Source organism: Sminthopsis crassicaudata, chromosome X (genome assembly GCF_048593235.1).
Source record: "Sminthopsis crassicaudata isolate SCR6 chromosome X, ASM4859323v1, whole genome shotgun sequence".
NCBI lineage: Eukaryota > Metazoa > Chordata > Mammalia > Dasyuromorphia > Dasyuridae > Sminthopsis > Sminthopsis crassicaudata.
The window spans coordinates 66,819,248-66,963,426 of NC_133623.1; positions in this window are offsets into that span (position 1 = coordinate 66,819,248).

Sequence of the window (144,179 nt, forward strand, 5' to 3'; positions counted from 1 at the left end):
CTGTTGTAAGAATCCCCACATCATTAACATTCCAAGTTTCTGTGAAACTTTGAAATATAACATTCTAGGTACTAGGAATCCTCACGTCATTAACGATCCACATTGCTATGGCATTATGAAAAAAAAACATTCTATGTTCTAAGAATCCACCCGCCATTAAAATTCTATGTTACTAAGTTACTGTGAAACATTCTCTGTTCTAAGAATCCCCACATTATTAACATTCCAAGTTTCTGTGAAACTTTGAAATATAACATTCTAGGTACTAGGAATCCTCACGTCATTAACGATCCACATTGCTATGGCATTATGAAAAAAAACATTCTATGTTCTAAGAATCCACATGCCATTAAAATTCTATGTTACTAAGTAACTGTGAAACATTCTCTGTTGTAAGAATCCCCACATCATTAACATTCTACGTTTCTAAGAAACTTTGAAATATAAGATTCTAGGTACTAGGAATCCTCACGTCTTTAACGTTCCAGGTTGCTATGGCATTATGAAAAAAAACATTCTATGTTCTAAGAATCCACCCGCCATTAAAATTCTATGTTACTAAGTAACTGTGAAACATTCTCTGTTCTAAGAACCCCCACATCATTTCCATTCTATGTTTCTAAGAAACTTTGAAATATAACATTCTAGGTACTAGGAATCCTCACGTCATTAACGTTCCACGTTGCTAGGAAACTTTGAAAAATAACATTCTATGTTCTAAGAATCCACCCGCCATTAAAATTCTATGTTACTAAGTAACTGTGAAACATTCTCTGTTCTAAGAATCCCCACATCATTAACATTCTACGTTTGTAAGAAACTTTGAAATATAACATTCTATGTTCTAGGAATCAACAACCCATTAACATTCCACGTTGCTAGGAAACTTTGAAAAATAACATTCTATGTTCTAAGAATCCACATGCCATTAAAATTCTATGTTACTAAGTAACTGTGAAACATTCTCTGTTGTAAGAATCCCCACATCATTAACATTCTACGTTTCTAAGAAACTTTGAAATATAAGATTCTAGGTACTAGGAATCCTCACGTCTTTAACGTTCCAGGTTGCTATGGCATTATGAAAAAAAACATTCTATGTTCTAAGAATCCACCCGCCATTAAAATTCTATGTTACTAAGTAACTGTGAAACATTCTCTGTTCTAAGAACCCCCACATCATTTCCATTCTATGTTTCTAAGAAACTTTGAAATATAACATTCTAGGTACTAGGAATCCTCACGTCATTAACGTTCCACGTTGCTAGGAAACTTTGAAAAATAACATTCTATGTTCTAAGAATCCACCCGCCATTAAAATTCTATGTTACTAAGTAACTGTGAAACATTCTCTGCTATAAGAACCCCCACATCTTTAACATTCTATGTTTCTAAGAAACTTTGAAATATAACATTCTATGTTCTAGGAATCATCAACCCATTAACATTCCACGTTGCTAGGAAACTTTGAAAAATAACATTCTATGTTCTAAGAATCCACATGCCATTAAAATTCTATGTTACTAAGTAACTGTGAAACATTCTCTGTTCTAAGAATCCCCATATCATTAATATTCTATGTTTCTAAGAAACTTTGAAATATAACATTCTATGTTCTAGGAATCATCAACCAATTAACATACCACGTTGCTAGGAAACTTTGAAAAATAACATTCTATGTTCTAAGAATCCACCCACCATTAAAATTCTATGTTACTAAGTAACTGTGAAACATTCTCTGTTCTAAGAATCCCCACATCATTAACATTCTATGTTTCTAAGAAACTTTGAAATATAACATTCTAGGTACTAGGAATCCTCACGTCATTAACGTTCCACGTTGCTATGGCATTATAAAAAAAAAACATTCTATGTTCTAAGAATCCACATGCCATTAAAATTCTATGTTACTAAGTAACTGTGAAACATTCTCTGTTCTAAGAATCCCCACATCATTAACATTCTACGTTTGTAAGAAACTTTGAAATATAACATTCTATGTTCTAGGAATCCTCAAGCCATTAACGTTCCACGTTGCTATGGCATTATGAAAAAAACATTCTATGTTCTACGAATCCACCCGCCATTAAAATGCTATGTTACTAAGTAACTGTGAAACATTCTATGTTCTAAGAACCCCCACATTATTAACATTCCAAGTTTCTATGAAACTTTGAAATATAACATTCTATGTTCTAAGAATCCTCAAGCCATTTACAATCCACGTTGCCAAGGAACTTTGAAAAATAACATTCTATGTTCTAAGAATCCACCCGCCATTAAAATTCTATGTTACTAAGTAACTGTGAAACATTCTCTGTTCTAAGAATCCCCACATCATTAACATTCTATGTTTCTAAGAAACTTTGAAATATAACATTCTAGGTACTAGGAATCCTCACGTCTTTAACGTTCTACGTTGCTATGGCATTATGAAAAAAAACATTCTATGTTCTAAGAATCTACCCACCATTAAAATTCTATGTTACTAAATAACTGTGAAATATTCTCTGTTCTAAGAATCCACACATCATTAACATTCTGGGTTTCTAAGAAATTTTGAAATATAACAATCTATGTTCAAGGAATCCTCAACCCATTGACATTCCACGTTGCTAGGAAACTTTTAAAAATAACATTCTATGTTCTAAGAATCCACCCGCCATTAAAATTCTATGTTACTAAGTAACTGTGAAGAATTCTCTGTTCTAAGAATCCCCACATCATTAACATTCTACGTTTCTAAGAAACTTTGAAATATAACATTCTAGGTACTAGGAATCCTCAAGTAATTAACGTTCCACGTTGCTATGGCATTATGAAAAAAACATTCTATGTTCTAAGAATCCACCCGCCATTAAAATGCTATGTTACTAAGTAACTGTGAAACATTCTCTGTTCTAAGAATCCCCACATCAGTAACAATCTTTAGTTTCTAAGAAACTTTGAAATATAACATTCTAGGTACTAGGAATCCTCACGTCTTTAACGTTCCAGGTTGCTATGGCATTATGAAAAAAAACATTCTATGTTCTAAGAATCCACCCGCCATTAAAATTCTATGTTACTAAGTAACTGTGAAACATTCTCTGTTCTAAGAATCCCCACATCATTAACATTCTATGTTTCTAAGAAACTTTGAAATATAACATTCTAGGTACTAGGAATCCTCACGTCTTTAACGTTGTACGTTGCTATGGCATTATGAAAAAAAACATTCTATGTTCTAAGAATCTACCCACCATTAAAATTCTATGTTACTAAATAACTGTGAAATATTCTCTGTTCTAAGAATCCACACATCATTAACATTCTAGGTTTCTAAGAAATTTTGAAATATAACAATCTATGTTCAAGGAATCCTCAACCCATTGACATTCCACGTTTCTAGGAAACTTTTAAAAATAACATTCTATGTTCTAAGAATCCACCCGCCATTAAAATTCTATGTTACTAAGCAACTGTGAAACATTCTCTGTTCTAAGAATACCCACATTATTAACATTCCAAGTTTCTGTGAAACTTTGAAATATAACATTCTAGGTACTAGGAATCCTCACGTCATTAACGATCCACATTGCTATGGCATTATGAAAAAAAAACATTCTATGTTCTAAGAATCCACCCGCCATTAAAATTGTATGTTACTAAGTAACTGTGAAACAATCTCTGTTCTAAGAATCCCCACATCATTAACATTCTATGTTTCTAAGAAACTTTGAAATATAACATTCTAGGTACTAAGAATCCTCACGTCATTAACGTTCCACGTTGCTATGGCATTATGAAAAAAAAACATTCTATGTTCTAAGAATCCACATGCCATTAAAATTCTATGTTACTAAGTAACTGTGAAACATTCTCTGTTGTAAGAATCCCCACATCATTAACATTCCAAGTTTCTGTGAAACTTTGAAATATAACATTCTAGGTACTAGGAATCCTCACGTCATTAACGATCCACATTGCTATGGCATTATGAAAAAAAACATTCTATGTTCTAAGAATCCACCCGCCATTAAAATTCTATGTTACTAAGTTACTGTGAAACATTCTCTGTTCTAAGAATCCCCACATTATTAACATTCCAAGTTTCTGTGAAACTTTGAAATATAACATTCTAGGTACTAGGAATCCTCACGTCATTAACGATCCACATTGCTATGGCATTATGAAAAAAAACATTCTATGTTCTAAGAATCCACCCGCCATTAAAATTGTATGTTACTAAGTAACTGTGAAACATTCTCTGTTCTAAGAATCCCCACATCATTAACATTCTATGTTTCTAAGAAACTTTGAAATATAACATTCTAGGTACTAAGAATCCTCACGTCATTAACGTTCCACGTTGCTATGGCATTATGAAAAAAAAACATTCTATGTTCTAAGAATCCACATGCCATTAAAATTCTATGTTACTAAGTAACTGTGAAACATTCTCTGTTCTAAGAATCCCCACATCATTAACATTCTACGTTTGTAAGAAACTTTGAAATATAACATTATATGTTCTAGGAATCCTCAAGCCATTAACGTTCCACGTTGCTATGGCATTATGAAAAAAACATTCTATGTTCTACGAATCCACCCGCCATTAAAATGCTATGTTACTAAGTTACTGTGAAACATTCTCTGTTCTAAGAATCCCCACATTATTAACATTCCAAGTTTCTGTGAAACTTTGAAATATAACATTCTAGGTACTAGGAATCCTCACGTCATTAACGATCCACATTGCTATGGCATTATGAAAAAAAACATTCTATGTTCTAAGAATCCACATGCCATTAAAATTCTATGTTACTAAGTAACTGTGAAACATTCTCTGTTGTAAGAATCCCCACATCATTAACATTCTACGTTTCTAAGAAACTTTGAAATATAAGATTCTAGGTACTAGGAATCCTCACGTCTTTAACGTTCCAGGTTGCTATGGCATTATGAAAAAAAACATTCTATGTTCTAAGAATCCACCCGCCATTAAAATTCTATGTTACTAAGTAACTGTGAAACATTCTCTGTTCTAAGAACCCCCACATCATTTCCATTCTATGTTTCTAAGAAACTTTGAAATATAACATTCTAGGTACTAGGAATCCTCACGTCATTAACGTTCCACGTTGCTAGGAAACTTTGAAAAATAACATTCTATGTTCTAAGAATCCACCCGCCATTAAAATTCTATGTTACTAAGTAACTGTGAAACATTCTCTGTTCTAAGAATCCCCACATCATTAACATTCTACGTTTGTAAGAAACTTTGAAATATAACATTCTATGTTCTAGGAATCAACAACCCATTAACATTCCACGTTGCTAGGAAACTTTGAAAAATAACATTCTATGTTCTAAGAATCCACATGCCATTAAAATTCTATGTTACTAAGTAACTGTGAAACATTCTCTGTTGTAAGAATCCCCACATCATTAACATTCTACGTTTCTAAGAAACTTTGAAATATAAGATTCTAGGTACTAGGAATCCTCACGTCTTTAACGTTCCAGGTTGCTATGGCATTATGAAAAAAAACATTCTATGTTCTAAGAATCCACCCGCCATTAAAATTCTATGTTACTAAGTAACTGTGAAACATTCTCTGTTCTAAGAACCCCCACATCATTTCCATTCTATGTTTCTAAGAAACTTTGAAATATAACATTCTAGGTACTAGGAATCCTCACGTCATTAACGTTCCACGTTGCTAGGAAACTTTGAAAAATAACATTCTATGTTCTAAGAATCCACCCGCCATTAAAATTCTATGTTACTAAGTAACTGTGAAACATTCTCTGCTATAAGAACCCCCACATCTTTAACATTCTATGTTTCTAAGAAACTTTGAAATATAACATTCTATGTTCTAGGAATCATCAACCCATTAACATTCCACGTTGCTAGGAAACTTTGAAAAATAACATTCTATGTTCTAAGAATCCACATGCCATTAAAATTCTATGTTACTAAGTAACTGTGAAACATTCTCTGTTCTAAGAATCCCCATATCATTAATATTCTATGTTTCTAAGAAACTTTGAAATATAACATTCTATGTTCTAGGAATCATCAACCAATTAACATACCACGTTGCTAGGAAACTTTGAAAAATAACATTCTATGTTCTAAGAATCCACCCACCATTAAAATTCTATGTTACTAAGTAACTGTGAAACATTCTCTGTTCTAAGAATCCCCACATCATTAACATTCTATGTTTCTAAGAAACTTTGAAATATAACATTCTAGGTACTAGGAATCCTCACGTCATTAACGTTCCACGTTGTTATGGCATTATAAAAAAAAAACATTCTATGTTCTAAGAATCCACATGCCATTAAAATTCTATGTTACTAAGTAACTGTGAAACATTCTCTGTTCTAAGAATCCCCACATCATTAACATTCTACGTTTGTAAGAAACTTTGAAATATAACATTCTATGTTCTAGGAATCCTCAAGCCATTAACGTTCCACGTTGCTATGGCATTATGAAAAAAACATTCTATGTTCTACGAATCCACCCGCCATTAAAATGCTATGTTACTAAGTAACTGTGAAACATTCTATGTTCTAAGAACCCCCACATTATTAACATTCCAAGTTTCTATGAAACTTTGAAATATAACATTCTATGTTCTAAGAATCCTCAAGCCATTTACAATCCACGTTGCCAAGGAACTTTGAAAAATAACATTCTATGTTCTAAGAATCCACCCGCCATTAAAATTCTATGTTACTAAGTAACTGTGAAACATTCTCTGTTCTAAGAATCCCCACATCATTAACATTCTATGTTTCTAAGAAACTTTGAAATATAACATTCTAGGTACTAGGAATCCTCACGTCTTTAACGTTCTACGTTGCTATGGCATTATGAAAAAAAACATTCTATGTTCTAAGAATCTACCCACCATTAAAATTCTATGTTACTAAATAACTGTGAAATATTCTCTGTTCTAAGAATCCACACATCATTAACATTCTGGGTTTCTAAGAAATTTTGAAATATAACAATCTATGTTCAAGGAATCCTCAACCCATTGACATTCCACGTTGCTAGGAAACTTTTAAAAATAACATTCTATGTTCTAAGAATCCACCCGCCATTAAAATTCTATGTTACTAAGTAACTGTGAAGAATTCTCTGTTCTAAGAATCCCCACATCATTAACATTCTACGTTTCTAAGAAACTTTGAAATATAACATTCTAGGTACTAGGAATCCTCAAGTAATTAACGTTCCACGTTGCTATGGCATTATGAAAAAAACATTCTATGTTCTAAGAATCCACCCGCCATTAAAATGCTATGTTACTAAGTAACTGTGAAACATTCTCTGTTCTAAGAATCCCCACATCAGTAACAATCTTTAGTTTCTAAGAAACTTTGAAATATAACATTCTAGGTACTAGGAATCCTCACGTCTTTAACGTTCCAGGTTGCTATGGCATTATGAAAAAAAACATTCTATGTTCTAAGAATCCACCCGCCATTAAAATTCTATGTTACTAAGTAACTGTGAAACATTCTCTGTTCTAAGAATCCCCACATCATTAACATTCTATGTTTCTAAGAAACTTTGAAATATAACATTCTAGGTACTAGGAATCCTCACGTCTTTAACGTTGTACGTTGCTATGGCATTATGAAAAAAAACATTCTATGTTCTAAGAATCTACCCACCATTAAAATTCTATGTTACTAAATAACTGTGAAATATTCTCTGTTCTAAGAATCCACACATCATTAACATTCTAGGTTTCTAAGAAATTTTGAAATATAACAATCTATGTTCAAGGAATCCTCAACCCATTGACATTCCACGTTTCTAGGAAACTTTTAAAAATAACATTCTATGTTCTAAGAATCCACCCGCCATTAAAATTCTATGTTACTAAGCAACTGTGAAACATTCTCTGTTCTAAGAATACCCACATTATTAACATTCCAAGTTTCTGTGAAACTTTGAAATATAACATTCTAGGTACTAGGAATCCTCACGTCATTAACGATCCACATTGCTATGGCATTATGAAAAAAAAACATTCTATGTTCTAAGAATCCACCCGCCATTAAAATTGTATGTTACTAAGTAACTGTGAAACATTCTCTGTTCTAAGAATCCCCACATTATTAACATTCTATGTTTCTAAGAAACTTTGAAATATAACATTCTAGGTACTAAGAATCCTCACGTCATTAACGTTCCACGTTGCTATGGCATTATGAAAAAAAAACATTCTATGTTCTAAGAATCCACATGCCATTAAAATTCTATGTTACTAAGTAACTGTGAAACATTCTCTGTTGTAAGAATCCCCACATCATTAACATTCCAAGTTTCTGTGAAACTTTGAAATATAACATTCTAGGTACTAGGAATCCTCACGTCATTAACGATCCACATTGCTATGGCATTATGAAAAAAAACATTCTATGTTCTAAGAATCCACCCGCCATTAAAATTCTATGTTACTAAGTTACTGTGAAACATTCTCTGTTCTAAGAATCCCCACATTATTAACATTCCAAGTTTCTGTGAAACTTTGAAATATAACATTCTAGGTACTAGGAATCCTCACGTCATTAACGATCCACATTGCTATGGCATTATGAAAAAAAACATTCTATGTTCTAAGAATCCACCCGCCATTAAAATTGTATGTTACTAAGTAACTGTGAAACATTCTCTGTTCTAAGAATCCCCACATCATTAACATTCTATGTTTCTAAGAAACTTTGAAATATAACATTCTAGGTACTAAGAATCCTCACGTCATTAACGTTCCACGTTGCTATGGCATTATGAAAAAAAAACATTCTATGTTCTAAGAATCCACATGCCATTAAAATTCTATGTTACTAAGTAACTGTGAAACATTCTCTGTTCTAAGAATCCCCACATCATTAACATTCTACGTTTGTAAGAAACTTTGAAATATAACATTATATGTTCTAGGAATCCTCAAGCCATTAACGTTCCACGTTGCTATGGCATTATGAAAAAAACATTCTATGTTCTACGAATCCACCCGCCATTAAAATGCTATGTTACTAAGTAACTGTGAAACATTCTATGTTCTAAGAACCCCCACATTATTAACATTCCAAGTTTCTATGAAACTTTGAAATATAACATTCTATGTTCTAAGAATCCTCAAGCCATTAACAATCCACGTTGCCAAGGAACTTTGAAAAATAACATTCTATGTTCTAAGAATCCACCCGCCATTAAAATTCTATGTTACTAAGTAACTGTGAAACATTCTCTGTTCTAAGAATCCCCACATCATTAACATTCTATGTTTCTAAGAAACTTTGAAATATAACATTCTAGGTACTAGGAATCCTCACGTCTTTAACGTTCTACGTTGCTATGGCATTATGAAAAAAAACATTCTATGTTCTAAGAATCTACCCACCATTAAAATTCTATGTTACTAAATAACTGTGAAATATTCTCTGTTCTAAGAATCCACACATCATTAACATTCTGGGTTTCTAAGAAATTTTGAAATATAACAATCTATGTTCAAGGAATCCTCAACCCATTGACATTCCACGTTGCTAGGAAACTTTTAAAAATAACATTCTATGTTCTAAGAATCCACCCGCCATTAAAATTCTATGTTACTAAGTAACTGTGAAGAATTCTCTGTTCTAAGAATCCCCACATCATTAACATTCTACGTTTCTAAGAAACTTTGAAATATAACATTCTAGGTACTAGGAATCCTCAAGTAATTAACGTTCCACGTTGCTATGGCATTATGAAAAAAACATTCTATGTTCTAAGAATCCACCCGCCATTAAAATGCTATGTTACTAAGTAACTGTGAAACATTCTCTGTTCTAAGAATCCCCACATCAGTAACAATCTTTAGTTTCTAAGAAACTTTGAAATATAACATTCTAGGTACTAGGAATCCTCACATCTTTAACGTTCCAGGTTGCTATGGCATTATGAAAAAAAACATTCTATGTTCTAAGAATCCACCCGCCATTAAAATTCTATGTTACTAAGTAACTGTGAAACATTCTCTGTTCTAAGAATCCCCACATCATTAACATTCTATGTTTCTAAGAAACTTTGAAATATAACATTCTAGGTACTAGGAATCCTCACGTCTTTAACGTTGTACGTTGCTATGGCATTATGAAAAAAAACATTCTATGTTCTAAGAATCTACCCACCATTAAAATTCTATGTTACTAAATAACTGTGAAATATTCTCTGTTCTAAGAATCCACACATCATTAACATTCTAGGTTTCTAAGAAATTTTGAAATATAACAATCTATGTTCAAGGAATCCTCAACCCATTGACATTCCACGTTTCTAGGAAACTTTTAAAAATAACATTCTATGTTCTAAGAATCCACCCGCCATTAAAATTCTATGTTACTAAGCAAATGTGAAACATTCTCTGTTCTAAGAATACCCACATTATTAACATTCCAAGTTTCTGTGAAACTTTGAAATATAACATTCTAGGTACTAGGAATCCTCACGTCATTAACGATCCACATTGCTATGGCATTATGAAAAAAAAACATTCTATGTTCTAAGAATCCACCCGCCATTAAAATTGTATGTTACTAAGTAACTGTGAAACATTCTCTGTTCTAAGAATCCCCACATCATTAACATTCTATGTTTCTAAGAAACTTTGAAATATAACATTCTAGGTACTAAGAATCCTCACGTCATTAACGTTCCACGTTGCTATGGCATTATGAAAAAAAAACATTCTATGTTCTAAGAATCCACATGCCATTAAAATTCTATGTTACTAAGTAACTGTGAAACATTCTCTGTTGTAAGAATCCCCACATCATTAACATTCCAAGTTTCTGTGAAACTTTGAAATATAACATTCTAGGTACTAGGAATCCTCACGTCATTAACGATCCACATTGCTATGGCATTATGAAAAAAAACATTCTATGTTCTAAGAATCCACCCGCCATTAAAATTCTATGTTACTAAGTTACTGTGAAACATTCTCTGTTCTAAGAATCCCCACATTATTAACATTCCAAGTTTCTGTGAAACTTTGAAATATAACATTCTAGGTACTAGGAATCCTCACGTCATTAACGATCCACATTGCTATGGCATTATGAAAAAAAACATTCTATGTTCTAAGAATCCACCCGCCATTAAAATTGTATGTTACTAAGTAACTGTGAAACATTCTCTGTTCTAAGAATCCCCACATCATTAACATTCTATGTTTCTAAGAAACTTTGAAATATAACATTCTAGGTACTAAGAATCCTCACGTCATTAACGTTCCACGTTGCTATGGCATTATGAAAAAAAAACATTCTATGTTCTAAGAATCCACATGCCATTAAAATTCTATGTTACTAAGTAACTGTGAAACATTCTCTGTTGTAAGAATCCCCACATCATTAACATTCCAAGTTTCTGTGAAACTTTGAAATATAACATTCTAGGTACTAGGAATCCTCACGTCATTAACGATCCACATTGCTATGGCATTATGAAAAAAAACATTCTATGTTCTAAGAATCCACCCGCCATTAAAATTCTATGTTACTAAGTAACTGTGAAACATTCTCTGTTCTAAGAATCCCCACATCATTAACATTCTATGTTTCTAAGAAACTTTGAAATATAACATTCTAGGTACTAAGAAACCTCACGTCATTAACGTTCCACGTTGCTATGGCATTATGAAAAAAAAACATTCTATGTTCTAAGAATCCACATGCCATTAAAATTCTATGTTACTAAGTAACTGTGAAACATTCTCTGTTGTAAGAATCCCCACATCATTAACATTCTACGTTTCTAAGAAACTTTGAAATATAACATTCTAGGTACTAGGAATCCTCAAGTCATTAACGTTCCACGTTGCTATGGCATTATGAAAAAAACATTCTATGTTCTAAGAATACACCCGCCATTAAAATTCTATGTTACTAAGTAACTGTGAAACATTCTCTGCTATAAGAACCCCCACATCATTAACATTCTATGTTTCTAAGAAACTTTGAAATATAACATTCTATGTTCTAGGAATCATCAACCCATTAACATTCCACATTGCTAGGAAACTTTGAAAAATAACATTCTATGTTCTAAGAATCCACATGCCATTAAAATTCTATGTTACTAAGTAACTGTAAAACATTCTCTGTTCTAAGAATCCCCACATCATTAACATTCTACGTTTCTAAGAAACTTTGAAATATAACATTCTAGGTACTAGGAATCCTCACGTCTTTAACGTTCCAGGTTGCTATGGCATTATGAAAAAAAACATTCTATGTTCTAAGAATCCACCCGCCATTAAAATTCTATGTTACTAAGTAACTGTGAAACATTCTCTGTTCTAAGAATCCCCACATCATGAACATTCTATGTTTCTAAGAAACTTTGAAATATAACATTCTAGGTACTAGGAATCCTCACGTCTTTAACGTTCTACGTTGCTATGGCATTATGAAAAAAAACATTCTATGTTCTAAGAATCTACCCACCATTAAAATTCTATGTTACTAAATAACTGTGAAATATTCTCTGTTCTAAGAATCCACACATCATTAACATTCTGGGTTTCTAAGAAATTTTGAAATATAACAATCTATGTTCAAGGAATCCTCAACCCATTGACATTCCATGTTGCTAGGAAACTTTTAAAAATAACATTCTATGTTCTAAGAATCCACCCGCCATTAAAATTCTATGTTACTAAGTAACTGTGAAGCATTCTCTGTTCTAAGAATCCCCACATCATTAACATTCTACGTTTCTAAGAAACTTTGAAATATAACATTCTAGGTACTAAGAATCCTCACGTCATTAACGTTCCACGTTGCTATGGCATTATGAAAAAAAAACATTCTATGTTCTAAGAATCCACATGCCATTAAAATTCTATGTTACTAAGTAACTGTGAAACATTCTCTGTTCTAAGAATCCCCACATCATTAACATTCTACGTTTGTAAGAAACTTTGAAATATAACATTATATGTTCTAGGAATCCTCAAGCCATTAACGTTCCACGTTGCTATGGCATTATGAAAAAAACATTCTATGTTCTACGAATCCACCCGCCATTAAAATGCTATGTTACTAAGTAACTGTGAAACATTCTATGTTCTAAGAACCCCCACATTATTAACATTCCAAGTTTCTATGAAACTTTGAAATATAACATTCTATGTTCTAAGAATCCTCAAGCCATTAACAATCCACGTTGCCAAGGAACTTTGAAAAATAACATTCTATGTTCTAAGAATCCACCCGCCATTAAAATTCTATGTTACTAAGTAACTGTGAAACATTCTCTGTTCTAAGAATCCCCACATCATTAACATTCTATGTTTCTAAGAAACTTTGAAATATAACATTCTAGGTACTAGGAATCCTCACGTCTTTAACGTTCTACGTTGCTATGGCATTATGAAAAAAAACATTCTATGTTCTAAGAATCTACCCACCATTAAAATTCTATGTTACTAAATAACTGTGAAATATTCTCTGTTCTAAGAATCCACACATCATTAACATTCTGGGTTTCTAAGAAATTTTGAAATATAACAATCTATGTTCAAGGAATCCTCAACCCATTGACATTCCACGTTGCTAGGAAACTTTTAAAAATAACATTCTATGTTCTAAGAATCCACCCGCCATTAAAATTCTATGTTACTAAGTAACTGTGAAGAATTCTCTGTTCTAAGAATCCCCACATCATTAACATTCTACGTTTCTAAGAAACTTTGAAATATAACATTCTAGGTACTAGGAATCCTCAAGTAATTAACGTTCCACGTTGCTATGGCATTATGAAAAAAACATTCTATGTTCTAAGAATCCACCCGCCATTAAAATGCTATGTTACTAAGTAACTGTGAAACATTCTCTGTTCTAAGAATCCCCACATCAGTAACAATCTTTAGTTTCTAAGAAACTTTGAAATATAACATTCTAGGTACTAGGAATCCTCACATCTTTAACGTTCCAGGTTGCTATGGCATTATGAAAAAAAACATTCTATGTTCTAAGAATCCACCCGCCATTAAAATTCTATGTTACTAAGTAACTGTGAAACATTCTCTGTTCTAAGAATCCCCACATCATTAACATTCTATGTTTCTAAGAAACTTTGAAATATAACATTCTAGGTACTAGGAATCCTCACGTCTTTAACGTTGTACGTTGCTATGGCATTATGAAAAAAAACATTCTATGTTCTAAGAATCTACCCACCATTAAAATTCTATGTTACTAAATAACTGTGAAATATTCTCTGTTCTAAGAATCCACACATCATTAACATTCTAGGTTTCTAAGAAATTTTGAAATATAACAATCTATGTTCAAGGAATCCTCAACCCATTGACATTCCACGTTTCTAGGAAACTTTTAAAAATAACATTCTATGTTCTAAGAATCCACCCGCCATTAAAATTCTATGTTACTAAGCAAATGTGAAACATTCTCTGTTCTAAGAATACCCACATTATTAACATTCCAAGTTTCTGTGAAACTTTGAAATATAACATTCTAGGTACTAGGAATCCTCACGTCATTAACGATCCACATTGCTATGGCATTATGAAAAAAAAACATTCTATGTTCTAAGAATCCACCCGCCATTAAAATTGTATGTTACTAAGTAACTGTGAAACATTCTCTGTTCTAAGAATCCCCACATCATTAACATTCTATGTTTCTAAGAAACTTTGAAATATAACATTCTAGGTACTAAGAATCCTCACGTCATTAACGTTCCACGTTGCTATGGCATTATGAAAAAAAAACATTCTATGTTCTAAGAATCCACATGCCATTAAAATTCTATGTTACTAAGTAACTGTGAAACATTCTCTGTTGTAAGAATCCCCACATCATTAACATTCCAAGTTTCTGTGAAACTTTGAAATATAACATTCTAGGTACTAGGAATCCTCACGTCATTAACGATCCACATTGCTATGGCATTATGAAAAAAAACATTCTATGTTCTAAGAATCCACCCGCCATTAAAATTCTATGTTACTAAGTTACTGTGAAACATTCTCTGTTCTAAGAATCCCCACATTATTAACATTCCAAGTTTCTGTGAAACTTTGAAATATAACATTCTAGGTACTAGGAATCCTCACGTCATTAACGATCCACATTGCTATGGCATTATGAAAAAAAACATTCTATGTTCTAAGAATCCACCCGCCATTAAAATTGTATGTTACTAAGTAACTGTGAAACATTCTCTGTTCTAAGAATCCCCACATCATTAACATTCTATGTTTCTAAGAAACTTTGAAATATAACATTCTAGGTACTAAGAATCCTCACGTCATTAACGTTCCACGTTGCTATGGCATTATGAAAAAAAAACATTCTATGTTCTAAGAATCCACATGCCATTAAAATTCTATGTTACTAAGTAACTGTGAAACATTCTCTGTTGTAAGAATCCCCACATCATTAACATTCCAAGTTTCTGTGAAACTTTGAAATATAACATTCTAGGTACTAGGAATCCTCACGTCATTAACGATCCACATTGCTATGGCATTATGAAAAAAAACATTCTATGTTCTAAGAATCCACCCGCCATTAAAATTCTATGTTACTAAGTAACTGTGAAACATTCTCTGTTCTAAGAATCCCCACATCATTAACATTCTATGTTTCTAAGAAACTTTGAAATATAACATTCTAGGTACTAAGAAACCTCACGTCATTAACGTTCCACGTTGCTATGGCATTATGAAAAAAAAACATTCTATGTTCTAAGAATCCACATGCCATTAAAATTCTATGTTACTAAGTAACTGTGAAACATTCTCTGTTGTAAGAATCCCCACATCATTAACATTCTACGTTTCTAAGAAACTTTGAAATATAACATTCTAGGTACTAGGAATCCTCAAGTCATTAACGTTCCACGTTGCTATGGCATTATGAAAAAAACATTCTATGTTCTAAGAATACACCCGCCATTAAAATTCTATGTTACTAAGTAACTGTGAAACATTCTCTGCTATAAGAACCCCCACATCATTAACATTCTATGTTTCTAAGAAACTTTGAAATATAACATTCTATGTTCTAGGAATCATCAACCCATTAACATTCCACATTGCTAGGAAACTTTGAAAAATAACATTCTATGTTCTAAGAATCCACATGCCATTAAAATTCTATGTTACTAAGTAACTGTAAAACATTCTCTGTTCTAAGAATCCCCACATCATTAACATTCTACGTTTCTAAGAAACTTTGAAATATAACATTCTAGGTACTAGGAATCCTCACGTCTTTAACGTTCCAGGTTGCTATGGCATTATGAAAAAAAACATTCTATGTTCTAAGAATCCACCCGCCATTAAAATTCTATGTTACTAAGTAACTGTGAAACATTCTCTGTTCTAAGAATCCCCACATCATGAACATTCTATGTTTCTAAGAAACTTTCAAATATAACATTCTAGGTACTAGGAATCCTCACGTCTTTAACGTTCTACGTTGCTATGGCATTATGAAAAAAAACATTCTATGTTCTAAGAATCTACCCACCATTAAAATTCTATGTTACTAAATAACTGTGAAATATTCTCTGTTCTAAGAATCCACACATCATTAACATTCTGGGTTTCTAAGAAATTTTGAAATATAACAATCTATGTTCAAGGAATCCTCAACCCATTGACATTCCATGTTGCTAGGAAACTTTTAAAAATAACATTCTATGTTCTAAGAATCCACCCGCCATTAAAATTCTATGTTACTAAGTAACTGTGAAGCATTCTCTGTTCTAAGAATCCCCACATCATTAACATTCTACGTTTCTAAGAAACTTTGAAATATAACATTCTAGGTACTAGGAATCCTCAAGTCATTAACGTTCCACGTTGCTATGGCATTATGAAAAAAACATTCTATGTTCTAAGAATCCACCCGCCATTAAAATGCTATGTTACTAAGTAACTGTGAAACATTCTCTGTTCTAAGAATCCCCACATCAGTAACATTCTAAGTTTCTAAGAAACTTTGAAATATAACATTCTAGGTACTAGGAATCCTCACGTCTTTAACGTTCCAGGTTGCTATGGCATTATGAAAAAAAACATTCTATGTTCTAAGAATCCACCCGCCATTAAAATTCTATGTTACTAAGTAACTGTGAAACATTCTCTGTTCTAAGAATCCCCACATCATTAACATTCTATGTTTCTAAGAAACTTTGAAATATAACATTCTAGGTACTAGGAATCCTCACGTCTTTAACGTTGTACGTTGCTATGGCATTATGAAAAAAAACATTCTATGTTCTAAGAATCTACCCACCATTAAAATTCTATGTTACTAAATAACTGTGAAATATTCTCTGTTCTAAGAATCCACACATCATTAACATTCTAGGTTTCTGTGAAACTTTGAAATATAACATTCTAGGTACTAGGAATCCTCACGTCATTAACGATCCACATTGCTATGGCATTATGAAAAAAAACATTCTATGTTCTAAGTATCCACCTGCCATTAAAATTCTATGTTACTAAGTAACTGTGAAACATTCTCTGTTCTAAGAACCCCCACATCATTAACATTCTATGTTTCTAAGAAACTTTGAAATATAACATTCTAGGTACTAGGAATCCTCACGTCATTAACGTTCCACGTTGCTAGGAAACTTTGAAAAATAACATTCTATGTTCTAAGAATCCACCCGCCATTAAAATTCTATGTTACTAAGTAACTGTGAAACATTCTCTGCTATGAGAACCCCCACATCATTAACATTCTATGTTTCTAAGAAACTTTGAAATATAACATTCTATGTTCTAGGAATCAACAACCCATTAACATTCCACGTTGCTAGGAAACTTTGAAAAATAACATTCTATGTTCTAAGAATCCACATGCCATTAAAATTCTATGTTACTAAGTAACTGTGAAACATTCTCTGTTGTAAGAATCCCCACATCATTAACATTCTACGTTTCTAAGAAACTTTGAAATATAAGATTCTAGGTACTAGGAATCCTCACGTCTTTAACGTTCCAGGTTGCTATGGCATTATGAAAAAAAACATTCTATGTTCTAAGAATCCACCCGCCATTAAAATTCTATGTTACTAAGTAACTGTGAAACATTCTCTGTTCTAAGAACCCCCACATCATTTCCATTCTATGTTTCTAAGAAACTTTGAAATATAACATTCTAGGTACTAGGAATCCTCACGTCATTAACGTTCCACGTTGCTAGGAAACTTTGAAAAATAACATTCTATGTTCTAAGAATCCACCCGCCATTAAAATTCTATGTTACTAAGTAACTGTGAAACATTCTCTGCTATAAGAACCCCCACATCTTTAACATTCTATGTTTCTAAGAAACTTTGAAATATAACATTCTATGTTCTAGGAATCATCAACCCATTAACATTCCACGTTGCTAGGAAACTTTGAAAAATAACATTCTATGTTCTAAGAATCCACATGCCATTAAAAATCTATGTTACTAAGTAACTGTGAAACATTCTCTGTTCTAAGAATCCCCACATCATTAACATTCTATGTTTCTAAGAAACTTTGAAATATAACATTCTAGGTACTAAGAATGCTCACGTCATTAACGTTCCACGTTGCTATGGTATTATGAAAAAAAACATTCTATGTTCTAAGAATCCACCCGCCATTAAAATTCTATGTTACTAAGTAACTGTGAAACATTCTATGTTCTAAGAACCCCCACATCATTTCCATTCTATGTTTCTAAGAAACTTTGAAATATAACATTTTAGGTACTAAGAATGCTCACGTCATTAACGTTCCACGTTGCTAGGAAACTTTGAAAAATAACATTCTATGTTCCAAGAATCCACCCGCCATTAAAATTCTATGTTACTAAGTAACTGTGAAACATTCTCTGCTATAAGAACCCCCACATCATTAAAATTCTATGTTTCTAAGAAACTTTGAAATATAACATTCTATGTTCTAGGAATCATCAACCCATTAACATTCCACGTTGCTAGGAGACTTTGAAAAATAACATTCTATGTTCTAAGAATCCACATGCCATTAAAATTCTATGTTACTAAGCAACTGTGAAACATTCTCTGTTCTAAGAATCCCCACATCATTAACATTCTACGTTTCTAAGAAACTTTGAAATACAACATTCTAAGTACTAGGAATCCTCAAGTCAATAACATTCCACGTTGCTATGGCATTACGAAAAAAAACATTCTATGTTCTACGAATCCACCCGCCATTAAAATTCTATGTTACTAAGTAACTGTGAAACATTCTCTGTTCTAAGAATCCCCACATCATTAACATTCTAAGTGTCTAATAAACTTTGAAATATAACATTCTAGGTACTAGGAATCCTCACGTCTTTAACGTTCCAGGTTGCTATGGCATTATGAAAAAAAACCTTCTATGTTCTAAGAATCCACCCGCCATTAAAATTCTATGTTACTAAGTAACTGTGAAACATTATCTGTTCTAAGAACCCCCACATTATTAACATTCCAAGTTTCTATGAAACTTTGAAATATAACATTCCAGGTACTAAGAATCCTCACGTCATTAACGTTACACGTTGCTATGGTATTATGAAAAAAAACATTCTATGTTCTAAGAATCCACATGCCATTAAAATTCTATGTTACTAAGTAACTGTGAAACATTCTCTGTTCTAAGAAATCCCACATCATGAACATTCTAAGTTTCTAAGAAACTTTGAAATATAACATTCTAGGTACTAAGAATCCTCACGTCATTAACATTCCACGTTGCTATGGCATTATGAAAAAAAACATTCTATGTTCTAAGAACCACATGCCATTAAAATTCTATGTTACTAAGTAACTGTGAAAGATTATCTGTTCTAAGAATCCCCACATCATTAACATTCTACGTTTCTAAGAACCTTTGAAATATAACATTCTAGGTACTAGGAATCCTCAAGTCATTAACGTTCCACGTTGCTATGGCATTATGAAAAAAAACATTCTATGTTCTAAGAATCCACCCGCCATTAAAATTCTATGTTACTAAGTAACTGTGAAACATTCTCTGTTCTAAGAACCCCCACATCATTAACATTCTAAGTTTCTAAGAAACTTTGAAATATAACATTCTAGGTAGTAGGAATCCTCACGTATTTAACGTTCTACGTTGCTATGGCATTATGAAAAAAAAAACATTCTATGTTCTAAGAATCCACAAGCCATTAAAATTCTATGTTACTAAGTAACTGTGAAACATTCTCTGCTATAAGAAACCCCACATCATTAACATTCTATGTTTCTAAGAAACTTTGAAATATAACATTCTAGGTTCTAGGAATCATCAACCAATTAACATTCCACATTGCTAGGAAACTTTGAAAAATAACATTCTATGTTCTAAGAATCCACATGCCATTAAAATTCTATGTTACTAAGTAACTGTGAAACATTCTCTGTTCTAACAATCCCCACATCATTAACATTCTATGTTTCTAAGAAACTTTGAAATATAACATTCTAAGTTCTAGGAATCTTCACGTCATTAACGTTCCACCTTGCTAGGAAACTTTGAAAAATAACATTCTATGTTCTAAGAATCCACCCGCCCTTAAAATTCTATGTTACTAAGTAACTGTGAAACATTCTCTGCTATAAGAACCCCCACGTCATTAATATTCTATGTTTCTAAGAAACTTTGAAATATAACATTCTATGTTCTAGGAATCCTCACGTCATTAACGTTCCACGTTGCTATGGCATTATGAAAAAAAAACATTCTATGTTCTAAGAATCCACATGCCATTAAAATTCTATGTTACTAAGTAACTGTGAAACATTCTCTGTTGTAAGAATCCCCACATCATTAACATTCTACGTTTCTAAGAAACTTTGAAATATAACATTCTAGGTACTAGGAATCCTCAAGTCATTAACGTTCCACGTTGCTATGGCATTATGAAAAAAACATTCTATGTTCTAAGAATACACCCGCCATTAAAATTCTATGTTACTAAGTAACTGTGAAACATTCTCTGCTATAAGAACCCCCACATCATTAACATTCTATGTTTCTAAGAAACTTTGAAATATAACATTCTATGTTCTAGGAATCATCAACCCATTAACATTCCACATTGCTAGGAAACTTTGAAAAATAACATTCTATGTTCTAAGAATCCACATGCCATTAAAATTCTATGTTACTAAGTAACTGTAAAACATTCTCTGTTCTAAGAATCCCCACATCATTAACATTCTACGTTTCTAAGAAACTTTGAAATATAACATTCTAGGTACTAGGAATCCTCACGTCTTTAACGTTCCAGGTTGCTATGGCATTATGAAAAAAAACATTCTATGTTCTAAGAATCCACCCGCCATTAAAATTCTATGTTACTAAGTAACTGTGAAACATTCTCTGTTCTAAGAATCCCCACATCATGAACATTCTATGTTTCTAAGAAACTTTGAAATATAACATTCTAGGTACTAGGAATCCTCACGTCTTTAACGTTCTACGTTGCTATGGCATTATGAAAAAAAACATTCTATGTTCTAAGAATCTACCCACCATTAAAATTCTATGTTACTAAATAACTGTGAAATATTCTCTGTTCTAAGAATCCACACATCATTAACATTCTGGGTTTCTAAGAAATTTTGAAATATAACAATCTATGTTCAAGGAATCCTCAAGCCATTAACATTCCACGTTGCTAGGAAACTTTTAAAAATAACATTCTATGTTCTAAGAATCCACCCGCCATTAAAATTCTATGTTACTAAGTAACTGTGAAGCATTCTCTGTTCTAAGAATCCCCACATCATTAACATTCTACGTTTCTAAGAAACTTTGAAATATAACATTCTAGGTACTAGGAATCCTCAAGTCATTAACGTTCCACGTTGCTATGGCATTATGAAAAAAACATTCTATGTTCTAAGAATCCACCCGCCATTAAAATGCTATGTTACTAAGTAACTGTGAAACATTCTCTGTTCTAAGAATCCCCACATCAGTAACATTCTAAGTTTCTAAGAAACTTTGAAATATAACATTCTAGGTACTAGGAATCCTCACGTCTTTAACGTTCCAGGTTGCTATGGCATTATGAAAAAAAACATTCTATGTTCTAAGAATCCACCCGCCATTAAAATTCTATGTTACTAAGTAACTGTGAAACATTCTCTGTTCTAAGAATCCCCACATCATTAACATTCTATGTTTCTAAGAAACTTTGAAATATAACATTCTAGGTACTAGGAATCCTCACGTCTTTAACGTTGTACGTTGCTATGGCATTATGAAAAAAAACATTCTATGTTCTAAGAATCTACCCACCATTAAAATTCTATGTTACTAAATAACTGTGAAATATTCTCTGTTCTAAGAATCCACACATCATTAACATTCTAGGTTTCTGTGAAACTTTGAAATATAACATTCTAGGTACTAGGAATCCTCACGTCATTAACGATCCACATTGCTATGGCATTATGAAAAAAAACATTCTATGTTCTAAGTATCCACCTGCCATTAAAATTCTATGTTACTAAGTAACTGTGAAACATTCTCTGTTCTAAGAACCCCCACATCATTAACATTCTATGTTTCTAAGAAACTTTGAAATATAACATTCTAGGTACTAGGAATCCTCACGTCTTTAACGTTCCAGGTTGCTATGGCATTATGAAAAAAAACATTCTATGTTCTAAGAATCCACCCGCCATTAAAATTCTATGTTACTAAGTAACTGTGAAACATTCTCTGTTCTAAGAATCCCCACATTATTAATATTCCAAGTTTCTGTGAAACTTTGAAATATAACATTCTAGGTTCTAGGAATCCTCAACCCATTAACATTCCAAGTTGCCAAGGAACTTTGAAAAAAACATTCCATGTTCTAAGAATCCACATGCCATTAAAATTCTATGTTACTAAGTGTGAAACATTCTCTGTTCTAAGAACCCCCACATCATTAACATTCTATGTTTCTAAGAAACTTTGAAATATAACATTCTAGGTACTAGGAATCCTCACGTCATTAACGTTCCACGTTGCTAGGAAACTTTGAAAAATAACATTCTATGTTCTAAGAATCCACCCGCCATTAAAATTCTATGTTACTAAGTAACTGTGAAACATTCTCTGCTATGAGAACCCCCACATCATTAACATTCTATGTTTCTAAGAAACTTTGAAATATAACATTCTATGTTCTAGGAATCAACAACCCATTAACATTCCACGTTGCTAGGAAACTTTGAAAAATAACATTCTATGTTCTAAGAATCCACATGCCATTAAAATTCTATGTTACTAAGTAACTGTGAAACATTCTCTGTTGTAAGAATCCCCACATCATTAACATTCTACGTTTCTAAGAAACTTTGAAATATAAGATTCTAGGTACTAGGAATCCTCACGTCTTTAACGTTCCAGGTTGCTATGGCATTATGAAAAAAAACATTCTATGTTCTAAGAATCCACCCGCTATTAAAATTCTATGTTACTAAGTAACTGTGAAACATTCTCTGTTCTAAGAACCCCCACATCATTTCCATTCTATGTTTCTAAGAAACTTTGAAATATAACATTCTAGGTACTAGGAATCCTCACGTCATTAACGTTCCACGTTGCTAGGAAACTTTGAAAAATAACATTCTATGTTCTAAGAATCCACCCGCCATTAAAATTCTATGTTACTAAGTAACTGTGAAACATTCTCTGCTATAAGAACCCCCACATCTTTAACATTCTATGTTTCTAAGAAACTTTGAAATATAACATTCTATGTTCTAGGAATCATCAACCCATTAACATTCCACGTTGCTAGGAAACTTTGAAAAATAACATTCTATGTTCTAAGAATCCACATGCCATTAAAATTCTATGTTACTAAGTAACTGTGAAACATTCTCTGTTCTAAGAATCCCCACATCATTAACATTCTATGTTTCTAAGAAACTTTGAAATATAACATTCTAGGTACTAAGAATGCTCACGTCATTAACGTTCCACGTTGCTATGGTATTATGAAAAAAAACATTCTATGTTCTAAGAATCCACCCGCCATTAAAATTCTATGTTACTAAGTAACTGTGAAACATTCTATGTTCTAAGAACCCCCACATCATTTCCATTCTATGTTTCTAAGAAACTTTGAAATATAACATTCTAGGTACTAAGAATGCTCACGTCATTAACGTTCCACGTTGCTAGGAAACTTTGAAAAATAACATTCTATGTTCCAAGAATCCACCCGCCATTAAAATTCTATGTTACTAAGTAACTGTGAAACATTCTCTGCTATAAGAACCCCCACATCATTAAAATTCTATGTTTCTAAGAAACTTTGAAATATAACATTCTATGTTCTAGGAATCATCAACCCATTAACATTCCACGTTGCTAGGAGACTTTGAAAAATAACATTCTATGTTCTAAGAATCCACATGCCATTAAAATTCTATGTTACTAAGCAACTGTGAAACATTCTCTGTTCTAAGAATCCCCACATCATTAACATTCTACGTTTCTAAGAAACTTTGAAATACAACATTCTAAGTACTAGGAATCCTCAAGTCAATAACATTCCACGTTGCTATGGCATTACGAAAAAAAACATTCTATGTTCTACGAATCCACCCGCCATTAAAATTCTATGTTACTAAGTAACTGTGAAACATTCTCTGTTCTAAGAATCCCCACATCATTAACATTCTAAGTGTCTAATAAACTTTGAAATAAAACATTCTAGGTACTAGGAATCCTCACGTCTTTAACGTTCCAGGTTGCTATGGCATTATGAAAAAAAACCTTCTATGTTCTAAGAATCCACCCGCCATTAAAATTCTATGTTACTAAGTAACTGTGAAACATTATCTGTTCTAAGAACCCCCACATTATTAACATTCCAAGTTTCTATGAAACTTTGAAATATAACATTCCAGGTACTAAGAATCCTCACGTCATTAACGTTACACGTTGCTATGGTATTATGAAAAAAAACATTCTATGTTCTAAGAATCCACATGCCATTAAAATTCTATGTTACTAAGTAACTGTGAAACATTCTCTGTTCTAAGAAATCCCACATCATGAACATTCTAAGTTTCTAAGAAACTTTGAAATATAACATTCTAGGTACTAAGAATCCTCACGTCATTAACGTTCCACGTTGCTATGGCATTATGAAAAAAAACATTCTATGTTCTAAGAACCACATGCCATTAAAATTCTATGTTACTAAGTAACTGTGAAAGATTATCTGTTCTAAGAATCCCCACATCATTAACATTCTACGTTTCTAAGAACCTTTGAAATATAACATTCTAGGTACTAGGAATCCTCAAGTCATTAACGTTCCACGTTGCTATGGCATTATGAAAAAAAACATTCTATGTTCTAAGAATCCACCCGCCATTAAAATTCTATGTTACTAAGTAACTGTGAAACATTCTCTGTTCTAAGAACCCCCACATCATTAACATTCTAAGTTTCTAAGAAACTTTGAAATATAACATTCTAGGTAGTAGGAATCCTCACGTATTTAACGTTCTACGTTGCTATGGCATTATGAAAAAAAAAACATTCTATGTTCTAAGAATCCACAAGCCATTAAAATTCTATGTTACTAAGTAACTGTGAAACATTCTCTGCTATAAGAAACCCCACATCATTAACATTCTATGTTTCTAAGAAACTTTGAAATATAACATTCTAGGTTCTAGGAATCATCAACCAATTAACATTCCACATTGCTAGGAAACTTTGAAAAATAACATTCTATGTTCTAAGAATCCACATGCCATTAAAATTCTATGTTACTAAGTAACTGTGAAACATTCTCTGTTCTAACAATCCCCACATCATTAACATTCTATGTTTCTAAGAAACTTTGAAATATAACATTCTAAGTTATAGGAATCTTCACGTCATTAACGTTCCACGTTGCTAGGAAACTTTGAAAAATAACATTCTATGTTCTAAGAATCCACCCGCCCTTAAAATTCTATGTTACTAAGTAACTGTGAAACATTCTCTGCTATAAGAACCCCCACGTCATTAATATTCTATGTTTCTAAGAAACTTTGAAATATAACATTCTATGTTCTAGGAATCCTCACGTCATTAACGTTCCACGTTGCTATGGCATTATGAAAAAAAACATTCTATGTTCTAAGAATCCACCCGGATTAAAATTCTATGTTACTAAGTAACTGTGAAACATTCTCTGTTCTAAGAATCCCCACATCATTAACATTCTATGTTTCTAAGAAACTTTGAAATATAACATTCTAGATACTAGGAATCCTCACGTCATTAACGTTGCACGTTGCTAGTAAACTTTGAAAAATAACATTCTATGTTCTAAGAATCCACCCGCCATTAAAATTCTATGTTACTAAGTAACTGTGAAACATTCTCTGCTATGAGAACCCCCACATCATTAACATTCTATGTTTCTAAGAAACTTTGAAATAAAACATTCTATGTTCTAGGAATCCTCAACCCATTAACATTCCACGTTGCTAGGAAACTTTGAAAAATAACATTCTATGTTCTAAGAATCCTCATGCCATTAAAATTCTATGTTACTAAGTGACTGTGAAACATTCTCTGTTCTAAGAATCCCCACATTATTAACATTCCAAGTTTCTATGAAACTTTGAAATATAACATTCTATGTTCTAGGTATCCTCAAGCCATTAACATTCCACGTTGCTAGGAAACTTTGAAAAATAACATTCTATATTGTAAGAATCCACCCACCATTAAAATTCTATGTTACTAAGTAACTGTGAAACATTCTCTGTTCTAAGAATCCCCACATCATTAACATTCTATGTTTCTAAGAAACTTTGAAATATAACATTCTAGGTACTAGGAATCCTCACGTCATTAACGTTCCACGTTGCTATGGCATTATAAAAAAAAAACATTCTATGTTCTAAGAATCCACCCGCCATTAAAATTTTATGTTACTAAGTAACTATGAAACATTCTCTGTTCTAAGAACCCCCACATCATTAACATTCTATGTTTCTAAGAAACTTTGAAATATAACATTCTATGTTCTAGGAATCCTCAAACCATTAACATTCCACGTTGCTAGGAAACTTTGAAAAATAACATTCTATGTTCTAAGAATCCACCGGCCATTAAAATTCTATGTTACTAAGTTACTGTGAAACATTCTCTGTTCTAAGAATCCCCACATTATTAACATTCCAAGTTTCTATGAAACTTTGAAATATAACATTCTATGTTCTAAGAATCCACAAGCCATTTACATTCCAAGTTGCCAAGGAACTTTGAAAAATAACATTCTATGTTCTAAGAATCCACATGCCATTAAAATTCTATGTTACTAAGTAACTGTGAAACATTCTCTGTTCTAAGAATCCCCATATCATTAATATTCTATGTTTCTAAGAAACTTTGAAATATAACATTCTATGTTCTAGGAATCATCAACCCATTAACATACCACGTTGCTAGGAAACTTTGAAAAATAACATTCTATGTTCTAAGAATCCACATGCCATTAAAATTCTATGTTACTAAGTAACTGTGAAACATTCTCTGTTCTAAGAACCCCCACATCATTAACATTCTATGTTTCTAAGAAACTTTGAAATATAACATTCTATGTTCTAGGAATCCTCAAACCATTAACATTCCACGTTGCTAGGAAACTTTGAAAAATAACATTCTATGTTCTAAGAATCCACATGCCATTAAAATTCTATATTACTAAGTAACTGTGAAACATTCTCTGTTCTAAGAATCCCCACATCATTAACATTCTACGTTTCTAAGAAACTTTGAAATATAACATTCTAGGTACTAGGAATCCTCACGTCATTAACGTTCCACGTTGCTATGGCATTATGAAAAAAAACATTCTATGTTCTAAGAATCCACCCGCCATTAAAATTCTATGTTACTAAGTAACTGGGAAACATTCTCTGTTCTAAGAACCCCCACATCATTACCATTCTATCTTTCTAAGAAACTTTGAAATATAACATTCTAGGTACTAAGAATCCTCACGTCATTAACGTTACACGTTGCTATGGTATTATGAAAAAAAACATTCTATGTTCTAAGAATCCACCCGCCATTAAAATTCTATGTTACTAAGTAACTGTGAAACATTCTCTGTTCTAAGAATCCCCACATTATTAACATTCCAAGTTTCTATGAAACTTTGAAATATAACATTCTAGGTTCTAGGAATCCTCAACCCATTAACATTCCAAGTTGCCAAGGAACTTTGAAAAATAACATACTATGTTCTAAGTATCCACATGCCATTAAAATTCTATGTTACTAAGTAACTGTGAAACATTCTCTGTTCTAAGAACCCCCACATTATTAACATTTCAGGTTTCTATGAAACTTTGAAATATAACATTCTATGTTCTAGGAATCCTCAAGCCATTAACATTCCAAGTTGCCAAGGAACTTTGAAAAATAACATTCTATGTTCTAAGAATCCATCCACATGCCATTAAAATTCTATGTTACTAAGTAACTGTGAAGCATTCTCTGTTCTAAGAATCCCCACATCATTAACATTCTATGTTTCTAAGAAACTTTGAAATATAACATTCTAGGTACTAGGAATCCTCACGTCTTTAACGTTCTACGTTGCTATGGCATTATGAAAAAAAAAACATTCTATGGTCTAAGAATCTACCCAAAATTAAAATTCTATGTTACTAAATAACTGTGAAATATTCTCTGTTCTAAGAATCCCCACATCATTAACATTCTATGTTTCTAAGAAATTTTGAAATATAACAATCTATGTTCAAGGAATCCTCAACCCAATAACATTCCACGTTGCTAGGAAACTTTGAAAAATAACATTCTATGTTCTAAGAATCCACCCGCCATTAAAATTCTATGTTACTAAGTAACTGTGAAACATTCTCTGTTCTAAGAATCCCCACATCCTTAACATTCCAAGTTTCTGTGAAACTTTGAAATATAACATTGTATGTTCTAGGAATCCTCAAGTCATTAACATTCCAAGTTGCCAAGGAACTTTGAAAAATAACATTCTATGTTCTAAGAATCCACATGCCATTAAAATTCTATGTTACTAAGTAACTGTGAAACATTCTCTTTTCTAAGAACCCCCACATCATTAACATTCTATGTTTCTAAGAAACTTTGAAATATAACATTCTAGGTACTAGGAATCCTCACGTCATTAACGTTCCACGTTGCTAGGAAACTTTGTAAAATAACATTCTATGTTCTAAGAATCCACCCGCCATTAAAATTCTATGTTACTAAGTAACTGTGAAACATTCTCTGCTATAAGAACCCCCACATCATTAATATTCTATGTTTCTAAGAAACTTTGAAATATAACATTCTATGTTCTAGGAATCATCAATCCATTAACATTCCACGTTGCTAGGAAACTTTGAAAAATAACATTCTATGTTCTAAGAATCCACATGCCATTAAAATTCTATGTTACTAAGTAACTGTGAAACATTCTCTGTTCTAAGAATCCCCACATCATTAACATTCTATGTTTCTAAGAAACTTTGAAATATAACATTCTAGGTACTAAGAATCCTCACGTCATTAACGTTCCACGTTGCTATGGCATTATGAAAAAAAACATTCTATGTTCTAAGAATCCACCCGCCATTAAAATTCTATGTTACTAAGTAACTGTGAAACATTCTATGTTCTAAGAACCCCCACATCATTTCCATTCTATGTTTCTAAGAAACTTTGAAATATAACATTCTAGGTACTAAGAATGCTCACGTCATTAACGTTCCACGTTGCTATGGTATTATGAAAAAAAACATTCTATGTTCTAAGAATCCACTCGCCATTAAAATTCTATGTTACTAAGTAACTGTGAAACATTCTCTGTTCTAAGAATCCCCACATCATTAACATTCTATGTTTCTAAGAAACTTTGAAATAAAACATTCTAGGTACTAGGAATCCTCACGTCTTTAAGGTTCCAGGTTGCTATGGCATTATGAAAAAAAACATCCTATGTTCTAAGAATCCACCCGCCATTAAAATTCTATGTTACTAAGTAACTGTGAAACATTCTCTGTTCTAAGAACCCCCACATTATTAACATTCCAAGTTTCTATGAAACTTTGAAATATAACATTCCAGGTACTAAGAATCCTCACGTCATTAACGTTACACGTTGCTATGGTATTATGAAAAAAAACATTCTATGTTCTAAGAATCCACCCGCCATTAAAATTCTATGTTACTAAGTAACTGTGAAACATTCTCTGTTCTAAGAATCCCCACATTATTAACATTCCAAGTTTCTATGAAACTTTGAAATATAACATTCTATGTTCTAGGAATCCTCAAGCCATTAACATTCCACGTTGCTAGGAAACTTTGAAAAATAACATTCTATGTTCTAAGAATCCACCCACCATTAAAATTCTATGTTACTAAGTAACTGTAAAACATTCTCTGCTATAAGAACCCCAACATCATTAACATTCTATGTTTCTAAGAAACTTTGAAATATAACATTCTATGTTCTAGGAATCATCAACCCATTAACATTCCACGTTGCTAGGAAACTTTGAAAAATAACATTCTATGTTCTAAGAATCCACATGCCATTAAAATTCTATATAACTAAGTAACTGTGAAACATTCTCTGTTCTAAGAATCCCCACATCATTAACATTCTACGTTTCTAAGAAACTTTGAAATATAACATTCTAGGTACTAGGAATCCTCACGTCTTTAACGTTCCAGGTTGCTATGGCATTATGAAAAATAACATTCTATGTTCTAAGAATCCACCCACCATTAAAATTCTATGTTACTAAGTAACTGTGAAACATTCTCTGTTCTAAGAATCCCCACATCATTATCATTCTATGTTTCTAAGAAACTTTGAAATATAACATTCTAGGTACTAAGAATCCTCACGTCATTAACGTTCCACGTTGCTATGGCATTATGAAAAAAAACATTCTATGTTCTAAGAATCCACCCGCCATTAAAATTCTATGTTACTAAGTAACTGTGAAACATTCTCTGTTCTAAGAACCCCCACATCATTAACATTCTAAGTTTCTAAGAAACTTTGAAATATAACATTCTAGGTAGTAGGAATCCTCACGTATTTAACGTTCTACGTTGCTATGGCATTATGAAAAAAAAAACATTCTATGTTCTAAGAATCCACAAGCCATTAAAATTCTATGTTACTAAGTAACTGTGAAACATTCTCTGCTATAAGAACCCCCACATCATTAACATTCTATGTTTCTAAGAAACTTTGAAATATAACATTCTAGGTTCTAGGAATCATCAACCAATTAACATTCCACATTGCTAGGAAACTTTGAAAAATAACATTCTATGTTCTAAGAATCCACATGCCATTAAAATTCTATGTTACTAAGTAACTGTGAAACATTCTCTGTTCTAACAATCCCCACATCATTAACATTCTATGTTTCTAAGAAACTTTGAAATATAACATTCTAAGTTCTAGGAATCTTCACGTCATTAACGTTCCACGTTGCTAGGAAACTTTGAAAAATAACATTCTATGTTCTAAGAATCCACCCGCCCTTAAAATTCTATGTTACTAAGTAACTGTGAAACATTCTCTGCTATAAGAACCCCCACGTCATTAATATTCTATGTTTCTAAGAAACTTTGAAATATAACATTCTATGTTCTAGGAATCCTCACGTCATTAACGTTCCACGTTGCTATGGCATTATGAAAAAAAACATTCTATGTTCTAAGAATCCACCCGCCATTAAAATTCTATGTTACTAAGTAACTGTGAAACATTCTCTGTTCTAAGAATCCCCACATCATTAACATTCTATGTTTCTAAGAAACTTTGAAATATAACATTCTAGATACTAGGAATCCTCACATCATTAACGTTCCACGTTGCTAGTAAACTTTGAAAAATAACATTCTATCTTCTAAGAATCCACCCGCCATTAAAATTCTATGTTACTAAGTAACTGTGAAACATTCTCTGCTATGAGAACCCCCACATCATTAACATTCTATGTTTCTAAGAAACTTTGAAATAAAACATTCTATGTTCTAGGAATCCTCAACCCATTAACATTCCACGTTGCTAGGAAACTTTGAAAAATAACATTCTATGTTCTAAGAATCCTCATGCCATTAAAATTCTATGTTACTAAGTAACTGTGAAACATTCTCTGTTCTAAGAATCCCCACATTATTAACATTCCAAGTTTCTATGAAACTTTGAAATATAACATTCTATGTTCTAGGTATCCTCAAGCCATTAACATTCCACGTTGCTAGGAAACTTTGAAAAATAACATTCTATATTCTAAGAATCCACCCACCATTAAAATTCTATGTTACTAAGTAACTGTGAAACATTCTCTGTTCTAAGAATCCCCACATCATTAACATTCTATGTTTCTAAGAAACTTTGAAATATAACATTCTAGGTACTAGGAATCCTCACGTCATTAACGTTCCACGTTGCTATGGCATTATAAAAAAAAAAACATTCTATGTTCTAAGAATCCACCCGCCATTAAAATTTTATGTTACTAAGTAACTATGAAACATTCTCTGTTCTAAGAACCCCCACATCATTAACATTCTATGTTTCTAAGAAACTTTGAAATATAACATTCTATGTTCTAGGAATCCTCAAACCATTAACATTCCACGTTGCTAGGAAACTTTGAAAAATAACATTCTATGTTCTAAGAATCCACCGGCCATTAAAATTCTATGTTACTAAGTTACTGTGAAACATTCTCTGTTCTAAGAATCCCCACATTATTAACATTCCAAGTTTCTATGAAACTTTGAAATATAACATTCTATGTTCTAAGAATCCTCAAGCCATTTACATTCCAAGTTGCCAAGGAACTTTGAAAAATAACATTCTATGTTCTAAGAATCCACATGCCATTAAAATTCTATGTTACTAAGTAACTGTGAAACATTCTCTGTTCTAAGAATCCCCATATCATTAATATTCTATGTTTCTAAGAAACTTTGAAATATAACATTCTATGTTCTAGGAATCATCAACCCATTAACATACCACGTTGCTAGGAAACTTTGAAAAATAACATTCTATGTTCTAAGAATCCACATGCCATTAAAATTCTATGTTACTAAGTAACTGTGAAACATTCTCTGTTCTAAGAACCCCCACATCATTAACATTCTACGTTTCTAAGAAACTTTGAAATATAACATTCTAGGTACTAGGAATCCTCACGTCATTAACGTTCCACGTTGCTATGGCATTATGAAAAAAAAACATTCTATGTTCTAAGAATCCACCCGCCATTAAAATTCTATGTTACTAAGTAACTGGGAAACATTCTCTGTTCTAAGAACCCCCACATCATTACCATTCTATCTTTCTAAGAAACTTTGAAATATAACATTCTAGGTACTAAGAATCCTCACGTCATTAACGTTCCACGTTGCTATGGCATTATGAAAAAAAACATTCTATTTTCTAAGAATCCACCCGCCATTAAAATTCTATGTTACTAAGTAACTGTGAAACATTCTCTGTTCTAAGAATCCCCACATTATTAACATTCCAAGTTTCTATGAAACTTTGAAATATAACATTCTAGGTTCTAGGAATCCTCAACCCATTAACATTCCAAGTTGCCAAGGAACTTTGAAAAATAACATACTATGTTCTAAGAATCCACATGCCATTAAAATTCTATGTTACTAAGTAACTGTGAAACATTCTCTGTTCTAAGAACCCCCACATTATTAACATTTCAGGTTTCTATGAAACTTTGAAATATAACATTCTATGTTCTAGGAATCCTCAAGCCATTAACATTCCAAGTTGCCAAGGAACTTTGAAAAATAACATTCTATGTTCTAAGAATCCATCCACATGCCATTAAAATTCTATGTTACTAAGTAACTGTGAAGCATTCTCTGTTCTAAGAATCCCCACATCATTAACATTCTATGTTTCTAAGAAACTTTGAAATATAACATTCTAGGTACTAGGAATCCTCACGTCTTTAACGTTCTACGTTGCTATGGCATTATGAAAAAAAAACATTCTATGGTCTAAGAATCTACCCACCATTAAAATTCTATGTTACTAAATAACTGTGAAATATTCTCTGTTCTAAGAATCCCCACATCATTAACATTCTATGTTTCTAAGAAATTTTGAAATATAACAATCTATGTTCAAGGAATCCTCAACCCAATAACATTCCACGTTGCTAGGAAACTTTGAAAAATAACATTCTATGTTCTAAGAATCCACCCGCCATTAAAATTCTATGTTACTAAGTAACTGTGAAACATTCTCTGTTCTAAGAATCCCCACATCATTAACATTCCAAGTTTCTGTGAAACTTTGAAATATAACATTGTATGTTCTAGGAATCCTCAAGTCATTAACATTCCAAGTTGCCAAGGAACTTTGAAAAATAACATTCTATGTTCTAAGAATCCACATGCCATTAAAATTCTATTTTACTAAGTAACTGTGAAACATTCTCTTTTCTAAGAACCCCCACATCATTAACATTCTATGTTTCTAAGAAACTTTGAAATATAACATTCTAGGTACTAGGAATCCTCACGTCATTAACGTTCCACGTTGCTAGGAAACTTTGTAAAATAACATTCTATGTTCTAAGAATCCACCCGCCATTAAAATTCTATGTTACTAAGTAACTGTGAAACATTCTCTGCTATAAGAACCCCCACATCATTAATATTCTATGTTTCTAAGAAACTTTGAAATATAACATTCTATGTTCTAGGAATCATCAATCCATTAACATTCCACGTTGCTAGGAAACTTTGAAAAATAACATTCTATGTTCTAAGAATCCACATGCCATTAAAATTCTATGTTACTAAGTAACTGTGAAACATTCTCTGTTCTAAGAATCCCCACATCATTAACATTCTACGTTTCTAAGAAACTTTGAAATATAACATTCTATGTTCTAGGAATCCTCAAGCCATTAACGTTACACGTTGCTATGGCATTATGAAAAAAACATTCTATGTTCTACGAATCCACCCGCCATTAAAATTCTATGTTACTAAGTAACTGTGAAACATTCTCTGTTCTAAGAATCCCCACATCATTAACATTCTATGTTTCTAAGAAACTTTGAAATATAACATTCTAGGTACTAAGAATCCTCACGTCATTAACGTTCCACGTTGCTATGGCATTATGAAAAAAAACATTCTATGTTCTAAGAATCCACCCGCCATTAAAATTCTATGTTACTAAGTAACTGTGAAACATTCTATGTTCTAAGAACCCCCACATCATTTCCATTCTATGTTTCTAAGAAACTTTGAAATATAACATTCTAGGTACTAAGAATGCTCACGTCATTAACGTTCCACGTTGCTATGGTATTATGAAAAAAAACATTCTATGTTCTAAGAATCCACCCGCCATTAAAATTCTATGTTACTAAGTAACTGTGAAACATTCTCTGTTCTAAGAATCCCCACATCATTAACATTCTATGTTTCTAAGAAACTTTGAAATAAAACATTCTAGGTACTAGGAATCCTCACGTCTTTAAGGTTCCAGGTTGCTATGGCATTATGAAAAAAAACATTCTATGTTCTAAGAATCCACCCGCCATTAAAATTCTATGTTACTAAGTAACTGTGAAACATTCTCTGTTCTAAGAACCCCCACATTATTAACATTCCAAGTTTCTATGAAACTTTGAAATATAACATTCCAGGTACTAAGAATCCTCACGTCATTAACGTTACACGTTGCTATGGTATTATGAAAAAAAACATTCTATGTTCTAAGAATCCACCCGCCATTAAAATTCTATGTTACTAAGTAACTGTGAAACATTCTCTGTTCTAAGAATCCCCACATTATTAACATTCCAAGTTTCTATGAAACTTTGAAATATAACATTCTATGTTCTAGGAATCCTCAAGCCATTAACATTCCACGTTGCTAGGAAACTTTGAAAAATAACATTCTATGTTCTAAGAATCCACCCACCATTAAAATTCTATGTTACTAAGTAACTGTGAAACATTCTCTGCTATAAGAACCCCAACATCATTAACATTCTATGTTTCTAAGAAACTTTGAAATATAACATTCTATGTTCTAGGAATCATCAACCCATTAACATTCCACGTTGCTAGGAAACTTTGAAAAATAACATTCTATGTTCTAAGAATCCACATGCCATTAAAATTCTATATAACTAAGTAACTGTGAAACATTCTCTGTTCTAAGAATCCCCACATCATTAACATTCTACGTTTCTAAAAAACTTTGAAATATAACATTCTAGGTACTAGGAATCCTCACGTCTTTAACGTTCCAGGTTGCTATGGCATTATGAAAAATAACATTCTATGTTCTAAGAATCCACCCGCCATTAAAATTCTATGTTACTAAGTAACTGTGAAACATTCTATGTTCTAAGAACCCCCACATCATTTCCATTCTATGTTTCTAAGAAACTTTGAAATATAACATTCTAGGTACTAAGAATGCTCACGTCATTAACGTTCCACGTTGCTATGGTATTATGAAAAAAAACATTCTATGTTCTAAGAATCCACCCGCCATTAAAATTCTATGTTACTAAGTAACTGTGAAACATTCTCTGTTCTAAGAATCCCCACATCATTAACATTCTATGTTTCTAAGAAACTTTGAAATAAAACATTCTAGGTACTAGGAATCCTCACGTCTTTAAGGTTCCAGGTTGCTATGGCATTATGAAAAAAAACATTCTATGTTCTAAGAATCCACCCGCCATTAAAATTCTATGTTACTAAGTAACTGTGAAACATTCTCTGTTCTAAGAACCCCCACATTATTAACATTCCAAGTTTCTATGAAACTTTGAAATATAACATTCCAGGTACTAAGAATCCTCACGTCATTAACGTTACACGTTGCTATGGTATTATGAAAAAAAACATTCTATGTTCTAAGAATCCACCCGCCATTAAAATTCTATGTTACTAAGTAACTGTGAAACATTCTCTGTTCTAAGAATCCCCACATTATTAACATTCCAAGTTTCTATGAAACTTTGAAATATAACATTCTATGTTCTAGGAATCCTCAAGCCATTAACATTCCACGTTGCTAGGAAACTTTGAAAAATAACATTCTATGTTCTAAGAATCCACCCACCATTAAAATTCTATGTTACTAAGTAACTGTGAAACATTCTCTGCTATAAGAACCCCAACATCATTAACATTCTATGTTTCTAAGAAACTTTGAAATATAACATTCTATGTTCTAGGAATCATCAACCCATTAACATTCCACGTTGCTAGGAAACTTTGAAAAATAACATTCTATGTTCTAAGAATCCACATGCCATTAAAATTCTATATAACTAAGTAACTGTGAAACATTCTCTGTTCTAAGAATCCCCACATCATTAACATTCTATGTTTCTAAGAAACTTTGAAATATAACATTCTAGATACTAGGAATCCTCACATCATTAACGTTCCACGTTGCTAGTAAACTTTGAAAAATAACATTCTATCTTCTAAGAATCCACCCGCCATTAAAATTCTATGTTACTAAGTAACTGTGAAACATTCTCTGCTATGAGAACCCCCACATCATTAACATTCTATGTTTCTAAGAAACTTTGAAATAAAACATTCTATGTTCTAGGAATCCTCAACCCATTAACATTCCACGTTGCTAGGAAACTTTGAAAAATAACATTCTATGTTCTAAGAATCCTCATGCCATTAAAATTCTATGTTACTAAGTAACTGTGAAACATTCTCTGTTCTAAGAATCCCCACATTATTAACATTCCAAGTTTCTATGAAACTTTGAAATATAACATTCTATGTTCTAGGTATCCTCAAGCCATTAACATTCCACGTTGCTAGGAAACTTTGAAAAATAACATTCTATATTCTAAGAATCCACCCACCATTAAAATTCTATGTTACTAAGTAACTGTGAAACATTCTCTGTTCTAAGAATCCCCACATCATTAACATTCTATGTTTCTAAGAAACTTTGAAATATAACATTCTAGGTACTAGGAATCCTCACGTCATTAACGTTCCACGTTGCTATGGCATTATAAAAAAAAAAACATTCTATGTTCTAAGAATCCACCCGCCATTAAAATTTTATGTTACTAAGTAACTATGAAACATTCTCTGTTCTAAGAACCCCCACATCATTAACATTCTATGTTTCTAAGAAACTTTGAAATATAACATTCTATGTTCTAGGAATCCTCAAACCATTAACATTCCACGTTGCTAGGAAACTTTGAAAAATAACATTCTATGTTCTAAGAATCCACCGGCCATTAAAATTCTATGTTACTAAGTTACTGTGAAACATTCTCTGTTCTAAGAATCCCCACATTATTAACATTCCAAGTTTCTATGAAACTTTGAAATATAACATTCTATGTTCTAAGAATCCTCAAGCCATTTACATTCCAAGTTGCCAAGGAACTTTGAAAAATAACATTCTATGTTCTAAGAATCCACATGCCATTAAAATTCTATGTTACTAAGTAACTGTGAAACATTCTCTGTTCTAAGAATCCCCATATCATTAATATTCTATGTTTCTAAGAAACTTTGAAATATAACATTCTATGTTCTAGGAATCATCAACCCATTAACATACCACGTTGCTAGGAAACTTTGAAAAATAACATTCTATGTTCTAAGAATCCACATGCCATTAAAATTCTATGTTACTAAGTAACTGTGAAACATTCTCTGTTCTAAGAACCCCCACATCATTAACATTCTACGTTTCTAAGAAACTTTGAAATATAACATTCTAGGTACTAGGAATCCTCACGTCATTAACGTTCCACGTTGCTATGGCATTATGAAAAAAAAACATTCTATGTTCTAAGAATCCACCCGCCATTAAAATTCTATGTTACTAAGTAACTGGGAAACATTCTCTGTTCTAAGAACCCCCACATCATTACCATTCTATCTTTCTAAGAAACTTTGAAATATAACATTCTAGGTACTAAGAATCCTCACGTCATTAACGTTCCACGTTGCTATGGCATTATGAAAAAAAACATTCTATTTTCTAAGAATCCACCCGCCATTAAAATTCTATGTTACTAAGTAACTGTGAAACATTCTCTGTTCTAAGAATCCCCACATTATTAACATTCCAAGTTTCTATGAAACTTTGAAATATAACATTCTAGGTTCTAGGAATCCTCAACCCATTAACATTCCAAGTTGCCAAGGAACTTTGAAAAATAACATACTATGTTCTAAGAATCCACATGCCATTAAAATTCTATGTTACTAAGTAACTGTGAAACATTCTCTGTTCTAAGAACCCCCACATTATTAACATTTCAGGTTTCTATGAAACTTTGAAATATAACATTCTATGTTCTAGGAATCCTCAAGCCATTAACATTCCAAGTTGCCAAGGAACTTTGAAAAATAACATTCTATGTTCTAAGAATCCATCCACATGCCATTAAAATTCTATGTTACTAAGTAACTGTGAAGCATTCTCTGTTCTAAGAATCCCCACATCATTAACATTCTATGTTTCTAAGAAACTTTGAAATATAACATTCTAGGTACTAGGAATCCTCACGTCTTTAACGTTCTACGTTGCTATGGCATTATGAAAAAAAAACATTCTATGGTCTAAGAATCTACCCACCATTAAAATTCTATGTTACTAAATAACTGTGAAATATTCTCTGTTCTAAGAATCCCCACATCATTAACATTCTATGTTTCTAAGAAATTTTGAAATATAACAATCTATGTTCAAGGAATCCTCAACCCAATAACATTCCACGTTGCTAGGAAACTTTGAAAAATAACATTCTATGTTCTAAGAATCCACCCGCCATTAAAATTCTATGTTACTAAGTAACTGTGAAACATTCTCTGTTCTAAGAATCCCCACATCATTAACATTCCAAGTTTCTGTGAAACTTTGAAATATAACATTGTATGTTCTAGGAATCCTCAAGTCATTAACATTCCAAGTTGCCAAGGAACTTTGAAAAATAACATTCTATGTTCTAAGAATCCACATGCCATTAAAATTCTATTTTACTAAGTAACTGTGAAACATTCTCTTTTCTAAGAACCCCCACATCATTAACATTCTATGTTTCTAAGAAACTTTGAAATATAACATTCTAGGTACTAGGAATCCTCACGTCATTAACGTTCCACGTTGCTAGGAAACTTTGTAAAATAACATTCTATGTTCTAAGAATCCACCCGCCATTAAAATTCTATGTTACTAAGTAACTGTGAAACATTCTCTGCTATAAGAACCCCCACATCATTAATATTCTATGTTTCTAAGAAACTTTGAAATATAACATTCTATGTTCTAGGAATCATCAATCCATTAACATTCCACGTTGCTAGGAAACTTTGAAAAATAACATTCTATGTTCTAAGAATCCACATGCCATTAAAATTCTATGTTACTAAGTAACTGTGAAACATTCTCTGTTCTAAGAATCCCCACATCATTAACATTCTACGTTTCTAAGAAACTTTGAAATATAACATTCTATGTTCTAGGAATCCTCAAGCCATTAACGTTACACGTTGCTATGGCATTATGAAAAAAACATTCTATGTTCTACGAATCCACCCGCCATTAAAATTCTATGTTACTAAGTAACTGTGAAACATTCTCTGTTCTAAGAATCCCCACATCATTAACATTCTATGTTTCTAAGAAACTTTGAAATATAACATTCTAGGTACTAAGAATCCTCACGTCATTAACGTTCCACGTTGCTATGGCATTATGAAAAAAAACATTCTATGTTCTAAGAATCCACCCGCCATTAAAATTCTATGTTACTAAGTAACTGTGAAACATTCTATGTTCTAAGAACCCCCACATCATTTCCATTCTATGTTTCTAAGAAACTTTGAAATATAACATTCTAGGTACTAAGAATGCTCACGTCATTAACGTTCCACGTTGCTATGGTATTATGAAAAAAAACATTCTATGTTCTAAGAATCCACCCGCCATTAAAATTCTATGTTACTAAGTAACTGTGAAACATTCTCTGTTCTAAGAATCCCCACATCATTAACATTCTATGTTTCTAAGAAACTTTGAAATAAAACATTCTAGGTACTAGGAATCCTCACGTCTTTAAGGTTCCAGGTTGCTATGGCATTATGAAAAAAAACATTCTATGTTCTAAGAATCCACCCGCCATTAAAATTCTATGTTACTAAGTAACTGTGAAACATTCTCTGTTCTAAGAACCCCCACATTATTAACATTCCAAGTTTCTATGAAACTTTGAAATATAACATTCCAGGTACTAAGAATCCTCACGTCATTAACGTTACACGTTGCTATGGTATTATGAAAAAAAACATTCTATGTTCTAAGAATCCACCCGCCATTAAAATTCTATGTTACTAAGTAACTGTGAAACATTCTCTGTTCTAAGAATCCCCACATTATTAACATTCCAAGTTTCTATGAAACTTTGAAATATAACATTCTATGTTCTAGGAATCCTCAAGCCATTAACATTCCACGTTGCTAGGAAACTTTGAAAAATAACATTCTATGTTCTAAGAATCCACCCACCATTAAAATTCTATGTTACTAAGTAACTGTGAAACATTCTCTGCTATAAGAACCCCAACATCATTAACATTCTATGTTTCTAAGAAACTTTGAAATATAACATTCTATGTTCTAGGAATCATCAACCCATTAACATTCCACGTTGCTAGGAAACTTTGAAAAATAACATTCTATGTTCTAAGAATCCACATGCCATTAAAATTCTATATAACTAAGTAACTGTGAAACATTCTCTGTTCTAAGAATCCCCACATCATTAACATTCTACGTTTCTAAAAAACTTTGAAATATAACATTCTAGGTACTAGGAATCCTCACGTCTTTAACGTTCCAGGTTGCTATGGCATTATGAAAAATAACATTCTATGTTCTAAGAATCCACCCGCCATTAAAATTCTATGTTACTAAGTAACTGTGAAACATTCTATGTTCTAAGAACCCCCACATCATTTCCATTCTATGTTTCTAAGAAACTTTGAAATATAACATTCTAGGTACTAAGAATGCTCACGTCATTAACGTTCCACGTTGCTATGGTATTATGAAAAAAAACATTCTATGTTCTAAGAATCCACCCGCCATTAAAATTCTATGTTACTAAGTAACTGTGAAACATTCTCTGTTCTAAGAATCCCCACATCATTAACATTCTATGTTTCTAAGAAACTTTGAAATAAAACATTCTAGGTACTAGGAATCCTCACGTCTTTAAGGTTCCAGGTTGCTATGGCATTATGAAAAAAAACATTCTATGTTCTAAGAATCCACCCGCCATTAAAATTCTATGTTACTAAGTAACTGTGAAACATTCTCTGTTCTAAGAACCCCCACATTATTAACATTCCAAGTTTCTATGAAACTTTGAAATATAACATTCCAGGTACTAAGAATCCTCACGTCATTAACGTTACACGTTGCTATGGTATTATGAAAAAAAACATTCTATGTTCTAAGAATCCACCCGCCATTAAAATTCTATGTTACTAAGTAACTGTGAAACATTCTCTGTTCTAAGAATCCCCACATTATTAACATTCCAAGTTTCTATGAAACTTTGAAATATAACATTCTATGTTCTAGGAATCCTCAAGCCATTAACATTCCACGTTGCTAGGAAACTTTGAAAAATAACATTCTATGTTCTAAGAATCCACCCACCATTAAAATTCTATGTTACTAAGTAACTGTGAAACATTCTCTGCTATAAGAACCCCAACATCATTAACATTCTATGTTTCTAAGAAACTTTGAAATATAACATTCTATGTTCTAGGAATCATCAACCCATTAACATTCCACGTTGCTAGGAAACTTTGAAAAATAACATTCTATGTTCTAAGAATCCACATGCCATTAAAATTCTATATAACTAAGTAACTGTGAAACATTCTCTGTTCTAAGAATCCCCACATCATTAACATTCTACGTTTCTAAGAAACTTTGAAATATAACATTCTAGGTACTAGGAATCCTCACGTCTTTAACGTTCCAGGTTGCTATGGCATTATGAAAAATAACATTCTATGTTCTAAGAATCCACCCACCATTAAAATTCTATGTTACTAAGTAACTGTGAAACATTCTCTGTTCTAAGAATCCCCACATCATTATCATTCTATGTTTCTAAGAAACTTTGAAATATAACATTCTAGGTACTAAGAATCCTCACGTCATTAACGTTCCACGTTGCTATGGCATTATTAAAAAAAACATTCTATGTTCTAAGAATCCACCCGCCATTAAAATTCTATGTTACTAAGTAACTGTGAAACATTCTCTGTTCTAAGAACCCCCACATCATTACCATTCTATGTTTCTAAGAAACTTTAAAATATAACATTCTGGGTACTAAGAATCCTCACGTCATTAACGTTCCACGTTGCTATGGTATTATGAAAAAAAACATTCTATGTTCTAAGAATCCACCCGCCATTAAAATTCTATGTTACTAAGTAACTGTGAAACATTCTCTGTTCTAAGAATCCCCACATTATTAACATTCCAAGTTTCTATGAAACTTTGAAATATAACATTCTAGGTTCTAGGAATCCTCAACCCATTAACATTCCAAGTTGCCAAGGAACTTTGAAAAATAACATTCTATATTCTAAGAATCCACATGCCATTAAAATTCTTTGTTACTAAGTAACTGTGAAACATTCTCTGTTCTAAGAACCACCACATCATTAACATTCTATGTTTCTAAGAAACTTTAAAATATAACATTCTAGGTACTAGGAATCCTCACGTCATTAACGTTCCACGTTGCTAGGAAACTTTGAAAAATAACATTCTATGTTCCAAGAATCCACCCGCCATTAAAATTCTATGTTACTAAGTAACTGTGAAACATTCTCTGCTATAAGAACCCCCACATCATTAAAATTCTATGTTTCTAAGAAACTTTGAAATATAACATTCTATGTTCTAGGAATCATCAACCCATTAACATTCCACGTTGCTAGGAAACTTTGAAAAATAACATTCTATGTTCTAAGAATCCACCCGCCATTAAAATTCTATGTTACTAAGCAACTGTGAAACATTCTCTGTTCTAAGAATCCCCACATCATTAACATTCTACGTTTCTAAGAAACTTTGAAATATAACATTCTACGTACTAGGAATCCTCAAGTCAATAACGTTCCACGTTGCTATGGTATTATGAAAAAAAACATTCTATGTTCTAAGAATCCACCCGCCATTAAAATTCTATGTTACTAAGTAACTGTGAAACATTATCTGTTCTAAGAACCCCCACATTATTAACATTCCAAGTTTCTATGAAACTTTGAAATATAACATTCCAGGTACTAAGAATCCTCACGTCATTAACGTTACACGTTGCTATGGTATTATGAAAAAAAACATTCTATGTTCTAAGAATCCACCCGCCATTAAAATTCTATGTTACTAAGTAACTGTGAAACATTCTCTGTTCTAAGAATCCCCACATCATTAACATTCTATGTTTCTAAGAAACTTTGAAATATAACATTCTAGGTACTAGGAATCCTCACGTCATTAACGTTCCACGTTGCTATGGCATTATCAAAAAAAACATTCTATGTTCTAAGAATCCACCCGCCATTAAAATTTTATGTTACTAAGTAACTGTGAAACATTCTCTGTTCTAAGAATCCCCACATCATTAACATTCTATGTTTCTAAGAAACTTTGAAATATAACATTCTATGTTCTAGGAATCCTCAAACCATTAACATTCCACGTTGCTAGGAAACTTTGAAAAAAAACATTCTATGTTCTAAGAATCCACCGGCCATTAAAATTCTATGTTACTAAGTTACTGTGAAACATTCTCTGTTCTAAGAATCCCCACATCATTAACATTCTACGTTTCTAAGAAACTTTGAAATATAACATTCTACGTACTAGGAATCTTCAAGTCAATAACGTTCCACGTTGCTATGGCATTATGAAAAAAAACATTCTATGTTCTACGAATCCAACCGCCATTAAAATTCTATGTTACTAAGTAACTGTGAAACATTCTCTGTTCTAAGAATCCCCACATTATTAACATTCCAAGTTTCTATGAAACTTTGAAATATAACATTCTATGTTCTAGGAATCCTCAAGCCATTAACATTCCACGTTGCTAGGAAACTTTGAAAAATAACATTCTATGTTCTAAGAATCCACCCACCATTAAAATTCTATGTTACTAAGTAACTGTGAAACATTCTCTGCTATAAGAACCCCAACATCATTAACATTCTATGTTTCTAAGAAACTTTGAAATATAACATTCTATGTTCTAGGAATCATCAACCCATTAACATTCCACGTTGCTAGGAAACTTTGAAAAATAACATTCTATGTTCTAAGAATCCACATGCCATTAAAATTCTATATAACTAAGTAACTGTGAAACATTCTCTGTTCTAAGAATCCCCACATCATTAACATTCTACGTTTCTAAGAAACTTTGAAATATAACATTCTAGGTACTAGGAATCCTCACTTCTTTAACGTTCCAGGTTGCTATGGCATTATGAAAAATAACATTCTATGTTCTAAGAATCCACCCACCATTAAAATTCTATGTTACTAAGTAACTGTGAAACATTCTCTGTTCTAAGAATCCCCACATCATTATCATTCTATGTTTCTAAGAAACTTTGAAATATAACATTCTAGGTACTAAGAATCCTCACGTCATTAACGTTCCACGTTGCTATGGCATTATGAAAAAAAACATTCTATGTTCTAAGAATCCACCCGCCATTAAAATTCTATGTTACTAAGTAACTGTGAAACATTCTCTGTTCTAAGAACCCCCACATCATTACCATTCTATGTTTCTAAGAAACTTTAAAATATAACATTCTGGGTACTAAGAATCCTCACGTTATTAACGTTCCACGTTGCTATGGTATTATGAAAAAAAACATTCTATGTTCTAAGAATCCACCCGCCATTAAAATTCTATGTTACTAAGTAACTGTGAAACATTCTCTGTTCTAAGAATCCCCACATTATTAACATTCCAAGTTTCTATGAAACTTTGAAATATAACATTCTAGGTTCTAGGAATCCTCAACCCATTAACATTCCAAGTTGCCAAGGAACTTTGAAAAATAACATTCTATATTCTAAGAATCCACATGCCATTAAAATTCTTTGTTACTAAGTAACTGTGAAACATTCTCTGTTCTAAGAACCACCACATCATTAACATTCTATGTTTCTAAGAAACTTTAAAATATAACATTCTAGGTACTAGGAATCCTCACGTCATTAACGTTCCACGTTGCTAGGAAACTTTGAAAAATAACATTCTATGTTCCAAGAATCCACCCGCCATTAAAATTCTATGTTACTAAGTAACTGTGAAACATTCTCTGCTATAAGAACCCCCACATCATTAAAATTCTATGTTTCTAAGAAACTTTGAAATATAACATTCTATGTTCTAGGAATCATCAACCCATTAACATTCCACGTTGCTAGGAAACTTTGAAAAATAACATTCTATGTTCTAAGAATCCACCCGCCATTAAAATTCTATGTTACTAAGCAACTGTGAAACATTCTCTGTTCTAAGAATCCCCACATCATTAACATTCTACGTTTCTAAGAAACTTTGAAATATAACATTCTACGTACTAGGAATCCTCAAGTCAATAACGTTCCACGTTGCTATGGTATTATGAAAAAAAACATTCTATGTTCTAAGAATCCACCCGCCATTAAAATTCTATGTTACTAAGTAACTGTGAAACATTATCTGTTCTAAGAACCCCCACATTATTAACATTCCAAGTTTCTATGAAACTTTGAAATATAACATTCCAGGTACTAAGAATCCTCACGTCATTAACGTTACACGTTGCTAGGTATTATGAAAAAAAACATTCTATGTTCTAAGAATCCACCCGCCATTAAAATTCTATGTTACTAAGTAACTGTGAAACATTCTCTGTTCTAAGAATCCCCACATCATTAACATTCTATGTTTCTAAGAAACTTTGAAATATAACATTCTAGGTACTAGGAATCCTCACGTCATTAACGTTCCACGTTGCTATGGCATTATAAAAAAAAACATTCTATGTTCTAAGAATCCACCCGCCATTAAAATTTTATGTTACTAAGTAACTGTGAAACATTCTCTGTTCTAAGAACCCCCACATCATTAACATTCTATGTTTCTAAGAAACTTTGAAATATAACATTCTATGTTCTAGGAATCCTCAAACCATTAACATTCCACGTTGCTAGGAAACTTTGAAAAATAACATTCTATGTTCTAAGAATCCACCGGCCATTAAAATTCTATGTTACTAAGTTACTGTGAAACATTCTCTGTTCTAAGAATCCCCACATCATTAACATTCTACGTTTCTAAGAAACTTTGAAATATAACATTCTACGTACTAGGAATCTTCAAGTCAATAACGTTCCACGTTGCTATGGCATTATGAAAAAAAACATTCTATGTTCTACGAATCCACCCGCCATTAAAATTCTATGTTACTAAGTAACTGTGAAACATTCTCTGTTCTAAGAATCCCCACATCATTAACATTCTAAGTTTTTAATAAACTTTGAAATATAACATTCTAGGTACTAGGAATCCTCACGTCTTTAACGTTCCAGGTTGCTATGGCATTATGAAAAAAAACATTCTATGTTCTAAGAATCCACATGCCATTAAAATTCTATGTTACTAAGTAACTGTGAAACATTCTCTGTTCTAAGAACCCCCACATTATTAACATTCCAAGTTTCTATGAAACTTTGAAATATAACATTCTAGGTACTAAGAATCCTCACGTCATTAACGTTACACGTTGCTATGGTATTATGAAAAAAAACATTCTATGTTCTAAGAATCCACCCGCCATTAAAATTCTATGTTACTAAGTAACTGTGAAACATTCTCTGTTCTAAGAATCCCCACATTATTAACATTCCAAGTTTCTATGAAACTTTGAAATATAACATTCTATGTTCTAGGAATCCTCAAGCCATTAACATTCCAAGTTGCCAAGGAAACTTTGAAAAATAACATTCTATGTTCTAAGAATCCACCCACCATTAAAATTCTATGTTACTAAGTAACTGTGAAACATTCTCTGTTCTAAGAATCCCCACATCATTAACATTCTATGTTTCTAAGAAACTTTGAAATATAACATTCTAGGTACTAGGAATCCTCACGTCATTAACGTTCCACGTTGCTATGGCATTATAAAAAAAAAACATTCTATGTTCTAAGAATCCACCCGCCATTAAAATTTTATGTTACTAAGTAACTGTGAAACATTCTCTGTTCTAAGAACCCCCACATCATTAACATTCTATGTTTCTAAGAAACTTTGAAATATAACATTCTATGTTCTAGGAATCCTCAAACCATTAACATTCCACGTTGCTAGGAAACTTTGAATAATAACATTCTATGTTCTAAGAATCCACCGGCCATTAAAATTCTATGTTACTAAGTTACTGTGAAACATTCTCTGTTCTAAGAATCCCCACATTATTAACATTCCAAGTTTCTATGAAACTTTGAAATATAACATTCTATGTTCTAAGAATCCTCAAGCCATTAACATTCCAAGTTGCCAAGGAACTTTGAAAAATAACATTCTATGTTCTAAGAATCCACATGCCATTAAAATTCTATGTTACTAAGTAACTGTGAAACATTCTCTGTTCTAAGAATCCCCCTATCATTAATATTCTATGTTTCTAAGAAACTTTGAAATATAACATTCTATGTTCTAGGAATCATCAACCCATTAACATACCACGTTGCTAGGAAACTTTGAAAAATAACATTCTATGTTCTAAGAATCCACATGCCATTAAAATTCTATGTTACTAAGCAACTGTGAAACATGCTCTGTTCTAAGAATCCCCACATCATTAACATTCTACGTTTCTAAGAAACTTTGAAATATAACATTCTACATACTAAGAATCCTCAAGTCAATAACGTTCCACGTTGCTATGGCATTATGAAAAAAAACATTCTATGTTCTACGAATCCACCCGCCATTAAAATTCTATGTTACTAAGTAACTGTGAAACATTCTCTGTTCTAAGAATCCCCACATCATTAACATTCTAAGTTTTTAATAAACTTTGAAATATAACATTCTAGGTACTAGGAATCCTCACGTCTTTAACGTTCCAGGTTTCTATGGCATTATGAAAAAAACATTCTATGTTCTAAGAATCCACCCGCGATTAAAATTCTATGTTACTAAGTAACTGTGAAACATTCTCTGTTCTAAGAATCCCCATATCATTAACATTCTATGTTTCTAAGAAACTTTGAAATATAACATTCTAGGTACTAGGAATCCTCACGTCCATTAACGTTCCACGTTGCTATGGCATTATGAAAAAAAACATTCTATGTTCTAAGAATCCACATGCCATTAAAATTCTATGTTACTAAGTAACTGTGAAACATTCTCTGTTCTAAGAACCCCCACATTATTAACATTCCAAGTTTCTATGAAACTTTGAAATATAACATTCTAGGTACTAAGAATCCTCACGTCATTAACGTTACACGTTGCTATGGTATTATGAAAAAAAACATTCTATGTTCTAAGAATCCACCCGCCATTAAAATTCTATGTTACTAAGTAACTGTGAAACATTCTCTGTTCTAAGAATCCCCACATTATTAACATTCCAAGTTTCTATGAAACTTTGAAATATAACATTCTATGTTCTAGGAATCCTCAAGCCATTAACATTCCACGTTGCTAGGAAACTTTGAAAAATAACATTCTATGTTCTAAGAATCCACCCACCATTAAAATTCTATGTTACTAAGTAACTGTGAAACATTCTCTGTTCTAAGAATCCCCACATCATTAACATTCTATGTTTCTAAGAAACTTTGAAATATAACATTCTAGGTACTAGGAATCCTCACGTCATTAACGTTCCACGTTGCTATGGCATTATAAAAAAAAAACATTCTATGTTCTAAGAATCCACCCGCCATTAAAATTTTATGTTACTAAGTAACTGTGAAACATTCTCTGTTCTAAGAACCCCCACATCATTAACATTCTATGTTTCTAAGAAACTTTGAAATATAACATTCTATGTTCTAGGAATCCTCAAACCATTAACATTCCACGTTGCTAGGAAACTTTGAAAATAACATTCTATGTTCTAAGAATCCACCGGCCATTAAAATTCTATGTTACTAAGTTACTGTGAAACATTCTCTGTTCTAAGAATCCCCACATTATTAACATTCCAAGTTTCTATGAAACTTTGAAATATAACATTCTATGTTCTAAGAATCCTCAAGCCATTAACATTCCAAGTTGCCAAGGAACTTTGAAAAATAACATTCTATGTTCTAAGAATCCACATGCCATTAAAATTCTATGTTACTAAGTAACTGTGAAACATTCTCTGTTCTAAGAATCCCCCTATCATTAATATTCTATGTTTCTAAGAAACTTTGAAATATAACATTCTATGTTCTAGGAATCATCAACCCATTAACATACCACGTTGCTAGGAAACTTTGAAAAATAACATTCTATGTTCTAAGAATCCACATGCCATTAAAATTCTATGTTACTAAGCAACTGTGAAACATGCTCTGTTCTAAGAATCCCCACATCATTAACATTCTACGTTTCTAAGAAACTTTGAAATATAACATTCTACATACTAAGAATCCTCAAGTCAATAACGTTCCACGTTGCTATGGCATTATGAAAAAAAACATTCTATGTTCTACGAATCCACCCGCCATTAAAATTCTATGTTACTAAGTAACTGTGAAACATTCTCTGTTCTAAGAATCCCCACATCATTAACATTCTAAGTTTTTAATAAACTTTGAAATATAACATTCTAGGTACTAGGAATCCTCACGTCTTTAACGTTCCAGGTTGCTATGGCATTATGAAAAAAACATTCTATGTTCTAAGAATCCACCCGCGATTAAAATTCTATGTTACTAAGTAACTGTGAAACATTCTCTGTTCTAAGAATCCCCACATCATTAACATTCTATGTTTCTAAGAAACTTTGAAATATAACATTCTAGGTACTAGGAATCCTCACGTCTTTAACGTTCCAGGTTGCTATGGCATTATGAAAAAAAACATTCTATGTTCTAAGAATCCACATGCCATTAAAATTCTATGTTACTAAGTAACTGTGAAACATTCTCTGTTCTAAGAACCCCCACATTATTAACATTCCAAGTTTCTATGAAACTTTGAATTATAACATTCTAGGTACTAAGAATCCTCACGTCATTAACGTTACACGTTGCTATGGTATTATGAAAAAAAACATTCTATGTTCTAAGAATCCACCCGCCATTAAAATTCTATGTTACTAAGTAACTGTGAAACATTCCCTGTTCTAAGAATCCCCACATTATTAACATTCCAAGTTTCTATGAAACTTTGAAATATAACATTCTATGTTCTAGGAATCCTCAAGCCCATTAACATTCCAAGTTGCCAAGGAACTTTGAAAAATAACATTCTATGTTCTAAGAATCCATCCACATGCCATTAAAATTCTATGTTACTAAGTAACTGTGAAGCATTCTCTGTTCTAAGAATCCCCACATCATTAACATTCTATGTTTGTAAGAAACTTTGAAATATAACATTCTAGTACTAGGAATCCTCACGTCTTTAATGTTCTACGTTGCTATGGCATTATGAAAAAAAACATTCTATGTTCTAAGAATCTACCCACCATTAAAATTCTATGTTACTAAATAACTGTGAAATATTCTCTGTTCTAAGAATCCCCACATCATTAACATTCTATGTTTCTAAGAAATTTTGAAATATAACAATCTATGTTCAAGGAATCCTCAACCCATTAACATTCCACGTTGCTAGGAAACTTTGAAAAATAACATTCTATGTTCTAAGAATCCACCCGCCATTAAAATTCTATGTTACTAAGTAACTGTGAAACATTCTCTGTTCTAAGAATCCCCACATTATTAATATTCCAAGTTTCTGTGAAACTTTGAAATATAACATTCTAGGTTCTAGGAATCCTCAACCCATTAACATTCCAAGTTGCCAAGGAACTTTGAAAAATAACATTCCATGTTCTAAGCATCCACATGCCATTAAAATTCTATGTTACTAAGTGTGAAACATTCTCTGTTCTAAGAACCCCCACATCATTAACATTCTACGTTTCTAAGAAACTTTGAAATATAACATTCTAGGTACTAGGAATCCTCAAGTCATTAACGTTCCACGTTGCTATGGCATTATGAAAAAAACATTCTATGTTCTAAGAATACACCCGCCATTAAAATTTTATGTTACTAAGTAACTGTGAAACATTCTCTGTTCTAAGAATCCCCACATCATTAACATTCTAAGTTTCTAAGAAACTTTGAAATATAAGATTCTAGGTACTAGGAATCCTCACGTCTTTAACGTTCCAGGTTGCTATGGCATTATGAAAAAAAACATTCTATGTTCTAAGAATCCACCCGCCATTAAAATTCTATGTTACTAAGTAAATGTGAAACATTCTCTGTTCTAAGAACACCCACATCATTTCCATTCTATGTTTCTAAGAAACTTTGAAATATAACATTCTAGGTACTAGAAATCCTCACGTCATTTACGTTCCACGTTGCTAGGAAACTTTGAAAAATAACATTCTATGTTCTAAGAATCCACCCGCCATTAAAATTCTATGTTACTAAGTAACTGTGAAACATTCTCTGCTATAAGAACCCCCACATCTTTATCATTCTATGTTTCTAAGAAACTTTGAAATATAACATTCTATGTTCTAGGAATCATCAACCCATTAACATTCCACGTTGCTAGGAAACTTTGAAAAATAACATTCTATGTTCTAAGAATCCACATGCCATTAAAATTCTATGTTACTAAGTAACTGTGAAGCATTCTCTGTTCTAAGAATCCCCACATCATTAACATTCTACGTTTCTAAGAAACTTTGAAATATAACATTCTAGGTACTAGGAATCCTCAAGTCATTAACGTTCCACGTTGCTATGGCATTATGAAAAAAACATTCTATGTTCTAAGAATCCACCCGCGATTAAAATTCTATGTTACTAAGTAACTGTGAAACATTCTCTGTTCTAAGAATCCCCACATCAGTAACATTCTAAGTTTCTAAGAAACTTTGAAATATAACATTCTAGGTACTAGGAATCCTCACCCATTAACATTCCACGTTGCTAGGAAACTTTGAAAAATAAATTCTATGTTCTAAGAATCCACCCGCCATTAAAATTCTATGTTACTAAGTAACTGTGAAACATTCTCTGTTCTAAGAATCCCCACATCATTAACATTCTATGTTTCTAAGAAACTTTGAAATATAACATTCTAGGTACTAGGAATCCTCACGTCATTAACGTTCCACGTTGCTATGGCATTATAAAAAAAAAATTCTATGTTCTAAGAATCCACCCGCCATTAAAATTTTATGTTACTAAGTAACTGTGAAACATTCTCTGTTCTAAGAACCCCCACATCATTAACATTCTATGTTTCTAATAAACTTTTAAATATAACATTCTATGTTCTAGGAATCCTCAAACCATTAACATTCCACGTTGCTAGGAAACTTTGAAAAATAACATTCTATGTTCTAAGAATCCACCGGCCATTAAAATTCTATGTTACTAAGTTACTGTGAAACATTCTCTGTTCTAAGAATCCCCACATTATTAACATTCCAAGTTTCTATGAAACTTTGAAATATAACATTCTATGTTCTAAGAATCCTCAAGCCATTAACATTCCAAGTTGCCAAGGAACTTTGAAAAATAACATTCTATGTTCTAAGAATCCACATGCCATTAAAATTCTATGTTACTAAGTAACTGTGAAACATTCTCTGTTCTAAGAATCCCCATATCATTAATATTCTATGTTTCTAAGAAACTTTGAAATATAACATTCTATGTTCTAGGAATCATCAACCCATTAACATACCACGTTGCTAGGAAACTTTGAAAAATAACATTCTATGTTCTAAGAATCCACATGCCATTAAAATTCTATGTTACTAAGCAACTGTGAAACATTCTCTGTTCTAAGAATCCCCACATCATTAACATTCTACGTTTCTAAGAAACTTTGAAATATAACATTCTACGTACTAGGAATCCTCAAGTCAATAACGTTCCACGTTGCTATGGCATTATGAAAAAAAACATTCTATGTTCTACGAATCCACCCGCCATTAAAATTCTATGTTACTAAGTAACTGTGAAACATTCTCTGTTCTAAGAATCCCCACATCATTAACATTCTAAGTTTTTAATAAACTTTGAAATATAACATTCTAGGTACTAGGAATCCTCATGTCTTTAACGTTCCAGGTTGCTATGGCATTATGAAAAAAAACATTCTATGTTCTAAGAATCCACCCGCCATTAAAATTCTATGTTACTAAGTAACTGTGAAACATTCTCTGTTCTAAGAATCCCCACATTATTAACATTCCAAGTTTCTATGAAACTTTGAAATATAACATTCTATGTTCTAGGAATCCTCAAGCCATTAACATTCCACGTTGCTAGGAAACTTTGAAAAATAACATTCTATGTTCTAAGAATCCACCCACCATTAAAATTCTATGTTACTAAGTAACTGTGAAACATTCTCTGTTCTAAGAATCCCCACATCATTAACATTCTATGTTTCTAAGAAACTTTGAAATATAACATTCTAGGTACTAGGAATCCTCACGTCATTAACGTTCCACGTTGCTATGGCATTATAAAAAAAAAACATTCTATGTTCTAAGAATCCACCCGCCATTAAAATTTTATGTTACTAAGTAACTGTGAAACATTCTCTGTTCTAAGAACCCCCACATCATTAACATTCTATGTTTCTAAGAAACTTTGAAATATAACATTCTATGTTCTAGGAATCCTCAAACCATTAACATTCCACGTTGCTAGGAAACTTTGAATAATAACATTCTATGTTCTAAGAATCTACCGGCCATTAAAATTCTATGTTACTAAGTTACTGTGAAACATTCTCTGTTCTAAGAATCCCCACATTATTAACATTCCAAGTTTCTATGAAACTTTGAAATATAACATTCTATGTTCTAAGAATCGTCAAGCCATTAACATTCCAAGTTGCCAAGGAACTTTGAAAAATAACATTCTATGTTCTAAGAATCCACATGCCATTAAAATTCTATGTTACTAAGTAACTGTGAAACATTCTGTGTTCTAAGAATCCCCCAATCATTAATATTCTATGTTTCTAAGAAACTTTGAAATATAACATTCTATGTTCTAGGAATCATCAACCCATTAACATACCACGTTGCTAGGAAACTTTGAAAAATAACATTCTATGTTCTAAGTATCCACCCGCCATTAAAATTCTATGTTACTAAGTAACTGTGAAACATTCTCTGCTATAAGAACCCCCACATCTTTATCATTCTATGTTTGTAAGAAACTTTGAAATATAACATTCTATGTTCTAGGAATCATCAACCCATTAACATTCCACGTTGCTAGGAAACTTTGAAAAATAACATTCTATGTTCTAAGAATCCACATGCCATTAAAATTCTATGTTACTAAGTAACTGTGAAGCATTCTCTGTTCTAAGAATCCCCACATCATTAACATTCTAAGTTTCTAAGAAACTTTGAAATATAAAATTCTAGGTACTAGGAATCCTCAAGTCATTAACGTTCCACGTTGCTATGGCATTATGAAAAAAACATTCTATGTTCTAAGAATCCACCCGCGATTAAAATTCTATGTTACTAAGTAACTGTGAAACATTCTCTGTTCTAAGAATCCCCACATCAGTAACCTTCTAAGTTTCTAAGAAACTTTGAAATATAACATTCTAGGTACTAGGAATCCTCACGTCTTTAACGTTCCAGGTTGCTATGGCATTATGAAAAAAAAATTCTATGTTCTAAGAATCCACCCGCCATTAAAATTCTATGTTACTAAGTAACTGTGAAACATTCTCTGTTCTAAGAATCCCCACATCATTAACATTCTATGTTTCTAAGAAACTTTGAAATATAACATTCTAGGTACTAGGAATCCTCACGTCTTTAACGTTCTACGTTGCTATGGCATTATGAAAAAAAACATTCTATGTTCTAAGAATCTACCCACCATTAAAATTCTATGTTACTAAATAACTGTGAAATATTCTCTGTTCTAAGAATCCACACATCATTAACATTCTAGATTTCTAAGAAAATTTGAAATATAACAATCTATGTTCAAGGAATCCTCAACCCATTGACATTCCACGTTTCTAGGAAACTTTTAAAAATAACATTCTATGTTCTAAGAATCCACCCGCCATTAAAATTCTATGTTACTAAGTTACTGTGAAACATTCTCTGTTCTAAGAATCCCCACATTATTAACATTCCAAGTTTCTGTGAAACTTTGAAATATAACATTCTAGGTACTAGGAATCCTCACGTCATTAACGATTCCACATTGCTATGGCATTATGAAAAAAAACATTCTATGTTCTAAGAATCCACCCGCCATTAAAATTCTATGTTACTAAGTAACTGTGAAACATTCTCTGTTCTAAGAATCCCCACATCATTAACATTCTATGTTTCTAAGAAACTTTGAAATATAACATTCTAGGTACTAAGAATCCTCACGTCATTAACGTTCCACGTTGCTATGGCATTATGAAAAATAACATTCTATGTTCTAAGAATCCACCCGCCATTAAAATTCTATGTTACTAAGTAACTGTGAAATATTCTCTGTTCTAAGAATCCCCACATCATTAACATTCCAAGTTTCTATGAAACTTTGAAATATAACATTGTATATTCTAGGAATCCTCAACCCATTAACATTCCAAGTTGCCAAGGAACTTTGAAAAATAACATTCTATGTTCTAAGAATCCACATGCCATTAAAATTCTATGTTACTAAGTAACTGTGAAACATTCTCTGTTCTAAGAACCCCCACATCATTAACATTCTATGTTTCTAAGAAACTTTGAAATATAACATTCTAGTACTAGGAATCCTCACGTCATTAACGTTCCACGTTGCTAGGAAACTTTGTAAAATAACATTCTATGTTCTAAGAATCCACATGCCATTAAAATTCTATGTTACTAAGTAACTGTGAAACATTCTCTGTTCTAAGAATCCCCACATCATTAACATTCTACGTTTGTAAGAAACTTTGAAATATAACATTCTATGTTCTAGGAATCCTCAAGCCATTAACGTTCCACGTTGCTATGGCATTATGAAAAAAACATTCTATGTTCTACGAATCCACCCGCCATTAAAATGTTATGTTACTAAGTAAATGTGAAACATTCTCTGTTCTAAGAATCCCAACATCATTAACATTCTAAGTTTCTAAGAAACTTTGAAATATAACATTCTACGTACTAGGAATCCTCACGTCTTTAACGTTCCAGGTTGCTATGGCATTATGAAAAAAAACATTCTATGTTCTAAGAATCCACCCGCCATTAAAATTCTATGTTACTAAGTAACTGTGAAACATTCTCTGTTCTAAGAATCCCCACATCATTAACATTCTATGTTTCTAAGAAACTTTGAAATATAACATTCTAGGTATTAAGAATCCTCACGTCATTAACGTTCCACGTTGCTATGGCATTATGAAAAAAAACATTCTATGTTCTAAGAATCCACCCGCCATTAAAATTTTATGTTACTAAGTAACTGTGAAACATTCTCTGTTCTAAGAACCCCCACATCATTAACATTCTATGTTTCCAAGAAACTTTGAAATATAACATTCTATGTTCTAGGAATCCTCAAACCATTAACATTCCACGTTGCTAGGAAACTTTGAAAAATAACATTCTATGTTCTAAGAATCCACCGGCCATTAAAATTCTATGTTACTAAGTTACTGTGAAACATTCTCTGTTCTAAGAATCCCCACATTATTAACATTCCAAGTTTCTATGAAACTTTGAAATATAACATTCTATGTTCTAAGAATCCTCAAGCCATTAGCATTCCAAGTTGCCAAGGAACTTTGAAAAATAACATTCTATGTTCTAAGAATCCACATGCCATTAAAATTCTATGTTACTAAGTAACTGTGAAACATTCTCTGTTCTAAGAATCCCCATATCATTAATATTCTATGTTTCTAAGAAACTTTGAAATATAACATTCTATGTTCTAGGAATCATCAACCCATTAACATACCACGTTGCTAGGAAACTTTGAAAAATAACATTCTATGTTCTAAGAATCCACATGCCATTAAAATTCTATGTTACTAAGCAACTGTGAAACATTCTCTGTTCTAAGAATCCCCACATCATTAACATTCTACGTTTCTAAGAAACTTTGAAATATAACATTCTACGTACTAGGAATCCTCAAGTCAATAACGTTCCACGTTGCTATGGCATTATGAAAAAAAACATTCTATGTTCTAGAATCCACCCGCCATTAAAATTCTATGTTACTAAGTAACTGTGAAACATTCTCTGTTCTAAGAATCCCCACATCATTAACATTCTAAGTTTTTAATAAACTTTGAAATATAACATTCTAGGTACTAGGAATCCTCATGTCTTTAACGTTCCAGGTTGCTATGGCATTATGAAAAAAAACATTCTATGTTCTAAGAATCCACCCGCCATTTAAATTCTATGTTACTAAGTAACTGTGAAACATTCTCTGTTCTAAGAATCCCCACATTATTAACATTCCAAGTTTCTATGAAACTTTGAAATATAACATTCTATGTTCTAGGAATCCTCAAGCCATTAACATTCCACGTTGCTAGGAAACTTTGAAAAATAACATTCTATGTTCTAAGAATCCACCCACCATTAAAATTCTATGTTACTAAGTAACTGTGAAACATTCTCTGTTCTAAGAATCCCCACATCATTAACATTCTATGTTTCTAAGAAACTTTGAAATATAACATTCTAGGTACTAGGAATCCTCACGTCATTAACGTTCCACGTTGCTATGGCATTATAAAAAAAAAACATTCTATGTTCTAAGAATCCACCCGCCATTAAAATTTTATGTTACTAAGTAACTGTGAAACATTCTCTGTTCTAAGAACCCCCACATCATTAACATTCTATGTTTCTAAGAAACTTTGAAATATAACATTCTATGTTCTAGGAATCCTCAAACCATTAACATTCCACGTTGCTAGGAAACTTTGAAAAATAACATTCTATGTTCTAAGAATCCACCGGCCATTAAAATTCTATGTTACTAAGTTACTGTGAAACATTCTCTGTTCTAAGAATCCCCACATTATTAACATTCCAAGTTTCTATGAAACTTTGAAATATAACATTCTATGTTCTAAGAATCCTCAAGCCATTAACATTCCAAGTTGCCAAGGAACTTTGAAAAATAACATTCTATGTTCTAAGAATCCACATGCCATTAAAATTCTATGTTACTAAGTAACTGTGAAACATTCTCTGTTCTAAGAATCCCCCTATCATTAATATTCTATGTTTCTAAGAAACTTTGAAATATAACATTCTATGTTCTAGGAATCATCAACCCATTAACATACCACGTTGCTAGGAAACTTTGAAAAATAACATTCTATGTTCTAAGAATCCACCCGCCATTAAAATTTTATGTTACTAAGTAACTGTGAAACATTCTCTGTTCTAAGAACCCCCACATCATTAACATTCTATGTTTCCAAGAAACTTTGAAATATAACATTCTATGTTCTAGGAATCCTCAAACCATTAACATTCCACGTTGCTAGGAAACTTTGAAAAATAACATTCTATGTTCTAAGAATCCACCGGCTATTAAAATTCTATGTTACTAAGTTACTGTGAAACATTCTCTGTTCTAAGAATCCCCACATTATTAACATTCCAAGTTTCTATGAAACTTTGAAATATAACATTCTATGTTCTAAGAATCCTCAAGCCATTAACATTCCAAGTTGCCAAGGAACTTTGAAAAATAACATTCTATGTTCTAAGAATCCACATCCCATTAAAATTCTATGTTACTAAGTAACTGTGAAACATTCTCTGTTCTAAGAATCCCCCTATCATTAATATTCTATTTTTCTAAGAAACTTTGAAATATAACATTCTATGTTCTAGGAATCATCAACCCATTAACATACCACGTTGCTAGGAAACTTTGAAAAATAACATTCTATGTTCTAAGAATCCACCCGCCATTAAAATTCTATGTTACTAAGTAACTGTGAAACATTCTCTGCTATAAGAACCCCCACATCTTTATCATTCTATGTTTCTAAGAAACTTTGAAATATAACATTCTATGTTCTAGGAATCATCAACCCATTAACATTCCACGTTGCTAGGAAACTTTGAAAAATAACATTCTATGTTCTAAGAATCCACATGCCATTAAAATTCTATGTTACTAAGTAACTGTGAAGCATTCTCTGTTCTAAGAATCCCCACATCATTAACATTCTACGTTTCTAAGAAACTTTGAAATATAACATTCTAGGTACTAGGAATCCTCAAGTCATTAACGTTCCACGTTGCTATGGCATTATGAAAAAAACATTCTATGTTCTAAGAATCCACCCGCGATTAAAATTCTATGTTACTAAGTAACTGTGAAACATTCTCTGTTCTAAGAATCCCCACATCAGTAACATTCTAAGTTTCTAAGAAACTTTGAAATATAACATTCTAGGTACTAGGAATCCTCACGTCTTTAACGTTCCAGGTTGCTATGGCATTATGAAAAAAAAATTCTATGTTCTAAGAATCCACCCGCCATTAAAATTCTATGTTACTAAGTAACTGTGAAACATTCTCTGTTCTAAGAATCCCCACATCATTAACATTCTATGTTTCTAAGAAACTTTGAAATATAACATTCTAGGTACTAGGAATCCTCACGTCTTTAACGTTCTACGTTGCTATGGCATTATGAAAAAAAACATTCTATGTTCTAAGAATCTACCCACCATTAAAATTCTATGTTACTAAATAACTGTGAAATATTCTCTGTTCTAAGAATCCACACATCATTAACATTCTAGGTTTCTAAGAAAATTTGAAATATAACAATCTATGTTCAAGGAATCCTCAACCCATTGACATTCCACGTTTCTAGGAAACTTTTAAAAATAACATTCTATGTTCTAAGAATCCACCCGCCATTAAAATTCTATGTTACTAAGTTACTGTGAACCATTCTCTGTTCTAAGAATCCCCACATTATTAACATTCCAAGTTTCTGTGAAACTTTGAAATATAACATTCTAGGTACTAGGAATCCTCACGTCATTAACGATCCACATTGCTATGGCATTATGAAAAAAAACATTCTATGTTCTAAGAATCCACCCGCCATTAAAATTCTATGTTACTAAGTAACTGTGAAACATTCTCTGTTCTAAGAACCCCCTCATCATTACCATTCTATGTTTCTATGAAACTTTGAAATATAACATTCTAGGTACTAGGAATCCTCACGTCTTTAACGTTCTACGTTGCTATGGCATTATGAAAAAAAACATTCTATGTTCTAAGAATCTACCCACCATTAAAATTCTATGTTACTGAATAACTGTGAAATATTCTCTGTTCTAAGAATCCTCACATCATTAACATTCTATGTTTCTAAGAAATTTTGAAATATAACAATCTATGTTCAAGGAATCCTCAACCCAATAACATTCCACGTTGCTGGGAAACTTTGAAAAATAACATTCTATGTTCTAAGAATCCACCCGCCATTAAAATTCTATGTTACTAAGTAACTGTGAAATATTCTCTGTTCTAAGAATCCCCACATCATTAACATTCCAAGTTTCTATGAAACTTTGAAATATAACATTGTATGTTCTAGCAATCCTCAACCCATTAACATTCCAAGTTGCCAAGGAACTTTGAAAAATAACATTCTATGTTCTAAGAATCCACATGCCATTAAAATTCTATGTTACTAAGTAACTGTGAAACATTCTCTGTTCTAAGAATCCCCACATCAGTAACATTCTAAGTTTCTAAGAAACTTTGAAATATAACATTCTAGGTACTAGGAATCCTCACGTCTTTAACGTTCCAGGTTGCTATGGCATTATGAAAAAAAAATTCTATGTTCTAAGAATCCACCCGCCATTAAAATTCTATGTTACTAAGTAACTGTGAAACATTCTCTGTTCTAAGAATCCCCACATCATTAACATTCTATGTTTCTAAGAAACTTTGAAATATAACATTCTAGGTACTAGGAATCCTCACGTCTTTAACGTTCTACGTTGCTATGGCATTATGAAAAAAAACATTCTATGTTCTAAGAATCTACCCACCATTAAAATTCTATGTTACTAAATAACTGTGAAATATTCTCTGTTCTAAGAATCCACACATCATTAACATTCTAGGTTTCTAAGAAAATTTGAAATATAACAATCTATGTTCAAGGAATCCTCAACCCATTGACATTCCACGTTTCTAGGAAACTTTTAAAAATAACATTCTATGTTCTAAGAATCCACCCGCCATTAAAATTCTATGTTACTAAGTTACTGTGAACCATTCTCTGTTCTAAGAATCCCCACATTATTAACATTCCAAGTTTCTGTGAAACTTTGAAATATAACATTCTAGGTACTAGGAATCCTCACGTCATTAACGATCCACATTGCTATGGCATTATGAAAAAAAACATTCTATGTTCTAAGAATCCACCCGCCATTAAAATTCTATGTTACTAAGTAACTGTGAAACATTCTCTGTTCTAAGAATCTCCACATCATTAACATTCTATGTTTCTAAGAAACTTTGAAATATAACATTCTAGGTACTAAGAATCCTCACGTCATTAACGTTCCACGTTGCTATGGCATTATGAAAAAAAACATTCTATGTTCTAAGAATCCACCCGCCATTAAAATTCTATGTTACTAAGTAACTGTGAAACATTCTCTGTTCTAAGAACCCCCTCATCATTACCATTCTATGTTTCTATGAAACTTTGAAATATAACATTCTAGGTACTAGGAATCCTCACGTCTTTAACGTTCTACGTTGCTATGGCATTATGAAAAAAAACATTCTATGTTCTAAGAATCTACCCACCATTAAAATTCTATGTTACTGAATAACTGTGAAATATTCTCTGTTCTAAGAATCCTCACATCATTAACATTCTATGTTTCTAAGAAATTTTGAAATATAACAATCTATGTTCAAGGAATCCTCAACCCAATAACATTCCACGTTGCTGGGAAACTTTGAAAAATAACATTCTATGTTCTAAGAATCCACCCGCCATTAAAATTCTATGTTACTAAGTAACTGTGAAATATTCTCTGTTCTAAGAATCCCCACATCATTAACATTCCAAGTTTCTATGAAACTTTGAAATATAACATTGTATGTTCTAGCAATCCTCAACCCATTAACATTCCAAGTTGCCAAGGAACTTTGAAAAATAACATTCTATGTTCTAAGAATCCACATGCCATTAAAATTCTATGTTACTAAGTAACTGTGAAACATTCTCTGTTCTAAGAACCCCCACATCATTAACATTCTATGTTTCTAAGAAACTTTGAAATATAACATTCTAGTACTAGGAATCCTCACGTCATTAACGTTCCACGTTGCTAGGAAACTTTGTAAAATAACATTCTATGTTCTAAGAATCCACATGCCATTAAAATTCTATGTTACTAAGTAACTGTGAAACATTCTCTGTTCTAAGAATCCCCACATCATTAACATTCTACGTTTGTAAGAAACTTTGAAATATAACATTCTATGTTCTAGGAATCCTCAAGCCATTAACGTTCCACGTTGCTATGGCATTATGAAAAAAACATTCTATGTTCTACGAATCCACCCGCCATTAAAATGCTATGTTACTAAGTAACTGTGAAACATTCTCTGTTCTAAGAATCCCAACATCATTAACATTCTAAGTTTCTAAGAAACTTTGAAATATAACATTCTAGGTACTAGGAATCCTCAGGTCTTTAACGTTCCAGGTTGCTATGGCATTATGAAAAAAAACATTCTATGTTCTAAGAATCCACCCGCCATTAAAATTCTATGTTACTAAGTAACTGTGAAACATTCTCTGTTCTAAGAATCCCCTCATCATTAACATTCTATGTTTCTAAGAAACTTTGAAATATAACATTCTAGGTACTAAGAATCCTCACGTCATTAACGTTCCACGTTGCTATGGCATTATGAAAAAAAAGATTCTATGTTCTAAGAATCCACCCGCCATTAAAATTCTATGTTACTAAGTAACTGTGAAACATTCTCTGTTCTAAGAATCCCCACATCATTAACATTCCAAGTTTCTGTGAAACTTTGAAATATAACATTGTATGTTCTAGGAATCCTCAACCCATTAACATTCCAAGTTGCCAAGGAACTTTGAAAAATAACATTCTATGTTCTAAGAATCCACATGCCATTAAAATTCTATGTTACTAAGTAACTGTGAAACATTCTCTGTTCTAAGAACCCCCACATCATTAACATTCTATGTTTCTAAGAAACTTTGAAATATAACATTCTAGTACTAGGAATCCTCACGTCATTAACGTTCCACATTGCTAGGAAACTTTGTAAAATAACATTCTATGTTCTAAGAATCCACCCACCATTAAAATTCTATGTTATTAAGTAACTGTGAAACATTCTCTGCTATAAGAACCCCCACATCATTAACATTCTATGTTTCTAAGAAACTTTGAAATATAACATTCTATGTTCTAGGAATCATCAACCCATTAACATTCCACGTTGCTAGGAAACTTTGAAAAATAACATTCTATGTTCTAAGAATCCACATGCCATTAAAATTCTATGTTACTAAGTAACTGTGAAACATTCTCTGTTCTAAGAATCCCCACATCATTAACATTCTACGTTTCTAAGAAACTTTGAAATATAACATTCTATGTTCTAGGAATCCTCAAGCCATTAACGTTCCACGTTGCTATGGCATTATGAAAAAAACATTCTATGTTCTACGAATCCACCCGCCATTAAAATGTTATGTTACTAAGTAAATGTGAAACATTCTCTGTTCTAAGAATCCCAACATCATTAACATTCTAAGTTTCTAAGAAACTTTGAAATATAACATTCTACGTACTAGGAATCCTCACGTCTTTAACGTTCCAGGTTGCTATGGCATTATGAAAAAAAACATTCTATGTTCTAAGAATCCACCCGCCATTAAAATTCTATGTTACTAAGTAACTGTGAAACATTCTCTGTTCTAAGAATCCCCACATCATTAACATTCTATGTTTCTAAGAAACTTTGAAATATAACATTCTAGGTACTAAGAATCCTCACGTCATTAACGTTCCACGTTGCTATGGCATTATGAAAAAAAACATTCTATGTTCTAAGAATCCACCCGCCATTAAAATTTTATGTTACTAAGTAACTGTGAAACATTCTCTGTTCTAAGAACCCCCACATCATTAACATTCTATGTTTCCAAGAAACTTTGAAATATAACATTCTATGTTCTAGGAATCCTCAAACCATTAACATTCCACGTTGCTAGGAAACTTTGAAAAATAACATTCTATGTTCTAAGAATCCACCGGCCATTAAAATTCTATGTTACTAAGTTACTGTGAAACATTCTCTGTTCTAAGAATCCCCACATTATTAACATTCCAAGTTTCTATGAAACTTTGAAATATAACATTCTATGTTCTAAGAATCCTCAAGCCATTAGCATTCCAAGTTGCCAAGGAACTTTGAAAAATAACATTCTATGTTCTAAGAATCCACATGCCATTAAAATTCTATGTTACTAAGTAACTGTGAAACATTCTCTGTTCTAAGAATCCCCATATCATTAATATTCTATGTTTCTAAGAAACTTTGAAATATAACATTCTATGTTCTAGGAATCATCAACCCATTAACATACCACGTTGCTAGGAAACTTTGAAAAATAACATTCTATGTTCTAAGAATCCACATGCCATTAAAATTCTATGTTACTAAGCAACTGTGAAACATTCTCTGTTCTAAGAATCCCCATATCATTAACATTCTACGTTTCTAAGAAACTTTGAAATATAACATTCTACGTACTAGGAATCCTCAAGTCAATAACGTTCCACGTTGCTATGGCATTATGAAAAAAAACATTCTATGTTCTACGAATCCACCCGCCATTAAAATTCTATGTTACTAAGTAACTGTGAAACATTCTCTGTTCTAAGAATCCCCACATCATTAACATTCTAAGTTTTTAATAAACTTTGAAATATAACATTCTAGGTACTAGGAATCCTCATGTCTTTAACGTTCCAGGTTGCTATGGCATTATGAAAAAAAACATTCTATGTTCTAAGAATCCACCCGCCATTTAAATTCTATGTTACTAAGTAACTGTGAAACATTCTCTGTTCTAAGAATCCCCACATTATTAACATTCCAAGTTTCTATGAAACTTTGAAATATAACATTCTATGTTCTAGGAATCCTCAAGCCATTAACATTCCACGTTGCTAGGAAACTTTGAAAAATAACATTCTATGTTCTAAGAATCCACCCACCATTAAAATTCTATGTTACTAAGTAACTGTGAAACATTCTCTGTTCTAAGAATCCCCACATCATTAACATTCTATGTTTCTAAGAAACTTTGAAATATAACATTCTAGGTACTAGGAATCCTCACGTCATTAACGTTCCACGTTGCTATGGCATTATAAAAAAAAAAATTCTATGTTCTAAGAATCCACCCGCCATTAAAATTTTATGTTACTAAGTAACTGTGAAACATTCTCTGTTCTAAGAACCCCCACATCATTAACATTCTATGTTTCTAAGAAACTTTGAAATATAACATTCTATGTTCTAGGAATCCTCAAACCATTAACATTCCACGTTGCTAGGAAACTTTGAAAAATAACATTCTATGTTCTAAGAATCCACCGGCCATTAAAATTCTATGTTACTAAGTTACTGTGAAACATTCTCTGTTCTAAGAATCCCCACATTATTAACATTCCAAGTTTCTATGAAACTTTGAAATATAACATTCTATGTTCTAGGAATCCTCAAACCATTAACATTCCACGTTGCTAGGAAACTTTGAAAAATAACATTCTATGTTCTAAGAATCCACCGGCTATTAAAATTCTATGTTACTAAGTTACTGTGAAACATTCTCTGTTCTAAGAATCCCCACATTATTAACATTCCAAGTTTCTATGAAACTTTGAAATATAACATTCTATGTTCTAAGAATCCTCAAGCCATTAACATTCCAAGTTGCCAAGGAACTTTGAAAAATAACATTCTATGTTCTAAGAATCCACATGCCATTAAAATTCTATGTTACTAAGTAACTGTGAAACATTCTCTGTTCTAAGAATCCCCCTATCATTAATATTCTATGTTTCTAAGAAACTTTGAAATATAACATTCTATGTTCTAGGAATCATCAACCCATTAACATACCACGTTGCTAGGAAACTTTGAAAAATAACATTCTATGTTCTAAGAATCCACCCGCCATTAAAATTCTATGTTACTAAGTAACTGTGAAACATTCTCTGCTATAAGAACCCCCACATCTTTATCATTCTATGTTTCTAAGAAACTTTGAAATATAACATTCTATGTTCTAGGAATCATCAACCCATTAACATTCCACGTTGCTAGGAAACTTTGAAAAATAACATTCTATGTTCTAAGAATCCACATGCCATTAAAATTCTATGTTACTAAGTAACTGTGAAGCATTCTCTGTTCTAAGAATCCCCACATCATTAACATTCTACGTTTCTAAGAAACTTTGAAATATAACATTCTAGGTACTAGGAATCCTCAAGTCATTAACGTTCCACGTTGCTATGGCATTATGAAAAAAACATTCTATGTTCTAAGAATCCACCCGCGATTAAAATTCTATGTTACTAAGTAACTGTGAAACATTCTCTGTTCTAAGAATCCCCACATCAGTAACATTCTAAGTTTCTAAGAAACTTTGAAATATAACATTCTAGGTACTAGGAATCCTCACGTCTTTAACGTTCCAGGTTGCTATGGCATTATGAAAAAAAAATTCTATGTTCTAAGAATCCACCCGCCATTAAAATTCTATGTTACTAAGTAACTGTGAAACATTCTCTGTTCTAAGAATCCCCACATCATTAACATTCTATGTTTCTAAGAAACTTTGAAATATAACATTCTAGGTACTAGGAATCCTCACGTCTTTAACGTTCTACGTTGCTATGGCATTATGAAAAAAAACATTCTATGTTCTAAGAATCTACCCACCATTAAAATTCTATGTTACTAAATAACTGTGAAATATTCTCTGTTCTAAGAATCCACACATCATTAACATTCTAGGTTTCTAAGAAAATTTGAAATATAACAATCTATGTTCAAGGAATCCTCAACCCATTGACATTCCACGTTTCTAGGAAACTTTTAAAAATAACATTCTATGTTCTAAGAATCCACCCGCCATTAAAATTCTATGTTACTAAGTTACTGTGAACCATTCTCTGTTCTAAGAATCCCCACATTATTAACATTCCAAGTTTCTGTGAAACTTTGAAATATAACATTCTAGGTACTAGGAATCCTCACGTCATTAACGATCCACATTGCTATGGCATTATGAAAAAAAACATTCTATGTTCTAAGAATCCACCCGCCATTAAAATTCTATGTTACTAAGTAACTGTGAAACATTCTCTGTTCTAAGAATCTCCACATCATTAACATTCTATGTTTCTAAGAAACTTTGAAATATAACATTCTAGGTACTAAGAATCCTCACGTCATTAACGTTCCACGTTGCTATGGCATTATGAAAAAAAACATTCTATGTTCTAAGAATCCACCCGCCATTAAAATTCTATGTTACTAAGTAACTGTGAAACATTCTCTGTTCTAAGAACCCCCACATCATTAACATTCTATGTTTCTAAGAAACTTTGAAATATAACATTCTACGTACTAGGAATCCTCAAGTCAATAACGTTCCACGTTGCTATGGCATTATGAAAAAAAACATTCTATGTTCTACGAATCCACCCGCCATTAAAATTCTATGTTACTAAGTAACTGTGAAACATTCTCTGTTCTAAGAATCCCCACATCATTAACATTCTAAGTTTTTAATAAACTTTGAAATATAACATTCTAGGTACTAGGAATCCTCATGTCTTTAACGTTCCAGGTTGCTATGGCATTATGAAAAAAAACATTCTATGTTCTAAGAATCCACCCGCCATTTAAATTCTATGTTACTAAGTAACTGTGAAACATTCTCTGTTCTAAGAATCCCCACATTATTAACATTCCAAGTTTCTATGAAACTTTGAAATATAACATTCTATGTTCTAGGAATCCTCAAGCCATTAACATTCCACGTTGCTAGGAAACTTTGAAAAATAACATTCTATGTTCTAAGAATCCACCCACCATTAAAATTCTATGTTACTAAGTAACTGTGAAACATTCTCTGTTCTAAGAATCCCCACATCATTAACATTCTATGTTTCTAAGAAACTTTGAAATATAACATTCTAGGTACTAGGAATCCTCACGTCATTAACGTTCCACGTTGCTATGGCATTATAAAAAAAAAAATTCTATGTTCTAAGAATCCACCCGCCATTAAAATTTTATGTTACTAAGTAACTGTGAAACATTCTCTGTTCTAAGAACCCCCACATCATTAACATTCTATGTTTCTAAGAAACTTTGAAATATAACATTCTATGTTCTAGGAATCCTCAAACCATTAACATTCCACGTTGCTAGGAAACTTTGAAAAATAACATTCTATGTTCTAAGAATCCACCGGCCATTAAAATTCTATGTTACTAAGTTACTGTGAAACATTCTCTGTTCTAAGAATCCCCACATTATTAACATTCCAAGTTTCTATGAAACTTTGAAATATAACATTCTATGTTCTAGGAATCCTCAAACCATTAACATTCCACGTTGCTAGGAAACTTTGAAAAATAACATTCTATGTTCTAAGAATCCACCGGCTATTAAAATTCTATGTTACTAAGTTACTGTGAAACATTCTCTGTTCTAAGAATCCCCACATTATTAACATTCCAAGTTTCTATGAAACTTTGAAATATAACATTCTATGTTCTAAGAATCCTCAAGCCATTAACATTCCAAGTTGCCAAGGAACTTTGAAAAATAACATTCTATGTTCTAAGAATCCACATGCCATTAAAATTCTATGTTACTAAGTAACTGTGAAACATTCTCTGTTCTAAGAATCCCCCTATCATTAATATTCTATGTTTCTAAGAAACTTTGAAATATAACATTCTATGTTCTAGGAATCATCAACCCATTAACATACCACGTTGCTAGGAAACTTTGAAAAATAACATTCTATGTTCTAAGAATCCACCCGCCATTAAAATTCTATGTTACTAAGTAACTGTGAAACATTCTCTGCTATAAGAACCCCCACATCTTTATCATTCTATGTTTCTAAGAAACTTTGAAATATAACATTCTATGTTCTAGGAATCATCAACCCATTAACATTCCACGTTGCTAGGAAACTTTGAAAAATAACATTCTATGTTCTAAGAATCCACATGCCATTAAAATTCTATGTTACTAAGTAACTGTGAAGCATTCTCTGTTCTAAGAATCCCCACATCATTAACATTCTACGTTTCTAAGAAACTTTGAAATATAACATTCTAGGTACTAGGAATCCTCAAGTCATTAACGTTCCACGTTGCTATGGCATTATGAAAAAAAAATTCTATGTTCTAAGAATCCACCCGCGATTAAAATTCTATGTTACTAAGTAACTGTGAAACATTCTCTGTTCTAAGAATCCCCACATCAGTAACATTCTAAGTTTCTAAGAAACTTTGAAATATAACATTCTAGGTACTAGGAATCCTCACGTCTTTAACGTTCCAGGTTGCTATGGCATTATGAAAAAAAAATTCTATGTTCTAAGAATCCACCCGCCATTAAAATTCTATGTTACTAAGTAACTGTGAAACATTCTCTGTTCTAAGAATCCCCACATCATTAACATTCTATGTTTCTAAGAAACTTTGAAATATAACATTCTAGGTACTAGGAATCCTCACGTCTTTAACGTTCTACGTTGCTATGGCATTATGAAAAAAAACATTCTATGTTCTAAGAATCTACCCACCATTAAAATTCTATGTTACTAAATAACTGTGAAATATTCTCTGTTCTAAGAATCCACACATCATTAACATTCTAGGTTTCTAAGAAAATTTGAAATATAACAATCTATGTTCAAGGAATCCTCAACCCATTGACATTCCACGTTTCTAGGAAACTTTTAAAAATAACATTCTATGTTCTAAGAATCCACCCGCCATTAAAATTCTATGTTACTAAGTTACTGTGAACCATTCTCTGTTCTAAGAATCCCCACATTATTAACATTCCAAGTTTCTGTGAAACTTTGAAATATAACATTCTAGGTACTAGGAATCCTCACGTCATTAACGATCCACATTGCTATGGCATTATGAAAAAAAACATTCTATGTTCTAAGAATCCACCCGCCATTAAAATTCTATGTTACTAAGTAACTGTGAAACATTCTCTGTTCTAAGAATCTCCACATCATTAACATTCTATGTTTCTAAGAAACTTTGAAATATAACATTCTAGGTACTAAGAATCCTCACGTCATTAACGTTCCACGTTGCTATGGCATTATGAAAAAAAACATTCTATGTTCTAAGAATCCACCCGCCATTAAAATTCTATGTTACTAAGTAACTGTGAAACATTCTCTGTTCTAAGAACCCCCTCATCATTACCATTCTATGTTTCTATGAAACTTTGAAATATAACATTCTAGGTACTAGGAATCCTCACGTCTTTAATGTTCTACGTTGCTATGGCATTATGAAAAAAAACATTCTATGTTCTAAGAATCTACCCACCATTAAAATTCTATGTTACTGAATAACTGTGAAATATTCTCTGTTCTAAGAATCCTCACATCATTAACATTCTATGTTTCTAAGAAATTTTGAAATATAACAATCTATGTTCAAGGAATCCTCAACCCAATAACATTCCACGTTGCTGGGAAACTTTGAAAAATAACATTCTATGTTCTAAGAATCCACCCGCCATTAAAATTCTATGTTACTAAGTAACTGTGAAATATTCTCTGTTCTAAGAATCCCCACATCATTAACATTCCAAGTTTCTATGAAACTTTGAAATATAACATTGTATGTTCTAGCAATCCTCAACCCATTAACATTCCAAGTTGCCAAGGAACTTTGAAAAATAACATTCTATGTTCTAAGAATCCACATGCCATTAAAATTCTATGTTACTAAGTAACTGTGAAACATTCTCTGTTCTAAGAACCCCCACATCATTAACATTCTATGTTTCTAAGAAACTTTGAAATATAACATTCTAGTACTAGGAATCCTCACGTCATTAACGTTCCACGTTGCTAGGAAACTTTGTAAAATAACATTCTATGTTCTAAGAATCCACATGCCATTAAAATTCTATGTTACTAAGTAACTGTGAAACATTCTCTGTTCTAAGAATCCCCACATCATTAACATTCTACGTTTGTAAGAAACTTTGAAATATAACATTCTATGTTCTAGGAATCCTCAAGCCATTAACGTTCCACGTTGCTATGGCATTATGAAAAAAACATTCTATGTTCTACGAATCCACCCGCCATTAAAATGCTATGTTACTAAGTAACTGTGAAACATTCTCTGTTCTAAGAATCCCCACATCATTAACATTCTAAGTTTCTAAGAAACTTTGAAATATAACATTCTAGGTACTAGGAATCCTCAGGTCTTTAACGTTCCAGGTTGCTATGGCATTATGAAAAAAAACATTCTATGTTCTAAGAATCCACCCGCCATTAAAATTCTATGTTACTAAGTAACTGTGAAACATTCTCTGTTCTAAGAATCCCCTCATCATTAACATTCTATGTTTCTAAGAAACTTTGAAATATAACATTCTAGGTACTAAGAATCCTCACGTCATTAACGTTCCACGTTGCTATGGCATTATGAAAAAAAAGATTCTATGTTCTAAGAATCCACCCGCCATTAAAATTCTATGTTACTAAGTAACTGTGAAACATTCTCTGTTCTAAGAATCCCCACATCATTAACATTCCAAGTTTCTGTGAAACTTTGAAATATAACATTGTATGTTCTAGGAATCCTCAACCCATTAACATTCCAAGTTGCCAAGGAACTTTGAAAAATAACATTCTATGTTCTAAGAATCCACATGCCATTAAAATTCTATGTTACTAAGTAACTGTGAAACATTCTCTGTTCTAAGAACCCCCACATCATTAACATTCTATGTTTCTAAGAAACTTTGAAATATAACATTCTAGTACTAGGAATCCTCACGTCATTAACGTTCCACATTGCTAGGAAACTTTGTAAAATAACATTCTATGTTCTAAGAATCCACCCACCATTAAAATTCTATGTTATTAAGTAACTGTGAAACATTCTCTGCTATAAGAACCCCCACATCATTAACATTCTATGTTTCTAAGAAACTTTGAAATATAACATTCTATGTTCTAGGAATCATCAACCCATTAACATTCCACGTTGCTAGGAAACTTTGAAAAATAACATTCTATGTTCTAAGAATCCACATGCCATTAAAATTCTATGTTACTAAGTAACTGTGAAACATTCTCTGTTCTAAGAATCCCCACATCATTAACATTCTACGTTTCTAAGAAACTTTGAAATATAACATTCTATGTTCTAGGAATCCTCAAGCCATTAACGTTCCACGTTGCTATGGCATTATGAAAAAAACATTCTATGTTCTACGAATCCACCCGCCATTAAAATGTTATGTTACTAAGTAAATGTGAAACATTCTCTGTTCTAAGAATCCCAACATCATTAACATTCTAAGTTTCTAAGAAACTTTGAAATATAACATTCTACGTACTAGGAATCCTCACGTCTTTAACGTTCCAGGTTGCTATGGCATTATGAAAAAAAACATTCTATGTTCTAAGAATCCACCCGCCATTAAAATTCTATGTTACTAAGTAACTGTGAAACATTCTCTGTTCTAAGAATCCCCACATCATTAACATTCTATGTTTCTAAGAAACTTTGAAATATAACATTCTAGGTACTAAGAATCCTCACGTCATTAACGTTCCACGTTGCTATGGCATTATGAAAAAAAACATTCTATGTTCTAAGAATCCACCCGCCATTAAAATTTTATGTTACTAAGTAACTGTGAAACATTCTCTGTTCTAAGAACCCCCACATCATTAACATTCTATGTTTCCAAGAAACTTTGAAATATAACATTCTATGTTCTAGGAATCCTCAAACCATTAACATTCCACGTTGCTAGGAAACTTTGAAAAATAACATTCTATGTTCTAAGAATCCACCGGCCATTAAAATTCTATGTTACTAAGTTACTGTGAAACATTCTCTGTTCTAAGAATCCCCACATTATTAACATTCCAAGTTTCTATGAAACTTTGAAATATAACATTCTATGTTCTAAGAATCCTCAAGCCATTAGCATTCCAAGTTGCCAAGGAACTTTGAAAAATAACATTCTATGTTCTAAGAATCCACATGCCATTAAAATTCTATGTTACTAAGTAACTGTGAAACATTCTCTGTTCTAAGAATCCCCATATCATTAATATTCTATGTTTCTAAGAAACTTTGAAATATAACATTCTATGTTCTAGGAATCATCAACCCATTAACATACCACGTTGCTAGGAAACTTTGAAAAATAACATTCTATGTTCTAAGAATCCACATGCCATTAAAATTCTATGTTACTAAGCAACTGTGAAACATTCTCTGTTCTAAGAATCCCCACATCATTAACATTCTACGTTTCTAAGAAACTTTGAAATATAACATTCTACGTACTAGGAATCCTCAAGTCAATAACGTTCCACGTTGCTATGGCATTATGAAAAAAAACATTCTATGTTCTACGAATCCACCCGCCATTAAAATTCTATGTTACTAAGTAACTGTGAAACATTCTCTGTTCTAAGAATCCCCACATCATTAACATTCTAAGTTTTTAATAAACTTTGAAATATAACATTCTAGGTACTAGGAATCCTCATGTCTTTAACGTTCCAGGTTGCTATGGCATTATGAAAAAAAACATTCTATGTTCTAAGAATCCACCCGCCATTTAAATTCTATGTTACTAAGTAACTGTGAAACATTCTCTGTTCTAAGAATCCCCACATTATTAACATTCCAAGTTTCTATGAAACTTTGAAATATAACATTCTATGTTCTAGGAATCCTCAAGCCATTAACATTCCACGTTGCTAGGAAACTTTGAAAAATAACATTCTATGTTCTAAGAATCCACCCACCATTAAAATTCTATGTTACTAAGTAACTGTGAAACATTCTCTGTTCTAAGAATCCCCACATCATTAACATTCTATGTTTCTAAGAAACTTTGAAATATAACATTCTAGGTACTAGGAATCCTCACGTCATTAACGTTCCACGTTGCTATGGCATTATAAAAAAAAAACATTCTATGTTCTAAGAATCCACCCGCCATTAAAATTTTATGTTACTAAGTAACTGTGAAACATTCTCTGTTCTAAGAACCCCCACATCATTAACATTCTATGTTTCTAAGAAACTTTGAAATATAACATTCTATGTTCTAGGAATCCTCAAACCATTAACATTCCACGTTGCTAGGAAACTTTGAAAAATAACATTCTATGTTCTAAGAATCCACCGGCCATTAAAATTCTATGTTACTAAGTTACTGTGAAACATTCTCTGTTCTAAGAATCCCCACATTATTAACATTCCAAGTTTCTATGAAACTTTGAAATATAACATTCTATGTTCTAGGAATCCTCAAACCATTAACATTCCACGTTGCTAGGAAACTTTGAAAAATAACATTCTATGTTCTAAGAATCCACCGGCTATTAAAATTCTATGTTACTAAGTTACTGTGAAACATTCTCTGTTCTAAGAATCCCCACATTATTAACATTCCAAGTTTCTATGAAACTTTGAAATATAACATTCTATGTTCTAAGAATCCTCAAGCCATTAACATTCCAAGTTGCCAAGGAACTTTGAAAAATAACATTCTATGTTCTAAGAATCCACATGCCATTAAAATTCTATGTTACTAAGTAACTGTGAAACATTCTCTGTTCTAAGAATCCCCCTATCATTAATATTCTATGTTTCTAAGAAACTTTGAAATATAACATTCTATGTTCTAGGAATCATCAACCCATTAACATACCACGTTGCTAGGAAACTTTGAAAAATAACATTCTATGTTCTAAGAATCCACCCGCCATTAAAATTCTATGTTACTAAGTAACTGTGAAACATTCTCTGCTATAAGAACCCCCACATCTTTATCATTCTATGTTTCTAAGAAACTTTGAAATATAACATTCTATGTTCTAGGAATCATCAACCCATTAACATTCCACGTTGCTAGGAAACTTTGAAAAATAACATTCTATGTTCTAAGAATCCACATGCCATTAAAATTCTATGTTACTAAGTAACTGTGAAGCATTCTCTGTTCTAAGAATCCCCACATCATTAACATTCTACGTTTCTAAGAAACTTTGAAATATAACATTCTAGGTACTAGGAATCCTCAAGTCATTAACGTTCCACGTTGCTATGGCATTATGAAAAAAACATTCTATGTTCTAAGAATCCACCCGCGATTAAAATTCTATGTTACTAAGTAACTGTGAAACATTCTCTGTTCTAAGAATCCCCACATCAGTAACATTCTAAGTTTCTAAGAAACTTTGAAATATAACATTCTAGGTACTAGGAATCCTCACGTCTTTAACGTTCCAGGTTGCTATGGCATTATGAAAAAAAAATTCTATGTTCTAAGAATCCACCCGCCATTAAAATTCTATGTTACTAAGTAACTGTGAAACATTCTCTGTTCTAAGAATCCCCACATCATTAACATTCTATGTTTCTAAGAAACTTTGAAATATAACATTCTAGGTACTAGGAATCCTCACGTCTTTAACGTTCTACGTTGCTATGGCATTATGAAAAAAAACATTCTATGTTCTAAGAATCTACCCACCATTAAAATTCTATGTTACTAAATAACTGTGAAATATTCTCTGTTCTAAGAATCCACACATCATTAACATTCTAGGTTTCTAAGAAAATTTGAAATATAACAATCTATGTTCAAGGAATCCTCAACCCATTGACATTCCACGTTTCTAGGAAACTTTTAAAAATAACATTCTATGTTCTAAGAATCCACCCGCCATTAAAATTCTATGTTACTAAGTTACTGTGAACCATTCTCTGTTCTAAGAATCCCCACATTATTAACATTCCAAGTTTCTGTGAAACTTTGAAATATAACATTCTAGGTACTAGGAATCCTCACGTCATTAACGATCCACATTGCTATGGCATTATGAAAAAAAACATTCTATGTTCTAAGAATCCACCCGCCATTAAAATTCTATGTTATTAAGTAACTGTGAAACATTCTCTGTTCTAAGAATCTCCACATCATTAACATTCTATGTTTCTAAGAAACTTTGAAATATAACATTCTAGGTACTAAGAATCCTCACGTCATTAACGTTCCACGTTGCTATGGCATTATGAAAAAAAACATTCTATGTTCTAAGAATCCACCCGCCATTAAAATTCTATGTTACTAAGTAACTGTGAAACATTCTCTGTTCTAAGAACCCCCTCATCATTACCATTCTATGTTTCTATGAAACTTTGAAATATAACATTCTAGGTACTAGGAATCCTCACGTCTTTAACGTTCTACGTTGCTATGGCATTATGAAAAAAAACATTCTATGTTCTAAGAATCTACCCACCATTAAAATTCTATGTTACTGAATAACTGTGAAATATTCTCTGTTCTAAGAATCCTCACATCATTAACCATTCTATGTTTCTAAGAAATTTTGAAATATAACAATCTATGTTCAAGGAATCCTCAACCCAATAACATTCCACGTTGCTGGGAAACTTTGAAAAATAACATTCTATGTTCTAAGAATCCACCCGCCATTAAAATTCTATGTTACTAAGTAACTGTGAAATATTCTCTGTTCTAAGAATCCCCACATCATTAACATTCCAAGTTTCTATGAAACTTTGAAATATAACATTGTATGTTCTAGCAATCCTCAACCCATTAACATTCCAAGTTGCCAAGGAACTTTGAAAAATAACATTCTATGTTCTAAGAATCCACATGCCATTAAAATTCTATGTTACTAAGTAACTGTGAAACATTCTCTGTTCTAAGAACCCCCACATCATTAACTTTCTATGTTTCTAAGAAACTTTGAAATATAACATTCTAGTACTAGGAATCCTCACGTCATTAACGTTCCACGTTGCTAGGAAACTTTGTAAAATAACATTCTATGTTCTAAGAATCCACATGCCATTAAAATTATATGTTACTAAGTAACTGTGAAACATTCTCTGTTCTAAGAATCCCCACATCATTAACATTCTACGTTTGTAAGAAACTTTGAAATATAACATTCTATGTTCTAGGAATCCTCAAGCCATTAACGTTCCACGTTGCTATGGCATTATGAAAAAAACATTCTATGTTCTACGAATCCACCCGCCATTAAAATGCTATGTTACTAAGTAACTGTGAAACATTCTCTGTTCTAAGAATCCCAACATCATTAACATTCTAAGTTTCTAAGAAACTTTGAAATATAACATTCTAGGTACTAGGAATCCTCACGTCTTTAACGTTCCAGGTTGCTATGGCATTATGAAAAAAAACATTCTATGTTCTAAGAATCCACCCGCCATTAAAATTCTATGTTACTAAGTAACTGTGAAACATTCTCTGTTCTAAGAATCCCCTCATCATTAACATTCTATGTTTCTAAGAAACTTTGAAATATAACATTCTAGGTACTAAGAATCCTCACGTCATTAACGTTCCACGTTGCTATGGCATTATGAAAAAAAAGATTCTATGTTCTAAGAATCCACCCACCATTAAAATTCTATGTTACTAAGTAACTGTGAAACATTCTCTGTTCTAAGAATCCCCACATCATTAACATTCCAAGTTTCTGTGAAACTTTGAAATATAACATTGTATGTTCTAGGAATCCTCAACCCATTAACATTCCAAGTTGCCAAGGAACTTTGAAAAATAACATTCTATGTTCTAAGAATCCACATGCCATTAAAATTCTATGTTACTAAGTAACTGTGAAACATTCTCTGTTCTAAGAACCCCCACATCATTAACATTCTATGTTTCTAAGAAACTTTGAAATATAACATTCTAGTACTAGGAATCCTCACGTCATTAACGTTCCACATTGCTAGGAAACTTTGTAAAATAACATTCTATGTTCTAAGAATCCACCCGCCATTAAAATTCTATGTTACTAAGTAACTGTGAAACATTCTCTGCTATAAGAACCCCCACATCATTAACATTCTATGTTTCTAAGAAACTTTGAAATATAACATTCTATGTTCTAGGAATCATCAACCCATTAACATTCCACGTTGCTAGGAAACTTTGAAAAATAACATTCTATGTTCTAAGAATCCACATGCCATTAAAATTCTATGTTACTAAGTAACTGTGAAACATTCTCTGTTCTAAGAATCCCCACATCATTAACATTCTACGTTTCTAAGAAACTTTGAAATATAACATTCTATGTTCTAGGAATCCTCAAGCCATTAACGTTCCACGTTGCTATGGCATTATGAAAAAAACATTCTATGTTCTACGAATCCACCCGCCATTAAAATGTTATGTTACTAAGTAAATGTGAAACATTCTCTGTTCTAAGAATCCCAACATCATTAACATTCTAAGTTTCTAAGAAACTTTGAAATATAACATTCTACGTACTAGGAATCCTCACGTCTTTAACGTTCCAGGTTGCTATGGCATTATGAAAAAAAACATTCTATGTTCTAAGAATCCACCCGCCATTAAAATTCTATGTTACTAAGTAACTGTGAAACATTCTCTGTTCTAAGAATCCCCACATCATTAACATTCTATGTTTCTAAGAAACTTTGAAATATAACATTCTAGGTACTAAGAATCCTCACGTCATTAACGTTCCACGTTGCTATGGCATTATGAAAAAAAACATTCTATGTTCTAAGAATCCACCCGCCATTAAAATTCTATGTTACTAAGTAACTGTGAAACATTCTCTGTTCTAAGAACCCCCTCATCATTACCATTCTATGTTTCTATGAAACTTTGAAATATAACATTCTAGGTACTAGGAATCCTCACGTCTTTAACGTTCTACGTTGCTATGGCATTATGAAAAAAAACATTCTATGTTCTAAGAATCTACCCACCATTAAAATTCTATGTTACTGAATAACTGTGAAATATTCTCTGTTCTAAGAATCCTCACATCATTAACCATTCTATGTTTCTAAGAAATTTTGAAATATAACAATCTATGTTCAAGGAATCCTCAACCCAATAACATTCCACGTTGCTGGGAAACTTTGAAAAATAACATTCTATGTTCTAAGAATCCACCCGCCATTAAAATTCTATGTTACTAAGTAACTGTGAAATATTCTCTGTTCTAAGAATCCCCACATCATTAACATTCCAAGTTTCTATGAAACTTTGAAATATAACATTGTATGTTCTAGCAATCCTCAACCCATTAACATTCCAAGTTGCCAAGGAACTTTGAAAAATAACATTCTATGTTCTAAGAATCCACATGCCATTAAAATTCTATGTTACTAAGTAACTGTGAAACATTCTCTGTTCTAAGAACCCCCACATCATTAACTTTCTATGTTTCTAAGAAACTTTGAAATATAACATTCTAGTACTAGGAATCCTCACGTCATTAACGTTCCACGTTGCTAGGAAACTTTGTAAAATAACATTCTATGTTCTAAGAATCCACATGCCATTAAAATTCTATGTTACTAAGTAACTGTGAAACATTCTCTGTTCTAAGAATCCCCACATCATTAACATTCTACGTTTGTAAGAAACTTTGAAATATAACATTCTATGTTCTAGGAATCCTCAAGCCATTAACGTTCCACGTTGCTATGGCATTATGAAAAAAACATTCTATGTTCTACGAATCCACCCGCCATTAAAATGCTATGTTACTAAGTAACTGTGAAACATTCTCTGTTCTAAGAATCCCAACATCATTAACATTCTAAGTTTCTAAGAAACTTTGAAATATAACATTCTAGGTACTAGGAATCCTCACGTCTTTAACGTTCCAGGTTGCTATGGCATTATGAAAAAAAACATTCTATGTTCTAAGAATCCACCCGCCATTAAAATTCTATGTTACTAAGTAACTGTGAAACATTCTCTGTTCTAAGAATCCCCTCATCATTAACATTCTATGTTTCTAAGAAACTTTGAAATATAACATTCTAGGTACTAAGAATCCTCACGTCATTAACGTTCCACGTTGCTATGGCATTATGAAAAAAAAGATTCTATGTTCTAAGAATCCACCCACCATTAAAATTCTATGTTACTAAGTAACTGTGAAACATTCTCTGTTCTAAGAATCCCCACATCATTAACATTCCAAGTTTCTGTGAAACTTTGAAATATAACATTGTATGTTCTAGGAATCCTCAACCCATTAACATTCCAAGTTGCCAAGGAACTTTGAAAAATAACATTCTATGTTCTAAGAATCCACATGCCATTAAAATTCTATGTTACTAAGTAACTGTGAAACATTCTCTGTTCTAAGAACCCCCACATCATTAACATTCTATGTTTCTAAGAAACTTTGAAATATAACATTCTAGTACTAGGAATCCTCACGTCATTAACGTTCCACATTGCTAGGAAACTTTGTAAAATAACATTCTATGTTCTAAGAATCCACCCGCCATTAAAATTCTATGTTACTAAGTAACTGTGAAACATTCTCTGCTATAAGAACCCCCACATCATTAACATTCTATGTTTCTAAGAAACTTTGAAATATAACATTCTATGTTCTAGGAATCATCAACCCATTAACATTCCACGTTGCTAGGAAACTTTGAAAAATAACATTCTATGTTCTAAGAATCCACATGCCATTAAAATTCTATGTTACTAAGTAACTGTGAAACATTCTCTGTTCTAAGAATCCCCACATCATTAACATTCTACGTTTCTAAGAAACTTTGAAATATAACATTCTATGTTCTAGGAATCCTCAAGCCATTAACGTTCCACGTTGCTATGGCATTATGAAAAAAACATTCTATGTTCTACGAATCCACCCGCCATTAAAATGTTATGTTACTAAGTAAATGTGAAACATTCTCTGTTCTAAGAATCCCAACATCATTAACATTCTAAGTTTCTAAGAAACTTTGAAATATAACATTCTACGTACTAGGAATCCTCACGTCTTTAACGTTCCAGGTTGCTATGGCATTATGAAAAAAAACATTCTATGTTCTAAGAATCCACCCGCCATTAAAATTCTATGTTACTAAGTAACTGTGAAACATTCTCTGTTCTAAGAATCCCCACATCATTAACATTCTATGTTTCTAAGAAACTTTGAAATATAACATTCTAGGTACTAAGAATCCTCACGTCATTAACGTTCCACGTTGCTATGGCATTATGAAAAAAAACATTCTATGTTCTAAGAATCCACCCGCCATTAAAATTCTATGTTACTAAGTAACTGTGAAACATTCTCTGTTCTAAGAATCCCCACATTATTAACATTCCAAGTTTCTATGAAACTTTGAAATATAACATTCTAGGTTCTAGGAATCCTCAACCCATTAACATTCCAAGTTGCCAAGGAACTTTGAAAAATAACATTCAATGTTCTAAGAATCCACATGCCATTAAAATTCTATGTTACTAAGTAACTGTGAAACATTCTCTGTTCTAAGAACCCCCACATCATTAACATTCTATGTTTCTAAGAAACTTTGAAATATAACATTCTAGTACTAGGAATCCTCACGTCATTAACGTTCCACGTTGCTAGGAAAATTTGTAAAATAACATTCTATGTTCTAAGAATCCACCCGCCATTAAAATTCTATGTTACTAAGTAACTGTGAAACATTCTCTGCTATAAGAACCCCCACATCATTAACATTCTATGTTTCTAAGAAACTTTGAAATATAACATTCTATGTTCTAGGAATCATCAACCCATTAACATTCCACGTTGCTAGGAAACTTTGAAAAATAACATTCTATGTTCTAAGAATCCACATGCCATTAAAATTCTATGTTACTAAGTAACTGTGAAACATTCTCTGTTCTAAGAATCCCCACATCATTAACATTCTACGTTTCTAAGAAACTTTGAAATATAACATTCTATGTTCTAGGAATCCTCAAGCCATTAACGTTCCACGTTGCTATGGCATTATGAAAAAAACATTCTATGTTCTACGAATCCACCCGCCATTAAAATGCTATGTTACTAAGTAACTGTGAAACATTCTCTGTTCTAAGAATCCCAACATCATTAACATTCTAAGTTTCTAAGAAACTTTGAAATATAACATTCTAGGTACTAGGAATCCTCACGTCTTTAACGTTCCAGGTTGCTATGGCATTATGAAAAAAAACATTCTATGTTCTAAGAATCCACCCGCCATTAAAATTCTATGTTACTAAGTAACTGTGAAACATTCTCTGTTCTAAGAATCCCCTCATCATTAACATTCTATGTTTCTAAGAAACTTTGAAATATAACATTCTAGGTACTAAGAATCCTCACGTCATTAACGTTCCACGTTGCTATGGCATTATGAAAAAAAAGATTCTATGTTCTAAGAATCCACCCGCCATTAAAATTCTATGTTACTAAGTAACTGTGAAACATTCTCTGTTCTAAGAATCCCCACATCATTAACATTCTACGTTTGTAAGAAACTTTGAAATATAACATTCTATGTTCTAGGAATCCTCAAGCCATTAACGTTCCACGTTGCTATGGCATTATGAAAAAAACATTCTATGTTCTACGAATCCACCCGCCATTAAAATGCTATGTTACTAAGTAACTGTGAAACATTCTCTGTTCTAAGAATCCCCACATCATTAACATTCTATGTTTCTAAGAAACTTTGAAATATAACATTCTAGGTACTAGGAATCCTCACGTCATTAACGATCCACATTGCTATGGCATTATGAAAAAAAACATTCTATGTTCTAAGAATCCACCCGCCATTAAAATTCTATGTTACTTAGTAACTGTGAAACATTCTCTGTTCTAAGAATCCCCACATCATTAACATTCTATGTTTCTAAGAAACTTTGAAATATAACATTCTAGGTACTAAGAATCCTCACGTCATTAACGTTCCACGTTGCTATGGCATTATGAAAAAAAACATTCTATGTTCTAAGAATCCACCCGCCATTAAAATTCTATGTTACTAAGTAACTGTGAAACATTCTCTGTTCTAAGAATCCCCACATCATTAACATTCCAAGTTTCTGTGAAACTTTGAAATATAACATTGTATGTTCTAGGAATCCTCAACCCATTAACATTCCAAGTTGCCAAGGAACTTTGAAAAATAACATTCAATGTTCTAAGAATCCACATGCCATTAAAATTCTATGTTACTAAGTAACTGTGAAACATTCTCTGTTCTAAGAACCCCCACATCATTAACATTCTATGTTTCTAAGAAACTTTGAAATATAACATTCTAGTACTAGGAATCCTCACGTCATTAACGTTCCACGTTGCTAGGAAACTTTGTAAAATAACATTCTATGTTCTAAGAATCCACCCGCCATTAAAATTCTATGTTACTAAGTAACTGTGAAACATTCTCTGCTATAAGAACCCCCACATCATTAACATTCTATGTTTCTAAGAAACTTTGAAATATAACATTCTATGTTCTAGGAATCATCAACCCATTAACATTCCACGTTGCTAGGAAACTTTGAAAAATAACATTTATGTTCTAAGAATCCACATGCCATTAAAATTCTACGTTACTAAGTAACTGTGAAACATTCTCTGTTCTAAGAATCCCCATATCATTAACATTCTACGTTTCTAAGAAACTTTGAAATATAACATTCTATGTTCTAGGAATCCTCAAGCCATTAACGTTCCACGTTGCTATGGCATTATGAAAAAAACATTCTATGTTCTACGAATCCACCCGCCATTAAAATGCTATGTTACTAAGTAACTGTGAAACATTCTCTGTTCTAAGAATCCCAACATCATTAGCATTCTAAGTTTCTAAGAAACTTTGAAATATAACATTCTACGTACTAGGAATCCTCACGTCTTTAACGTTCAAGGTTGCTATGGCATTATGAAAAAAAACATTCTATGTTCTAAGAATCCACCCGCCATTAAAATTCTATGTTACTAAGTAACTGTGAAACATTCTCTGTTCTAAGAATCCCCACATCATTAACATTCTATGTTTCTAAGAAACTTTGAAATATAACATTCTAGGTACTAAGAATCCTCACGTCATTAACGTTCCACGTTGCTATGGCATTATGAAAAAAAACATTCTATGTTCTAAGAATCCACCCGCCATTAAAATTCTATGTTACTAAGTAACTGTGAAACATTCTCTGTTCTAAGAATCCCCACATTATTAACATTCCAAGTTTCTATGAAACTTTGAAATATAACATTCTAGGTTCTAGGAATCCTCAACCCATTAACATTCCAAGTTGCCAAGGAACTTTGAAAAATAACATTCTATGTTCTAAGAATCCACATGCCATTAAAATTCTATGTTACTAAGTAACTGTGAAACATTCTCTGTTCTAAGAACCCCCACATTATTAACATTCCAAGTTTCTATGAAACTTTGAAATATAACATTCTAGGTACTAAGAATCCTCACGTCATTAACGTTACACGTTGCTATGGTATTATGAAAAAAAACATTCTATGTTCTAAGAATCCACCCGCCATTAAAATTCTATGTTACTAAGTAACTGTGAAACATTCTCTGTTCTAAGAATCCCCACATTATTAACATTCCAAGTTTCTATGAAACTTTGAAATATAACATTCTATGTTCTAGGAATCCTCAAGCCATTAACATTCCAAGTTGCCAAGGAACTTTGAAAAATAACATTCTCTGTTCTAAGAACCCCCACATCACTAACATTCTATGTTTCTGAGAAACTTTGAAATATAACATTCTAGGTACTAGGAATCCTCACGTCATTAACGTTCCACGTTGCTAGGAAACTTTGAAAAATAACATTCTATGTTCTAAGAATCCACCCGCCATTAAAATTCTATGTTACTAAGTAACTGTGAAACATTCTCTGCTATGAGAACCCCCACATCATTAACATTCTATGTTTCTAAGAAACTTTGAAATATAACATTCTATGTTCTAGGAATCAACAACCCATTAACATTCCACGTTGCTAGGAAACTTTGAAAAATAACATTCTATGTTCTAAGAATCCACATGCCATTAAAATTCTATGTTACTAAGTAACTGTGAAACATTCTCTGTTGTAAGAATCCCCACATCATTAACATTCTACGTTTCTAAGAAACTTTGAAATATAAGATTCTAGGTACTAGGAATCCTCTCGTCTTTAACGTTCCAGGTTGCTATGGCATTATGAAAAAAAACATTCTATGTTCTAAGAATCCACCCGCCATTAAAATTCTATGTTACTAAGTAACTGTGAAACATTCTCTGTTCTAAGAACCCCCACATCATTTCCATTCTATGTTTCTAAGAAACTTTGAAATATAACATTCTAGATACTAGGAATCCTCACGTCATTAACGTTCCACGTTGCTAGGAAACTTTGAAAAATAACATTCTATGTTCTAAGAATCCACATGCCATTAAAATTCTATGTTACTAAGTAACTGTAAAACATTCTCTGTTCTAAGAATCCCCACATCATTAACATTCTACGTTTCTAAGAAACTTTGAAATATAACATTCTAGGTACTAGAAATCCTCAGGTCATTAACGTTCCACGTTGCTATGGCATTATGAAAAAAACATTCTATGTTCTAAGAATCCACCCGCCATTAAAATTCTATGTTACTAAGTAACTGTGAAACATTCTCTGTTCTAAGAATCCCCACATCATTAACATTCTAAGTTTCTAAGAAACTTTGAAATATAACATTCTAGGTACTAGGAATCCTCACGTCTTTAATGTTCTACGTTGCTATGGCATTATGAAAAAAAACATTCTATGTTCTAAGAATCTACCCACCATTAAAATTCTATTTTACTAAATAACTGTGAAATATTCTCTGTTCTAAGAATCCCCACATCATTAACATTCTATGTTTCTAAGAAATTTTGAAATATAACAATCTATGTTCAAGGAATCCTCAACCCATTAACATTCCACGTTGCTAGGAAACTTTGAAAAATAACATTCTATGTTCTAAGAATCCACCCGCCATTAAAATTCTATGTTACTAAGTTACTGTGAAACATTCTCTGTTCTAAGAATCCCCACATTATTAATATTCCAAGTTTCTGTGAAACTTTGAAATATAACATTCTAGGTTCTAGGAATCCTCAACCCATTAACATTCCAAGTTGCCAAGGAACTTTGAAAAATAACATTCCATGTTCTAAGAATCCACATGCCATTAAAATTCTATGTTACTAAGTGTGAAACATTCTCTGTTCTAAGAACCCCCACATCACTAACATTCTATGTTTCTAAGAAACTTTGAAATATAACATTCTAGGTACTAGGAATCCTCACGTCATTAACGTTCCACGTTGCTAGGAAACTTTGAAAAATAACATTCTATGTTCTAAGAATCCACCCGCCATTAAAATTCTATGTTACTAAGTAACTGTGAAACATTCTCTGCTATGAGAACCCCCACATCATTAACATTCTATGTTTCTAAGAAACTTTGAAATATAACATTCTATGTTCTAGGAATCCTCAAGCCATTAACGTTCCACGTTGCTATGGCATTATGAAAAAAACATTCTATGTTCTACGAATCCACCCGCCATTAAAATGCTATGTTACTAAGTAACTGGGAAACATTCTCTGTTGTAAGAATCCCCACATCATTAACATTCTACGTTTCTAAGAAACTTTGAAATATAAGATTCTAGGTACTAGGAATCCTCTCGTCTTTAACGTTCCAGGTTGCTATGGCATTATGAAAAAAAACATTCTATGTTCTAAGAATCCACCCGCCATTAAAATTCTATGTTACTAAGTAACTGTGAAACATTCTCTGTTCTAAGAACCCCCACATCATTTCCATTCTATGTTTCTAAGAAACTTTGAAATATAACATTCTAGATACTAGGAATCCTCACGTCATTAACGTTCCACGTTGCTAGGAAACTTTGAAAAATAACATTCTATGTTCTAAGAATCCACATGCCATTAAAATTCTATGTTACTAAGTAACTGTAAAACATTCTCTGTTCTAAGAATCCCCACATCATTAACATTCTACGTTTCTAAGAAACTTTGAAATATAACATTCTAGGTACTAGAAATCCTCAGGTCATTAACGTTCCACGTTGCTATGGCATTATGAAAAAAACATTCTATGTTCTAAGAATCCACCCGCCATTAAAATTCTATGTTACTAAGTAACTGTGAAACATTCTCTGTTCTAAGAATCCCCACATCATTAACATTCTAAGTTTCTAAGAAACTTTGAAATATAACATTCTAGGTACTAGGAATCCTCACGTCTTTAACGTTCCAGGTTGCTATGGCATTATGAAAAAAAACATTCTATGTTCTAAGAATCCACCCGCCATTGAAATTCTATGTTACTAAGTAACTGTGAAACATTCTCTGTTCTAAGAATCCCCACATCATTAACATTCTATGTTTCTAAGAAACTTTGAAATATAACATTCTAGGTACTAGGAATCCTCACGTCTTTAACGTTCTACGTTGCTATGGCATTATGAAAAAAAAATTCTATGTTCTAAGAATCTACCCACCATTAAAATTCTATGTTACTAAATAACTGTGAAATATACTCTGTTCTAAGAATCCACACATCATTAACATTCTAGGTTTCTAAGAAATTTTGAAATATAACAATCTATGTTCAAGGAATCCTCAACCCATTAACATTCCACGTTGCTAGGAAACTTTTAAAAATAACATTCTATGTTCTAAGAATCCACCCGCCATTAAAATTCTATGTTACTAAGTTACTGTGAAACATTCTCTGTTCTAAGAATCCCCACATCATTAACATTCTATGTTTCTAAGAAATTTTGAAATATAACAATCTATGTTCAAGGAATCCTCAACCCAATAACATTCCACGTTGCTAGGAAACTTTGAAAAATAACATTCTATGTTCTAAGAATCCACCCGCCATTAAAATTCTATGTTACTAAGTAACTGTGAAACATTCTCTGTTCTAAGAATCCCCACATCATTAACATTCCAAGTTTCTGTGAAACTTTGAAATATAACATTGTATGTTCTAGGAATCCTCAAGTCATTAACATTCCAAGTTGCCAAGGAACTTTGAAAAATAACATTCTATGTTCTAAGAATCCACCCGCCATTAAAATTCTATGTTACTAAGTAACTGTGAAACATTCTCTGTTCTAAGAACCCCCACATCATTACCATTCTATGTTTCTATGAAACTTTGAAATATAACATTCTAGGTACTAGGAATCCTCACGTCTTTAACGTTCTACGTTGCTATGGCATTATGAAAAAAAACATTATATGTTCTAAGAATCTACCCACCATTAAAATTCTATGTTACTAAATAACTGTGAAATATTCTCTGTTCTAAGAATCCCCACATCATTAACATTCTATGTTTCTAAGAAATTTTGAAATATAACAATCTATGTTCAAGGAATCCTCAACCCAATAACATTCCACGTTGCTAGGAAACTTTGAAAAATAACATTCTATGTTCTAAGAATCCACCCGCCATTAAAATTCTATGTTACTAAGTAACTGTGAAACATTCTCTGTTCTAAGAATCCCCACATCATTAACATTCCAAGTTTCTGTGAAACTTTGAAATATAACATTGTATGTTCTAGGAATCCTCAAGTCATTAACATTCCAAGTTGCCAAGGAACTTTGAAAAATAACATTCTATGTTCTAAGAATCCACCCGCCATTAAAATTCTATGTTACTAAGTAACTGTGAAACATTCTCTGCTATAAGAACCCCCACATCATTAACATTCTATGTTTCTAAGAAACTTTGAAATATAACATTCTATGTTCTAGGAATCATCAACCCATTAACATTCCACGTTGCTAGGAAACTTTAAAAATAACATTCTATGTTCTAAGAATCCACATGCCATTAAAATTCTATGTTACTAAGTAACTGTGAAACATTCTCTGTTCTAAGAATCCCCACATCATTAACATTCTACGTTTCTAAGAAACTTTGAAATATAACATTCTATGTTCTAGGAATCCTCAAGCCATTAACGTTCCACGTTGCTATGGCATTATGAAAAAAACATTCTATGTTCTACGAATCCACCCGCCATTAAAATGCTATGTTACTAAGTAACTGTGAAACATTCTCTGTTCTAAGAATCCCCACATCATTAACATTCTATGTTTGTAAGAAACTTTGAAATATAACATTCTAGGTACTAGGAATCCTCACGTCTTTAATGTTCTACGTTGCTATGGCATTATGAAAAAAAACATTCTATGTTCTAAGAATCTACCCACCATTAAAATTCTATATTACTAAATAACTGTGAAATATTCTCTGTTCTAAGAATCCCCACATCATTAACATTCTATGTTTCTAAGAAATTTTGAAATATAACAATCTATGTTCAAGGAATCCTCAACCCATTAACATTCCACGTTGCTAGGAAACTTTGAAAAATAACATTCTATGTTCTAAGAATCCACCAGCCATTAAAATTCTATGTTACTAAGTTACTGTGAAACATTCTCTGTTCTAAGAATCCCCACATCATTAACATTCTATGTTTCTAAGAAACTTTGAAATATAACATTCTAGGTACTAAGAATCCTCACGTCATTAACGTTCCACGTTGCTATGGCATTATGAAAAAAAACATTCTATGTTCTAAGAATCCACCCGCCATTAAAATTCTATGTTACTAAGTAACTGTGAAACATTCTATGTTCTAAGAACCCCCACATCATTTCCATTCTATGTTTCTAAGAAACTTTGAAATATAACATTCTAGGTACTAAGAATCCTCACGTCATTAACGTTCCACGTTGCTATGGTATTATGAAAAAAAACATTCTATGTTCTAAGAATCCACCCGCATTAAAATTCTATGTTACTAAGTAACTGTGAAACATTCTCTGTTCTAAGAATCCCCACATCATTAACATTCTATGTTTCTAAGAAACTTTGAAATATAACATTCTAGGTACTAAGAATCCTCACGTCATTAACATTCCAAGTTGCCAAGGAACTTTGAAAAATAACATTCTATGTTCTAAGAATCCACATGCCATTAAAATTCTATGTTACTAAGTAACTGTGAAACATTCTCTGTTCTAAGAACCCCCACATCATTAACATTCTATGTTTCTAAGAAACTTTGAAATATAACATTCTAGTACTAGGAATCCTCACGTCATTAACGTTCCACGTTGCTAGGAAACTTTGTAAAATAACATTCTATGTTCTAAGAATCCACATGCCATTAAAATTCTATGTTACTAAGTAACTGTGAAACATTCTCTGTTCTAAGAATCCCCACATCATTAACATTCTACGTTTGTAAGAAACTTTGAAATATAACATTCTATGTTCTAGGAATCCTCAAGCCATTAACGTTCCACGTTGCTATGGCATTATGAAAAAAACATTCTATGTTCTACGAATCCACCCGCCATTAAAATGCTATGTTACTAAGTAACTGTGAAACATTCTCTGTTCTAAGAATCCCAACATCATTAACATTCTAAGTTTCTAAGAAACTTTGAAATATAACATTCTAGGTACTAGGAATCCTCACGTCTTTAACGTTCCAGGTTGCTATGGCATTATGAAAAAAAAACATTCTATGTTCTAAGAATCCACCCGCCATTAAAATTCTATGTTACTAAGTAACTGTGAAACATTCTATGTTCTAAGAACCCCCACATCATTTCCATTCTATGTTTCTAAGAAACTTTGAAATATAACATTCTAGGTACTAAGAATCCTCACGTCATTAACGTTCCACGTTGCTATGGTATTATGAAAAAAAACATTCTATGTTCTAAGAATCCACCCGCCATTAAAATTCTATGTTACTAAGTAACTGTGAAACATTCTCTGTTCTAAGAATCCCCACATTATTAACATTCCAAGTTTCTATGAAACTTTGAAATATAACATTCTAGGTTCTAGGAATCCTCAAGCCATTAACATTCCAAGTTGCAAAGAAACTTTGAAAAATAACATTCTATGTTCTAAGAATCCACATGCCATTAAAATTCTATGTTACTTAGTAACTGTGAAACATTCTCTATTCTAAGAATCCCCACATCATTAACATTCTATGTTTCTAAGAAACTTTGAAATATAACATTCTAGGGACTAGGAATCCTCACGTCTTTAACGTTCTACGTTGCTATGGCATTATGAAAAAAAACATTCTATGTTCTAAGAATCTACCCACCATTAAAATTCTATGTTACTAAGTAACTGTGAAACATTCTCTGTTCTAAGAATCCCCACATTATTAACATTCCAAGTTTCTATGAAACTTTGAAATATAACATTCTAGGTTCTAGGAATCCTCAACCCATTAACATTCCAAGTTGCCAAGGAACTTTGAAAAATAACATTCTATGTTCTAAGAATCCACATGCCATTAAAATTCTATGTTACTAAGTAACTGTGAAACATTCTCTGTTCTAAGAATCCCCACATCATTAACACTCTACGTTTCTAAGAAACTTTGAAATATAACATTCTAGGTACTAGGAATCCTCACGTCTTTAACGTTCCAGGTTGCTATGGCATTATGAAAAAAAACATTCTATGTTCTAAGAATCCACCCGCCATTAAAATTTTATGTTACTAAGTAACTGTGAAACATTCTCTGTTCTAAGAATCCCCACATCATTAACATTCTATGTTTCTAAGAAACTTTGAAATATAACATTCTAGGTACTAAGAATCCTCACGTCATTAACGTTCCACGTTGCTATGGCATTATGAAAAAAAAACATTCTATGTTCTAAGAATCAGCCCGCCATTAAAATTCTATGTTACTAAGTAACTGTGAAACATTCTCTGTTCTAAGAACCCCCACATCATTAACATTCTATGTTTCTAAGAAACTTTGAAATATAACATTCTAGGTACTAGGAATCCTCAAGTCATTAACGTTCCACGTTGCTATGGCATTATGAAAAAAACATTCTATGTACTAAGAATCCACCGGCCATTAAAATTCTATGTTACTAAGTAACTGTGAAACATTCTCTGTTCTAAGAATCCCCACATCATTAATATTCTAAGTTTCTAAGAAACTTTGAAATATATCATTCTAGGTACTAGGAATCCTCACGTCTTTAACGTTCCAGGTTGCTATGGCATTATGAAAAAAAACATTCTATGTTCTAAGAATCCACCCGCCATTAAAATTCTATGTTACTAAGTAACTGTGAAACATTCTCTGTTCTAAGAACCCCCACATTATTAACATTCCAAGTTTCTATGAAACTTTGAAATATAACATTCTATGTTCTAGGAATCCTCAAGCCATTAACATTCCAAGTTGCAAAGAAACTTTGAAAAATAACATTCTATGTTCTAAGAATCCACATGCCATTAAAATTCTATGTTACTAAGTAACTGTGAAACATTCTCTGTTCTAAGAATCCACACATCATTAACATTCTATGTTTCTAAGAAACTTTGAAATATAACATTCTAGGGACTAGGAATCCTCACGTCTTTAACGTTCTACGTTGCTATGGCATTATGAAAAAAAACATTCTATGTTCTAAGAATCTACCCACCATTAAAATTCTATGTTACTAAGTAACTGTGAAATATTCTCTGTTCTAAGAACCCCACATCATTACCATTCTATGTTTCTAAGAAATTTTGAAATATAACAATCTATGTTCAAGGAATCCTCAACCCATTAACATTCCACGTTGCTAGGAAACTTTGAAAAATAACATTCTATGTTCTAAGAATCCACATGCCATTAAAATTCTATGTTACTAAGTAACTGTGAAACATTCTCTGTTCTAAGAATCCCCACATCATTAACATTCTACGTTTCTAAGAAACTTTGAAATATAACATTCTAGGTACTAGGAATCCTCACGTCTTTAACGTTCCAGGTTGCTATGGCATTATGAAAAAAAACATTCTATGTTCTAAGAATCCACCCGCCATTAAAATTCTATGTTACTAAGTAACTGTGAAACATTCTCTGTTCTAAGAATCCCCACATTATTAACATTCCAAGTTTCTATGAAACTTTGAAATATAACATTCTAGGTTCTAGGAATCCTCAACCCATTAACATTCCAAGTTGCCAAGGAACTTTGAAAAATAACATTCTATGTTCTAAGAATCCACATGCCATTAAAATTCTATGTTACTAAGTAACTGTGAAACATTCTCTGTTCTAAGAACCCCCACATCATTAACATTCTATGTTTCTAAGAAACTTTAAAATATAACATTCTAGGTACTAGGAATCCTCACGTCATTAACGTTCCACGTTGCTAGGAAACTTTGAAAAATAACATTCTATGTTCCAAGAATCCACCCACCATTAAAATTCTATGTTACTAAGTAACTGTGAAACATTCTCTGCTATAAGAACCCCCACATCATTAACATTCTATGTTTCTAAGAAATTTTGAAATATAACAATCTATGTTCAAGGAATCCTCAACCCAATAACATTCCACGTTGCTAGGAAACTTTGAAAAATAACATTCTATGTTCTAAGAATCCACCCGCCATTAAAATTCTATGTTACTAAGTAACTGTGAAACATTCTCTGTTCTAAGAATCCCCACATCATTAACATTCCAAGTTTCTGTGAAACTTTGAAATATAACATTGTATGTTCTAGGAATCCTCAAGTCATTAACATTCCAAGTTGCCAAGGAACTTTGAAAAATAACATTCTATGTTCTAAGAATCCACCCGCCATTAAAATTCTATGTTACTAAGTAACTGTGAAACATTCTCTGCTATAAGAACCCCCACATCATTAACATTCTATGTTTCTAAGAAACTTTGAAATATAACATTCTATGTTCTAGGAATCATCAACCCATTAACATTCCACGTTGCTAGGAAACTTTAAAAATAACATTCTATGTTCTAAGAATCCACATGCCATTAAAATTCTATGTTACTAAGTAACTGTGAAACATTCTCTGTTCTAAGAATCCCCACATCATTAACATTCTACGTTTCTAAGAAACTTTGAAATATAACATTCTATGTTCTAGGAATCCTCAAGCCATTAACGTTCCACGTTGCTATGGCATTATGAAAAAAACATTCTATGTTCTACGAATCCACCCGCCATTAAAATGCTATGTTACTAAGTAACTGTGAAACATTCTCTGTTCTAAGAATCCCCACATCATTAACATTCTATGTTTGTAAGAAACTTTGAAATATAACATTCTAGGTACTAGGAATCCTCACGTCTTTAATGTTCTACGTTGCTATGGCATTATGAAAAAAAACATTCTATGTTCTAAGAATCTACCCACCATTAAAATTCTATATTACTAAATAACTGTGAAATATTCTCTGTTCTAAGAATCCCCACATCATTAACATTCTATGTTTCTAAGAAATTTTGAAATATAACAATCTATGTTCAAGGAATCCTCAACCCATTAACATTCCACGTTGCTAGGAAACTTTGAAAAATAACATTCTATGTTCTAAGAATCCACCAGCCATTAAAATTCTATGTTACTAAGTTACTGTGAAACATTCTCTGTTCTAAGAATCCCCACATCATTAACATTCTATGTTTCTAAGAAACTTTGAAATATAACATTCTAGGTACTAAGAATCCTCACGTCATTAACGTTCCACGTTGCTATGGCATTATGAAAAAAAACATTCTATGTTCTAAGAATCCACCCGCCATTAAAATTCTATGTTACTAAGTAACTGTGAAACATTCTATGTTCTAAGAACCCCCACATCATTTCCATTCTATGTTTCTAAGAAACTTTGAAATATAACATTCTAGGTACTAAGAATCCTCACGTCATTAACGTTCCACGTTGCTATGGTATTATGAAAAAAAACATTCTATGTTCTAAGAATCCACCCGCATTAAAATTCTATGTTACTAAGTAACTGTGAAACATTCTCTGTTCTAAGAATCCCCACATCATTAACATTCTATGTTTCTAAGAAACTTTGAAATATAACATTCTAGGTACTAAGAATCCTCACGTCATTAACATTCCAAGTTGCCAAGGAACTTTGAAAAATAACATTCTATGTTCTAAGAATCCACATGCCATTAAAATTCTATGTTACTAAGTAACTGTGAAACATTCTCTGTTCTAAGAACCCCCACATCATTAACATTCTATGTTTCTAAGAAACTTTGAAATATAACATTCTAGTACTAGGAATCCTCACGTCATTAACGTTCCACGTTGCTAGGAAACTTTGTAAAATAACATTCTATGTTCTAAGAATCCACATGCCATTAAAATTCTATGTTACTAAGTAACTGTGAAACATTCTCTGTTCTAAGAATCCCCACATCATTAACATTCTACGTTTGTAAGAAACTTTGAAATATAACATTCTATGTTCTAGGAATCCTCAAGCCATTAACGTTCCACGTTGCTATGGCATTATGAAAAAAACATTCTATGTTCTACGAATCCACCCGCCATTAAAATGCTATGTTACTAAGTAACTGTGAAACATTCTCTGTTCTAAGAATCCCAACATCATTAACATTCTAAGTTTCTAAGAAACTTTGAAATATAACATTCTAGGTACTAGGAATCCTCACGTCTTTAACGTTCCAGGTTGCTATGGCATTATGAAAAAAAACATTCTATGTTCTAAGAATCCACCCGCCATTAAAATTCTATGTTACTAAGTAACTGTGAAACATTCTATGTTCTAAGAACCCCCACATCATTTCCATTCTATGTTTCTAAGAAACTTTGAAATATAACATTCTAGGTACTAAGAATCCTCACGTCATTAACGTTCCACGTTGCTATGGTATTATGAAAAAAAACATTCTATGTTCTAAGAATCCACCCGCCATTAAAATTCTATGTTACTAAGTAACTGTGAAACATTCTCTGTTCTAAGAATCCCCACATTATTAACATTCCAAGTTTCTATGAAACTTTGAAATATAACATTCTAGGTTCTAGGAATCCTCAAGCCATTAACATTCCAAGTTGCAAAGAAACTTTGAAAAATAACATTCTATGTTCTAAGAATCCACATGCCATTAAAATTCTATGTTACTAAGTAACTGTGAAACATTCTCTATTCTAAGAATCCCCACATCATTAACATTCTATGTTTCTAAGAAACTTTGAAATATAACATTCTAGGGACTAGGAATCCTCACGTCTTTAACGTTCTACGTTGCTATGGCATTATGAAAAAAAACATTCTATGTTCTAAGAATCTACCCACCATTAAAATTCTATGTTACTAAGTAACTGTGAAACATTCTCTGTTCTAAGAATCCCCACATTATTAACATTCCAAGTTTCTATGAAACTTTGAAATATAACATTCTAGGTTCTAGGAATCCTCAACCCATTAACATTCCAAGTTGCCAAGGAACTTTGAAAAATAACATTCTATGTTCTAAGAATCCACATGCCATTAAAATTCTATGTTACTAAGTAACTGTGAAACATTCTCTGTTCTAAGAATCCCCACATCATTAACACTCTACGTTTCTAAGAAACTTTGAAATATAACATTCTAGGTACTAGGAATCCTCACGTCTTTAACGTTCCAGGTTGCTATGGCATTATGAAAAAAAACATTCTATGTTCTAAGAATCCACCCGCCATTAAAATTTTATGTTACTAAGTAACTGTGAAACATTCTCTGTTCTAAGAATCCCCACATCATTAACATTCTATGTTTCTAAGAAACTTTGAAATATAACATTCTAGGTACTAAGAATCCTCACGTCATTAACGTTCCACGTTGCTATGGCATTATGAAAAAAAAACATTCTATGTTCTAAGAATCAGCCCGCCATTAAAATTCTATGTTACTAAGTAACTGTGAAACATTCTCTGTTCTAAGAACCCCCACATCATTAACATTCTATGTTTCTAAGAAACTTTGAAATATAACATTCTAGGTACTAGGAATCCTCAAGTCATTAACGTTCCACGTTGCTATGGCATTATGAAAAAAACATTCTATGTACTAAGAATCCACCGGCCATTAAAATTCTATGTTACTAAGTAACTGTGAAACATTCTCTGTTCTAAGAATCCCCACATCATTAATATTCTAAGTTTCTAAGAAACTTTGAAATATATCATTCTAGGTACTAGGAATCCTCACGTCTTTAACGTTCCAGGTTGCTATGGCATTATGAAAAAAAACATTCTATGTTCTAAGAATCCACCCGCCATTAAAATTCTATGTTACTAAGTAACTGTGAAACATTCTCTGTTCTAAGAACCCCCACATTATTAACATTCCAAGTTTCTATGAAACTTTGAAATATAACATTCTATGTTCTAGGAATCCTCAAGCCATTAACATTCCAAGTTGCAAAGAAACTTTGAAAAATAACATTCTATGTTCTAAGAATCCACATGCCATTAAAATTCTATGTTACTAAGTAACTGTGAAACATTCTCTGTTCTAAGAATCCACACATCATTAACATTCTATGTTTCTAAGAAACTTTGAAATATAACATTCTAGGGACTAGGAATCCTCACGTCTTTAACGTTCTACGTTGCTATGGCATTATGAAAAAAAACATTCTATGTTCTAAGAATCTACCCACCATTAAAATTCTATGTTACTAAGTAACTGTGAAATATTCTCTGTTCTAAGAACCCCACATCATTACCATTCTATGTTTCTAAGAAATTTTGAAATATAACAATCTATGTTCAAGGAATCCTCAACCCATTAACATTCCACGTTGCTAGGAAACTTTGAAAAATAACATTCTATGTTCTAAGAATCCACATGCCATTAAAATTCTATGTTACTAAGTAACTGTGAAACATTCTCTGTTCTAAGAATCCCCACATCATTAACATTCTACGTTTCTAAGAAACTTTGAAATATAACATTCTAGGTACTAGGAATCCTCACGTCTTTAACGTTCCAGGTTGCTATGGCATTATGAAAAAAAACATTCTATGTTCTAAGAATCCACCCGCCATTAAAATTCTATGTTACTAAGTAACTGTGAAACATTCTCTGTTCTAAGAATCCCCACATTATTAACATTCCAAGTTTCTATGAAACTTTGAAATATAACATTCTAGGTTCTAGGAATCCTCAACCCATTAACATTCCAAGTTGCCAAGGAACTTTGAAAAATAACATTCTATGTTCTAAGAATCCACATGCCATTAAAATTCTATGTTACTAAGTAACTGTGAAACATTCTCTGTTCTAAGAACCCCCACATCATTAACATTCTATGTTTCTAAGAAACTTTAAAATATAACATTCTAGGTACTAGGAATCCTCACGTCATTAACGTTCCACGTTGCTAGGAAACTTTGAAAAATAACATTCTATGTTCCAAGAATCCACCCACCATTAAAATTCTATGTTACTAAGTAACTGTGAAACATTCTCTGCTATAAGAACCCCCACATCATTAACATTCTATGTTTCTAAGAAACTTTGAAATATAACATTCTATGTTCTAGGAATCATCAACCCATTAACATTCCACGTTGCTAGGAAACTTTGAAAAATAACATTCTATGTTCTAAAAATCCACATGCCATTAAAATTCTATGTTACTAAGTAACTGTGAAACATTCTCTGTTCTAAGAATCCCCACATCATTAACATTCTACGTTTCTAAGAAACTTTGAAATATAACATTCTAGGTACTAGGAATCCTCACGTCTTTAACGTTCCAGGTTGCTATGGCATTATGAAAAAAAACATTCTATGTTCTAAGAATCCACCCGCCATTAAAATTCTATGTTACTAAGTAACTGTGAAACATTCTCTGTTCTAAGAATCCCCACATCATTAACATTCTATGTTTCTAAGAAACTTTGAAATATAACTTTCTAGGTACTAAGTATCCTCACGTCATTAATGTTCCACGTTGCTATGGCATTATGAAAAAAAACATTCTATGTTCTAAGAATCCACCCGCCATTAAAATTCTATGTTACTAAGTAACTGTGAAACATTCTCTGTTCTAAGAACCCCCACATCATTACCATTCTATGTTTCTAAGAAACTTTAAAATATAACATTCTAGGTACTAAGAATCCTCACGTCATTAACGTTCCACGTTGCTATGGTATTATGAAAAAAAACATTCTATGTTCTAAGAATCCACCCGCCATTAAAATTCTATGTTACTAAGTAACTGTGAAACATTCTCTGTTCTAAGAATCCCCACATTATTAACATTCCAAGTTTCTATGAAACTTTGAAATATAACATTCTAGGTTCTAGGAATCCTCAACCCATTAACATTCCAAGTTGCCAAGGAACTTTGAAAAATAACATTCTATGTTCTAAGAATCCACATGCCATTAAAATTCTATGTTACTAAGTAACTGTGAAACATTCTCTGTTCTAAGAACCCCCACATCATTAACATTCTATGTTTCTAAGAAACTTTAAAATATAACATTCTAGGTACTAGGAATCCTCACGTCATTAACGTTCCACGTTGCTAGGAAACTTTGAAAAATAACATTCTATGTTCCAAGAATCCACCCACCATTAAAATTCTATGTTACTAAGTAACTGTGAAACATTCTCTGCTATAAGAACCCCCACATCATTAACATTCTATGTTTCTAAGAAACTTTGAAATATAACATTCTATGTTCTAGGAATCATCAACCCATTAACATTCCACGTTGCTAGGAAACTTTGAAAAATAACATTCTATGTTCTAAAAATCCACATGCCATTAAAATTCTATGTTACTAAGTAACTGTGAAACATTCTCTGTTCTAAGAATCCCCACATCATTAACATTCTACGTTTCTAAGAAACTTTGAAATATAACATTCTAGGTACTAGGAATCCTCACGTCTTTAACGTTCCAGGTTGCTATGGCATTATGAAAAAAAACATTCTATGTTCTAAGAATCCACCCGCCATTAAAATTCTATGTTACTAAGTAACTGTGAAACATTCTCTGTTCTAAGAATCCCCACATCATTAACATTCTATGTTTCTAAGAAACTTTGAAATATAACATTCTAGGTACTAAGAATCCTCACGTCATTAACGTTCCACGTTGCTATGGCATTATGAAAAAAAACATTCTATGTTCTAAGAACCACATGCCATTAAAATTCTATGTTACTAAGTAACTGTGAAACATTCTCTGTTCTAAGAATCCCCACATCATTAACATTCTAGGTTTCTAAGAACCTTTGAAATATAACATTCTAGGTACTTGGAATCCTCAAGTCATTAACGTTCCACGTTGCTATGGCATTATGAAAAAAAACATTCTATGTTCTAAGAATCCACCCGCCATTAAAATTCTATGTTACTAAGTAACTGTGAAACATTCTCTGTTCTAAGAACCCCCACATCATTAACATTCTAAGTTTCTAAGAAACTTTGAAATATAACATTCTAGGTAGTAGGAATCCTCACGTATTTAACGTTCTACGTTGCTATGGCATTATGAAAAAAAAACATTCTATGTTCTAAGAATCCACCCGCCATTAAAATTCTATGTTACTAAGTAACTGTGAAACATTCTCTGTTCTAAGAACCCCCACATCATTAACATTCCATGTTTCTATGAAACTTTGAAATATAACATTCTATGTTCTAGGAATCATCAACCCATTAACATTCCACGTTGCTAGGAAACTTTGAAAAATAACATTCTATGTTCTAAGAATCCACCCGCCATTAAAATTCTATGTTACTAAGTAACTGTGAAACATTCTCTGTTCTAAGAACCCCCACATCATTAACATTCTATGTTTCTAAGAAACTTTGAAATATAACATTCTATGTTCTAGGAATCTTCAACCCATTAACATTCCACGTTGCTAGGAAACTTTGAAAAATAACATTCTATGTTCTAAGAATCCACATGCCATTAAAATTCTATGTTACTAAGTAACTGTGAAACATTCTCTGTTCTAAGAATCCCCACATCATTAACATTCTACGTTTCTAAGAAACTTTGAAATATAACATTCTAGGTACTAGGAATCCTCACGTCTTTAACGTTCCAGGTTGCTATGGCATTATGAAAAAAAACATTCTATGTTCTAAGAATCCACAAGCCATTAAAATTCTATGTTACTAAGTAACTGTGAAACATTCTCTGTTCTAAGAACCCCCACATCATTACCATTCTATGTTTCTAAGAAACTTTAAAATATAACATTCTAGGTACTACGAATCCTCACGTCATTAACGTTCCACGTTGCTATGGTATTATGAAAAAAAACATTCTATGTTCTAAGAATCCACCCGCCATTAAAATTCTATGTTACTAAGTAACTGTGAAACATTCTCTGTTCTAAGAACCCCCACATTATTAACATTCCAAGTTTCTATGAAACTTTGAAATATAACATTCTATGTTCTAGCTATCCTCAAGCCATTAACATTCCAAGTTGCAAAGAAACTTTGAAAAATAACATTCTATGTTCTAAGAATCCACATGCCATTAAAATTCTATGTTACTAAGTAACTGTGAAACATTCTCTGTTCTAAGAATCCCCACATCATTAACATTCTATGTTTCTAAGAAACTTTGAAATATAACATTCTAGGTACTAGGAATCCTCATGTCTTTAACGTTCTACGTTGCTATGGCATTATGAAAAAAAACATTCTATGTTCTAAGAATCTACCCACCATTAAAATTCTATGTTACTAAGTAACTGTGAAATATTCTCTGTTCTAAGAACCCCACATCATTACCATTCTATGTTTCTAAGAAATTTTGAAATATAACAATCTATGTTCAAGGAATCCTCAACCCATTAACATTCCACGTTGCTAGGAAACTTTGAAAAATAACATTCTATGTTCTAAGAATCCACCCGCCATTAAAATTCTATGTTACTAAGTAACTGTGAAACATTCTCTGTTCTAAGAATCCCCACATCATTAACATTCTAGGTTTCTAAGAACCTTTGAAATATAACATTCTAGTTACTAGGAATCCTCAAGTCATTAACGTTCCACGTTGCTATGGCATTATGAAAAAAAACATTCTATGTTCTAAGAATCCACCTGCCATTAAAATTGTATGTTACTAAGTAACTGTGAAACATTCTCTGTTCTAAGAACCCCCACATCATTAACATTCTAAGTTTCTAAGAAACTTTGAAATATAACATTCTAGGTAGTAGGAATCCTCACGTATTTAACGTTCTACGTTGCTATGGCATTATGAAAAAAAAACATTCTATGTTCTAAGAATCCACAAGCCATTAAAATTCTATGTTACTAAGTAACTGTGAAACATTCTCTGTTCTAAGAACCCCCACATCATTAACGTTCCATGTTTCTAAGAAACTTTGAAATATAACATTCTATGTTCTAGGAATCATCAACCCATTAACATTCCACGTTGCTAGGAAACTTTGAAAAATAACATTCTATGTTCTAAGAATCCACCCGCCATTAAAATTCTATGTTACTAAGTAACTGTGAAACATTCTCTGTTCTAAGAATCCCCACATTATTAACATTCCAAGTTTCTATGAAACTTTGAAATATAACATTCTAGGTTCTAGGAATCCTCAACCCATTAACATTCCACGTTGCTAGGAAACTTTGAAAAATAACATTCTATGTTCTAAGAATCCACCCGCCATTAAAATTCTATGTTACTAAGTAACTGTGAAACATTCTCTGTTCTAAGAACCCCCACATCATTAACATTCTATGTTTCTAAGAAACTTTGAAATATAACATTCTATGTTCTAGGAATCTTCAACCCATTAACATTCCACGTTGCTAGGAAACTTTGAAAAATAACATTCTATGTTCTAAGAATCCACATGCCATTAAAATTCTATGTTACTAAGTAACTGTGAAACATTCTCTGTTCTAAGAATCCCCACATCATTAACATTCTACGTTTCTAAGAAACTTTGAAATATAACATTCTAGGTACTAGGAATCCTCACGTCTTTAACGTTCCAGGTTGCTATGGCATTATGAAAAAAAACATTCTATGTTCTAAGAATCCACCCGCCATTAAAATTCTATGTTACTAAGTAACTGTGAAACATTCTCTGTTCTAAGAACCCCCACATCATTACCATTCTATGTTTCTAAGAAACTTTAAAATATAACATTCTAGGTACTACGAATCCTCACGTCATTAACGTTCCACGTTGCTATGGTATTATGAAAAAAAACATTCTATGTTCTAAGAATCCACCCGCCATTAAAATTCTATGTTACTAAGTAACTGTGAAACATTCTCTGTTCTAAGAACCCCCACATTATTAACATTCCAAGTTTCTATGAAACTTTGAAATATAACATTCTATGTTCTAGCTATCCTCAAGCCATTAACATTCCAAGTTGCAAAGAAACTTTGAAAAATAACATTCTATGTTCTAAGAATCCACATGCCATTAAAATTCTATGTTACTAAGTAACTGTGAAACATTCTCTGTTCTAAGAATCCCCACATCATTAACATTCTATGTTTCTAAGAAACTTTGAAATATAACATTCTAGGTACTAGGAATCCTCATGTCTTTAACGTTCTACGTTGCTATGGCATTATGAAAAAAAACATTCTATGTTCTAAGAATCTACCCACCATTAAAATTCTATGTTACTAAGTAACTGTGAAATATTCTCTGTTCTAAGAACCCCACATCATTACCATTCTATGTTTCTAAGAAATTTTGAAATATAACAATCTATGTTCAAGGAATCCTCAACCCATTAACATTCCACGTTGCTAGGAAACTTTGAAAAATAACATTCTATGTTCTAAGAATCCACCCGCCATTAAAATTCTATGTTACTAAGTAACTGTGAAACATTCTCTGTTCTAAGAACCCCCACATTATTAACATTCCAAGTTTCTATGAAACTTTGAAATATAACATTCTATGTTCTAGGAATCCTCAAGCCATTAACATTCCAAGTTGCAAAGAAACTTTGAAAAATAACATTCTATGTTCTAAGAATCCACATGCCATTAAAATTCGATGTTACTAAGTAACTGTGAAACATTCTCTGTTCTAAGAATCCCCACATCATTAACATTCTATGTTTCTAAGAAACTTTGAAATATAACATTCTAGGTACTAGGAATCCTCACGTCTTTAACGTTCTACGTTGCTATGGCATTATGAAAAAAAACATTCTATGTTCTAAGAATCTACCCACCATTAAAATTCAATGTTACTAAGTAACTGTGAAATATTCTCTGTTCTAAGAACCCCACATCATTACCATTCTATGTTTCTAAGAAATTTTGAAATATAACAATCTATGTTCAAGGAATCCTAAACCCATTAACATTCCACGTTGCTAGGAAACTTTGAAAAATAACATTCTATGTTCTAAGAATCCACCCGCCATTAAAATTCTATGTTACTAAGTAACTGTGAAACATTCTCTGTTCTAAGAATCCCCACATTATTCACATTCCAAGTTTCTATGAAACTTTGCAATATAACATTCTAGGTTCTAGGAATCCTCAACCCATTAACATTCCAAGTTGCAAAGAAACTTTGAAAAATAACATTCTATGTTCTAAGAATCCACATGCCATTAAAATTCTATGTTACTAAGTAACTGTGAAACATTCTCTGTTCTAAGAACCCCCACATCATTAACATTCTATGTTTCTAAGAAACTTTGAAATATAACATTCTAGGTACTAGGAATCCTCACGTCATTAACGTTCCACGTTGCTAGGAAACTTTGAAAAATAACATTCTATGTTCTAAGAATCCACAAGCCATTAAAATTCTATGTTACTAAGTAACTATGAAACATTCTCTGCTATAAGAACCCCCACATCATTAACATTCTATGTTTCTAAGAAACTTTGAAATATAACATTCTATGTTCTAGGAATCATCAACCCATTAACATTCCACGTTGCTAGGAAACTTTGAAAAATAACATTCTAAGTTCTAAGAATCCACATGCCATTAAAATTCTATGTTACTAAGTAACTGTGAAACATTCTCTGTTCTAAGAATCCCCACATCATTAACATTCTACGTTTCTAAGAAACTTTGAAATATAACATTCTAGGTACTAGGAATCCTCACGTCTTTAACGTTCCAGGTTGCTATGGCATTATGAAAAAAAACATTCTATGTTCTAAGAATCCACCCGCCATTAAAATTCTATGTTACTAAGTAACTGTGAAACATTCTCTCTTCTAAGAATCCCCACATCATTAACATTCTATGTTTCTAAGAAACTTTGAAATATAACATTATAGGTACTAAGAATCCTGACGTCATTAACGTTCCACGTTGCTATGGCATTATGAAAAAAAACATTCTATGTTCTAAGAATCCACCCGCCATTAAAATTCTATGTTACTAAGTAACTGTGAAACATTCTCTGTTCTAAGAACCCCCACATCATTAACATTCTATGTTTCTAAGAAACTTTGAAATATAACATTCTAGGTACTAGGAATCCTCAAGTCATTAACGTTCCATGTTGCTATGGCATTATGAAAAAAACATTCTATGTTCTAAGAATCCACCCGCCATTAAAATTCTATGTTACTAAGTAACTGTGAAACATTCTCTGTTCTAAGAATCCCCACATCATTAACATTCTAAGTTTCTAAGAAACTTTGAAATATAACATTCTAGGTACTAGGAATCCTCACGTCTTTAACGTTCCAGGTTGCTATGGCATTATGAAAAAAAACATTCTATGTTCTAAGAATCCACCCGCCATTAAAATTCTATGTTACTAAGTAACTGTGAAACATTCTCTGTTCTAAGAACCCCCACATTATTAACAGTCCAAGTTTCTATGAAACTTTGAAATATAACATTCTATGTTCTAGGAATCCTCAAGCCATTAACATTCCAAGTTGCAAAGAAACTTTGAAAAATAACATTCTATGTTCTAAGAATCCACATGCCATTAAAATTCTATGTTACTAAGTAACTGTGAAACATTCTCTGTTCTAAGAATCCCCACATCATTAACATTCTATGTTTCTAAGAAACTTTGAAATATAACATTCTAGGGACTAGGAATCCTCACGTCTTTAACGTTCTACGTTGCTATGGCATTATGAAAAAAAACATTCTATGTTCTAAGAATCTACCCACCATTAAAATTCTATGTTACTAAGTAACTGTGAAATATTCTCTGTTCTAAGAACCCCACATCATTACCATTCTATGTTTCTAAGAAATTTTGAAATATAACAATCTATGTTCAAGGAATCCTCAACCCATTAACATTCCACGTTGCTAGGAAACTTTGAAAAATAACATTCTATGTTCTAAGAATCCACATGCCATTAAAATTCTATGTTACTAAGTAACTGTGAAACATTCTCTGTTCTAAGAATCCCCACATCATTAACATTCTATGTTTCTAAGAAACTTTGAAATATAACATTCTAGGTACTAGGAATCCTCACGTCTTTAACGTTCCAGGTTGCTATGGCATTATGAAAAAAAACATTCTATGTTCTAAGAATCCACCCGCCATTAAAATTTTATGTTACTAAGTAACTGTGAAACATTCTCTGTTCTAAGAATCCCCACATCATTAACATTCTATGTTTCTAAGAAACTTTGAAATATAACGTTCTAGGTACTAAGTATCCTCACGTCATTAATGTTCCACGTTGCTATGGCATTATGAAAAAAAACATTCTATGTTCTAAGAATCCACCCGCCATTAAAATTCTATGTTACTAAGTAACTGTGAAACATTCTCTGTTCTAAGAACCCCCACATCATTACCATTCTATGTTTCTAAGAAACTTTAAAATATAACATTCTAGGTACTAAGAATCCTCACGTCATTAACGTTCCACGTTGCTATGGTATTATGAAAAAAAAACATTCTATGTTCTAAGAATCCACCCGCCATTAAAATTCTATGTTACTAAGTAACTGTGAAACATTCTCTGTTCTAAGAATCCCCACATTATTAACATTCCAAGTTTCTATGAAACTTTGAAATATAACATTCTAGGTTCTAGGAATCCTCAACCCATTAACATTCCAAGTTCCCAAGGAACTTTGAAAAATAACATTCTATGTTCTAAGAATCCACATGCCATTAAAATTCTATGTTACTAAGTAACTGTGAAACATTCTCTGTTCTAAGAATCCCCACATCATTAACATTCTACGTTTCTAAGAAACTTTGAAATATAACATTCTAGGTACTAGGAATCCTCACGTCTTTAACGTTCCAGGTTGCTATGGCATTATGAAAAAAAACATTCTATGTTCTAAGAATCCACCCGCCATTAAAATTTTATGTTACTAAGTAACTGTGAAACATTCTCTGTTCTAAGAATCCCCACATCATTAACATTCTATGTTTCTAAGAAACTTTGAAATATAACATTCTAGGTACTAAGAATCCTCACGTCATTAACGTTCCACGTTGCTATGGCATTATGAAAAAAAACATTCTATGTTCTAAGAATCCACCCGCCATTAAAATTCTATGTTACTAAGTAACTGTGAAACATTCTCTGTTCTAAGAACCCCCACATCATTAACATTCTATGTTTCTAAGAAACTTTGAAATATAACATTCTAGGTACTAGGAATCCTCAAGTCATTAACGTTCCACGTTGCTATGGCATTATGAAAAAAACATTCTATGTACTAAGAATCCACCCGCCATTAAAATTCTATGTTACTAAGTAACTGTGAAACATTCTCTGTTCTAAGAATCCCCACATCATTAATATTCTAAGTTTCTAAGAAACTTTGAAATATAACATTCTAGGTACTAGGAATCCTCACGTCTTTAACGTTCCAGGTTGCTATGGCATTATGAAAAAAAACATTCTATGTTCTAAGAATCCACCCGCCATTAAAATTCTATGTTACTAAGTAACTGTGAAACATTCTCTGTTCTAAGAACCCCCACATTATTAACATTCCAAGTTTCTATGAAACTTTGAAATATAACATTCTATGTTCTAGGAATCCTCAAGCCATTAACATTCCAAGTTGCAAAGAAACTTTGAAAAATAACATTCTATGTTCTAAGAATCCACATGCCATTAAAATTCTATGTTACTAAGTAACTGTGAAACATTCTCTGTTCTAAAAATAGAGGTGGAAAGGAGATTATATCATAAAAAAGTACAAAATGGTGGTACTACATCTCATGAAGAGGCAAAGGTAACCTATTATATCTGAGAGAAAGAAAGGAGGGAGATGAACATAGCGTGTATCAATAGACATATTCGATTTATGGTGAAACTTCTTCCACTTCATTGAAAAGTGAAAGGGAAGGAGTAAGCTAAGGGGAAGGGAATACAGTAATTTCGAGGAAAAGGGGTAAAATAAGGGGAGGATCTTTAAGGTGGGGGAGGGATCCTAAAAAGGGAGGGCTGTGAAAAGCAAGTGGTGTTTACCAGTTTAATACTGGATAGGAGGGTAAAAGGGAAGGAAAGGGGAAAAGCATAATCAGGGGTTAATAGGATGGCAAGCAATATAGAATTAGTCCTTCTAACCATAAATGTGAATGGGGCAAACTGCCTCATAAAGAGGAAGCAGATAGCAGACTGGATTAAAAGTCAGAATCCTACTATATGTTGTTTACAGGAAACACACCTGAAACAGGATGAGACATTCAAACTAAAAGTAAAAGGGTGGAGCAGAATCTATTATGCTTCAGGCAAAACCAAAAAAGCAGGAGTAGCCATCCTCATCTCAGATCAAGCAAAAACAAAAATTGATCTAATTAAAAGAGATAAGGAAGGGCATTATATCCTGCTAAAGGGAAGCATCAATAGTGAAGCAGTATCAATATTAAACATGTATGCACCAAGTGGTGCAGCATCTAAATTCTTAAAAGAGAAATTAAGAGAGCTGCAAGAGGAAATAGATAGCAAAACTATAATAGCGGGAGATCTCAACCTTGCACTCTCAGAATTAGATAAATCAAACCACAAAATAAATAAGAAAGAAGTCAAAGAGGTAAATAGAATACTAGAAAAGTTTGATATGATAGATCTTTGGCGAAAGCTAAATGGAGACAGAAAGGAATATACTTTCTTCTCAGCAGTTCATGGAACCTATACAAAAATTGATCATATACTAGGGCATAAAAACCTCAAAATCAAATGCAGTAAGGCAGAAATAGTAAATGCATCCTTTTCAGACCATAATGCAATCAAAATAACATTTAATAAAAAGCCAGGGGAAAATAGACCAAAAAATAATTGGAAACTAAATAATCTTATACTAAAGAATGATTGGGTAAAACAGCAAATCATAGACATAATTAATAACTTCACCCAAGAAAATGACAATAATGAGACATCATACCAAAATGTGTGGGATACAGCCAAAGCAGTAATTAGGGGAAGTTTTATATCTCTACAGGCCTACCTGCATAAAATAGAGAAAGAGAGGGCCAACGAATTGGGTTTACAACTAAAATTGCTAGAAAAGGAACAAATAAAAAACCCCCAGACAAACACAAAACTTGAAATTCAAAAAATAAAAGGTGAGATTAATAAAATTGAAAGTAAAAAAACTATTGAATTAATTAATAAAACTAAGAGTTGGTTTTATGAAAAAACCAACAAAATAGACAAACCCTTAGTAAACCTGATTAAAAAAAGGAAAGAGAAAAAGCAAATTGATAGTCTTGAAAATGAAAAGGGTGAACTCACCACTAATGAAGAGGAAATTAGAACAATAGTTAGGAGCTACTTTGCTCAACTTTATGCCGATAAATTCGATAACTTAAATGAAATGGAAGAATACCTTCAAAAATATAGCTTGCCCAGATTAACAGAGGAAGAAGTAAGTAGTTTAAATAGTCCCATCTCAGAAAAAGAAATAGACCAAGCTATTAACCAACTTCCTAAGAAAAAGTCCCCAGGACCAGATGGATTTACAGGTGAATTCTACCAAACATTTAAAGAACAACTAACTCCAATGCTATGTAAACTATTTGAAAAAATAGGGATTGAAGGAGTCCTACCAAATTCCTTCTATGACACAGACATGGTACTGATACCTAAACCAGGTAGATCGAAAACTGAGAAAGAAAACTATAGACCAATTTCCTTAATGAATATTGATGCTAAAATCTTAAATAAGATATTAGCAAATAGACTTCAGAAAATCATCCCCAGGATAATACACTATGACCAAGTGGGATTTATACCAGGGATGCAGGGATGGTTTAATATTAGGAAAACTATTAGTATAATTGACCATATTAATAATCAAATTAATAAAAACCATATGATCATCTCAATAGATGCAGAAAAGGCATTTGATAAAATCCAACATCCATTCCTACTAAAAACGCTTGAGAGTATAGGAATAAATGGACTATTCCTTAAAATAATAAGGAGCATATATTTAAAACCTTCAGTAAACATCATATGTAATGGTGATAAACTAGAACCTTTCCCTGTAAGATCAGGAGTGAAACAAGGTTGCCCACTATCACCATTACTATTCAATATAGTACTAGAAACTCTAGCCTTGGCAATAAGAGCCGAGAAAGAGATCCAAGGAATTAGAGTAGGAAATGAAGAAATCAAATTGTCACTTTTCGCAGATGACATGATGGTATACTTAGAGAACCCCAAAGACTCTGCTAAAAAGCTATTAGAAATAATTCAGAATTTTAGCAAAGTCGCAGGATACAAAATAAATCCACATAAATCCTCAGGATTTTTATACATTACCAACACAATCCAACAGCAAGAGATACAAAGAGAAATTCCATTCAAAATAACAGTCGATAGTATCAAATATTTGGGAATATATCTACCAAAGGAGAGTCAGGAATTATATGAGCAAAATTACAAAACACTTGCCACAAAAATAAAGTCAGATTTAAATAATTGGAAAGACATTCAATGTTCTTGGATAGGCCGAGCGAATATAATAAAGATGACAATACTCCCCAAACTAATCTATTTATTTAGTGCTATACCAATCAGACTCCCAAGAAACTATTTTAATGACCTAGAAAAAATAACAACAAAATTCATATGGAAGAATAAAAGGTCAAGAATTGCAAGGGAACTAATGAAAAAAAACTCAGAGGAAGGTGGTCTAAGTGTACCTGATCTAAAGCTATATTATATAGCAGCAGTCACCAAAACCATTTGGTATTGGCTAAGAAATAGACCGGTAGATCAGTGGAACAGATTAGATACAAAGGACAAAAAAGGGTACATCTATAGCAATCTAATCTTTGACAAACCCAAAGATTCCAACATTAGGGATAAGAATTCATTATTTAACAAAAACTGCTGGGAAAACTGGAAATTAGTATGGCAGAAACTAGGCATGGACCCACATTTAACACCACATACTAAGATTAGATCAAAATGGGTCCAAGATTTAGGCATAAAGAACGAAATCATAAATAAATTGGAGGAACATGGGATGGTTTACCTCTCAGACTTGTGGAGGAGGAAGGAGTTTGTGTCCAAGGGAGAACTAGAGACCATTATTGATCACAAAATAGAACATTTTGATTACACCAAATTAAAAAGTTTCTGCACAAACAAAACTAATGCAAACAAGATTAGAAGGGAAGTAACAAATTGGGAAAAAATTTTTACAGTTAAAGGTTCTGATAAAGGCCTCATCTCCAAAATATACAGAGAATTGACTTTAATTTATAAGAAATCAAGCCATTCTCCAATTGATAAATGGTCAAAGGATATGAACAGACAATTTTCAGATGATGAAATTAAAACTATTTCCACTCATATGAAAGAGTGTTCCAAATCACTATTGATCAGAGAAATGCAAATTAAGACAACTCTGAGGTATCATTACACACCTGTCAGATTGGCTAAGATGACAGGAACAAATAACGATGAATGTTGGAGGGGCTGTGGGAAAACTGGGACACTGATGCATTGTTGGTGGAATTGTGAAAGAATCCAACCATTCTGGAGAGCAATCTGGAATTATGCCCAAAAAGTTATCAAAATGTGCATACCCTTTGACCCAGCCATACTACTACTGGGCTTATACCCCAAGGAACTACTAGAGAAGGGAAAGGGTCCTGTATGTGCCAAAATGTTTGTGGCAGCCCTTTTCATAGTGGCTAGAAGCTGGAAGATGAATGGATGTCCATCAATTGGAGAATGGTTGGGTAAACTATGGTATATGAATGTTATGGAATATTACTGTTCTATAAGAAATGACCAACAGGAGAAATACAGAGAGGCTTGGAGAGACTTACATCAACTGATGCTGAGTGAAACGAGCAGAACCAGAAGATCATTATACACTTCAACAATGATACTGTACGAGGATGTATGCTGATGGAAGTGGATTTCTTCAACATAGAGAAGAGCTAATCCAATTCCAATTGATTAATGATGGACAGAACCAGCTACATCCAGAAAAGGACTGGGAAATGAATGTAAACTGTTATTTTTACCTTCTGAATCCAATTCTTCCTGTGCAACAAAAAATTCGGTTCTACACACATATATTGTATCTAAATTATACTGTAATATATTTAACATATATAAGACTGCTTGCCATCAGGGGGAGGGGGTTGGGGGAGGAAGGGAAAAAATCTGAATAGAAGTAAGTGCAAGGGATAATGTTGTAAAAAATTACCCATGCATATGTACTGTCAAAAAATGTTATAATTATAAAATAAAATAAAAAATTAAAAAAAAAAAAAAAAAAAAGAAATAGTGATTGTGAATAATTCAGAGAAGCAAGACAATTATGAACTGATGCAGAATAAAATTAATACAATCATGAGGATGATGATATACATTAGAGGTGTCAGATTCCACCAGGCACATTGTTTGGTGGAATAAAAATGTGATTGGGAACTATTTCAAAATAAATAAAAATACATGGGCATAATGCTAAAAAAAAAAAAAAAAAAAAAAAAAAAAAAAAAAAAGAATCCCCACATCATTAACATTCTACGTTTCTAAGAAACTTTGAAATATAACATTCTAGGTACTAGGAATCCTCACGTCTTTAACGTTCCAGGTTGCTATGGCATTATGAAAAAAAACATTCTATGTTCTAAGAATCCACCCGCCATTAAAATTTTATGTTACTAAGTAACTGTGAAACATTCTCTGTTCTAAGAATCCCCACATCATTAACATTCTATGTTTCTAAGAAACTTTGAAATATAACTTTCTAGGTACTAAGTATCCTCACGTCATTAATGTTCCACGTTGCTATGGCATTATGAAAAAAAACATTCTATGTTCTAAGAATCCACCCGCCATTAAAATTCTATGTTACTAAGTAACTGTGAAACATTCTCTGTTCTAAGAACCCCCACATTATTAACATTCCAAGTTTCTATGAAACTTTGAAATATAACATTCTATGTTCTAGCTATCCTCAAGCCATTAACATTCCAAGTTGCAAAGAAACTTTGAAAAATAACATTCTATGTTCTAAGAATCCACATGCCATTAAAATTCTATGTTACTAAGTAACTGTGAAACATTCTCTGTTCTAAGAATCCCCACATCATTAACATTCTATGTTTCTAAGAAACTTTGAAATATAACATTCTAGGTACTAGGAATCCTCATGTCTTTAACGTTCTACGTTGCTATGGCATTATGAAAAAAAACATTCTATGTTCTAAGAATCTACCCACCATTAAAATTCTATGTTACTAAGTAACTGTGAAATATTCTCTGTTCTAAGAACCCCACATCATTACCATTCTATATTTCTAAGAAATTTTGAAATATAACAATCTATGTTCAAGGAATCCTCAACCCATTAACATTCCACGTTGCTAGGAAACTTTGAAAAATAACATTCTATGTTCTAAGAATCCACCCGCCATTAAAATTCTATGTTACTAAGTAACTGTGAAACATTCTCTGTTCTAAGAACCCCCACATTATTAACATTCCAAGTTTCTATGAAACTTTGAAATATAACATTCTATGTTCTAGCTATCCTCAAGCCATTAACATTCCAAGTTGCAAAGAAACTTTGAAAAATAACATTCTATGTTCTAAGAATCCACATGCCATTAAAATTCTATGTTACTAAGTAACTGTGAAACATTCTCTGTTCTAAGAATCCCCACATCATTAACATTCTATGTTTCTAAGAAACTTTGAAATATAACATTCTAGGTACTAGGAATCCTCATGTCTTTAACGTTCTACGTTGCTATGGCATTATGAAAAAAAACATTCTATGTTCTAAGAATCTACCCACCATTAAAATTCTATGTTACTAAGTAACTGTGAAATATTCTCTGTTCTAAGAACTCCACATCATTACCATTCTATATTTCTAAGAAATTTTGAAATATAACAATCTATGTTCAAGGAATCCTCAACCCATTAACATTCCACGTTGCTAGGAAACTTTGAAAAATAACATTCTATGTTCTAAGAATCCACCCGCCATTAAAATTCTATGTTACTAAGTAACTGTGAAACATTCTCTGTTCTAAGAATCCCCACATCATTAACATTCTAGGTTTCTAAGAACCTTTGAAATATAACATTCTAGTTACTAGGAATCCTCAAGTCATTAACGTTCCACGTTGCTATGGCATTATGAAAAAAAACATTCTATGTTCTAAGAATCCACCCGCCATTAAAATTCTATGTTACTAAGTAACTGTGAAACATTCTCTGTTCTAAGAACCCCCACATCATTAACATTCTAAGTTTCTAAGAAACTTTGAAATATAACATTCTAGGTAGTAGGAATCCTCACGTATTTAACGTTCTACGTTGCTATGGCATTATGAAAAAAAAACATTCTATGTTCTAAGAATCCACAAGCCATTAAAATTCTATGTTACTAAGTAACTGTGAAACATTCTCTGTTCTAAGAACCCCCACATCATTAACATTCCATGTTTCTAAGAAACTTTGAAATATAACATTCTATGTTCTAGGAATCATCAACCCATTAACATTCCACATTGCTAGGAAACTTTGAAAAATAACATTCTATGTTGTAAGAATCCACCCGCCATTAAAATTCTATGTTACTAAGTAACTGTGAAACATTCTCTGTTCTAAGAATCCCCACATTATTAACATTCCAAGTTTCTATGAAACTTTGAAATATAACATTCTAGGTTCTAGGAATCCTCAACCCATTAACATTCCACGTTGCTAGGAAACTTTGAAAAATAACATTCTATGTTCTAAGAATCCACCCGCCATTAAAATTCTATGTTACTAAGTAACTGTGAAACATTCTCTGTTCTAAGAACCCCCACATCATTAACATTCTATGTTTCTAAGAAACTTTGAAATATAACATTCTATGTTCTAGGAATCTTCAACCCATTAACATTCCACGTTGCTAGGAAACTTTGAAAAATAACATTCTATGTTCTAAGAATCCACATGCCATTAAAATTCTATGTTACTAAGTAACTGTGAAACATTCTCTGTTCTAAGAATCCCCACATCATTAACATTCTACGTTTCTAAGAAACTTTGAAATATAACATTCTAGGTACTAGGAATCCTCACGTCTTTAACGTTCCAGGTTGCTATGGCATTATGAAAAAAAACATTCTATGTTCTAAGAATCCACCCGCCATTAAAATTCTATGTTACTAAGTAACTGTGAAACATTCTCTGTTCTAAGAACCCCCACATCATTACCATTCTATGTTTCTAAGAAACTTTAAAATATAACATTCTAGGTACTACGAATCCTCACGTCATTAACGTTCCACGTTGCTATGGTATTATGAAAAAAAACATTCTATGTTCTAAGAATCCACCCGCCATTAAAATTCTATGTTACTAAGTAACTGTGAAACATTCTCTGTTCTAAGAACCCCCACATCATTACCATTCTATGTTTCTAAGAAACTTTAAAATATAACATTCTAGGTACTACGAATCCTCACGTCATTAACGTTCCACGTTGCTATGGTATTATGAAAAAAAACATTCTATGTTCTAAGAATCCACCCGCCATTAAAATTCTATGTTACTAAGTAACTGTGAAACATTCTCTGTTCTAAGAACCCCCACATTATTAACATTCCAAGTTTCTATGAAACTTTGAAATATAACATTCTATGTTCTAGCTATCCTCAAGCCATTAACATTCCAAGTTGCAAAGAAACTTTGAAAAATAACATTCTATGTTCTAAGAATCCACATGCCATTAAAATTCTATGTTACTAAGTAACTGTGAAACATTCTCTGTTCTAAGAATCCCCACATCATTAACATTCTATGTTTCTAAGAAACTTTGAAATATAACATTCTAGGTACTAGGAATCCTCATGTCTTTAACGTTCTACGTTGCTATGGCATTATGAAAAAAAACATTCTATGTTCTAAGAATCTACCCACCATTAAAATTCTATGTTACTAAGTAACTGTGAAATATTCTCTGTTCTAAGAACCCCACATCATTACCATTCTATGTTTCTAAGAAATTTTGAAATATAACAATCTATGTTCAAGGAATCCTCAACCCATTAACATTCCACGTTGCTAGGAAACTTTGAAAAATAACATTCTATGTTCTAAGAATCCACATGCCATTAAAATTCTATGTTACTAAGTAACTGTGAAACATTCTCTGTTCTAAGAATCCCCACATTATTCACATTCCAAGTTTCTATGAAACTTTGCAATATAACATTCTAGGTTCTAGGAATCCTCAACCCATTAACATTCCAAGTTGCAAAGAAACTTTGAAAAATAACATTCTATGTTCTAAGAATCCACATGCCATTAAAATTCTATGTTACTAAGTAACTGTGAAACATTCTCTGTTCTAAGAACCCCCACATCATTAACATTCTATGTTTCTAAGAAACTTTGAAATATAACATTCTAGGTACTAGGAATCCTCACGTCATTAACGTTCCACGTTGCTAGGAAACTTTGAAAAATAACATTCTATGTTCTAAGAATCCACAAGCCATTAAAATTCTATGTTACTAAGTAACTGTGAAACATTCTCTGCTATAAGAACCCCCACATCATTAACATTCTATGTTTCTAAGAAACTTTGAAATATAACATTCTATGTTCTAGGAATCATCAACCCATTAACATTCTACGTTGCTAGGAAACTTTGAAAAATAACATTCTATGTTCTAAGAATCCACATGCCATTAAAATTCTATGTTACTAAGTAACTGTGAAACATTCTCTGTTCTAAGAATCCCCACATCATTAACATTCTACGTTTCTAAGAAACTTTGAAATATAACATTCTAGGTACTAGGAATCCTCACGTCTTTAACGTTCCAGGTTGCTATGGCATTATGAAAAAAAACATTCTATGTTCTAAGAATCCACCCGCCATTAAAATTCTATGTTACTAAGTAACTGTGAAACATTCTCTCTTCTAAGAATCCCCACATCATTAACATTCTATGTTTCTAAGAAACTTTGAAATATAACATTCTAGGTACTAAGAATCCTGACGTCATTAACGTTCCACGTTGCTATGGCATTATGAAAAAAAACATTCTATGTTCTAAGAATCCACCCGCCATTAAAATTCTATGTTACTAAGTAACTGTGAAACATTCTCTGTTCTAAGAACCCCCACATCATTAACATTCTATGTTTCTAAGAAACTTTGAAATATAACATTCTAGGTACTAGGAATCCTCAAGTCATTAACGTTCCATGTTGCTATGGCATTATGAAAAAAACATTCTATGTTCTAAGAATCCACCCGCCATTAAAATTCTATGTTACTAAGTAACTGTGAAACATTCTCTGTTCTAAGAATCCCCACATCATTAACATTCTAAGTTTCTAAGAAACTTTGAAATATAACATTCTAGGTACTAGGAATCCTCACGTCTTTAACGTTCCAGGTTGCTATGGCATTATGAAAAAAAACATTCTATGTTCTAAGAATCCACCCGCCATTAAAATTCTATGTTACTAAGTAACTGTGAAACATTCTCTGTTCTAAGAACCCCCACATTATTAACAGTCCAAGTTTCTATGAAACTTTGAAATATAACATTCTATGTTCTAGGAATCCTCAAGCCATTAACATTCCAAGTTGCAAAGAAACTTTGAAAAATAACATTCTATGTTCTAAGAATCCACATGCCATTAAAATTCTATGTTACTAAGTAACTGTGAAACATTCTCTGTTCTAAGAATCCCCACATCATTAACATTCTATGTTTCTAAGAAACTTTGAAATATAACATTCTAGGGACTAGGAATCCTCACGTCTTTAACGTTCTACGTTGCTATGGCATTATGAAAAAAAACATTCTATGTTCTAAGAATCTACCCACCATTAAAATTCTATGTTACTAAGTAACTGTGAAATATTCTCTGTTCTAAGAACCCCACATCATTACCATTCTATGTTTCTAAGAAATTTTGAAATATAACAATCTATGTTCAAGGAATCCTCAACCCATTAACATTCCACGTAGCTAGGAAACTTTGAAAAATAACATTCTATGTTCTAAGAATCCACATGCCATTAAAATTCTATGTTACTAAGTAACTGTGAAACATTCTCTGTTCTAAGAATCCCCACATCATTAACATTCTATGTTTCTAAGAAACTTTGAAATATAACGTTCTAGGTACTAAGTATCCTCACGTCATTAATGTTCCACGTTGCTATGGCATTATGAAAAAAAACATTCTATGTTCTAACAATCCACCCGCCATTAAAATTCTATGTTACTAAGTAACTGTGAAACATTCTCTGTTCTAAGAACCCCCACATCATTACCATTCTATGTTTCTAAGAAACTTTAAAATATAACATTCTAGGTACTAAGAATCCTCACGTCATTAACGTTCCACGTTGCTATGGTATTATGAAAAAAAAACATTTTATGTTCTAAGAATCCACCCGCCATTAAAATTCTATGTTACTAAGTAACTGTGAAACATTCTCTGTTCTAAGAATCCCCACATTATTAACATTCCAAGTTTCTATGAAACTTTGAAATATAACATTCTAGGTTCTAGGAATCCTCAACCCATTAACATTCCAAGTTCCCAAGGAACTTTGAAAAATAACATTCTATGTTCTAAGAATCCACATGCCATTAAAATTCTATGTTACTAAGTAACTGTGAAACATTCTCTGTTCTAAGAATCCCCACATCATTAACATTCTACGTTTCTAAGCAACTTTGAAATATAACATTCTAGGTACTAGGAATCCTCACGTCTTTAACGTTCCAGGTTGCTATGGCATTATGAAAAAAAACATTCTATGTTCTAAGAATCCACCCGCCATTAAAATTTTATGTTACTAAGTAACTGTGAAACATTCTCTGTTCTAAGAATCCCCACATCATTAACATTCTATGTTTCTAAGAAACTTTGAAATATAACATTCTAGGTACTAAGAATCCTCACGTCATTAACGTTCCACGTTGCTATGGCATTATGAAAAAAAACATTCTATGTTCTAAGAATCCACCCGCCATTAAAATTCTATGTTACTAAGTAACTGTGAAACATTCTCTGTTCTAAGAACCCCCACATCATTAACATTCTATGTTTCTAAGAAACTTTGAAATATAACATTCTAGGTACTAGGAATCCTCAAGTCATTAACGTTCCACGTTGCTATGGCATTATGAAAAAAACATTCTATGTACTAAGAATCCACCCGCCATTAAAATTCTATGTTACTAAGTAACTGTGAAACATTCTCTGTTCTAAGAATCCCCACATCATTAATATTCTAAGTTTCTAAGAAACTTTGAAATATAACATTCTAGGTACTAGGAATCCTCACGTCTTTAACGTTCCAGGTTGCTATGGCATTATGAAAAAAAACATTCTATGTTCTAAGAATCCACCCGCCATTAAAATTCTATGTTACTAAGTAACTGTGAAACATTCTCTGTTCTAAGAACCCCCACATTATTAACATTCCAAGTTTCTATGAAACTTTGAAATATAACATTCTATGTTCTAGGAATCCTCAAGCCATTAACATTCCAAGTTGCAAAGAAACTTTGAAAAATAACATTGTATGTTCTAAGAATCCACATGCCATTAAAATTCTATGTTACTAAGTAACTGTGAAACATTCTCTGTTCTAAGAATCCCCACATCATTAACATTCTATGTTTCTAAGAAACTTTGAAATATAACGTTCTAGGTACTAAGTATCCTCACGTCATTAATGTTCCACGTTGCTATGGCATTATGAAAAAAAACATTCTATGTTCTAACAATCCACCCGCCATTAAAATTCTATGTTACTAAGTAACTGTGAAACATTCTCTGTTCTAAGAACCCCCACATCATTACCATTCTATGTTTCTAAGAAACTTTAAAATATAACATTCTAGGTACTAAGAATCCTCACGTCATTAACGTTCCACGTTGCTATGGTATTATGAAAAAAAAACATTCTATGTTCTAAGAATCCACCCGCCATTAAAATTCTATGTTACTAAGTAACTGTGAAACATTCTCTGTTCTAAGAATCCCCACATTATTAACATTCCAAGTTTCTATGAAACTTTGAAATATAACATTCTAGGTTCTAGGAATCCTCAACCCATTAACATTCCAAGTTCCCAAGGAACTTTGAAAAATAACATTCTATGTTCTAAGAATCCACATGCCATTAAAATTCTATGTTACTAAGTAACTGTGAAACATTCTCTGTTCTAAGAATCCCCACATCATTAACATTCTACGTTTCTAAGCAACTTTGAAATATAACATTCTAGGTACTAGGAATCCTCACGTCTTTAACGTTCCAGGTTGCTATGGCATTATGAAAAAAAACATTCTATGTTCTAAGAATCCACCCGCCATTAAAATTTTATGTTACTAAGTAACTGTGAAACATTCTCTGTTCTAAGAATCCCCACATCATTAACATTCTATGTTTCTAAGAAACTTTGAAATATAACATTCTAGGTACTAAGAATCCTCACGTCATTAACGTTCCACGTTGCTATGGCATTATGAAAAAAAACATTCTATGTTCTAAGAATCCACCCGCCATTAAAATTCTATGTTACTAAGTAACTGTGAAACATTCTCTGTTCTAAGAACCCCCACATCATTAACATTCTATGTTTCTAAGAAACTTTGAAATATAACATTCTAGGTACTAGGAATCCTCAAGTCATTAACGTTCCACGTTGCTATGGCATTATGAAAAAAACATTCTATGTACTAAGAATCCACCCGCCATTAAAATTCTATGTTACTAAGTAACTGTGAAACATTCTCTGTTCTAAGAATCCCCACATCATTAATATTCTAAGTTTCTAAGAAACTTTGAAATATAACATTCTAGGTACTAGGAATCCTCACGTCTTTAACGTTCCAGGTTGCTATGGCATTATGAAAAAAAACATTCTATGTTCTAAGAATCCACCCGCCATTAAAATTCTATGTTACTAAGTAACTGTGAAACATTCTCTGTTCTAAGAACCCCCACATTATTAACATTCCAAGTTTCTATGAAACTTTGAAATATAACATTCTATGTTCTAGGAATCCTCAAGCCATTAACATTCCAAGTTGCAAAGAAACTTTGAAAAATAACATTCTATGTTCTAAGAATCCACATGCCATTAAAATTCTATGTTACTAAGTAACTGTGAAACATTCTCTGTTCTAAGAATCCCCACATCATTAACATTCTACGTTTCTAAGAAACTTTGAAATATAACATTCTAGGTACTAGGAATCCTCACGTCTTTAACGTTCCAGGTTGCTATGGCATTATGAAAAAAAACATTCTATGTTCTAAGAATCCACCCGCCATTAAAATTTTATGTTACTAAGTAACTGTGAAACATTCTCTGTTCTAAGAATCCCCACATCATTAACATTCTATGTTTCTAAGAAACTTTGAAATATAACTTTCTAGGTACTAAGTATCCTCACGTCATTAATGTTCCACGTTGCTATGGCATTATGAAAAAAAACATTCTATGTTCTAAGAATCCACCCGCCATTAAAATTCTATGTTACTAAGTAACTGTGAAACATTCTCTGTTCTAAGAACCCCCACATTATTAACATTCCAAGTTTCTATGAAACTTTGAAATATAACATTCTATGTTCTAGCTATCCTCAAGCCATTAACATTCCAAGTTGCAAAGAAACTTTGAAAAATAACATTCTATGTTCTAAGAATCCACATGCCATTAAAATTCTATGTTACTAAGTAACTGTGAAACATTCTCTGTTCTAAGAATCCCCACATCATTAACATTCTATGTTTCTAAGAAACTTTGAAATATAACATTCTAGGTACTAGGAATCCTCATGTCTTTAACGTTCTACGTTGCTATGGCATTATGAAAAAAAACATTCTATGTTCTAAGAATCCACCCACCATTAAAATTCTATGTTACTAAGTAACTGTGAAATATTCTCTGTTCTAAGAACCCCACATCATTACCATTCTATGTTTCTAAGAAATTTTGAAATATAACAATCTATGTTCAAGGAATCCTCAACCCATTAACATTCCACGTTGCTAGGAAACTTTGAAAAATAACATTCTATGTTCTAAGAATCCACCCGCCATTAAAATTCTATGTTACTAAGTAACTGTGAAACATTCTCTGTTCTAAGAATCCCCACATCATTAACATTCTAGGTTTCTAAGAACCTTTGAAATATAACATTCTAGTTACTAGGAATCCTCAAGTCATTAACGTTCCACGTTGCTATGGCATTATGAAAAAAAACATTCTATGTTCTAAGAATCCACCCGCCATTAAAATTCTATGTTACTAAGTAACTGTGAAACATTCTCTGTTCTAAGAACCCCCACATCATTAACATTCTAAGTTTCTAAGAAACTTTGAAATATAACATTCTAGGTAGTAGGAATCCTCACGTATTTAACGTTCTACGTTGCTATGGCATTATGAAAAAAAAACATTCTATGTTCTAAGAATCCACAAGCCATTAAAATTCTATGTTACTAAGTAACTGTGAAACATTCTCTGTTCTAAGAACCCCCACATCATTAACATTCCATGTTTCTAAGAAACTTTGAAATATAACATTCTATGTTCTAGGAATCATCAACCCATTAACATTCCACGTTGCTAGGAACCTTTGAAAAATAACATTCTATGTTCTAAGAATCCACCCGCCATTAAAATTCTATGTTACTAAGTAACTGTGAAACATTCTCTGTTCTAAGAATCCCCACATTATTAACATTCCAAGTTTCTATGAAACTTTGAAATATAACATTCTAGGTTCTAGGAATCCTCAACCCATTAACATTCCACGTTGCTAGGAAACTTTGAAAAATAACATTCTATGTTCTAAGAATCCACCCGCCATTAAAATTCTATGTTACTAAGTAACTGTGAAACATTCTCTGTTCTAAGAACCCCCACATCATTAACATTCTATGTTTCTAAGAAACTTTGAAATATAACATTCTATGTTCTAGGAATCTTCAACCCATTAACATTCCACGTTGCTAGGAAACTTTGAAAAATAACATTCTATGTTCTAAGAATCCACATGCCATTAAAATTCTATGTTACTAAGTAACTGTGAAACATTCTCTGTTCTAAGAATCCCCACATCATTAACATTCTACGTTTCTAAGAAACTTTGAAATATAACATTCTAGGTACTAGGAATCCTCACGTCTTTAACGTTCCAGGTTGCTATGGCATTATGAAAAAAAACATTCTATGTTCTAAGAATCCACCCGCCATTAAAATTCTATGTTACTAAGTAACTGTGAAACATTCTCTGTTCTAAGAACCCCCACATCATTACCATTCTATGTTTCTAAGAAACTTTAAAATATAACATTCTAGGTACTACGAATCCTCACGTCATTAACGTTCCACGTTGCTATGGTATTATGAAAAAAAACATTCTATGTTCTAAGAATCCACCCGCCATTAAAATTCTATGTTACTAAGTAACTGTGAAACATTCTCTGTTCTAAGAACCCCCACATCATTACCATTCTATGTTTCTAAGAAACTTTAAAATATAACATTCTAGGTACTACGAATCCTCACGTCATTAACGTTCCACGTTGCAATGGTATTATGAAAAAAAACATTCTATGTTCTAAGAATCCACCCGCCATTAAAATTCTATGTTACTAAGTAACTGTGAAACATTCTCTGTTCTAAGAACCCCCACATTATTAACATTCCAAGTTTCTATGAAACTTTGAAATATAACATTCTATGTTCTAGCTATCCTCAAGCCATTAACATTCCAAGTTGCAAAGAAACTTTGAAAAATAACATTCTATGTTCTAAGAATCCACATGCCATTAAAATTCTATGTTACTAAGTAACTGTGAAACATTCTCTGTTCTAAGAATCCCCACATCATTAACATTCTATGTTTCTAAGAAACTTTGAAATATAACATTCTAGGTACTAGGAATCCTCATGTCTTTAACGTTCTACGTTGCTATGGCATTATGAAAAAAAACATTCTATGTTCTAAGAATCTACCCACCATTAAAATTCTATGTTACTAAGTAACTGTGAAATATTCTCTGTTCTAAGAACCCCACATCATTACCATTCTATGTTTCTAAGAAATTTTGAAATATAACAATCTATGTTCAAGGAATCCTCAACCCATTAACATTCCACGTTGCTAGGAAACTTTGAAAAATAACATTCTATGTTCTAAGAATCCACCCGCCATTAAAATTCTATGTTACTAAGTAACTGTGAAACATTCTCTGTTCTAAGAATCCCCACATCATTAACATTCTAGGTTTCTAAGAACCTTTGAAATATAACATTCTAGTTACTAGGAATCCTCAAGTCATTAACGTTCCACGTTGCTATGGCATTATGAAAAAAAACATTCTATGTTCTAAGAATCCACCCGCCATTAAAATTCTATGTTACTAAGTAACTGTGAAACATTCTCTGTTCTAAGAACCCCCACATCATTAACATTCTAAGTTTCTAAGAAACTTTGAAATATAACATTCTAGGTAGTAGGAATCCTCACGTATTTAACGTTCTACGTTGCTATGGCATTATGAAAAAAAAACATTCTATGTTCTAAGAATCCACAAGCCATTAAAATTCTATGTTACTAAGTAACTGTGAAACATTCTCTGTTCTAAGAACCCCCACATCATTAACATTCCATGTTTCTAAGAAACTTTGAAATATAACATTCTATGTTCTAGGAATCATCAACCCATTAACATTCCACGTTGCTAGGAAACTTTGAAAAATAACATTCTATGTTCTAAGAATCCACCCGCCATTAAAATTCTATGTTACTAAGTAACTGTGAAACATTCTCTGTTCTAAGAATCCCCACATTATTAACATTCCAAGTTTCTATGAAACTTTGAAATATAACATTCTAGGTTCTAGGAATCCTCAACCCATTAACATTCCACGTTGCTAGGAAACTTTGAAAAATAACATTCTATGTTCTAAGAATCCACCCGCCATTAAAATTCTATGTTACTAAGTAACTGTGAAACATTCTCTGTTCTAAGAACCCCCACATCATTAACATTCTATGTTTCTAAGAAACTTTGAAATATAACATTCTATGTTCTAGGAATCTTCAACCCATTAACATTCCACGTTGCTAGGAAACTTTGAAAAATAACATTCTATGTTCTAAGAATCCACATGCCATTAAAATTCTATGTTACTAAGTAACTGTGAAACATTCTCTGTTCTAAGAATCCCCACATCATTAACATTCTACGTTTCTAAGAAACTTTGAAATATAACATTCTAGGTACTAGGAATCCTCACGTCTTTAACGTTCCAGGTTGCTATGGCATTATGAAAAAAAACATTCTATGTTCTAAGAATCCACCCGCCATTAAAATTCTATGTTACTAAGTAACTGTGAAACATTCTCTGTTCTAAGAACCCCCACATCATTACCATTCTATGTTTCTAAGAAACTTTAAAATATAACATTCTAGGTACTACGAATCCTCACGTCATTAACGTTCCACGTTGCTATGGTATTATGAAAAAAAACATTCTATGTTCTAAGAATCCACCAGCCATTAAAATTCTATGTTACTAAGTAACTGTGAAACATTCTCTGTTCTAAGAACCCCCACATTATTAACATTCCAAGTTTCTATGAAACTTTGAAATATAACATTCTATGTTCTAGCTATCCTCAAGCCATTAACATTCCAAGTTGCAAAGAAACTTTGAAAAATAACATTCTATGTTCTAAGAATCCACATGCCATTAAAATTCTATGTTACTAAGTAACTGTGAAACATTCTCTGTTCTAAGAATCCCCACATCATTAACATTCTATGTTTCTAAGAAACTTTGAAATATAACATTCTAGGGACTAGGAATCCTCACGTCTTTAACGTTCTACGTTGCTATGGCATTATGAAAAAAAACATTCTATGTTCTAAGAATCTACCCACCATTAAAATTCTATGTTACTAAGTAACTGTGAAATATTCTCTGTTCTAAGAACCCCACATCATTACCATTCTATGTTTCTAAGAAATTTTGAAATATAACAATCTATGTTCAAGGAATCCTCAACCCATTAACATTCCACGTAGCTAGGAAACTTTGAAAAATAACATTCTATGTTCTAAGAATCCACATGCCATTAAAATTCTATGTTACTAAGTAACTGTGAAACATTCTCTGTTCTAAGAATCCCCACATCATTAACATTCTATGTTTCTAAGAAACTTTGAAATATAACATTCTAGGTACTAGGAATCCTCACGTCTTTAACGTTCCAGGTTGCTATGGCATTATGAAAAAAAACATTCTATGTTCTAAGAATCCACCCGCCATTAAAATTTTATGTTACTAAGTAACTGTGAAACATTCTCTGTTCTAAGAATCCCCACATCATTAACATTCTATGTTTCTAAGAAACTTTGAAATATAACGTTCTAGGTACTAAGTATCCTCACGTCATTAATGTTCCACGTTGCTATGGCATTATGAAAAAAAACATTCTATGTTCTAACAATCCACCCGCCATTAAAATTCTATGTTACTAAGTAACTGTGAAACATTCTCTGTTCTAAGAACCCCCACATCATTACCATTCTATGTTTCTAAGAAACTTTAAAATATAACATTCTAGGTACTAAGAATCCTCACGTCATTAACGTTCCACGTTGCTATGGTATTATGAAAAAAAAACATTTTATGTTCTAAGAATCCACCCGCCATTAAAATTCTATGTTACTAAGTAACTGTGAAACATTCTCTGTTCTAAGAATCCCCACATTATTAACATTCCAAGTTTCTATGAAACTTTGAAATATAACATTCTAGGTTCTAGGAATCCTCAACCCATTAACATTCCAAGTTCCCAAGGAACTTTGAAAAATAACATTCTATGTTCTAAGAATCCACATGCCATTAAAATTCTATGTTACTAAGTAACTGTGAAACATTCTCTGTTCTAAGAATCCCCACATCATTAACATTCTACGTTTCTAAGCAACTTTGAAATATAACATTCTAGGTACTAGGAATCCTCACGTCTTTAACGTTCCAGGTTGCTATGGCATTATGAAAAAAAACATTCTATGTTCTAAGAATCCACCCGCCATTAAAATTTTATGTTACTAAGTAACTGTGAAACATTCTCTGTTCTAAGAATCCCCACATCATTAACATTCTATGTTTCTAAGAAACTTTGAAATATAACATTCTAGGTACTAAGAATCCTCACGTCATTAACGTTCCACGTTGCTATGGCATTATGAAAAAAAACATTCTATGTTCTAAGAATCCACCCGCCATTAAAATTCTATGTTACTAAGTAACTGTGAAACATTCTCTGTTCTAAGAACCCCCACATCATTAACATTCTATGTTTCTAAGAAACTTTGAAATATAACATTCTAGGTACTAGGAATCCTCAAGTCATTAACGTTCCACGTTGCTATGGCATTATGAAAAAAACATTCTATGTACTAAGAATCCACCCGCCATTAAAATTCTATGTTACTAAGTAACTGTGAAACATTCTCTGTTCTAAGAATCCCCACATCATTAATATTCTAAGTTTCTAAGAAACTTTGAAATATAACATTCTAGGTACTAGGAATCCTCACGTCTTTAACGTTCCAGGTTGCTATGGCATTATGAAAAAAAACATTCTATGTTCTAAGAATCCACCCGCCATTAAAATTCTATGTTACTAAGTAACTGTGAAACATTCTCTGTTCTAAGAACCCCCACATTATTAACATTCCAAGTTTCTATGAAACTTTGAAATATAACATTCTATGTTCTAGGAATCCTCAAGCCATTAACATTCCAAGTTGCAAAGAAACTTTGAAAAATAACATTGTATGTTCTAAGAATCCACATGCCATTAAAATTCTATGTTACTAAGTAACTGTGAAACATTCTCTGTTCTAAGAATCCCCACATCATTAACATTCTATGTTTCTAAGAAACTTTGAAATATAACGTTCTAGGTACTAAGTATCCTCACGTCATTAATGTTCCACGTTGCTATGGCATTATGAAAAAAAACATTCTATGTTCTAACAATCCACCCGCCATTAAAATTCTATGTTACTAAGTAACTGTGAAACATTCTCTGTTCTAAGAACCCCCACATCATTACCATTCTATGTTTCTAAGAAACTTTAAAATATAACATTCTAGGTACTAAGAATCCTCACGTCATTAACGTTCCACGTTGCTATGGTATTATGAAAAAAAAACATTCTATGTTCTAAGAATCCACCCGCCATTAAAATTCTATGTTACTAAGTAACTGTGAAACATTCTCTGTTCTAAGAATCCCCACATTATTAACATTCCAAGTTTCTATGAAACTTTGAAATATAACATTCTAGGTTCTAGGAATCCTCAACCCATTAACATTCCAAGTTCCCAAGGAACTTTGAAAAATAACATTCTATGTTCTAAGAATCCACATGCCATTAAAATTCTATGTTACTAAGTAACTGTGAAACATTCTCTGTTCTAAGAATCCCCACATCATTAACATTCTACGTTTCTAAGCAACTTTGAAATATAACATTCTAGGTACTAGGAATCCTCACGTCTTTAACGTTCCAGGTTGCTATGGCATTATGAAAAAAAACATTCTATGTTCTAAGAATCCACCCGCCATTAAAATTTTATGTTACTAAGTAACTGTGAAACATTCTCTGTTCTAAGAATCCCCACATCATTAACATTCTATGTTTCTAAGAAACTTTGAAATATAACATTCTAGGTACTAAGAATCCTCACGTCATTAACGTTCCACGTTGCTATGGCATTATGAAAAAAAACATTCTATGTTCTAAGAATCCACCCGCCATTAAAATTCTATGTTACTAAGTAACTGTGAAACATTCTCTGTTCTAAGAACCCCCACATCATTAACATTCTATGTTTCTAAGAAACTTTGAAATATAACATTCTAGGTACTAGGAATCCTCAAGTCATTAACGTTCCACGTTGCTATGGCATTATGAAAAAAACATTCTATGTACTAAGAATCCACCCGCCATTAAAATTCTATGTTACTAAGTAACTGTGAAACATTCTCTGTTCTAAGAATCCCCACATCATTAATATTCTAAGTTTCTAAGAAACTTTGAAATATAACATTCTAGGTACTAGGAATCCTCACGTCTTTAACGTTCCAGGTTGCTATGGCATTATGAAAAAAAACATTCTATGTTCTAAGAATCCACCCGCCATTAAAATTCTATGTTACTAAGTAACTGTGAAACATTCTCTGTTCTAAGAACCCCCACATTATTAACATTCCAAGTTTCTATGAAACTTTGAAATATAACATTCTATGTTCTAGGAATCCTCAAGCCATTAACATTCCAAGTTGCAAAGAAACTTTGAAAAATAACATTCTATGTTCTAAGAATCCACATGCCATTAAAATTCTATGTTACTAAGTAACTGTGAAACATTCTCTGTTCTAAGAATCCCCACATCATTAACATTCTACGTTTCTAAGAAACTTTGAAATATAACATTCTAGGTACTAGGAATCCTCACGTCTTTAACGTTCCAGGTTGCTATGGCATTATGAAAAAAAACATTCTATGTTCTAAGAATCCACCCGCCATTAAAATTTTATGTTACTAAGTAACTGTGAAACATTCTCTGTTCTAAGAATCCCCACATCATTAACATTCTATGTTTCTAAGAAACTTTGAAATATAACTTTCTAGGTACTAAGTATCCTCACGTCATTAATGTTCCACGTTGCTATGGCATTATGAAAAAAAACATTCTATGTTCTAAGAATCCACCCGCCATTAAAATTCTATGTTACTAAGTAACTGTGAAACATTCTCTGTTCTAAGAACCCCCACATTATTAACATTCCAAGTTTCTATGAAACTTTGAAATATAACATTCTATGTTCTAGCTATCCTCAAGCCATTAACATTCCAAGTTGCAAAGAAACTTTGAAAAATAACATTCTATGTTCTAAGAATCCACATGCCATTAAAATTCTATGTTACTAAGTAACTGTGAAACATTCTCTGTTCTAAGAATCCCCACATCATTAACATTCTATGTTTCTAAGAAACTTTGAAATATAACATTCTAGGTACTAGGAATCCTCATGTCTTTAACGTTCTACGTTGCTATGGCATTATGAAAAAAAACATTCTATGTTCTAAGAATCTACCCACCATTAAAATTCTATGTTACTAAGTAACTGTGAAATATTCTCTGTTCTAAGAACCCCACATCATTACCATTCTATGTTTCTAAGAAATTTTGAAATATAACAATCTATGTTCAAGGAATCCTCAACCCATTAACATTCCACGTTGCTAGGAAACTTTGAAAAATAACATTCTATGTTCTAAGAATCCACCCGCCATTAAAATTCTATGTTACTAAGTAACTGTGAAACATTCTCTGTTCTAAGAATCCCCACATCATTAACATTCTAGGTTTCTAAGAACCTTTGAAATATAACATTCTAGTTACTAGGAATCCTCAAGTCATTAACGTTCCACGTTGCTATGGCATTATGAAAAAAAACATTCTATGTTCTAAGAATCCACCCGCCATTAAAATTCTATGTTACTAAGTAACTGTGAAACATTCTCTGTTCTAAGAACCCCCACATCATTAACATTCTAAGTTTCTAAGAAACTTTGAAATATAACATTCTAGGTAGTAGGAATCCTCACGTATTTAACGTTCTACGTTGCTATGGCATTATGAAAAAAAAACATTCTATGTTCTAAGAATCCACAAGCCATTAAAATTCTATGTTACTAAGTAACTGTGAAACATTCTCTGTTCTAAGAACCCCCACATCATTAACATTCCATGTTTCTAAGAAACTTTGAAATATAACATTCTATGTTCTAGGAATCATCAACCCATTAACATTCCACGTTGCTAGGAACCTTTGAAAAATAACATTCTATGTTCTAAGAATCCACCCGCCATTAAAATTCTATGTTACTAAGTAACTGTGAAACATTCTCTGTTCTAAGAATCCCCACATTATTAACATTCCAAGTTTCTATGAAACTTTGAAATATAACATTCTAGGTTCTAGGAATCCTCAACCCATTAACATTCCACGTTGCTAGGAAACTTTGAAAAATAACATTCTATGTTCTAAGAATCCACCCGCCATTAAAATTCTATGTTACTAAGTAACTGTGAAACATTCTCTGTTCTAAGAACCCCCACATCATTAACATTCTATGTTTCTAAGAAACTTTGAAATATAACATTCTATGTTCTAGGAATCTTCAACCCATTAACATTCCACGTTGCTAGGAAACTTTGAAAAATAACATTCTATGTTCTAAGAATCCACATGCCATTAAAATTCTATGTTACTAAGTAACTGTGAAACATTCTCTGTTCTAAGAATCCCCACATCATTAACATTCTACGTTTCTAAGAAACTTTGAAATATAACATTCTAGGTACTAGGAATCCTCACGTCTTTAACGTTCCAGGTTGCTATGGCATTATGAAAAAAAACATTCTATGTTCTAAGAATCCACCCGCCATTAAAATTCTATGTTACTAAGTAACTGTGAAACATTCTCTGTTCTAAGAACCCCCACATCATTACCATTCTATGTTTCTAAGAAACTTTAAAATATAACATTCTAGGTACTACGAATCCTCACGTCATTAACGTTCCACGTTGCTATGGTATTATGAAAAAAAACATTCTATGTTCTAAGAATCCACCCGCCATTAAAATTCTATGTTACTAAGTAACTGTGAAACATTCTCTGTTCTAAGAACCCCCACATCATTACCATTCTATGTTTCTAAGAAACTTTAAAATATAACATTCTAGGTACTACGAATCCTCACGTCATTAACGTTCCACGTTGCAATGGTATTATGAAAAAAAACATTCTATGTTCTAAGAATCCACCCGCCATTAAAATTCTATGTTACTAAGTAACTGTGAAACATTCTCTGTTCTAAGAACCCCCACATTATTAACATTCCAAGTTTCTATGAAACTTTGAAATATAACATTCTATGTTCTAGCTATCCTCAAGCCATTAACATTCCAAGTTGCAAAGAAACTTTGAAAAATAACATTCTATGTTCTAAGAATCCACATGCCATTAAAATTCTATGTTACTAAGTAACTGTGAAACATTCTCTGTTCTAAGAATCCCCACATCATTAACATTCTATGTTTCTAAGAAACTTTGAAATATAACATTCTAGGTACTAGGAATCCTCATGTCTTTAACGTTCTACGTTGCTATGGCATTATGAAAAAAAACATTCTATGTTCTAAGAATCTACCCACCATTAAAATTCTATGTTACTAAGTAACTGTGAAATATTCTCTGTTCTAAGAACCCCACATCATTACCATTCTATGTTTCTAAGAAATTTTGAAATATAACAATCTATGTTCAAGGAATCCTCAACCCATTAACATTCCACGTTGCTAGGAAACTTTGAAAAATAACATTCTATGTTCTAAGAATCCACCCGCCATTAAAATTCTATGTTACTAAGTAACTGTGAAACATTCTCTGTTCTAAGAATCCCCACATCATTAACATTCTAGGTTTCTAAGAACCTTTGAAATATAACATTCTAGTTACTAGGAATCCTCAAGTCATTAACGTTCCACGTTGCTATGGCATTATGAAAAAAAACATTCTATGTTCTAAGAATCCACCCGCCATTAAAATTCTATGTTACTAAGTAACTGTGAAACATTCTCTGTTCTAAGAACCCCCACATCATTAACATTCTAAGTTTCTAAGAAACTTTGAAATATAACATTCTAGGTAGTAGGAATCCTCACGTATTTAACGTTCTACGTTGCTATGGCATTATGAAAAAAAAACATTCTATGTTCTAAGAATCCACAAGCCATTAAAATTCTATGTTACTAAGTAACTGTGAAACATTCTCTGTTCTAAGAACCCCCACATCATTAACATTCCATGTTTCTAAGAAACTTTGAAATATAACATTCTAGGTTCTAGGAATCCTCAACCCATTAACATTCCACGTTGCTAGGAAACTTTGAAAAATAACATTCTATGTTCTAAGAATCCACCCGCCATTAAAATTCTATGTTACTAAGTAACTGTGAAACATTCTCTGTTCTAAGAACCCCCACATCATTAACATTCTATGTTTCTAAGAAACTTTGAAATATAACATTCTATGTTCTAGGAATCTTCAACCCATTAACATTCCACGTTGCTAGGAAACTTTGAAAAATAACATTCTATGTTCTAAGAATCCACATGCCATTAAAATTCTATGTTACTAAGTAACTGTGAAACATTCTCTGTTCTAAGAATCCCCACATCATTAACATTCTACGTTTCTAAGAAACTTTGAAATATAACATTCTAGGTACTAGGAATCCTCACGTCTTTAACGTTCCAGGTTGCTATGGCATTATGAAAAAAAACATTCTATGTTCTAAGAATCCACCCGCCATTAAAATTCTATGTTACTAAGTAACTGTGAAACATTCTCTGTTCTAAGAACCCCCACATCATTACCATTCTATGTTTCTAAGAAACTTTAAAATATAACATTCTAGGTACTACGAATCCTCACGTCATTAACGTTCCACGTTGCTATGGTATTATGAAAAAAAACATTCTATGTTCTAAGAATCCACCAGCCATTAAAATTCTATGTTACTAAGTAACTGTGAAACATTCTCTGTTCTAAGAACCCCCACATTATTAACATTCCAAGTTTCTATGAAACTTTGAAATATAACATTCTATGTTCTAGCTATCCTCAAGCCATTAACATTCCAAGTTGCAAAGAAACTTTGAAAAATAACATTCTATGTTCTAAGAATCCACATGCCATTAAAATTCTATGTTACTAAGTAACTGTGAAACATTCTCTGTTCTAAGAATCCCCACATCATTAACATTCTATGTTTCTAAGAAACTTTGAAATATAACATTCTAGGTACTAGGAATCCTCATGTCTTTAACGTTCTACGTTGCTATGGCATTATGAAAAAAAACATTCTATGTTCTAAGAATCTACCCACCATTAAAATTCTATGTTACTAAGTAACTGTGAAATATTCTCTGTTCTAAGAACCCCACATCATTACCATTCTATGTTTCTAAGAAATTTTGAAATATAACAATCTATGTTCAAGGAATCCTCAACCCATTAACATTCCACGTTGCTAGGAAACTTTGAAAAATAACATTCTATGTTCTAAGAATCCACCCGCCATTAAAATTCTATGTTACTAAGTAACTGTGAAACATTCTCTGTTCTAAGAATCCCCACATCATTAACATTCTAGGTTTCTAAGAACCTTTGAAATATAACATTCTAGTTACTAGGAATCCTCAAGTCATTAACGTTCCACGTTGCTATGGCATTATGAAAAAAAACATTCTATGTTCTAAGAATCCACCCGCCATTAAAATTCTATGTTACTAAGTAACTGTGAAACATTCTCTGTTCTAAGAACCCCCACATCATTAACATTCTATGTTTCTAAGAAACTTTGAAATATAACATTCTAGGTAGTAGGAATCCTCACGTATTTAACGTTGTACGTTGCTATGGCATTATGAAAAAAAAACATTCTATGTTCTAAGAATCCACAAGCCATTAAAATTCTATGTTACTAAGTAACTGTGAAACATTCTCTGTTCTAAGAACCCCCACATCATTAACATTCCATGTTTCTAAGAAACTTTGAAATATAACATTCTATGTTCTAGGAATCATCAACCCATTAACATTCCACGTTGCTAGGAAACTTTGAAAAATAACATTCTATGTTCTAAGAATCCACCCGCCATTAAAATTCTATGTTACTAAGTAACTGTGAAACATTCTCTGTTCTAAGAATCCCCACATTATTAACATTCCAAGTTTCTATGAAACTTTGAAATATAACATTCTAGGTTCTAGGAATCCTCAACCCATTAACATTCCACGTTGCTAGGAAACTTTGAAAAATAACATTCTATGTTCTAAGAATCCACCCGCCATTAAAATTCTATGTTACTAAGTAACTGTGAAACATTCTCTGTTCTAAGAACCCCCACATCATTAACATTCTATGTTTCTAAGAAACTTTGAAATATAACATTCTATGTTCTAGGAATCTTCAACCCATTAACATTCCACGTTGCTAGGAAACTTTGAAAAATAACATTCTATGTTCTAAGAATCCACATGCCATTAAAATTCTATGTTACTAAGTAACTGTGAAACATTCTCTGTTCTAAGAATCCCCACATCATTAACATTCTACGTTTCTAAGAAACTTTGAAATATAACATTCTAGGTACTAGGAATCCTCACGTCTTTAACGTTCCAGGTTGCTATGGCATTATGAAAAAAAACATTCTATGTTCTAAGAATCCACCCGCCATTAAAATTCTATGTTACTAAGTAACTGTGAAACATTCTCTGTTCTAAGAACCCCCACATCATTACCATTCTATGTTTCTAAGAAACTTTAAAATATAACATTCTAGGTACTACGAATCCTCACGTCATTAACGTTCCACGTTGCTATGGTATTATGAAAAAAAACATTCTATGTTCTAAGAATCCACCAGCCATTAAAATTCTATGTTACTAAGTAACTGTGAAACATTCTCTGTTCTAAGAACCCCCACATTATTAACATTCCAAGTTTCTATGAAACTTTGAAATATAACATTCTATGTTCTAGCTATCCTCAAGCCATTAACATTCCAAGTTGCAAAGAAACTTTGAAAAATAACATTCTATGTTCTAAGAATCCACATGCCATTAAAATTCTATGTTACTAAGTAACTGTGAAACATTCTCTGTTCTAAGAATCCCCACATCATTAACATTCTACGTTTCTAAGAAACTTTGAAATATAACATTCTAGGTACTAGGAATCCTCACGTCTTTAACGTTCCAGGTTGCTATGGCATTATGAAAAAAAACATTCTATGTTCTAAGAATCCACCCGCCATTAAAATTTTATGTTACTAAGTAACTGTGAAACATTCTCTGTTCTAAGAATCCCCACATCATTAACATTCTATGTTTCTAAGAAACTTTGAAATATAACTTTCTAGGTACTAAGTATCCTCACGTCATTAATGTTCCACGTTGCTATGGCATTATGAAAAAAAACATTCTATGTTCTAAGAATCCACCCGCCATTAAAATTCTATGTTACTAAGTAACTGTGAAACATTCTCTGTTCTAAGAACCCCCACATCATTACCATTCTATGTTTCTAAGAAACTTTAAAATATAACATTCTAGGTACTAAGAATCCTCACGTCATTAACGTTCCACGTTGCTATGGTATTATGAAAAAAAACATTCTATGTTCTAAGAATCCACCCGCCATTAAAATTCTATGTTACTAAGTAACTGTGAAACATTCTCTGTTCTAAGAATCCCCACATTATTAACATTCCAAGTTTCTATGAAACTTTGAAATATAACATTCAAGGTTCTAGGAATCCTCAACCCATTAACATTCCAAGTTGCCAAGGAACTTTGAAAAATAACATTCTATGTTCTAAGAATCCACATGCCATTAAAATTCTATGTTACTAAGTAACTGTGAAACATTCTCTGTTCTAAGAACCCCCACATCATTAACATTCTATGTTTCTAAGAAACTTTTAAATATACCATTCTATGTACTAGGAATCCTCACGTCATTAACGTTCCACGTTGCTAGGAAACTTTGAAAAATAACATTCTATGTTCCAAGAATCCACCCGCCATTAAAATTCTATGTTACTAAGTAACTGTGAAACATTCTCTGCTATAAGAACCCCCACATCATTAACATTCTATGTTTCTAAGAAACTTTGAAATATAACATTCTAGGGACTAGGAATCCTCACGTCTTTAACGTTCTACGTTGCTATGGCATTATGAAAAAAAAATTCTATGTTCTAAGAATCTACCCACCATTAAAATTCTATGTTACTAAGTAACTGTGAAATATTCTCTGTTCTAAGAACCCCACATCATTACCATTCTATGTTTCTAAGAAATTTTGAAATATAACAATCTATGTTCAAGGAATCCACAACCCATTAACATTCCACGTTGCTAGGAAACTTTGAAAAATAACATTCTATGTTCTAAGAATCCACATGCCATTAAAATTCTATGTTACTAAGTAACTGTGAAACATTCTCTGTTCTAAGAATCCCCACATCATTAACATTCTACGTTTCTAAGAAACTTTGAAATATAACATTCTAGGTACTAGGAATCCTCACGTCTTTAACGTTCCAGGTTGCTATGGCATTATGAAAAAAAACATTCTATGTTCTAAGAATCCACCCGCCATTAAAATTTTATGTTACTAAGTAACTGTGAAACATTCTCTGTTCTAAGAATCCCCACATCATTAACATTCTAGGTTTCTAAGAACCTTTGAAATATAACATTCTAGGTACTAGGAATCCTCAAGTCATTAACGTTCCACGTTGCTATGGCATTATGAAAAAAAACATTCTATGTTCTAAGAATCCACCCGCCATTAAAATTCTATGTTACTAAGTAACTGTGAAACATTCTCTGTTCTAAGAACCCCCACATCATTAACATTCTAAGTTTCTAAGAAACTTTGAAATATAACATTCTAGGTAGTAGGAATCCTCACGTCTTTAACGTTCCAGGTTGCTATGGCATTATGAAAAAAAACATTCTATGTTCTAAGAATCCACCCGCCATTAAAATTTTATGTTACTAAGTAACTGTGAAACATTCTCTGTTCTAAGAATCCCCACATCATTAACATTCTATGTTTCTAAGAAACTTTGAAATATAACATTCTAGGTACTAAGAATCCTCACGTCATTAACGTTCCACGTTGCTATGGCATTATGAAAAAAAACATTCTATGTTCTAAGAATCCACCCGCCATTAAAATTCTATGTTACTAAGTAACTGTGAAACATTCTCTGTTCTAAGAACCCCCACATCATTAACATTCTATGTTTCTAAGAAACTTTGAAATATAACATTCTAGGTACTAGGAATCCTCAAGTCATTAACGTTCCACGTTGCTATGGCATTATGAAAAAAACATTCTATGTACTAAGAATCCACCCGCCATTAAAATTCTATGTTACTAAGTAACTGTGAAACATTCTCTGTTCTAAGAATCCCCACATCATTAATATTCTAAGTTTCTAAGAAACTTTGAAATATAACATTCTAGGTACTAGGAATCCTCACGTCTTTAACGTTCCAGGTTGCTATGGCATTATGAAAAAAAACATTCTATGTTCTAAGAATCCACCCGCCATTAAAATTCTATGTTACTAAGTAACTGTGAAACATTCTCTGTTCTAAGAACCCCCACATTATTAACATTCCAAGTTTCTATGAAACTTTGAAATATAACATTCTATGTTCTAGGAATCCTCAAGCCATTAACATTCCAAGTTGCAAAGAAACTTTGAAAAATAACATTCTATGTTCTAAGAATCCACATGCCATTAAAATTCTATGTTACTAAGTAACTGTGAAACATTCTCTGTTCTAAGAATCCCCACATCATTAACATTCTATGTTTCTAAGAAACTTTGAAATATAACATTCTAGGGACTAGGAATCCTCACGTCTTTAACGTTCTACATTGCTATGGCATTATGAAAAAAAACATTCTATGTTCTAAGAATCTACCCACCATTAAAATTCTATGTTACTAAGTAACTGTGAAATATTCTCTGTTCTAAGAACCCCACATCATTACCATTCTATGTTTCTAAGAAATTTTGAAATATAACAATCTATGTTCAAGGAATCCTCAACCCATTAACATTCCACGTTGCTAGGAAACTTTGAAAAATAACATTCTATGTTCTAAGAATCCACATGCCATTAAAATTCTATGTTACTAAGTAACTGTGAAACATTCTCTGTTCTAAGAATCCCCACATCATTAACATTCTACGTTTCTAAGAAACTTTGAAATATAACATTCTAGGTACTAGGAATCCTCACGTCTTTAACGTTCCAGGTTGCTATGGCATTATGAAAAAAAACATTCTATGTTCTAAGAATCCACCCGCCATTAAAATTTTATGTTACTAAGTAACTGTGAAACATTCTCTGTTCTAAGAATCCCCACATCATTAACATTCTATGTTTCTAAGAAACTTTGAAATATAACTTTCTAGGTACTAAGTATCCTCACGTCATTAATGTTCCACGTTGCTATGGCATTATGAAAAAAAACATTCTATGTTCTAAGAATCCACCCGCCATTAAAATTCTATGTTACTAAGTAACTGTGAAACATTCTCTGTTCTAAGAACCCCCACATCATTACCATTCTATGTTTCTAAGAAACTTTAAAATATAACATTCTAGGTACTAAGAATCCTCACGTCATTAACGTTCCACGTTGCTATGGTATTATGAAAAAAAACATTCTATGTTCTAAGAATCCACCCGCCATTAAAATTCTATGTTACTAAGTAACTGTGAAACATTCTCTGTTCTAAGAATCCCCACATTATTAACATTCCAAGTTTCTATGAAACTTTGAAATATAACATTCTAGGTTCTAGGAATCCTCAACCCATTAACATTCCAAGTTGCCAAGGAACTTTGAAAAATAACATTCTATGTTCTAAGAATCCACATGCCATTAAAATTCTATGTTACTAAGTAACTGTGAAACATTCTCTGTTCTAAGAACCCCCACATCATTAACATTCTATGTTTCTAAGAAACTTTAAAATATACCATTCTATGTACTAGGAATCCTCACGTCATTAACGTTCCACGTTGCTAGGAAACTTTGAAAAATAACATTCTATGTTCCAAGAATCCACCCGCCATTAAAATTCTATGTTACTAAGTAACTGTGAAACATTCTCTGCTATAAGAACCCCCACATCATTAACATTCTATGTTTCTAAGAAACTTTGAAATATAACATTCTAGGGACTAGGAATCCTCACGTCTTTAAGGTTCTACGTTGCTATGGCATTATGAAAAAAAACATTCTATGTTCTAAGAATCTACCCACCATTAAAATTCTATGTTACTAAGTAACTGTGAAATATTCTCTGTTCTAAGAACCCCACATCATTACCATTCTATGTTTCTAAGAAATTTTGAAATATAACAATCTATGTTCAAGGAATCCACAACCCATTAACATTCCACGTTGCTAGGAAACTTTGAAAAATAACATTCTATGTTCTAAGAATCCACATGCCATTAAAATTCTATGTTACTAAGTAACTGTGAAACATTCTCTGTTCTAAGAATCCCCACATCATTAACATTCTACGTTTCTAAGAAACTTTGAAATATAACATTCTAGGTACTAGGAATCCTCACGTCTTTAACGTTCCAGGTTGCTATGGCATTATGAAAAAAAACATTCTATGTTCTAAGAATCCACCCGCCATTAAAATTTTATGTTACTAAGTAACTGTGAAACATTCTCTGTTCTAAGAATCCCCACATCATTAACATTCTATGTTTCTAAGAAACTTTGAAATATAACATTCTAGGTACTAAGAATCCTCACGTCATTAACGTTCCACGTTGCTATGGCATTATGAAAAAAAACATTCTATGTTCTAAGAATCCACCCGCCATTAAAATTCTATGTTACTAAGTAACTGTGAAACATTCTCTGTTCTAAGAACCCCCACATCATTAACATTCTATGTTTCTAAGAAACTTTGAAATATAACATTCTAGGTACTAGGAATCCTCAAGTCATTAACGTTCCACGTTGCTATGGCATTATGATAAAAACATTCTATGTACTAAGAATCCACCCGCCATTAAAATTCTATGTTACTAAGTAACTGTGAAACATTCTCTGTTCTAAGAATCCCCACATCATTAATATTCTAAGTTTCTAAGAAACTTTGAAATATAACATTCTAGGTACTAGGAATCCTCACGTCTTTAACGTTCCAGGTTGCTATGGCATTATGAAAAAAAACATTCTATGTTCTAAGAATCCACCCGCCATTAAAATTCTATGTTACTAAGTAACTGTGAAACATTCTCTGTTCTAAGAACCCCCACATTATTAACATTCCAAGTTTCTATGAAACTTTGAAATATAACATTCTATGTTCTAGGAATCCTCAAGCCATTAACATTCCAAGTTGCAAAGAAACTTTGAAAAATAACATTCTATGTTCTAAGAATCCACATGCCATTAAAATTCTATGTTACTAAGTAACTGTGAAACATTCTCTGTTCTAAGAATCCCCACATCATTAACATTCTATGTTTCTAAGAAACTTTGAAATATAACATTCTAGGGACTAGGAATCCTCACGTCTTTAACGTTCTACATTGCTATGGCATTATGAAAAAAAACATTCTATGTTCTAAGAATCTACCCACCATTAAAATTCTATGTTACTAAGTAACTGTGAAATATTCTCTGTTCTAAGAACCCCACATCATTACCATTCTATGTTTCTAAGAAATTTTGAAATATAACAATCTATGTTCAAGGAATCCTCAACCCATTAACATTCCACGTTGCTAGGAAACTTTGAAAAATAACATTCTATGTTCTAAGAATCCACATGCCATTAAAATTCTATGTTACTAAGTAACTGTGAAACATTCTCTGTTCTAAGAATCCCCACATCATTAACATTCTACGTTTCTAAGAAACTTTGAAATATAACATTCTAGGTACTAGGAATCCTCACGTCTTTAACGTTCCAGGTTGCTATGGCATTATGAAAAAAAACATTCTATGTTCTAAGAATCCACCCGCCATTAAAATTTTATGTTACTAAGTAACTGTGAAACATTCTCTGTTCTAAGAATCCCCACATCATTAACATTCTATGTTTCTAAGAAACTTTGAAATATAACTTTCTAGGTACTAAGTATCCTCACGTCATTAATGTTCCACGTTGCTATGGCATTATGAAAAAAAACATTCTATGTTCTAAGAATCCACCCGCCATTAAAATTCTATGTTACTAAGTAACTGTGAAACATTCTCTGTTCTAAGAACCCCCACATCATTACCATTCTATGTTTCTAAGAAACTTTAAAATATAACATTCTAGGTACTAAGAATCCTCACGTCATTAACGTTCCACGTTGCTATGGTATTATGAAAAAA